The 144,179-nt window shown below is 41.3% G+C and overlaps 6 protein-coding genes across 11 annotated transcripts in view; 4 read left to right on the top strand and 2 right to left on the bottom strand.

Moving 5' to 3' along the window:
- dusp8a (dual specificity phosphatase 8a) overlaps window positions 1-10,926 on the bottom strand; it is a 40,569-nt gene extending 29,643 nt beyond the window's left edge. Inside the window, exons 1-2 of one of the 3 annotated variants that reach the window (XM_068724113.1) lie at window positions 10,637-10,926; window positions 4,097-4,494 (exon numbers count right to left, since the gene is read on the bottom strand). In XM_068724113.1, coding sequence (XP_068580214.1) covers window positions 4,097-4,333 — 237 coding nt within the window. In that variant the 5' untranslated portion in view covers window positions 4,334-4,494; window positions 10,637-10,926. Of the gene's footprint in view, window positions 1-4,096; window positions 4,495-6,987; window positions 7,111-10,291; window positions 10,426-10,636 lie in introns of those variants that run through there. The other 2 variants (XM_068724112.1, XM_068724114.1) reach the window with 2 other exon arrangements.
- Window positions 10,927-12,493: 1,567 nt separating this feature from the next.
- On the bottom strand, window positions 12,494-26,970 carry ptpn5 (protein tyrosine phosphatase non-receptor type 5). Of its 2 annotated transcripts, none has more exons than XM_068723460.1 (14): window positions 26,624-26,970; window positions 22,933-23,039; window positions 21,336-21,612; window positions 20,705-20,827; window positions 20,463-20,558; window positions 19,966-20,222; window positions 19,593-19,785; window positions 19,050-19,134; window positions 18,687-18,766; window positions 18,341-18,478; window positions 18,122-18,232; window positions 16,795-16,955; window positions 16,354-16,467; window positions 12,494-14,998 (listed from the first exon to the last, which is right to left on the bottom strand). In XM_068723460.1, exons 3-14 carry the CDS (start codon window positions 21,603-21,605, stop codon window positions 14,905-14,907), a joined length of 1,722 nt encoding a protein of 573 aa, XP_068579561.1. In that variant the 5' UTR covers window positions 21,606-21,612; window positions 22,933-23,039; window positions 26,624-26,970; the 3' UTR covers window positions 12,494-14,904. The 2 variants fall into 2 exon arrangements, with proteins under 2 accessions (XP_068579561.1, XP_068579563.1); XM_068723462.1 differs by lacking the exon at window positions 26,624-26,970 and adding an exon at window positions 26,443-26,614.
- A 14,833-nt stretch (window positions 26,971-41,803) lies between these two features.
- LOC137881104 (receptor-type tyrosine-protein phosphatase eta-like) lies at window positions 41,804-87,797 on the top strand. Its single transcript, XM_068722856.1, has 34 exons — window positions 41,804-41,971; window positions 55,161-55,182; window positions 55,442-55,630; window positions 55,802-56,053; window positions 72,967-73,224; window positions 73,356-73,616; window positions 73,827-74,084; window positions 74,277-74,543; window positions 75,466-75,726; window positions 75,928-76,197; window positions 76,404-76,670; window positions 76,839-77,102; window positions 77,744-78,007; window positions 78,148-78,402; window positions 78,837-79,097; window positions 79,302-79,562; window positions 79,650-79,916; window positions 80,575-80,844; window positions 80,945-81,199; window positions 81,331-81,597; window positions 81,716-81,865; window positions 82,035-82,236; window positions 82,414-82,532; window positions 82,627-82,714; window positions 82,801-82,845; window positions 82,951-82,959; window positions 83,064-83,151; window positions 83,464-83,554; window positions 83,762-83,838; window positions 84,068-84,202; window positions 84,792-84,908; window positions 85,296-85,456; window positions 85,645-85,780; window positions 85,904-87,797. Exons 1-34 carry the CDS (start codon window positions 41,906-41,908, stop codon window positions 86,060-86,062), a joined length of 6,312 nt encoding a protein of 2,103 aa, XP_068578957.1. The 5' UTR covers window positions 41,804-41,905; the 3' UTR covers window positions 86,063-87,797.
- On the top strand, window positions 57,741-64,291 carry LOC137881888 (receptor-type tyrosine-protein phosphatase eta). The gene is made up of 8 exons (XM_068724073.1): window positions 57,741-57,747; window positions 57,839-58,096; window positions 59,730-59,987; window positions 60,163-60,423; window positions 61,621-61,878; window positions 62,054-62,314; window positions 63,512-63,769; window positions 63,945-64,291. Exons 1-8 carry the CDS (start codon window positions 57,741-57,743, stop codon window positions 64,211-64,213), a joined length of 1,830 nt encoding a protein of 609 aa, XP_068580174.1. The 3' UTR covers window positions 64,214-64,291.
- On the top strand, window positions 65,727-72,166 carry LOC137881887 (receptor-type tyrosine-protein phosphatase eta-like). The gene is made up of 6 exons (XM_068724072.1): window positions 65,727-66,096; window positions 67,294-67,551; window positions 67,727-67,987; window positions 69,185-69,442; window positions 71,076-71,333; window positions 72,150-72,166. The coding sequence occupies exons 1-6, from the start codon at window positions 65,886-65,888 to the stop codon at window positions 72,164-72,166; spliced, it is 1,263 nt and encodes a 420-aa protein (XP_068580173.1). The 5' UTR covers window positions 65,727-65,885.
- A 2,534-nt stretch (window positions 87,798-90,331) lies between the features above and the next one.
- On the top strand, window positions 90,332-133,728 carry osbpl5 (oxysterol binding protein-like 5). 3 transcript variants are annotated; one of them, XM_068722789.1, is made up of 23 exons: window positions 90,332-90,485; window positions 101,489-101,550; window positions 116,264-116,419; window positions 116,662-116,735; window positions 118,009-118,089; window positions 118,439-118,540; window positions 118,857-119,060; window positions 119,436-119,520; window positions 119,638-119,800; window positions 124,980-125,193; window positions 125,591-125,775; window positions 125,881-125,962; window positions 127,032-127,130; window positions 127,313-127,409; window positions 127,557-127,655; window positions 129,333-129,430; window positions 129,580-129,669; window positions 129,776-129,912; window positions 130,296-130,475; window positions 130,667-130,796; window positions 131,107-131,221; window positions 131,306-131,408; window positions 131,825-133,728. In XM_068722789.1, the coding sequence occupies exons 3-23, from the start codon at window positions 116,284-116,286 to the stop codon at window positions 131,958-131,960; spliced, it is 2,610 nt and encodes an 869-aa protein (XP_068578890.1). In that variant the 5' UTR covers window positions 90,332-90,485; window positions 101,489-101,550; window positions 116,264-116,283; the 3' UTR covers window positions 131,961-133,728. The 3 variants fall into 3 exon arrangements, with proteins under 3 accessions (XP_068578890.1, XP_068578892.1, XP_068578891.1); XM_068722790.1 differs by lacking the exon at window positions 90,332-90,485 and adding an exon at window positions 93,249-93,272; XM_068722791.1 differs by lacking the exon at window positions 101,489-101,550.
- The last annotated feature ends 10,451 nt before the right edge of the window (window positions 133,729-144,179 follow it).

Below are 144,179 nucleotides of genomic sequence, written 5' to 3'. Positions count from 1 at the left end.
TATCAACACTTGCAGATATACTAGAGTGGAATTACAGGTGTGAGACTTTACTGTAACAAATAATAGCAAATAATAAACTCTGTAAGTGTCAGGATACAATTGGCTGCAACAATTATCTTTTAATTTGTAGATTATTTTTCAATCTTTAAGTTTATACAGTAAAACAACAGTTTGTTGTTTAAAGTGCCACACATCACAACTTCCCTCATTTTTCAAAATGATCATTTGCTTTTCAAATTGTTGTTGATTAATTTTCTGTCGATCCGCTTATTGATTCATCGACTAATTGGTTCAATGCTACATCAGTGTCATTGATTCACCACGCTTGGTTATTTTTTATTTTTTTGGTCAATGGTCAAAATGATCAGTCCCCAACTGGCAGATAAGGATGCACCGACCCAATTTCCTCCACCTACTGCTGATTCCAGTATCGGGTCAGTACAATACTCTCTTACTCCCAAAATTAAAATATATGTAAAGCACACTGCCTGGAACTCATAATTAGATTTTGTTAGCGAAACCACAAAAATACCACAATGATACCATGATCCACCGCAGATCTTTCAAAAATGCTGAATCACATCAACCTTCGTGGCTACAAAACTTTAAACATGCTTGAGAATTTAAATATGTCTGTTCCTCCACATTCTACCATGTGACAGCTTGTGCGAGTAACTTCTGTCACGAGAGAGTGAATAGGCTGCTGTATTCTCTCCACTACTCTGGGTCCCATTGAGGTCTGGCCTCCATGCCTGCATACATGATGAAGGGTGCTTCCCCAGGCTGGCTGCTGGGAGTGAAAACTTCTGGTCCATCTGTCAGGGCCTGCCTGGCCGGCTGTCCTTGTCAAAGCAGCAGGGATTAGCCGGGCTTAAGCCAAGAAATCGGCCTGCCCTCCTGGTCAAGAAAGGCACGAGGAAGCCCCATTCCCGACTAAGCCTGTGCCATCCCTCTCCCAGCAGAGGTCCACCACCACCACCACCTAACCTACTGTATCCAGCTCTCCCTGACCCACATTAATAGAGAGCATTAATAAAGAGGTTATGGAGGGATGGGGCTGTGAAAGGGAGAAGAAAGAGGACACCGTTTTTGATTGCCGCTGCGCTGGTCATGGATGTTCATTCAGCTCAGTTAACTGAAGCGTTGGGAGCTTCTATGAAAGAGGGTGAGTGCAGCGCCTTGGGGGATGCAGGCTATTAGTGCTCAATGGGATGTGAGGCGGGAGGCAGCCAGGGAGGAGGCGGAGGCAGCAGCACAACCATGAATACCCTCAGTGCTGCTCTCCCGCTTCCTGCATTCACTTCCCCAACAAAGAGCCACAATGGTGTCCTTTGCTGTCTTGGCTGGTTGAGGCGGCTCCTGGCGATGCTCAGAGCCATGTGGGGGGTAGAGAGGATAGTGTGAGTGTGTGTGTGTGTGTGTGTGTGTGTGTGTGTGTGAGGGGTTAGCTGGGAGCCGGCTTTAACATCGCACAGCCCGTCTGCACGTGCCTAGCCCGCGGCCTGCCAGTGGCCGCACAAAAGGGATGATGTCATGCTTAGCCAATAACAAAAGAGTCTGGGTCCGTCGGGCCCTCCTCTCTCACACGGCTAGTTCCAGCTTTATCCAGCCGAGCATTAATCGCAAGCCTTATCCTCTTTGCTGGGGGTGGGGAATGGATAATAACAAACCAGCCATGGGGCAACACAAGATAGGGAGAGGAAGAAGGAATAAATGATGACGGCATGTCGTCGGTGTTGGGAAGCTGCAGGATGTAGTTGTGGGAGACGGACAGACAGTCATGAGATCGAAAGTGAGAGAAATCAGGAGGAAGCATGGCTCCATGGGGTGCCACAGCATGAGACCTGCCAACCACAGGGCACCACACAGAGATGGACCCAATAGACCCAGCATTGAAACACACTCAAGAACAACCAAAACCTCTCACACTTCACAGCTCTCCAGCACCAGCTTTTGTTCCCGTTTCTGTCTAAATCCGTAGACTACCAGAGCGGGGTCATGCATCATCACCACCCGAAACAAAAGCATTATCTACAGCAAAAATCTGAATCTGTTGGTCGGGATGATCACACATTTCTGAGAGGCAGGATCTCCCATGTGGCCTTCAGGCGTCGCAGCATCTCTGGTGTCCTGGAACGTGTAACTCAGGCTGGCAGAACGCACTGATACAAGAGGAGCTACACAAGATCGTTGTCCAGCTAATAGTGGTACATTTTGGTGAGAAGAAAGGCATGCGGGTTTGACTGCCAGAAGCCAGTGCAATAAAGCTGAATTAAAACTAATTGGTATAACAGAGAGCCGGTGAGAAACAGCAGGCGCATGGGGACTCTCAGCCAATGGACCAATTATGCAAACGCTATTAGCTGAACCGCAGTTCATTTGACGTGAGAAAGTAACAATAATACACAGTTCTCCTCCGTTTAACCGTCTGACCATAAGGAAAGTGTCAGTCACCTACAAGTGTGAACTGTAATCCAACAAGGAGTGAAAAGCAATAATCTGAAGCAATAATGTATAATTATTTGCCATTTTGTGAGCAGGGCGTGTTTTTGGTGATTAAAGTTCTCTTGCTGAGCACCAAATGGAAATACAGAGTCAGTTTGTTCCCTGCAACTCCGGGGAGTGATGCAGTATCTAAAGGGCATAAAATGGTAGCAGGTCTTCTCATACTGAGAAGTGTTACAAGTCAGATTCCTGGCAACCAGGAAGTAAAACAACAAAAGCAAAAGCAATAAATACTGCCATTTAAAACCCAATGTGTCACACCCAAGAAAAACATTTCAATCACCTGTTATGTGTCATCGGCCGCTGTGAATCAGTGTTTTACAGCTTCGGGCGTACTGTGCATAAAAAATGAAATACCTAAAAATAACATTTGGTGAGTGAGTGCAGCCAGGAAGAAGAATCCCATCTATCACCTCCACAGCTTTGTTGATGAATTTGTCCAATCGTGAAAAACTGTCGGGTGAAGTATGCACGCCTACGAGGGCACAAAATACATCACATAACCCCCCCCCCCCCCGCTTAGGTTTCCCCTCTCAGAGTTCCTTCAGTTTCACACAGCGACTAAAAATACAGGAGTTAGCGTGCCATGGGGTGGACAGGCCATGGAAAAAAGGCTGTCATATTCAGAGGAGAAGTCATGGAAAACGGGAGGATCCGATTTCAGGGCCACTGATAAGCAACAAACCTACAGTACGCCCGCCTGCCCGCCAAATATAACCCCACTGATGTGGAGCAGGCTTGAGCTAGCGCAGAGGAGGCTAATTCCTTTCTATCATATACACGATACACACAACATCTCTGTACAACTTAAGAGTATACCCTACACTTCAACCCTTGAACATAGAGCTGTAGACCAACATACTGCCTGTGTCACTACGTCCATTTAAACAAAAAAGTCTCTATGCTGTATTCCTGTTTTTATTCCCCTGCTGATTCTGCTACTGATGCCGAAACAAGCAAGATTATGCGGACGTGTCCAACGCACTGTACTTTAAATGCACCATTTCAACTAACAACGCTCATTTGCAAAAAGAGTCACTCTACCTTTCTTTGTATCTCGCAGGAAAAATGTTTAATCCCCAGTAACCATGCCTTTTAAAGTTGAATAATCAGATCTTTAACTGGGTGTTGTTGGTCTGGAGATGTGGAAACATTCAAAGAAAAAATGACATAAAAGCATAAAATCCATGTTGAACACAAAAAACAAACAAAAAACAAACAAACAGTACAGCATTTTGGGTAATGCACATATTTGCATTTGGATGAAGAGTTACTCTCAAGTACTCTCATGTCCAAATGGTCATAATAGGGCTACAACCAGCAGCCAGTTAGCTTAGCTTTGCAGAAAGACTGGGAAGCTCACAAATTAACACTTTATATCTTGGTTGTTTAGTTTGTCCAAAAAACAAAAAGTAAAATGACAATTTGTCGGGATAATGTGGCAGATTATTAAAATGGTAGGAATCCAGTGTCTTGTCTTCATCAGCAAGGCGGAAGCTTTGAATCCAGCATGGCACCTAAAGGAAAGGCTCTCCAATCACCGGCCCCCCATCCTCCCACACAAAAAGCAACAACTGTCAGGTCTGCTCACCTTCACCTTGCCGTTGGGTTGCAGCAGCTCGGTGACGGACACCTTGTCCTGCTGCAGTCGCCTCTTCACCAGCTTGGAGCAGCAGACGTTGACCGCGCCTTGCACGTGCGACGCATTGTACTCGGAAAAGGTTCTGCTGTCGATCACCAGCAAACGGCCCGTTCCTCTCTGGATGAGGCTCGCCAGGCGCTTGATGTCCATAGCGCTTCGCTTAGTCGGCCCTTTCTCACCTGCCATGCTGTAGGAGGGGCGGAGCGGTCACAGACACGGGTGGGGGTGGGGGTAAGGGATGGTGTGTGGAAGACGAGAGGTGGATGAGAGAGGGAGAGGTGGAGGAGGAGGAGGAGGTCAGTGGAGGAAGGCTACCAACGAAGCAGGTGCTGAGAGATCCATGGTGCCTGGAAGAGAGGAGACAAACAAAGAGGAAGAAGAAGAAAAGTCTGTGAGTTTTGAGATGCTGATGATCAGACAGTAAGGGCACGGCCACCTCTCGCCCTGAGCTTCAGCCCACTCATGCCAGTGCAACAAATACAATCATTTAAACCCCACTGCTGCAAAGCACCAATCACAGAATTTATTGCGTGTAAATTTCCAAAACCACAGTCAAGTGCACGTTGTATTTTTATGCATCGTATTATCTTTTACTGGCAGACTTCGAGCACCAAAAATAGCCACAATGCTAAACATGAATATAAAAAGTTATTTAAAGGCTTCAAAGCCAACTGGATCATCCCCTGAGATGTATCAGTCCTGAGATGTGTAGAAATATCACACATCCAAACACAAAGCCAAAGACTTAAGATAGACATGTACAACAATAAAACGTGTGTGTGTGTGTGTGTGTGTGTGTGTGTGTGTGTGTGTGTGTGTGTGTGTGTGTGAGGACTGGTTGTTGTTGATCGAGGGTCTCTAGGTAGCTCATGAAACAGGAAACTGAGGGCGTGAGATAAATTAAGCAAGGGGAATTCAGAGAGCAGGTCTGGACACAGGCAAACGGCCCGTGTGACATCCTGTGCATGCATGCGCGTGAAAGTGTGTGTGTGTGTGTGTGTGTTACAGAGAGACGCCCATAAACTTGATGAACTGCCTCCTCCTGTCTATCACTAATCACTCTGATATTTAGACCTGCTCACGGTCACCAGCGCTTGTACGTTTAACGTGACACACACGCACACGCACGTGCGCACACACACACACACACACACACACACACACACACACACACACACACACACACACACACACACACACACACACACACACACACACACACACACACACAATTACTCATCAAGGTAGAGAGATCATTGGCTGCATGTGCAAAAGTGTGCTAGGCTACACACAATCGTTGCAAAAACCAAAGTGCCATTTGTTTGAACATATCAACAGAAACCCTGTGTGGATTGAAAACCATTTCCTTGGTTAACCAGGTGTCATGCGACAAGTGAGAAGGTCAGAATGTGAATGCAGTCGTGTTGTTTTATTCATCTAGGAGGCACACAGTGTCATGAAAAATGAATGGGCCTCCTCTCATTTACCCCAAAGCCTAAATGGAAGTTTAAACCTCGGTTGAAAAGGGAGAGTACGACAGATAACAATGTAGAGACAGACAGCGGAGGGAGGTGAAGTAGAAAAACACAAAACCGTTTAAAAGAAGAAACACACCATCAAACGAATAATATCAGCAATATATATGCTCACTTCCAAAAAAAATCAAAGAGGGTGAAAAGACGACGGGGAAATGGCATTATTTTTTTGGAAGGCAAAAAGAAATGTGTCATGTTATGCTAATAGAAACAGAAGAGACCTGTCTGTGTGAAGCAGAACAGTGGTGAGAAGGTGGGTGAGAAAACAGAGACGGAGAGAGAGGAAATGTAGAGAAACGGCGTCCTCTGATCGGTGGTGTCTTGGGAAGACATCCAGGCAGCTCTGCAACTTTTCACCTCTGTTCTGACACCACTGCCGCGGAGAGAGGGGAGGCAGGGGGAGATTTTGGGGGCGGGGGGTCTCTTCAGCCCAGCAACTCGGCCAGCCCAAGGTAAGGGAGGGGACAATTGTGAAGATTGAGCCGGGGAGGACAGAGATGAAAAGAAAGGAGACACATAAAGGGAGAAGCTGAGCGACAGACTGAGGGGGGAAAGAGGATTTTTTTTGCTAAAAACACTCACAAACTAACTTGCAGACGACTGCATCAAACTTAAAGAGACGTGGATCGCGTTGCAGCGCTATTCATAACGGCAAAAGGACACGTATCATTCCTCCACGGATCACCGAGATAATCACTTTCCGTCACCCACTGCTGAGGCCTGTATCTCCCACAGGCTGCTGGCCGAGCCTGAACATAGATGCACACATGCTGCTGCTGCTGCTGCTGCTGCTGCTACCGCTTGGCAACCTGCCTGATGCAAGAGCAGCAGCAGCAGCAGCACAGGAACACGGAGGAACGTCTAGATAGACAGCAGCAACTGCCTGCACTGTAAACACAGCCAAACTGCTGCTGTAACAGAAAGTACAGTAAAGGCATGGCTGTGCAGACAAAAACAAGGCATAACAGACACATCTGGGACAAGACAAGAGAGTAAAGTCGGACAGTGAAGACTTCTTTTAAGAAAGCAACGCAGTTACATCTAATCCAGTTAACCTCATCTGCCCGTCTGTGTCACAGTGATGACTGGATGCGGATTTCTGCATTAACACTTTAAACGAGGCACAACTGTGTGACCTACAGCGACACAGCACACATGCAGACATATTGACATTCCCTCACTTTTTCCCACAATGTGCACCCCCAGCAGCAACATTAAGCCCCGCAGCAACACCAGCGCTCCCCTACTACAAACAGCCGCTTGCATGCTACATTACGACCTGCCCCATCACCTGTTATATCATACCTTTTATGGCGCGGAGCCCTTTTAGCCAAGACAGCTAACAACACAGCTTCCAGGGGTGTGAATCTTTCTCTCTCTCTATTCTGTTTCCCCCCCCCTCCGCTGCTGAGCACAATATCTGACGCTGCATATGTCTAATGGCGACTGCTCTCCCCACCACGCTCGCCCAGCCTCTCTCACTTTTTTCTCTCTCTGAATCCCTCCTTCCTCCTCGATCACTCTCCTTTCTTGCTCTTGTGCAGTGAACGGGGGGACGGGGAGGGGCGGAGTGCGCAGGTTTACATGTGCGCGGTACAGTGAGAGGGAGAGACTGGTGCTCTGCATCTTCTACGTCGCTAAGACGCTCTCAGTGGGTCCAAGATGGGAAATAAAGAGTGGGGATTAGAGGAGGGAGTAAAGGAAACGGAGAGAAAGGTAGAGATCGGGAATCAGAATATGGAAAGGGAGGGGAAATAGAAATGTTACAAAGAGGGAGCGCAAACCTCAGTATGCTTACTCAGCATAACGACCACAAACTTATGTAAAACCATCTTTCTTCCCCCCATCAGGAAAAGAACAAACAAGCCCTTCGCACTAAAATAGGCAGCAGCCAGGAGCTTGCTGTGAGGCTCTGGCTGAACAGAAGGAAAACAAGCCGAGAGGAGAGAAGGCAGAGAGACGGAGACAGTGTGTACAGGCCCGGAGCAGATTCTGTTGTTGCCATAGAAACAGCCCCGGTTGGTGAGCAAGGGGGCACGGGGAGGGTGGTGGTGGTGATGATGATGATGGGATGCTACTGGTGCTGATGCTGGATCAGGATGCAAGAGGGGGGGAGCTAAAGCTGACAAAGCTGCATACACTTATGTAAACAGATTCTCACAACTTGAGCTGTATGAAAACACTGAAGTTATGATTTGTTCTCACCCATTCTACTCTACAACATCTGAGCGCTTCTCCAAAAAATGAAGTCCAAGTGCACAAAGTCCAAAGACTTTAGGCGGACAAGGTTGTGTGCATCTTGAAGATGAAGCGATGCAGTTACACCTATAGGCTGAAGGCAGAAGAACCCGATCAACAGGTTCATTTTGAAGGATTTTTTGTTTTTACGTTGTTGGGGAATTTGAATATCTGAATTTACCTACGGCGACTCAGAGGCAATGGAACTTCCAGTTGTGCATCATTAAAAGCAAAAGAAGCTTACACATGTATCAACCCTTACTACAAGAAAAAGTATGAGGCAAGTTAACGTTCTCATGTCTGACCTGCAGTACAAAACAGGTGCGATTCTTATTTACTTTGTTTCATCATCAACAGACTTCACTGTTACTCTCTGATAACAAAAGACTGATAATGAAGGAAGCCTCTTTGTAATAGGTCAATAAAACAAAGAAATTGGGGAAGTAACTTTATCTTCATAAAACAGAGACATGCAGGCATATTCATAGGCCCTTCATACAAAACAATGAGCTAAGCGTGACGATAGCTCAATAATGCCGTATTGTGGATTGATTGCCATATCAGACATCAGTGAGAGAAGCAAACACAAAGAGAGCAACTGGAGGGCAACCAGCGCTGATGTAATACCATCCAGGTTATTCATTAACTCCCTGCATAACGTCACCTGTGGCCAGAGCCTGGAGTAGTCCGATATGAAAAGCTGGCTCTTCGGTTTATACAATGGGAGACATGAAATGTTTTGTTTAGACCACAAAGAATTACATCATCAGAGCACCTCCCGCCCTTTACCCTGTGACACGAGCTCTCTCTCATGAACGGAAAGCTTGCATCCGAGTGTGTTTACACACTTTCTTTTTTTTTTTTTTTAGTACATGCGACCACAACAAGGGACTCCGCAGGGTTTTTCAAGCCAACACCGTCAACACGGGGCTGCTGGAGGATAATAGGGTCACCAGTTTACAGTGGAGAATGAAGTAACAGGAATTACAGATTGTGTTTGGGTATGCTTGTACACTTCAAAACACTGCTGGATTAGTTATTAGGTATTAGATATCTAGTCTGATAAGAGCATTTCTAACCTATTTCCTGACAGCTTTTGTTACATTCGCTTATTTCTAAGACTAAATTAGTTATGTCTTTGAAATTAAGGAAAATAACCTTGAGTTGAGGGCTACAACAACACATTTATATTCACTATCATTAAATCTGTTGTTCTCTTGACTAATCTCATTTTCCTATAATCCGAGTTGTTGTGTAAATATTGCCTGTTTTGTCTGAATAACAGTCCAAAACCCAAGTACATTTAGTTTACTATCACATAAGAGAGAGAAAACCCAGCAAATCCTCAAGTGGGAAGCTGGAACTAATGTTTGGTTAGTTTCTAGAAATAAAATCACAGTTAATAGATTATCAAAATGGCTGCAATTTTCTGTCAATAGACTAATCGATAACATCTACTTGAGTGAACTGGCTTGAATTTCATCTGCAAACCCTTATTTATGAATGCCTGTGTGGTTGATAGCAATATACTCCAGCAGCTGGATGTGAATAATAAATGTGTTGGTATAACAAAAAGGTTTAGTAGAGTGACAGGCCTGGAGTGAGTAACACGGAAATGGGCTCCATGGGGAGAAAAAAATAGTGCAACAAGAGAAGTGCTGTTATGGTGATCATGTAATTTGGACAAAATCAATTTCTGGTCAAAGCCCTGTTGGAGCAGAAGCATCATCATACTGTAAACAACATAACCTGGTATAAAGCCTTCTGGTGACCTCTGATCAATACTCTCCCAGTAGGCTGCTGCAAACTGCAGGATCATATAACAAACTGGGGCTACATAGGAATCTAACATAACAATAATCATGATACTGATGAAAATAATACCAAGAATACCTGACATGAATAAAATAGCTATAAATAGCGTATAAATAAAAATGGGGAAAATCCCCTCATCAAAAACTGCATATCCTCAGATATTGAGATGAATAAAGAGATGGGGCAGCACAAAGAGATGCATGGGACATTGTGGCCTGTTTGATAACGATAATAACAATGATGGACGGTAAGCGGTCATAGCGCACCATAATAAACCGACCTAGATTAGAAATAAGAATAGAACACAATGCAGACTAGCGGCCATTGCCTTTACAAACGTTGCACGAATAGCATCAAGCAAAATTTAAATACACGTTTATGTGCAGGTTCACTGCGCGTTGTCTGAGTGGGAAACCTGCACTATGTTGTTATGACGCGTGGATATGTCTGCATGCGAAAAATGAACCACTCCATTGATCGGACAGGCTGTGATGATTATGAACAACAGCGCTCAAATTAAACAGAAACATATATATAAAACACGTATTCTACCTACCTTGAAATGGTCGGACGGTAAATGACCAGATGTCGGTCAAAATAGAAGAATCGATAACTTCAGCCTGCACGGGTTTAATTCCCATAATAAGACGGGAGCGCACATAAAGGGGGGAGTGCACGCTGACAGGCTCTCCGCAGCAGCGGGAGGGGGGGCACGAGCACAGATAGCGAGCAACCGCTGCTAACGTGAGCTAGCTCTGTGGGCAGCAACACACTAGATAACAACACGTCCTACGAATGCATAAACACACACACACACACACACACACACACACACACACACACACACACACACACACACACACACACACACACACACACACACACACACACACACACTCACCTCGGGCTCCACGCGGCTCCTGTGTGTTATTCAACTGGCCTCCGTGTGTTAGGGGGGAGAGCCGCGGTGTCTTCATGGGGCTGGCCGGTGTTTACCTGGCTGTGTGGCGGGGGGCAGTGCAGCTGACAGAGGGTGACACCGCCAGGAACAAACGAGACATGAAAGCGCGGTGACAGGCAACAAACCTCCCCGGTAGTCGGTCAACTGACGTTGGCAGCTCGTGGAGGGATATATTCGCTTTGCTAGGCTAGGTAATAGCTCAAACGTGTGTGTGTGTGTGGTTGTTGGGGAGGAGGAGGGGGGGTGTAGTTACAGAAGGTGCACTTTAGCACTTTCTTGAACTAAAGCGATGAGGTCATGGTTCAGTAGGGAGAGCGGAAAAAAGGAAAAGACTATGAGGTTGACGTCACCTCGAGCCAATCAGCGCAGGCGGCTCAGGGGAGAAGGCTCAGGGACAGGGTGACGTCAACGTTGTGATCCGCGGATTAAAGGGACAGTCCGGCTTTTTTAAAGAAGACGCGCAATAACTCGTGCAGTCCACAGTCTATGGCGCAGTCACTGGGCTGCCATAACAAGAAGTCAGTCCCAGTGAGGAAAAAAAACAAGATTTACCACTAACATGAGATTGTTTTTCAAGCAAATCTGCGTCATAATGTGCTGATTATTATATTCTTTCATAATGACCCCCCCCCCCCCCCCCCCCCACAGGAATGTTGTTTTGAGTTGTTTATTTGTTTCACTCATATTGCTACAAAAATATACAAATGCTGAATTTGTGTTTTTATGTGGACACAATAAAGCCTGATTTTCTCACAGGTATTGCATCATTAACAATGTTTTTTAATGATTTAAAGGCTGCACCTACACAGGTGTTTTCAATTACCCTGGCTGATTATACCTCTAATTAGGTGAAAACTGGGTGAGGTTATGCTGGGATTTACATTATGTCACTGTGTACTAAATAGAGGGGTAGAGGTGTAATTTACAACAACAGAACTAACAGGAGAGTGAGGGGATGCCAACAGAGCACAGTCTGTAGCTCACACGGCCCTGAGAAAAGCTCTGGGAACATAAGTGAAAACACCTGTGTGGGTGTGTTATCGGTATGTAGGGCTTTAAGAAACGTCAAGAATATTTCAAAAACACATTCTGATCTTATATATGGCAATATAAATTAACATTTACTTATCCGCAGTATCACATTTGTACTAACCACTAATAAAACAGTTGAAATAAGTGGGTGTTCAGTATCATGAATGGACCTTTTCAATGCAGACATTTTGACATGTTTTAGCAGGAAAAGCACAGGTGATAATGATAACAGTCATGATGGCTCAGTTCCATTGACTAAACAATTCCAGAGATCCAACATGCCTCAGTGGAATGCATACCGTTAATGGTATTAAGTGTTATCAATATAGTATTTAATACACCTGTACTTTTCCTTACTATGACATGTCAAAATGTCTGCCGTGAAAAAGGCCTAATCTCTTTTGTTTGATTGAAAGCCTTTGTTCTGTTGCTCTGCCAAATACATGTGTCAGTGAGCTGGCAGATGAATGCAGGATAAAAAAAGCTATTGGCAGTATGTGTAATTATATTGTATATACTGACACCAAGTGGTAGAAATATTTAACTGCACTCTGTGGTGCCGGTACAGTAAAGGGGTGCAGTAGTGGATATCACGTCTCAAGAACACAAAGCCAATATAGCTTTGTCATAAACCTTTAAATCTCTTGATTACAAATTTCATACTTTTTATTTATTACCACAGTAATCAGCTCCACTGGTGCTCCGGTTTAACAGGAGCTTTGTGTGTTGTTGAGTGATTGAGAGTCACAGAGAGAGCAACACAGGTTCATGAAAATCTACCTTTATTTGGATGCAAAAACTCACAACTTAAAGCGATACTGTAGCAGGGAAGAGGAATACTGATTGCTGGTTGGTTGTATGTCTGATTGTTTGGCTATTTCATCATCCCCATTTTGATCACCGGAGGAGGACCAGGTAAGCATAGAAAATAAGCACTCAAAATAATAGCTTTTCAATCGAGTACACTGGACATTATCAGAGGATTATGTCAAAAGTCTAACAAAAAATTGTAGCTTTTCTTATCCATCCCAGTCTTATTTTCCGGTAAAAGTTAATTTTGGCAGTTTAATTTGCTAGTTTATTTGATGTCTGTAAATTGGTCTGAGCCCACACAGTTAACTCCATCCTCTGATAATGTTCAAAACTGTTGATTTGATGCATTGAGTCAAGATATAAGTTGTTTTAATCTGATTTTTGTTACATAGAAAACTGTCTTCACTGTTTTAGCTGCCTTACACATAGCAATTAGTTCTCGTGTTGTCAACTGAGAGTGGCCTAGAGTCACAGATGGAATCAAGTGTGGACTGCAGAAAAACTCAGTCTGAGGTAAAATTCTCCAAGAAAAACAATAAAAACATACACAGAAAGCAAAGCATATTAAAGCAAAGCCTAGAGGCATAAAGTAATAATACTGAAGACTGAACATAATCTATTTATTTTCTTCACCATAAGGTAACTTAGGTAGTTGTCACATTTTGTTCTGTCAAATCTTGCAATATAAACCGATGGTTTGATCCACAGTATGAGCTACATTCCATCATGGTGTAAACGGAAATATACACAAGGCATCTACTCGAAAGGATTGTATCAAAATGTTCTAAAAATATCTCTGGTTGGTGTCACAAAAGCAAACTGTATCAAAAGCATTGGCCGAGAGCAAGCAATATAATAGGCTTAAACCCTTTTACACAACAAAAAGCAGGACAACCAATCACGTCGCTTTGATTGTGGACCTATGGAGTCCCATACAGCACATGCAATCCATTAAACTCAACACAATCAAAACACAATACGGGAAAAAAAAAGAACTTTTACAGCTGAACATCAGAGACAACCTTAGTTGGTCTATTGTGCTTCATACAGATTAGGTCTGGCCTGTCTATACAACAATCATGGGCTTCTTACTTCACGGATGTGTTCAAGCTACTGTTGAAAGCAGAGGCATCACGGAGCATGTGACTCTGAGGGCGATAATGATGGGAAAGGGACATTTGCAAGAAGATTAGCTTTATGTGACCATACGTCATCAATACATGCATTTTATTTTCTTAATGCAACTTTTTACTTTCCTGTGCATTACACTTCCCTGTGTGTACATGTCAGATTCCCCAGAGCTTTTTCTGGGCTTTTGCATTGATTTTTCAGATGGTCTGATTCTATTTCTGGCCTCTGTCTCCCCTCAGTGTCTCCAGCTCTGTGACGCCTCTGACTGTACGTCTATGTGGCCTTAATGCAGGAGTTGTTTACTGTAAACATCATGGGCCATGAGGACTGCACAGGCAGCATGTTAAAACTGTAATACTGTAGATTGCACAGAAATCCTAATTATTTAATTAATAACCTAATTGTTATACATTCCTATGTTCCATAACATTGCACATGCCTTTAATGAACACTTAGCACCATGCAACCTGAAGATGAGGTGGCTCCTGAATGCATCAAAAGTTGAAACGGGCCTTCTATCATGTTTTGTTGTTGTTGTTTTTTACATTAAAAGTGAGAGTCAATGAGAGTGAATGAGAAAAGATGTAAATTAACTTAAATTCCATGTGAAATTTTACATCTATATGGTGTTTAATAATAGGCTGGCATTTGATCATTTCTCCGTAGATTTGAATTATGCTGGCACTTACAGTATACTGCATGGGCCCTTGTCATTGACACTAACTTTGGGAGATAGAACTTGAATTTCCTCCTTACAGCAAAGTGACACAGCTGCAGGTGAACTGATTATACATCAGCTCCAGTTTAACCTTGATAACTGTACATACAGTATGTGAGGGGGCTGAATACTAAATGAGGCCTTGATGACTGATAGTCATTAACAGTAATGTGATTTATTTTTTAAATAGTGCAAATGAAAGGATGTCAGGAGTTGGCTTGAATTATTTTGGGGCCTAACTGTTACGGCTCTCCAGGACTGTGTGGATCACTTAAGTGTCTGATTAGGGTTTGATCCCTATGTTTGTTCTGCTCATGGAGACACAGTTCGCACATATTGTGTGTCAACCATTCAGTCTTGTCTGAACGAGCCTGCCTTGGGTGAAGAGATCTACAGGGTTGGAACTTGTTAAAGGGTGAGATTGAGATGATGCTAGGTACAGTGGTGCATACCACTGGAGGCGGTACAGTGTACAGTGGTGTGTCTCGGTCTGGGTGTGGCTGTAGCGCTCACTCTACTCCTCAGCAGCGTGAGGCAGCTGCTTCTCATACAGGCTGAGGACGTGATGCACAAACTGGTACTGCTCGCACGTCTGGATCATCCCACCCCTGAGGAACATACACAGAAAGACACACACACACAGAATGGTTGGTCAGATATCACTATTGAATGGATTGCCATGAGATCCTGCAGACAAATTCATGGTTTTCACTTAGCCAGTGAAATATCTCATCATCTACAAGACAGATTGGCACAACATTGTGCATCCTTATGACTGTAGTGACTCTGACTCTTCCTCTTTCACCATTTGTGGTTTTGAGCAAAATATCTCAACTGTTAGATGGATTGCCATGACATATGGTAAAGCCATTCGAGTTCTCCACAGTACAAATTATTTTAACTTTGATGACCCATAACGTTAGCTCTAGCCCAATCATCAGGGAAACAGTTGAATTAATCCATAATTCTGGTTTATACCTGCAAAATTCCTAACTTGTACTTTGTGTTCCTTTTCAATAGCAAATGCTAGCATGCTAAACATATGCCTGCTTAACACAGCAGGTTAGCATTTTCCTTGTGAGCATGTTAGCAGGCTGACGTAAGCATTAAGCTCAGTAGCAGAAGCCAGTCTCACAAAGCAGGTAGCATAGCTGTAGACTCTTGTTTTTAGTATAGAGTATGGCTAAAGTATAAGAGCAAAGTATGCTAGATCTTAGGTATGGCATTCTTTAAAGTAAAAAAAATATGTTTTTTGTTTTTTTCAGATTAAATTTAACATTTTTTGTATTTTAGAATATTTTGTTTTGTTGCATTGAAGTAAAACTGGGTCACCATTTAACAGCTCAAGCAAAGAATAAAATGTCTATCTAATTTTCTCAAACGACCATTCAACACAACGGACCATGACATTTTGACTTGTCAAACACAGGTGTAAATTATAACGCTATAATGGTTGCATTCTACTTGGGTGTGCCTGGTTCAGAGCAAAGTTATTGTGCTTGTAAAATAGCTAAAATGTCTTACTGGGACACTTAAATGGAATAAAGTCATAATTAGTTATTAGTTTCACATACTTCTCCTGCTATAACAAGTTCCAAAGTCTATTATGAAAGAAAGATCTTGAAATGTTTTGTAGTTTAAAACATTTGAGGTCACATTTGTCTCATTAAGACTCTGGTTAACTAACTTCAAGGGCTACCTCATGACCACATGACCACAAAAAAAAACCGTTTAAATTACGCTGCATAAAGCAAGAAGGTTGTGGACACACTGGTTGAAACTTTCATTTTGTATGGTTGTTCTATTGAAAATTGAGCTCACAACAACTTACTGCAGCTCGTCATTTGAAACCAGATCAACTGAATCTACGTAGACTGTAGGCTCTTTTCCTACAACAAACATAGATTTGATGCCAAGAACTAAAGAAAGACATGAGCATGGATAAGGGCTAAGAATATCTCACCTGTCCAGACGGAGCTGGCAGGTGGTTCTCAGGATGTCAACCACACCCTCAGTCCTCAGCTGCTTGCACAGGATGGAGGTGGCAATGAAGCAGCCAGTTCGACCAATTCCAGCACTGCGGACAAAAAGTTAGAGGGGTAAAGGGACGCAGGAGAAAATGGATGGATTGGTGTATTGATTAGCACACCATTAATTTGATTAATGTCAAATCCTCCCAGAGGAAATCAGACAGCAGAGAAATGGAAGAAGACAAATGCTCTGCTCTGCCAAGTGGTTTCTATCATCACAGCAGTAAAAAGTGTTCCTCTAACATTAAGCTGGGCAAGTTTACCTATGCATGTATATTAATAAAATAGTGTTAATATAGGCCTTTTGACGCAGCCATTGGAACACATTTTAACTATTTATCTTTCCTTATATATCAAACATGTTACTTTTGTACCTGCAGTGGACAATTATAGGGCCACTGGAGGGCGGGGCTTCCTCTCGGGCCCTTTCCACTTCCTGCACCAGTTCCAGAAGAGGTGGAGCCTTGTCTGGAGTCTTCTGATCAGGCCACGAGGTGTACCAGTACTGCTGCAGACTGCGCTCCTCTCCCCCACACTGGCACACACACACACACACACACACACACACACACACACACAGAGACGGGTATTCAGACATAAAATACTGACGTGATCATGTTGCGTACAGATGTTCATGAGACAGACACACTGAGAATGATTTCTGATCAGCCTGTTGCTCTGCATGCATACCCAAATTGTTACCTTGGTGTTAGTTGCTACGACAACAATGAACGCAGAGCAAGACGGCAAGACAAAAAAGAGTAAGGGTTTTGAAAACAAGGTTTTATAGTCTATTCCTCCCTTTCCCGTACTGTAAAATAATCAGTGTCTGACAATAATCATTCATCCAATAGATAAACAATATTAAAAAACAGCTTTTAACTTAGCACAGATATATAATGATCCCCTGGTGTTTAGTAATCAGATGCAGGCTACATTTACAGAATTATCATGTTTGGCTTGCTGCCAATGCCACCATGACCCAAAATTCAATATAAATTCCTGTTGCATTTTTAGTTACATTGGTAGTGTGGCAAGAATGGCAATGTTGGCCTGTAGATCCACCACTTTGTCCACACTCAAATCTATCTTTTTCTAATTATTTGATGAAGTGCCATGACATTTGTTCGAGACATTCATGGTCAATGATGAATCATAAGGACTCTTGTTATTCTGTGACCTTTCCTCTAGAGCCACCAGGTTTAAATTGTAGTTTTCAGTGAAATGTTTTGAACTTTTGGATGGATTACCATGAAGTGTAGTACACACATACATGTTCCCCTCAGGATGAATCCCTGAACTTTTCATCGGTACTGTTGTCTGGTCAAAATTTGAATTTGTCCGAAAGATGGTTAACCAGGCGACAACCTTGGGGTCTGAAAAGTGAAGCCAATGCAGAAGTGTCTTAAACTTGCATGCTTTATAATGGACATCAGGGGGCGACTGCTCTGGCTGCAAAAACAAGTCAGATTGTTTAGAACAAATGACCCTACTTCTCACTTGATTTATTACCTCAGTAAACATTGTAAACATGAGATTATGGTCTCATGTTTTAGTTTAAAGTCTTCTTCAAGTCAGCATGATGCCAAAATAGTAGTTTTGCAATTGGTTTGAACTCACCCCTCAACTTGTTTTCAGCAATGTTGTGCACTGTATTTTCCCTTTTTGTGAGTTATTTTGAACAGTCTTTCTGTGTGTTACCTTTAAAGTAAACACCCTCAGACTGTAGTCATCCTCCTGGGTTACTGTGATGACAGTGATCTCGATGCCCTCGTGGGTCACAGTGTCCTCAGGCCAGTACTCTGCACATTTCTGCGAGACACAATGAACAGTGAAGTGGAAATTTTTACCCATCCGACTATCAACTTATCTGTTCCTTTATCCATTAATGCATCCATCATCATCATCGCCCGGCCTGACCTCGTTTTTCTCCTCCAGGTTGGTGATCATCACTATGATTGGGCTTCTCTCCTGCCACACCATCCTCCAGAAGTCCCCCACTGTGTTCACGGTGGGACCCTGGGTGGCAATGTAGGCACACTCCTCATCCCCATAACCCTGCAGAGCGACACACACACACACACACACACACACACACACACACGCACACATGCCCAGTCTTGTTATATACATATAATCAGTTCCTATCAGTCGTCAGTAGGACACATTGAGAATACAAGGTTTTATCCATGGAGCATGAATAAAGTGGCTACATCACAAAGCTGTGCTGGGACAAGAGCTCACAAATACACATTTTTTCACTTACTTTGAGATAATTAGCATTGATGTAAGTAGTGAGGAAATCGTCTTCATCCTGTGACTTCAAGATCACTCTGCTGTGTGTGTCTGGAGGACGACAGTGGGAGGTTACCATGAAGAAAGAGAAACAGATTTGTTGTAATTCAAAAAGATGACAGCAGAATAAGATGCTGTGATCCTGTGTCTCAGTGTGAATATCAATATTCTGGTGCACAGAGACAGACCTTTTACAAACGCTTCCCAGCTAAATAGTTGATGAGCATGTGAAATTATTCAGGAGGAGCAGCACAAAAAAAGCAGTTTTCACAATATTTACAACGGCATAATCTCTTTTACTGACTGTTCCGACTCGTGTTGCAGCTGTACTCACTGGGTAAGATGGTTTTGTAGCGGTTCTTTCTCACCAGCCCTGGGTAGTTGTACTCCTTAGGGTCCACAAAGTTCATGGGAGTTTCCTGCCGATGGATACAGAACAATGGGTGCAATAACAATCAGTCCTTGCAGAAATGGGGGGGGGGAGTCCTAACCATGCCTTCTACTGTAAGATAACTATATCCAACATGAATTAAGTCATCCACTGGCCTTCATTGTGTGTGATGTGATTCTACAAACTACTTGTGTGTGGTCTTGAACGTGCATCTTTCTGCCTAGCAGACACTAGGATCCTCTGTGGGTTTTCGTATGCAAATACGCCTGTATCTATCCTTCCTTCGCCCACTAACACACAGTGGAAAAGCTTACGGGTGTGTGCAGAGCTCCGCTGGGTGTGTGTGTGTGTGTGTGTGTGTGTGTGTGTGCATTAGTGGCTGTGTCTATGTGTGTGTGTGTCAGCGTACATCTTTTCCGGTGAGTCTCTGTTCATCCCTGTTAATTTAAAGCGTGTAGGTGGGTGAGCTGCTGTTGCTGCACTTACATAAAACTCAGCCTGCAGGCTTTGGTCATCTATGGCCCGTGTGTGTAGCATGGCAGGGGTCAGGGTGTTTGTTCCCTGTCGGAGGTACTCCTTAGCCGTCTGGTCTCTGGGGGAGAGCTGGGCTCCGTAGCCGTAGGGCTCAGTGCAGCCCGGTGTACACATGTCCAAGGTCAGGGAAACGTTGGAGCCCCTCCTGTGTGATACATATTGAATCATACAAATGCATTTAGCTGAACAGTACGGGTTTACCCATCTAAGTATACAGCGTTTGTCTTCCAGATAAATATGCAAACAAATAAAACGAGTCACAATAAAACTTTTGTCTGTCAATTATTTCCAAAAATATTCCCAGCCCTCTGCCGCCCACCCTAACCTCTCCTGAAGCCCCACTGGTGTGACGGTGAGGGTAGCGGCATCTCCCTCCATCCTGGTGTCGGTGCCTATGTCAAAGACCGGCGTCTGGGGCTCAGGGTCCATGTCCAGCAGATCCTCCTGAGCGTCTGTCCACTCTGACAGGGTGAAGGAGGGCTGGCGGCTCACAGACTGACGCCGATCACCAATGTCCCGCGACACAGTTCCTGACGACCACAAGCCAGTGCCGTAACGCCACTTACACACCATGTGGACAACCTGGAGAGAGGTTAATGGAAGAGAGCAGTGAACGTGTATCCATTTATCAGCCAATAAACGCATCAATCAAGCAGGAAACTGGCCAATTTGTGAATAAAGTGAAAAATCCAGTCAATCTTGTTTCTTCCAAAGTTGTCATGGTTCTTTATGGTGAATTACAAAAAATCAACATCCACTATATTTCTCACATTCATGCAGAAATAAATGGGCAGGAATTGAATGGTTTCTCCAGTGTTTTACCATGATAACACAGATGGCCACGCCAGTGCCTGCAGTTCCATGGACAATCCAGTTGTGCTCTTTGGTGTTCACAACCTCCCTCATCAACACTATGGACTGAGCAGTGCAGAGAGGAAAAGACAGGGGGAGAGGCAGTTAGACACAGCCAACACTAGAGTCAGCATATCTTCAGTTTTTTTTTTTTTTGCGTTCTCCATCCAAAACAAACAGCTCTATTGGTGAGTTCCAGGACGGACACTTACGTCCATTCCAAAAATCGGGTGGCAGGGTAAGATGAAGCCAAGGTAGAAGTCAATGACCTGCAGGGCTTTGTAGATGGAAGAGAGGGGTCCATTTCCTTCCACCACAAAAAACACCCAGTACCCCTGGGAGGAGAGAGGGAAGGCAGACTGTGAACTCACCTGTCATTCATGCACTGAAAAGGAACTGAGAAGAAAAGAATATTGGCCTATCATGCAGGCATAAAGAATATGTAAACTGACACAATCATTGCTGCGTTTACAAAGCCCTAATTTATTTATTTATTTTTTACATATGGTAATGAAAGTGTCCAATTCCAGCCCAAACATTTGAGTTCGGGCAAGAATTGTACCAAGTACGCTGTCGACCAAAGCACCTTGGAGACAATGTAACGACGCATATGATAAGAAAATCTGTGTGGAAAAATAAGGTTCAAGAGAGAACACCTTGTACTCAAGTTCCATTTGCATTGCTAATGTTGCAGTTAAACTACTGTGGATTTTACTGGTCTATGCTGAGCTGAAAACCAAAGCTTGTGCAGGAAGGCCACCATAATCTAATTTTAAAAAGTTTAAAAAAATCAAACAGGTAAAGATTTTCTCCACTGGTTTCAATTGACACCCATTCGCATACCGTGACTTGGGAGACGGCGAACAGTGCAGCCCAGCAGTAGATCTCAATGACGAGCGCATACACCTTGTGCATAAACACTTCCTCTCCCTGTGGGCTTTGGCCCCCTGCAGGTCCATCTTTGCACTTTGGGAGTCTGTCTTTTTTAGGGGCTCCATCGCCTATTTTATCAGTCTTTGTGGGCTCATCTAGCCAGACGGGGTCCTCGTCGGGCCTCAGGAAGATGGAGTCCTCAGTGTGGGAACGGGTGGAGCTGCTCAGCCGGCGGGTCATGATACCCCTGTTAAATGAAGATAGTCCAAAAAAAACACTGTTAAAACAAGATAAATACAGTGTATGCATTAGTTGTTGCTTTAAAGGTGCTAAATTCAATATTAAGTCGCTCTGGAAGAGTAGCCCTCCGGTTCCCTTCCAGGTAAACATTGTTAGCTCTGTCTGCACTGTTGCCTTTGTTTGCACCATTTGTGCTGTTAGCACCGTTGGCTGTTAGCCGTCAGCGTAGCCATCGCCATGTTGAGAGCTGTGTGGGGATAATCCATCAATCATTGATCTGCTCATAATTTTTAAACAAGCACCTTTAACCCCTTATACAGTAAACACAAAAAGTCCAGTGCAGGTAGTTGTTTTGTTGTTTTCTTTCTTTTTCTTTTTTTTTTTCAAAGTGTTAGATTATAAGACATCCCGCATGAATAACATGAAGAAATGTCCTACTTTAAATTGTCTTTCATAAGCAATCACACATTCAACAAAATTACGTATTGATTTCTAGTTCAATTACATGTTGCCTGTGTTTGTCAGGCGGTGTTGTCAGGTTGTGTTTTTAAATGAGCGTGGATATGACAGAGAGAGTTGCATTTATTCCACAGGCCTATTCAGATGTATAGCTAAGCGGCTTGGAGTGGCTCTCATCTCCGGATCCTCTTGTCTCCCTCAGATTGGACTCTATTGGGTGAATGTGTGTGTGTGTGTGTGTGTGCCTGTGTTTGAGAGAGAGAGAGGCTCTATTGTGGAGAGATGAGTCAGGGGTAGCGTGTTTACAGCCCTGTCCGTCGCCTGGCAACAGAGTGGCTCTCATCCCTCTCATTCGTCCTGAGCATTATCATCTACTGACAACACACACAACCACACACGCTCGCACGCACACACACATACACACACACACACACACACACACACACACACACACACACACACACACACACACACACACACACACACACACACACACAACCACACACGCACACACGCACACACACAGCCTCTCTGTATCAGTCAGCAGTGTATTCAAAGCCCTTTTCCGCCCTGCACTTTTGTCCTTCAACCATTAATAAAGGTGTTTTGTACATTTGGCTGATTACCACCACGTGGTGTATGCGGATGTGTGAATGCGGAGGCCTGTGTGAGTGGTAGTGTAGTGTTTGCGCACAAATCACTTTTATCTGAATGTGTTGCTGATGGCTAAATTTGTCAGCAGCGAGTTTGGGAATTTTTTTTTTCTTCCATTTCATCAATGACTAACAACTAACAATGCAGACGAAAATGACTTTCCAGTTGGCTTACTGGGATATCAAAAAACTGAACAGCCTGTCACATGACTCACCTATGATAGATGGCAGGGAACTGGTGGGAGTCAGATCACATGATCAAGATAAATCCTGTATCCCGTGGCAACCAGCCGTTGTCAGCCATTGTGTGGCAGAGTCAAATCTGAAGGACAGAAGACAACAGCCAAACACTACATCTCATGTGTTGAAAACTTGAAAATAAAGAAAAGAGAAATATGTTACGGGTCATTCAAACACATACGGTAGAGACACCTTGAGACTCAAACTCAACTGGTCAAGGTTGGGAATCTTGTTCCATCAAAAGATAGGTCTGAGTAGCACCCTTGTCAGCTCCCAGCTGTGGTTTCATGAGCGGAGGATGGTGATGTAAGGTGACACAGTAAACTGTCAATATTTCTCCCCCTCTCTTTCTTTCTCTGCCTCTTTCTCTCTCTCTCTCTCTCTCTGCCTCTCTCTCTCTCTCTCTCTCTCTCTCTGCCTCCCTACGAGGCGGGGATGATTTGAGCCAGACTAAGCAGACACCCTCAGAAATACATTAGATTGCTCCAGTCGAATCAGTATGCATGAAGTCAAGCCTTCTCTGCTCTCCTCTCCTCTCTCTCATCTCCCCTCCTCTCCTTCTGTGCCGCTGGACCCTGTTGAACGAATGAGGTGAGCTCAGCGGAATATGAGACCACACCAGTAGCAGGAGATGAGTCTCAGTGTGTGTGTGTGTGTGTGTTAGAGAGAGAGACAGTGCAGGTGTTGACCAGAGGGGAGCTGCTTTGAGTCCTTCTCTATCTCTCTTTGCTTGCTGCGAAGGTGGTTTTGAAGTGATGACGCCAGTTAGGCCGGCCTGTAGTCATGGAAACGTGCATACATACAATGTACACACACACACACACACACACACATATAACGTACACACACACACACACACACACACAGATTGTGTTGTATAAGAGGAGCTGAGAAAGTTCAGCTAACTTCCGTTTTAAAACAATAGATGGATGAGGAGATGAGTTGATGGCGGGATGAATGGGAGGAAAAGCAGCTCTTTTTATGTGTGTGAAGGTTGTCTGAGGCAATGACGCAGTGAGGTTGGTGTTTTGGTAACTGAGGCGACCAACATATACTGTAGCACACACACACACACATACTTTGGCAGACACACTGCATGAAATATGAAAAGCACAAACATACATCTGCACTGGGAGAGCAGTGACAATATTCACGTTTGTCGAAAAGAAAATATCGGCCTCTCTTTGTTTTGATTCTTTGAGGTAAATATCTTTGTTTTTTCTGTTGCTCGCTTTGGCTGCTGAGTGATTGCTTGGTGAAATGTTTGGTACATTTTACCAGGGCTGTAGCTTGGATTTTTACAAATACTGAGGTCACGATTCACACCTTTTGACAAGACACCGGAACTAAGGTCTGACATTTGATTAACCATTTTATATCCCAACATGTGTCAAACTCTCTTCTCACTGACAGGAATTCTAGAATAAATACATTCTTATTTACAGAGGTTGCAGAATTTATATAAAATACTAAAATCAGAATACAAAATGCGAAGTCCCCCGAGTACAGGAAACATTACTGAGGACATGACCTCAGTGTCCTCAATGGTAAATAAGGCCTTATATTTGACCCTTTTTTCTCTTTGTTTTTTATTTTATTTTAAAATGTTGCCTCGTGTCATGAAAGTGTCAGTTTTATGTATTCTGTATCAGCATGTTCCAGCTTTTCATTGTAGCTATAGGATGTTAAAACTGACAAAAAAAACACAAACCAAGACTCATTTGTTTTTACAATCCGTCAGATGGAAATATTCTACATGTCTTGTTCATCATTTTGTACACCTTTCTCCAAAATTGAGCCTCATTTGACACACATTTGGTACCTTTGGAGACTTTGGAATCCCTACCAGAATTTAAGATAAAGTTCTGTGGGTTTGAACGATGATGATGATTCTTATAAATACCCATAAATGATAACAAACCGGCTGTTTTAATCTCAGACACAATGTCCCTGTCGATTGTTGGGGAGCTCACAATAAAGTTGATATTCAAAATTACACAAAATCAAACAACAATACCGAGCTGCAGTAACGAGCTGAATATTAGTCGTAGAGGGAGGCAGTTTGACTTAAGTTGAACACCTCTGACAGTCTAATGATACGTAAACTCCAATTAGCCATAATACAGCATACTGGGAAAAATTGATTGGGAAAAGTGGATTCATGGCAAATATGTCATGAATCCTGACAACAGATTCAGCCTCACTCTCACTGAAGGTCTACTGTCTTTGGGTCCTTACAAACACCACCCCCTCAGTCTTCAAATAGAGTATGTGTGTAGTGTTTCCATTGATCTGCGTCCATTCAATGCACCCAACATCCAGCTGAGTCTGAACGGAGCCATACAATAAGCCCCAGCAGAACCACAGGACCAGGAAGCGCTGTCTGCTGACAGCTGTGTAAAGCTCAGTTCCTGCAATCAGGAACAAGAGGAATTAATCTGGTTTATATATTTTTTTCTCTTTTGGTGACAGCTGGCTCGTGTTTTAATGGACATTCCTGAGGCTCCCAGCATGTCCGTCTGGAAACATAATGTGTTCAAATCTGCTCTATCTTTATAAATGTGCAGGATTTGCTTCGCTTTGTCCCCGCCATTACAGCAAAACTCTCAGGCAGAGCAGCATTTCCTCTTTCCAGGTGAATCAAAAGCGCGTCGAGGTTGAAGTATCGAGCATGTTGTCGAAGTGCTGAATGTGGCAGGGAGACGGGGTAAGAGGAAGCTCTTACTGAAAGCGATGACGGGATGGTAACTTGAGAGAAAGTCACAAGGGCCAAGACCTGCCTTGTCAACCTTTCTCTGTCATACACACTCACACAGATAACATCCTGGTATATCAATACACACATAAGCTCACAATGACCTTAGAATTAAATACCTAGCAAGCCTGCAGCTTCCTCATGTACATCCCAGAGACAGATAATCAATCAGCTCTATTGTTTACATTCACTCCTACAAATTCTCAGAGCAGCTCCAGGAAAGAGAAATTTTATTAACACACGTATAAACTTACAATTCAGCCTAAGCTATACTGTATGAATAATTGAAATGTGCTGCATAGGAAATTGATTCACAGGCTGCTGAAGATACATTTGGATTCCCAGTGACAAAGGACTGCGTTACATGATTGCACTGCATCAAAACACCAGTACAGGAATGGCATTCTCTGGCAGTCATTCATGCTAAGACAAAACACCATTCATATCACGTACATGGCTACGGAGAGCTAGAGCGACCACACAGTGCAGAGCTGGATGGATTAGTAATGAATCACCCAGGGAGGTGGACTGTTGCATCCCGCTCTGGTAACTCCCACATTGTCACAGAGACATGATACAACACAGAGGAAATCAAGCTTCGAATAATAATAGATGAGAGAGGAAACATTCAGTGAGAGCACCACCAAAGAACCAACCTGTTGGTAAATAATCAGTTTTGATAATGAGAAAATATACATGCACATACAGAGGCTACATCACACATCCCTACCTTTTCACAGCCAGGGAAGCGCAGCAGCCATATGAACAGTGGGGGCTTTGCTGAGCAATTGGTATTCACCTCATGTCGCACAGCCACAGAGGGGGAATGAGGGAGAGACGGAGGGAGCAGAGGAGGGCTGGAACAGTCATTCACCCAGAGCCTTAAGTCTGGTTAGGATAAGTCCTCTTACCTGGCTGAGCCCGTCTTCACATCGCCATCTGCTGCTCTGCTCCCGTTGAGCCAAAGACCAGGAGCCAAACACCAAAAACCACGGCAATCCCTTTACTGCTCCTCTGTCTGGGAGAAGAGGGAACGTGTTTGCATGTAAGAGGGAGACAGACTGACAGCGAGAGGCAGAGGACGTGTGTGAGCGTAGGAAAGGCAGAATCTAAGAATGTGCGTTTGTGTGAGAAATAGAGGAATTAAAAAGTCTGAAGGGTTTTCTTTTGTTTGTATCCTGGAGGGGAGAGAGAGAGAGAGAGATCCACAGGCGGCAGCTTCGTCTAGGTATATGCAGCAAGAGGCTGTACGGTAGCCTTGGCAACAGAGCCAGAATGAGGGAGAGCGAGCGAGGGAGCTGGAGAGAGAGAGCGAGAGAGAGAGCGAAAGAGTGAGAGAGAGAGAGACTGTGTGTGTGTATGTGTGTGTATTAATCACATTGTAGGCACATGAATCTGTTCACACAGCCACATTACTGAGTCTCGCCTCCAAAGGATCGCTCCCACATGTTAAACAATTACATTTTGGGGTTAAAGGACGAAGCTGATGATATTCAACATTTTAATTTTTGTCAACAAATCCTGTAAAAACACCAAATCCAACGGCAAATGTATCCTACTAACACGTTTTATTGTGTCACTAATATCATAGTCCTCTATACCATAGACCTCAATCCCCAAAACTGTTCAAAACCACAACGCTGCACGGGTGACATGTTTCCTTATTACCAGGAGTTTATTTCAAGTCAATCCCACATACACTGCTGTCGTAAATACTCATTTATCCGCAGCTGAAAATAGTCCCCCCAAAAATGTAATTTTATAATTATTAGTCGTTTTTTAAGATTTATATCTTCAGTTGGATCAAAAACGTTTTGGGTTGAGAGCCACAGACGAGAAATGAATAAGAGACGGACGGACGATGTTTTTGGTCTTTACACTGGATTTGCTGACAATAATAAAGACATGTCTCCAACCTTATCGTTTAAGGTAAGTCCTTCTGTCTGTGTCCTCCTAAGTGACAAAAACACATTAGCGTGTGTGTGTGTGTGTGTGTGTGTGTGTGTGTGTGTGTAGGGGTGTTGGATCATAACACATCACTGAGCAGTGAACACCCCCCCACTGTCACCTCCTCTGCTTCCAAGTTATAGGCTCTGCAACCCTCTCACCCTGTTTCTCACTCCTGAGCCCCCCTCCCACTCATCGTCATCCCGGTCCTCATTCTTTTTTGTCGTCCCCCATGTTCTCGCTGCTCTCACTTATACCCCCAACCCCTCCTCCTCTGTTGCTCTCTGTTTCCGTACAACCTCCTGTCATTTATTGTCTCTCCTCCCTTCAGTGTGTGATGCTGTCTCTCTCTCTCTCTCTCTCTCTCTCTCTCTCTCTCTCCCTCCTTCCTGTCTTGCCATATGTTAGCCTTTCCCTGTCAGCTCTCTGAACTGAGCAGCAGAAAACAGCCAACAGTCATCTGATCAACATAAATACTTGGAAACACAAACACTACGTCACTTTTTTTTTCAAATTCAAATTTGTTTTATTGACATGACCATATAACATTGCCAAGTGTGGTGCAAGGTTCACAATGTACTGACACGATAAATCTGAATGTAAGTAAAAAAGACAATAAATGGTATTCACATTAGGCTCTATTTCGCATGTACACTGTACTGTGTTATACATCAGTGTACGGTATACATATTATAATTAAAGAAACATAAATCTTTGCTGACAAATAATTTAATGCTTAAATAATTAATTTAATGGCCACCATGGTGCAGCGGAAACAGGCCAGCTGTAAACACAACATATGAGCAACATTAGCATTCATTTGGAGTCGTGTTTCTGGTCACCTGGCGAGTGAGTCTGTTTTTAGTCTCCACCAACTCCTGAGGCAAATATCTGACTCTGCAAAATTATCCACAATGTTCACCAGCTTTGGTGGCTATTGGGTGGGCAGGTAGCGTACAGCAGGAATTTAGATCTTTATTTTTGGTGCAACCAGGCTGGAAGCTCCGGGTCTGAAAAGTAAAGCCGATGCATAAGTGCCTTTAAACTTGTAGGCACTATTTAAGCACATAAGCATTATTTATTGTAGCTATCAGGGGGCGAGTCCTCTAGCTTCCCTGGCGCTGTCCTATAAAACAAAATCCACAGTCATGTGCGTCCAGCCAAGAAATAGTCTGACAGACCCTCTGTGTGTGTTTATTTTTACACTTCTACAAACAAGATGTTTTAATTAGTGAGCTTTAGAGGTGATGGTAGGCGGAGCAGGACAAAGTCAGGCTAGCTGCATGCTTCCCACTGTTTCCAGTCTTCATGCTAAGCTAAGCTAAACGGCTACTGGTGCTAGCTGCAGATTTACCGTACAGACATGAGAGCAGTGTTTATCTTGTCATTTAACTTTTAACTCAAATAACTTTAAGCGGATACTGAAACTGCATTGAGCTTCTTCAAAGCCTTAATTTAAACTTAAATGATCTCTTTTTTGATTATCATTATTTAGACCATTACTATTAAAGTCGATTGTTAAACTATCTCCTTGTATTGAACACACTCTCTGACTCTTTCTCCCTTTTGCCTTCACTATTTATGACCCACTTCAGAGTCCTCTCCTCTCCGTCCATATATCCCTCCCACACAGCCTGGCCTTCCCCCGCTCCAATCAACTAAATGAACTCCTCTGTCCTTCCTTATCTTCTCCTCCTCATCCCCTTTTAAAATGACCTCACTCTCTCACACACACACGCACGCACACACACACACACACACACACACACACACACACACACACACACACACACACACACACACACACACACAATGAAAATGGTGAGTGTGAAAGAAAGAAATCATCTCACTTAATTAATGACAAGAAAAAGAGGCTGATATTCGACGGCCTTGAGCCGTCGGCTTCTCAGCTGAAACATCAAACTGTTACATCACTTCCTCATTTTCTCTCGCTGCTCTACAAACTGACACAATTTTGCTGTAATGTGGTGTTACTGTAAATTAAAATTCAAAGCAACAGAATTTTTGTTACTTCCTGGAAAAGTAAAGTTACAGTACGCATAGAATTATACCAGCATCAAAATCACCAACAATGTAATTTATCAAAACAATAAAAAGTTGATTCAAATTTTTTAAATCTCGGTTTAATTCTTTGAGACGATGGAGGAGCAGCATTCCACTAGTGACAAATGGAGGCATCTAGTGGTCCTAATGGCTCACTGCCGGTATCTCTGTGAATGAATCGTAGCCAGCTGAGTCTGTCTCATAACTACGTGCCTCTGGAGAGTTTAGCCACGTGATATTTAGTCTTGAGAGTTTTTAACAGGCTAATTGAGCTCAAAGCTTTCCTAGCACTAAACCCCTGCCAATCTCAGATTTGAATGTGACTCATCACATCACATCCAGGTGACGATGGCAGCTTGCAGCCTGCCTATCTGGAGTTATAAAACACAGTCTAACACAGACAGGCAGGCTAATCTTGCTGCACATTTGCATTGTGAGTAAATCAGGGATCTGTGAAGTGTTCATCTGATGACCGCAGTCTGCTGCAGTCGGCTTGTTTCCTGTAGACACTCTGTGAGACAGTGCTAGATTTGTGTGGAAACCATATTCACTGGAATGCTAAATGACATATAATGACATATATTCAGTCAGTCAGGCTCAAACCAAACATAAATCATCACAAGGCATAAAAATGAAAAAGAAAAAGTAATTGTTACTGATACAATAATGGTAACAGTATACAGTAAGGTACACAAATGCCTATCTAAAAATACAATTATTAGGAACAAATTAAAGCAGAACTGATTTTAAATGTCAAGATCAATTTACTGCTCTATTAATGGGGAAGTGCTACTGAGCCTGAGGACAGCTGTGTGGTCCAGTTGCACTGGAGAGAGTTTTCTAACATCTGAGAGTATAATCCCTGATGTGTATCTAAGTTTTGGCCTGAAGACCACAAATCTAAGAAAACCTGTGTTTAAAAAGGTTGGGTGGCTCGGGTTGGTGCGGTGGGGAGTACGGCTGTCTTCTGGGGCCCGGTTCTGGGGCCATTTGTGGGAATGGGATTGAGCTCACACCCGTTGATGTCTCAGGGGTTTTGAGGGGTGGTTGCAATCTCTGTCTCTTTCTGTTCAGGTGGGCCTGGCCCTGGTGAGTTGCCAGGGCTTCTGTATCAATCTATAAACTACTTGAAGAGTGGGTAAACCACAAAAAGTGCACTGCAACATTATGGAAGAGAATGAAACAGGGCATGCATTCTTTTGTTCTTTCTTATTTTCCTGTCCATTATTGACATTTTGGAGGGTCCGTTTGCATTGATTGCATCACATCTTCTATTGTGGAAAAAATGGAAAATCTCAATAAACATGTAGTTTAAAAAAATCAGTGTTTCTACCAGGCAGGGATGATTAAACAAACAGATGCTATGTGTTGCAATGTGGTAGAATCCAGCATATATGTTGAAAATCTTGGCCTGTGCTGCTTTGATTTCTATATAAATCTGTCTCATGTGAGTCCTCCAACTTCTCGGAATTGCAATACTAAATTGATGGAGTACCCATTTAATGAACAGCAGGCAAGTATCTCCTGAATGACTAATGAGCCCAGTAGCTGCTGGTCAACTAGGATGAACCTCAGGAGGACTCAAAATAATACGTACTGAGACATATGCTTTTCAGTAACTTATCATTTCATATCCAACATCAATGCTGTGTACAAGAAGGGGATGAGTAGACTCTTTTTCTTGAGGAAACTTCGATCCTTCATTGTGTGCAGCAAGATGTTGGAGATGTTCTACCAGTCTGTTGTGGCACAGTGCATTGTAATTCTCCGAAGTCTGCTGGGGGAGCAGCATTGGAGCCGGAGACACCAACAAACTTAATAAACTGATTAAGAAGGTCGGCTCCATCATCTGCTGCAAACTGGACACTCTGGAAAAGGTGGTGGAGAGGAGAACACTGAAGAAACTATTATCCATATTGGATAACCCAGACCACCCTCTCTACCATCTACTGCAGGGACAGCAGAGCACAGACTCATCCAGCTCTGCTGTCACAAGGACAGATACAGGAGATCATTCCTGCCCTCTGCAATAAGAAAATAAATCCCCTCTGGCCAAATCATTCACACAACTATAACACTGTTAGACTGTTGTTGTTTGTTTGGTTTAATCTTGCACTATTGTTTAGTTAGTTAATTTAATATTATTCTATTTTATTGTATATATTGTGCATTTTAATATTTAATATTTGTACTCCGTTGTGTACTCTGTATTGCTTTGCTTTACATTTTACCTTTACCATAAATGCTGCTGTAGCAAAAAAAAATCACCTTGCGGGATTAATAAACTATCTATCATATTGCTGTATGTTTCATTTGTTCATATTGGAATATCTTTAATAGGTATTCCAGCATGATCTCATTCCCAGGGCTTCAGACATTTTGTCAAGGCCCCTGCCGTCTGATACTGCCACACGGCAACCAGGAGGGGCAACGCTACGCAACGCTACGCAACGCTACGCAACGCAAACTGATGCAATGTATTGTAGGCTACATAATGTACAAAATTTACTGAATTTGAACCCAGACCACAATCTTTTTACTAAGATAAGATAAGACAATCCTTTATTAGTCCCACAGTGGGGAAATTTGCAAGGCTAACCAAGACGTTTTGTTGGCTAAACCTATTCAGCCAAGGGTCACCCAGTGTGTTGAAAAGTGATGCCAAGGGGTCCTGACCATACGTCCGTATGTGACGTGTTGGGAATGATAATGGGTTGGGTATTAAGTAACTGTGGCACGTGTTTACCCGGAAAAATATTTTTGCTTGTTCATACTGAAATGACACTAAGTAGTCATAAACACCTCCTCCCAGTTCCTGTGTCATTATGTAAAATACTTTGACATGTCCTGTCGCCTGACGACTAGAGATGGACGGAAAAAGTGACATGTCTTAACCTACTATAATATGCAATTAGAAAAAGACTATCACAGTTATAAAGGGGAGAACATAACATATTGTAATATAGCCAACAATAAAGCCAGAACAAAAGGTGGTTGCATGTGTGTTGACACGAGTGGATTAATAATAGGGTCAGTTTACTTTCGTTAATGTTTGTGTGATGCTGGATTGGAAATGACACAATAGTTTAAGTGTTGATCTGTGAATGAGTGTGAGTCTGTGTGTGCCTTACCATTCCAGTAGTGTGTCTAGAATTGTGCAGGTTTTGTTTCATGTATCCTAGTCAACAATGCATGTGTTTGTGACAGCGAAAGAAGAGAAGGAGTCTATCTGAGGCTGATCTGGGAAGAAGAAAATACAGAGAAATTTAGATATCTTTAATAGAGTTTTTAATGGCGCGTGCAGAGATAATGTCTTTCCAGTGCATCTCCGCCCTCACTGCAGGGATCTGTCACTGCGACCTCACCATTAAGTAACCTCTTTCATCACTGAACGGATCCCATCGAGGGACGAGACTTCAGATGGGACAGTTTCAAACGCTAGATTAGCAGTCCCTGTTTACTCCTGTGTTCAAATCTAAACAACAAGCTCTGACAGCAAAGATGTAAACACACATGTTCATGGGTCACAGCAGCAATTATGACCATTTGCTCCACATAAACAAACAAATGACAGACAGTTATGCAGATGGAGAGATTGAGAGCAGAGTTACAGTAGACATATCCGGCCCTGATAGTTACTGTGAATATTTCTACAAGCGTAATGAGAAACCTTCCCCAAAAGCCTTACTGTGATACTGATCTGTGCTTCTGCAATGTGTAAAATCCTCTGTAGTTCTGTGGAAGTAAGAGTTAATGGAGTATGTTTACTTTGTGAGATTGAAAAGAAAGAGAGGTGGAGGAAGTACAGAAGCATAGATGTATCAGGAGGAGTGAGTGATGGAGCAGCAGCAACATGAACACTACTGACTGGTATTACCAACCCGAAACCCATAAACTGAAGTTCATTGTCCAACCCATCAGAATGCTCTAAAAGGGTTCATTTGAACAGAACTTAAACTGGATGCTATTTATCACTATTACTTTTTATAAAATAATAGTGATAGTTTGACCACTTAATCATGACTTTTAGATAAATATTTCAACCATTCAACTCATAGCTACGTTTAGCACTAGCTATTTGAACCTTTTATCTTACTACATTATTATTAGCAAACTGTTTAAACCGTTTAAAGCCTTTACTTAAATGCTTCAACCACATATCCCTTTTTTTAGCTATCTATTTCAACTGGTAATGTTTAGCTAACTAAACACTACTATTTATGCATTACTTTTAGCCAACAGTTAAAGACTTTTTTGCTAACTTTTTTGCTAACTAGTTCAAATGCACTCCCAAACAGCTGACTATTTACATTTTTTCAAATTAGTTGCACTAAAAATTTGTTAGTATCTTCTGGCACCCCCTGGGATACAAGTACCCCTTGTTGGGAATCACTGCTGGAGATGATATGATTAACCGTGTTAATGTCTGTGCCGTAAAGTTGAAATGTTGCAAAACAGATCTGAACTTCGTACATTCTTAGCCTGCAGACATTGAGCAAAAAAGAAAAAGAGCCCTGTTATTTTAACCATGACAAGGATTCTGCACGCAGCACTTGAGTCTGGATGGAAGCTTTCTCACAACTCTCCATAAAACTGTGTCACGACCTCTTGATAGTTTGAAATTGTGTTTTTCTGGGTCTATCTCTACATTCAGAGATGCATAAACCATGATGAGTTTACAGAGTGGAGAAGATGAGAAAAGGAATAAGGGATAGGATTGATGGACAACATTTCTTCAGGGGGAAATAATAGTACAAAGCTGCAGTGGCGACTGGTAATTAGGGGCAGGTGGGTTATTATTAATTCTCAAATCTTACTATCTGCTATAATTTATCATCTATGAGTATATAATCTTCCTAAATTGCATATAATTTGTGTTAGGATTTAATGTTGCCATCATGTTAAGTAGCCAGTGTACAGCTGCTTCAGACTGCGTTCTCCCGATTCGTGGTGCCTGTGGGGTTAGCCCCTCTTTTACAATGCAATGTGTATTGTACGTGGGAAAGTATGAACTACACATGCTCAGAGTCTGTGTCTGTATTTAATGTAGATAACACAACTTTAATGACAAGTGGGGCTGACAGCCCGTAGCCCCACTACAGCGTCATTTCATGTTTCAAATTTGATTGGCTATCTGTCGGAGCCAACACTAGCTTGGAATTGACTGCTCGGCAAGCAGAGGGAATACTTTCTTAAGAAAACAAATGCAATGAATAAACCCTTCATTTGGAGGAGAAGTTGGTGCCCACCAGCCACTGGATATTATCATCACTCAAATTGCTGATAAAATTAACCGCAGATTTAACGTGTTTTTTTTTTTCAATGAAAAAGTAGCTAACGGTTAGCATCCACAAAAAGGCTCTCCTTTGTTTTCCCTGTCTGCTTTTTGGTGGTTTGGTGCTTTATGGTACTTGGTCGAGGACGGTTAATAAAGATTTGGAACATCTTTCTGAGAGGATCGCTTAACCTAAGAGCAGCGGGTGTCATCTGGATAATGCGGTGAGACTGGGTTTACTTGGACGGATAAATGTAGGTGCCCAAAATGTGCTCCAATGAGCAGCATAATGGAAAAGTGTAGGAAAACAGGTATGTGCTCAGTCGGATCATAACATATATTAAACTGTGTGGAAAATGTAAAACAGCACTGCAGAGCCACGACGAGTTGGCGGAGTCTTTGAATCCAACTCTGATATTCAGATGCATTTTTCGAGACCTAGATATAAAAAGTCCTGCCGGCTCATTTGTTCTGAGCTTCAAGCTCAGACCTTTAGGGCTGTATCAAATCTCTTTTTTTAAATGCGAAGCTTTGAATGAGGTTTTTAAAGATCTATCAATTTATCACACAGCTGAGGAAAAGGTTGGGTTCACTTGGATTGGAACCATTTAAAAACATCCCCCCAGTTATCCCAAACTGGGATAAAACTCAAGAAAATATCGTGTGTATCTGATGTCCAGAGATTGTTTAAGCCCTTTTAGACATGAGATGACTGGAATGGCTTAACTTTCTCAAGTTTAACAACGCCTTGAATTGTCCATATCAAAAACATTGCCAGCTTATATGTACATAAAGCGTCTTTTGAGTCACTGATTTTAATTTGTATATGTTCTTTTACAACCCAAACAACCAGCAATCACTTCAACTTAACAGTCACATACTTCAACTGGAACATTTCTTTATCTCTGATAAACACCTCTAGTTTGAGTTTGTGGCTGACAGCCAATGTATATAACCATTTTGGATTAATTAGGAATTCCTCCATTGTCTTTATTATTTGGTCTGGAGCTAGAAATGCTTTGGTTTCTTTCCTGCATGTAACTTCAACATTCAAAGGACCACCTTTTCAGACTGATGTTTGAACTTGAACCAGGTCACTTTGTGTCGGCTAGTGCTGCTCTTTGAAGCTCTTTCCTGCTTACTCTGATACAATGTGCAATCAAAATATACAGTCAATCATTTAGACACCTGATTTAGTCAGGCCTCTTTTCACTCTTTCCTTCTTTTCTGTTTGTTCTTTGATTTTTACAGTACATAACATGGAAGTATTGCCATTGAAGCGCCTTACAGTTACCAGCACTTATAGACACCATCGGCCTAAAATGTGGCTGTGATGTTTATAAATCACCTGAAAACAAAATTTACATGGAGACAAGAAACATGTCTGTACATGAAAATGTGTTTGATTTGCATTACCTCTTGTTAAGAGTATGTCAACGTCACACATGGGCGCTGTGTATAGAGAATGGAGAATAAAGGGATGTCAAATACAAAGTAACCAAGACAACAGTCATTTGCATTTGTATTTGCATTATGTAACTAAATAGCACAATTTCTGTGTGTGCACCTCACACTGTGGGCGAGGGAAATACAAACATGACAAACGTGTGCACCGATTCCAAATAGCAGCTATGCAGACTTTATATCTTGGTAGCTGTTTCACCGCACGCTAAAAGGATAGTTCAACATTTTGGGCAATATCGTACACTCATTTTCTTGCTCCTTAAACGAGTGGAAGCCAGGATAGTCATATGCCACTGTTTCCAGTCTTTGTGCTAAGCTAACCTATAGCTTCATATTTAGTGAACAAATATAAAAGTGGTATCAATCTTCTCATCTAACTCTAGGCAAGAAGACGACTTGTTTGCAAATTTTCAAACTTTTCCTTAACATGGTTAGCACCTGCTCTATTCTTATTCTCTAGGTATAACAATGTCCACCATTTGATCCAGATGGAAATATCTCAACAACTAACAAATGGAATATCATTACATTTTGTCAAGGTATCTATGGTCCCAACAGGTGAATCCTACTAAATTTGGCGATCCTCCGACTTTTCACCTACCTGATTGGTACCCATCTATCGAGCATCAGTGATATTGGTGACAAGAGGTGCAAGGGCAAGAGATACAGAAGTATCAGCTGCCCTACCACCAGATTTCAGAGCAGCTTCTTTCCTCAAACTGTGAGACTTTTAAATGTATCCTCTACCCTCCACATATGACATAGTTTTTTATTGAGTGTGTGTTTTTCTTATATAGTTAATCAGGTCAACAACTGCATTTCGTGGCGCAACCCTGTTGTACAATCACAATAAATAAATTAATCTATGTAACCTTTAAGAAGCAGGAGGACTGACACAGCAAACCAACCAGGTGTTTATTTCACCGACAAAAACAACAAAGACATGGCACAGCTCTTTACATGTTGGACCACGGGCAGCATGTGGTCCTGTCAGCAGACTAGATTTAATATGGCAGCCTTATATAGCCTGCCACTAACGAGGACCTCAACCCCACTACAAGATAGGTAACTATGCCCCTTACCTGACAACACAATCACCTAAATTATCACAATTACATTAAAATGAATCCCTAACATCCCAACGTCAATTATTCATATGATCTCTATTGTGGTTACACATCACAATATAGATCATATATATATACGGCCCGAACAGGGAATTCAATTTCCCTACCACCCCTCTACTAATTACCACATGGTACCTCCCAGAACTATAAAACGGTGGTCATGTAGCCTGGGGACTCTTTTAGGCTGAACACCCTGGAGAGGAGAAACAGCAAAGTGCTTTGAATATGCATGTTGATAGCACTATTAAACACTTCATATTCAATTCTTTTGGTAAAGAAAACCAATAATATGTTTGTATCTCCAGGCCCGACCTTCAACAGCTGTACCTGAGAACATATCAGAACCACAACTGTACAATAAAACATTCAACCCTTAGTGTGTGTGTGTGTGTGTGTGTGTGTGTGTGTCTCTGTGTGTGTGTGTGTAATGGGGAGGGTCTTCATTACATGGCAAAGACAAATTAAAAATGGCAGTGGTGTAAAGGGAAGTTGTGAACAACATTTTACAGTGACAGCGGACTAGAAACACAAACACACCCTCCTCCACAATGTGCCAGTATTTTACAGTGAAATCTTGTCAAGCATTAAGGTTGTGTGTATATATTGACCATGTTATGTGGTCATGTTTTTATGTCAGACACAGGTTGGTGTATTTGACCATTTGAAGTAACCAGGGCAGAATAAAAGCGGCACGAATGCTGAATACAGTCATGTTCGGTAACCACATAACTTCAGTGCACTGGGGTTGTTGGGGTCTAAGTTTTAAATGATGTGTGCATGTCAAGAATTCATGCAGATAACATGACATTCCTTACAAGCTCCTGTGCCTGCACACTATCAGCATCATCTCACACATAAAACTTGAAAGTGGGGAGATATCGGGAGACAAACAGAAATAATAATGTACACTGCATATGGTAACAAAAGCACAGCCCTGCAGAAACACACAGACAAACATGCTGCAGCAATCCCCAGAGGATTGCATAACATTTCCTTGAGAATGGTGGGTCATAGTGACCCGTTCACATCAGCTCCATCTCCGTTAGACATCAGCAGGCTTCTTACAACAGCCATTATGAAACTGTCTGTCACAAAGCTGTGGCAGCGTCGGCATTCATGGTGCGATCTAAAGGTCAGGAAATCTCCCACTCAACACATCTTTAGCGATGCAACAGAAGTATTAAGAGGTGTTAATGTTGCATGAACACATCTGAGCAATTCACAATAAGCTGTCCTGCTACTTTGAAGTACTGGTAATTACATTGGTTTTCCAATTTTTGTGAAACGTAAAGTAACATTGTGCCCAAAATCTGTCTCTTGAGTATCAAGCGCTACTAGAAAGGTTAATGTGTGCTGCGGAGGCAGTACTCGATTTCACTCTGTTGAAATGGATTCACCTGTACCACCTTCCAGCCTTCAGGTGACCAAGTATAAATACTTTTGCCTTTAGAAGTGTTTTGTTAGACATAGTAACAGAAATACTTCACCCCCAAAATTACCATTTTTATATCGATTACTGACCCTGTGTTGCCTTGAATTCTTTTCTCGCATGCCTTAAAAAAGTAAAGGATTGCTGTCTTGGTAAAGTAAACAGTTAAAGCTTGAACACAGTCTCATGAATTGAATTACAAAAGGTGACAAAGTGACAGCTTAGGTGGAGGCTATAAGGCGAACAGGAGTTAAACATGGGTGATGAGGGAAAGGAACAAATACATGCTAATAAATGTAATGACATATTTACCCACAGTCAGAGTTTAATTTTCAGGTATCATTGAATTGTAACCAGTTTCACAAAAAAATGCTGTTTTTACAGTCGGCCATGAAGAGCTGTCTGTTATTTGCTATTTCCTGTACAACGCTCTGTGACCATGCTGATAAAACTGCTCTATAAATAAACTTAACATGACTAGCCCATATCATGCACTTATTTTATTTCACTCCTGATTCTTTCATTAACAGAGAGGAAGTGCAGAAACATACCAGAGCAGTGTCAAAACCACTTTTCTAATACACTGATGTGTCCTTTTAATAATAATAATAATAATAATAATAATAATACATTTTATTTGTATAGCACTTTAAAAGGTACTCAAAGACACTTTACATGCTAAAAAATAAAGTAATTTTAGTTCTTTGGCAGTCTGAGTGTTTACCAGCTCCAGTGTTACTGGTCTGCAGTTAAGCAAAACATAACTGTTGGAATCAATGGACAGAGAAAGTATAGTTATGATACACTTAACACCTCAGGTTGCTGCTCTAATTTAGGGATGATTAGTACTAAACAGGAAGGCCGTAAAAACAGGTGTTAGCACTTATCACAGCTGGTTAGACCTGTTTTCATGTTGAGGATGCTGCTAAAGTGCATTGAGTTTGCAAAAGTCACCAAACTCCACATTTACTTCAATCATAAAGGTATAGTCAGTGTTGGGCAAGTTACTTGAAAACTGTATCAATTACTCATTAGCCAATAATACTCCTTGGAGAAGCAATTACATTCGCTTACTTTACAACGTGTTCACAGCAGCAGTAAATAGAAATAAAACAAGAGGCCTTGTGGTTTAATTAAATAGCAGTCAGCCTGTGTCTTGTTTTTGACTGACCGTCAACAGCTAGCTTAACGTTAGCCCTGGTGACTGCATGCAGCACTGCAGAAGTCCCGGGCTGCTGTCGAAAAGTCATTAGGATCCGGAAGTATCTGATTGGCCGCCATGATAAGAGCCGTTGAAATTCTCTAAATGTTAAGGAAAGGTGTTTTAATGCTTCCTTTCTTAGTTCCTTTAGCATAGGAAACACTGGACCTTCCTTTACCAAAGGAAATAAGATAATGTTGCCCCACAATTCCTTGCGGCGGCAACATTCAAAGTGATGCGCCATTCGGCCGTCCGTGAAAACAAACAATATGCTTATTTTCATACATTCATAAAGTAATGGGATTCATGTTGATGAATATGAACAGACAGTGACAATCCTTTCGTTTCATTTTATATGTATTTATTTATTTTGAACATGTAACAAAGGATACTAAATAAAATCAACAATAAATATAACAAACTGTCAATAAACAAATTCTCATTATTAATAACAAGACGCATCGTTAAAAATGATAAATTATTCAAGTGTTAAAAAGCTAAATATAACTGAACCGTTGAATCTACATTATTGCACAAAGGAAATATTTATATTGAACATTTTCATTGATATTGCACGAGTGAGTTGTCAGTTTGTACTGAAGCAGTGTTGATGGTTACGTGTGACGACAGCAGGAAGGAAGGAAGGAGCTCCGGTTTCTCTCCTTCACACCCTGAGTGAAGCAGCCTCTCACAAAAGAATCTCTTTACATAGCTTGCATGCATCAATAGTATAAATTTAATTTGGTAATTTTTAGTTGCGCGTTTTGTAGTCCTTCGTTGTAGTTTCGCCATGGCAGACCTACATCAGTGACATCCGCCGTCGAATCATAATTACGTAGCTTAGTGAAAGTGTAGTAGTCTCTAAACATCACAATTGTCTTTTCCTAACTCCTCATGAACTCTCCTTCACAACTTTCCTTGACCCCATGATTTCCATAGAGTTCAAGGAAAAGTGGTTATAGGAATACACGTTAGGAGGTCATTTTTGGACTTTTCGACCTATCTCTCAGTGAAGTTGTATAGCGGAAGACAACGTTAAGTTACAGCATGCCAAAGCTTAACCAATGGCACATCGTAACAAGTTTGGAAGGCATGTCTCCTGATAGATTTAAAGAAGCTCCTCTTGTAATGATACTCATACAAGCCCATTATTCCTTGCTTTACGGCCCTGCTTGTGTGAAGTCAGTGGCATCACTTGTTTGTTACAGTGAAACTAGACCAGTAACAAAAAAACTCCCAAAAAAAAACATTAGCCTTGGCAGCTCGTCTCTGTGTGGCAATAATGAAAGGGACCCCTCGGACGCATTCCTCCACCCTGCGTGGCCCAGCTATGGCAAGAATGTGGGGGTGACTCTTTCTCATTTGTGCATGACCTGGCAGCCCCCTTCTCCTCATAGTCCACCGCTCAGGCCGCTGGAGTCTGCGACACATCGAAGCGCACAGATGATGAGAGGAGTGGCACACTTCACTAAAACTTCCCGTAGTGACGCGCTCCTGGACGCCCGCTCCTCCCCGTTAAACATCGAGAAGAGAAAAAAGTTCCCCACTCTGACTTTTCATCATCCTGATGTGGCGAGAGTTTGACGCAGAGTCTTTTTCAAGCGAGGAGGAGAGTTTGGTCATGAAAGCACTCAACTGTTAGAAAAGAAAACGTTCAATCTTTTTTGCATCAACGCGTGCGGCATCATGAAGCCCGTGCTGCTCTCCAGCGTCCCTCTGTGGACTCTTCTGGTCTTCAGCGCCGTACTCAAGGTAAGAAAACTTTCAGACAATTACAATTTTAAGCAGAATTGAAGCAGGTAGTATTTTGTTCATGGCAACGGGACGCTTTGTTTGGATGACGAAGGTCAGTTTTAGCACGCAGGTGTGACTGCACCTGTTGCGCACTTTGCTGCTGTGCTGTACTTTACTTAGTCAGGAGCGCAGCTCAGACTTATGTGCAAAGTTTATGTAAAAAAATAATATTGCAACAGATACTCAATAATTTCATTTTAAAAATGTTTGACGGCAGACGAGAATGGCATGGCTCACTATAAGAAGAATAATGGTCCTTTGAGGGTTTTAATTGCATTCAAAATTTACGTCAGCAAGTAATTAATACTGGAATGGAGAGGTTTAACAATGGTGGGCTGTGTCTTGGAAGACGTCTATAACGATGTTAGATCCACTGGTGAAAAATAAAAAGTCTTTTGTCTTTTGTAATGATTAAGTGAGTTTCTTTATATTTGGAATCTCTTTGTTGGCCAGTTATATATTCAGGATTGCACAGATCTGACCCGTTCAGTGCAGAGTGTGTTAAAAGGACAGTAATTAGACTGAGGCATCCAGCAGCCACAGACCCACCTGTCCTAGTCTCACTGGTCTTTCTGGAGAGAGACAGGGAGATAGAGAGTGAGAGAGGTTGAGAATGTGAGGCATGTGAGGATGTGTGTGGCCAACACAAAGGGGTCGGGAAAGGAATGAGGTGCAGTGTGTTCAGTGTCCCCTGTCACTCCTGCAGCCACAACTCTCACCAACAAACCAGTTTATTAGGTACGACTACAGTCATTTTGAAGACAGCATTGAGAATGATATAGACAAGTTCTAATGGAAGTTATTTGGCATAAACAGTTGAGGCCTGGTGCTGCCAAATAGCTGATTACAGTATTTCAAACAACAAATAATGAAGCACTTTATTTTGCCTGTAGCCAAAGTGCATTAACATCAGAAAGCTCTTTTTAGAGATGCTCAGATCCAACGTTTTGTTTCCTAATGCAATCACTTTTAAACGTTTAAAATCTAGACCTCACTTAGTGGACACGAGACAGATTTTGATATTGACAAAGAAGCAGTTTTTAATGTGTATGAGTCACATCACAGCCAATACCTGACCCACTAAATAAGAACAGTATTGGCACCGAACTCGATGCGGGGACTCGGATTGGTGAAAGTTCTTTTGTAAATAGTCTAGATAGATTTTCTGGTGGCATTACCAATGTGGAGACTGTCCTTACAAGAAAAAAGACCAAAATCACTTTTAGCTGGAGAAATACAAGCGGCCTTTAATGGTCATGACTGTCGTCTCTCTAAAGCAGAAGTGGTGTTACTGTACGTGTGTTTTCCGCAAAACCTCTAAGTGAGGAGCTGTGGGTGGATATTTATGACAAAAAAATGTAAAATGTGTGACTGTCTTTGGTACGGAGACCACACTTTGAGTAACTTCTCCTTTCAACGGTAAACCATGGCTTTCTATACAACCACAATATTTGCCACCTTAAAGGGACAGTTCACCCCAAAATCAAAAATAGATATTTTTGCTCTTAACTGAAGTGCTATTTATCCATTTAGTTCATTCACAGACCTTGTTGTGAGAAGTTTCATCTTGAGTAACTGGGTCATGATTTCTGGAAAGAGACATAGCTGTTGAGTTTTCAAAATTTATTTTTTTGCCAGTTTGCCACAACAAGCCGATTACATTGGAAAGAAGGCAGACTCTGTCCTGCCGATATCTCTATAAGTAACTGACACCAAAACAATCTAGAAAGATAAATAGCTCTGCAGGTAAGAGGAAATAATATGTATTTTTGATTTTGGGGTGAATTGTCCCTTTAACCAGAACTCCACCACAGAGACAAATTTAATCCTCCATTCTTTATTGTAGTAAAACTTATTAACTATTAATCATTTACTTCCTGTCAGCAGATTTGGGGCTCAAAGTCGAATTTATTTTAACTGTAAGTGCAAAAAATTATTGTCCTGGACACAAACATGACACATGGCGGGCCTACGTGCGTGAATGTGTTTTTTTCAATTGGTCTTTATTTTAAATATGTAAATGTACGTAAATGTAGTAATTAATTGTCTTATGGTAAAAACACTCACCTGGCATGACAACTGGTTTAAATGAGGAAGTAAATGTGCAATGGCTCGTTGACGTAATTCAACTTCTACGAAGAGTTGAGCAGACATGAACACAGGTGACACTATGCACATGCAAATGTGAACCTGCCACCACCACAGCTGGTTTTAATACTGTAAAGAGTGAGGCCAGTTTACAGACTCTTGTGTTGGTTTATATCAGATAACTGTAACCGCACTCTTCAGTATTATAGAGACTTTTGAATGTGTTGTACAATATGACAACACATTTTCAGGGGTGATTGATAAATGTTGTAAGAAGAAGAATGTTGTTGTGTTTTTTCACTGTACATTTAAGATCATTGAGGCTGAAGTTGTGGTCAGATGTAGTTAAGAGACATGACAGTCGGGACTTTCTCGTTTAGGGACAAAACCTGCTGCTTTTTCAGCATCTTGTCTTTTGATGAAATCAGAGATTAGAGGCCCGATTATCTCCTTTGCAGCTTCTGCCGACTTGAAATCAGCCCTCCAGGATACTATTCAAGTGTGGTCTGTTTCTAGTGAAAGAGACAAAAACATATGATTGTTTTCTTAATCTTCTCTTTTCCCCTTTCCTCCTCATTGATTTGTATTTAGCTCTTTTCTGGTTCCTTCAGTACAGTTCTCTTGCTCTTTAAATGTTTTCTCCTCTTGCAGCGTTTGTGTGTTGACAACTGTCTTTGGTGGTCTCATTTTAACATACTGTACTGGGTCTGAGGGTCTGTCAGCTCAGAACTTAAGATGTGACTGTTGTGATGGGGCGTTACACATTTGTGCCCCTCTTATAGGTCATGGAAAATAGTTTGGAAGGATGAGTTGTCGATGATAACTTCATAATATATCATATGTAATACTAGAGCAATTCAGGTACAACAGCATGTCTTTGCTTTCAAAAACATTATATGTATATTTGTCATCATTCGGATTATTCTCGGTAGTCTAGAATGTATCAGATGTTAAATTCAGTTTAGTCGGATTAAAGCAAGAAATTAAATGTGGAAACATTCTGGCTAAAAGCACAAAGGAAGTTACAGTAGAAAAAGTGGAAATGCTCTTGCTTCTCTGAAAGGAATTTGTTTGCATACTGACATTTTTCATATAGAACATGTTAATAATCCTAGACGTCACAGTCTATATGTTTACTAGCCGTCTAAAGTTCTATTTAGTTTGGATCTTTGATTGAATTTCAGTTCCCCTTTCAAAATAATTTAATATTTTGATCTTATCTTTATAAAGTTCTCTGAGATTGATACGCTTGTCTACAGCATGATGCTCGTCAGTAGTCTCAGTATCTAAAAGAAATACAGGTTACCTGCTGTCTAAAGTCTAATTTTAGTCTAATATTTGTTGTGTGTCCACTGTATATGATTTCTCTTTCTCTGTCTGTGGCCTCCTGACAGCATGCAGGAATGAGAGAATGGTGACGTTGCTATCAGTGAGAGACATCTTGGAAAAAGGAAAGGTGACATTTCTTACAAGAACTGTCCCGTCTGTTAGCTACGGACTGATGACCACTGCGCTAAAACGTGGATGACGTGTGCTGACTTCATGATGTCAACACAAGTATCCCTCTTCAAAATGTGCTCTCACTGTATCCTTAGAAAGCTTGCATCCCATTATTGATCTAAAAGGCAAAAGTCACAAGTCAAGTCCTGCTTTGTTGAATGCTGCACCATCCGCCCACTCCCAACACCCCTCCAACTGCATCAGGACAGTCCAGTTTCAAATTGACATCTGCAGACATGTTGCTGTCTACCAGGGTTGCGAATGGAAGCTTAGCGTGTACAAGATGAATTACAAAGAGTCACAGTTCCCCAGTCCATGTAAATGAGACACAGGCTCCTCTCTTGGGCTCAAAAGCCTTATTGTCAGCAGATAGCTATCATTCTATCAGTGGCCTCTGAGCGAGTCACGGCCAGACAAGGCTGTTGTGGGGGTGGGAAAGTATTATATTTCTCTAGTTTGACTTGTCTCCCTATCGCTCGGTCATACTGCCTCTCCAGATGGAGTGCGAGAGTGCTTCAAGTACGTTTAAAGCCCCATTAGTACAAAACGTCCATATTAAAGATCTGTGGCAGTGTTTTGTCATTTCCACCTCTATGTGCATCAAAGGCAATCTGTTAGTCGGTCCACCACTCCAGTCCAGACTGAAATTGCCATGAAATTTGGTACAGGCATTCATGGTCCCCGGAGGATGTATTGTAATGACCTCCTGACGTTTCTATTTGACAGATTGCTCTTGAATTTGATACAGAAATTCATGTTCCCCTTAGGTTAAACCAGTCATGCTGTCAAAGGTCAGTTTCTTTCACAATTTAAAATTAGTAATTACACTCTTGAACACAGCACAAAGAAATCCAGTCTGTAATAATACAAAACCCACAGTATGCTTTCTCTACTCTTCCTTCCCTGCAGACGAGCGCACATCACACCCCACGCTCCACTTTAACACATTTTCAACATCACACTGATCGCACTATGATCAGTGTGATGGCCCAGCCCTCCGTGTCCAGAAACTGTGGGTGTGGGTCTACTTATGCATTTATGCATCTTCCTCCTGTTGGAATGGTCAGCAGCATTAGGAGGAAGCTCTGGTGGCAAGTGCATTGTACTCAGATGGGTATCTGCAGCCAGCAGTTCTGCGCTCTGTGCAGTGCTGGGAACAGTAAATACCACGTCACTCATTTCCATAGCCTCAGATGTGGCCTCTGTGATAGCGGGAGCAGGACTGCAGCGTGGGAGGCTGATACTGTACCTGGAGACAAACACACTCATAGCTAAAGCAGCCATGCGCAGAGTTTTTGGAGGCAGTGGATATCTTTAGACGTGGCTTTTGCATTTTTTTTTATTTTTATGATTCATTTTCATATAGTATACAACAGGAGGATGCTCATAATATATTTCTCTTGTGGAGCTTTGTGCCATTTGTATTCTCACAGAAATGCTATTGATCTCAGATGCAATATGTTGACATCTAAAGGGATCATCTGCATGTAGAAAAAGAATAAATCAACAGTAGATGTGGTCCATTACTGGAACCTAGAAAAAAAGTTCTTTACCTAGTAAATTTGTTTTCTTATTAACTTACATGTATAAACAGTAGTTGCTGCAGTCTGTCAGTCTTAGCAAAAAACGTAACAACTAAAAAGAAAGATGTGTTTTAGTGGAAATAAGTGACTCTGGATTTAAATTACACTAATGCAAAATACCTCTGTAACTCAGGGTTACAACTCACATTATGGATAATAAGTCTGATCTTGAGTCCCCATGTTTTCCCATGAAGTGTGTTATAATATATTTTAATTTAATCTTTTATCTACGGTGGGCAATTATTATTAGTAATAGTATATATTCGTACCAACATTTAAAAAGGCTGCAGTGAAGGTTCATTATAAATGTGTACATTTCCTAAATATCCAGAGATGGATACATACATTGTTATATTTGATATATTTAGGTTTTTTAAAAGTTAAGAGAGCAATGTTTAAGTCAAGCCTGATGTTGCATTACACATAATATAATTATCTCAGTCACTTCCGCATAGTGAGAGATACAGCTTGACACTGGTATTGATCAATACTCAAAGCTTAGGTATTCATATAGGGATGGAAAAAGTCATCTGACATTGATGTTGTGTGACAGAATCATGTGTGGCCAGTAAAAAAATAAATAATACATGACCAATTGTATCTCTGACCAACTGAATTAAAATTGAATGAATTTAAAACAAGCACATTATTCATGGAAATTGCAAGTTGCAAAAAACATTTTTGATAATGTAGAACAAACCCAAAGATACAGAATGGCGTGAGAGAATTATATATGGCACAGTATGAGGAAGGAACAGTATAGTTTGTAAAGTGATGTTTCGGCAAATACAATGCTTCAGTTTAAGTGAGACAAATGTTTATTTATTAGCCAATGTCGTGAGACTCTTGTCCTCCTATGTGACCTTAATGAGCTGGAGGCATGAAAAACAGCATAATTCTTAACTTAAACGTCCTTTATGTTGTTCAAATATGTAATCAAGGGTCTCTGGGTGGGCACAGGAAGTGGCAGGAAGGAAGTTATGTTATAACCAAAGAACAGTAAGAAGGTCGTTCACAAGCTGAGGCAATCAACTTTAATAGAGAACGAGCTTCCAATTTATGAGAGGCGGACAGAAAAAAAGTGAGAATCTTTCCAAAAAAACCTCAACACATATCATACTTGATGTTTGCATCAGATGAACTTCTGCATTTTGAAGTTAAAGTTACTTTTGAAATATTTTGTAAAGTCACTCTGATCTCAGAATTAGACTCAAATTATGTTAAACACTAGGAGACATGTTAGTTGAAAATATGCAATATGATTGATCAAATAGTATATAGGGTGAATTGTTTAGTGGCCTTGCACATCCACACAGGTGTTTTCAATCACTCCCATAATTAGACCTCCAGTCAGGTTGGAGTTGGGAGCTGTCAATCAAGCACAGTGCGTACACACCCACAGTCTTGGGGAGAGGTCTAATCAGGTACCTTAATTAAGTGTAATTGCAATACTTAACGCTAGATTGTTGGCTATTAGTCGCATGTTGTGCAATGAAGGTTTCATCTAAAGACATATCTTGTGTGATTAATAACAATAATAATAATAATAATATTAATAATACAGCTCATTTATACAACACATATCAAAGTGAGCAGCAAAGTGTTTCGCAGGCAGACATATAAAGAACAAAGGATAGCATACAATACCAGATACACGCACATTTCTACATAAATATATATTTACAAACATGAATAAATCCGAACAAGGTCTTGAAACTACAAGTAGCCTACAGATCGGCTCTAACAGGATGTAACTGTTTCTTTAACTTCCTGTTTATTCTTTGAAAGCAGCTGAAAACTGTCCGTCTTGACCCCAGTTTTCTTTCAATGCCCCCTGCTGCTACCGCCTGCTCTCGTCCACTTCCCAGGCGAGGCGCAGTTCATCTCGAACGAGCCTGATATGTTGCAACAACCATTTTTCGATTACAATTCAAGTATATTCCTAGGTGTTGTATCTATTATTCAACAATTATGGGAGAAGAAATCGCCATCTGTGCCACACGATCAGGCTATCTGATGATGAAAAAAAAAAAAACATCTCTCATACTGTTATCTGCAACAACAAAATCCAGTCGAGGACAGGAGATATCGTCATGCAAACGCTGCAAGAGGAGAAAATAAAATAAAATATCGTGATATGTCACTGTCACTGACGGATGAAAACACCTACTACAAAAACCAGAAAAAGTCTAATAGAAAAAAGAAAGAAAGAAATAAAGGAAAAGAAACAACTCTAACAACAATAAGCATTTCTACATTTCTTCCTTGTGCCGCTTGTTTTGTGTTGCTAATCATCCCGACACACACACACACACACACACACACACACACATACGCACCCTTTTTTTTTGTTTCAGATAACATGATTTTACAGAAAGAACAGCTGCAGAGGAATCCACTTTCTCTACTCAGCAAGTCAACAACAACACCACCAGCAACTCCTCCACTTTGTGCAACTTTGTGTAATTCAAGGAGCAGAAACGATGCATTGTGCATTTTTTCCCCCCTCCTTCATGTTTTTGTTTCAAATTATCAGACTATGAGGAGCTAAGGTTAAACAGGCTTATCCCTCAGCAAACAGCCTTTAAGGTGATTTCTTGATTGTTTTTGGGTCTGAGTGTTATTATGGAGGAAGGAACTGGGGCGTTATCAGCAGCAAAGGCAGACTGCTCGGAATGAAAGGGATTCAGAGAGTGGCAGGCCGGCTGCCTTTAGGGTTGATGTAATGTTTATATTGTGGTCAGTACAGCCATTTCCTCCTCCTCCCCGTGCAGACGGGCCCAGTCAAAGGGCACAGATACAGTACACAGGGCAAAGGGGTCATGGGCTGAGTCCCAGCCAAGTGTGTTTCACGATGAACATTAAGTATCGCTCCTCAAGAGAGAGTATAATGGAGACTAAAGGAAATCTTTGAAGAAAAAATCACGTACTTTGATATTTCCCACCAAATACCTCAATATCGATGTTGTAGGGTTGACCGTTGATGCTTTTACAAAAATATTTACACAATGAGATTTTTTATAAATAATCATCAGTAATGTGGATGAAATGACTAAGTGGATGAAGCCAAATAATAACAGCCTGGTAATTTCAGAAAGTTACATCACTTTACTGTAAAGCAGCATTTAAAACCAGGAAAGACAACACTTTCAGTGCATATTGTGAGATTTCACAATATGCTAAATCTAAAACGATATCTAGTCACATATATCAATATCGATAATATTGATTTATTGCCCAGCGCTACTTCCGACTATGTGTGTAATAACAATCAGCAAAAGAATTTAATCCTTTTTCTTTTAGTGGGTCCATATAATAATAAGCTGTAATTATGACAGGCTATATCTAACACCATAATGAATTCTATGAGGTCTTGAGACGGGAGACAGACTAGAGCTTAAAGCAGGGAGGGAGGATGTACAGATGGGTGGAGCTGAGTCCCAGTAGATGCATAATAAAATGACGTCCATTATCTGAACTTCGGTATTTCGAGGGCAGTACTTTCCAAATGGGACTTTGAGTTTGCGTTATTTCTGCTCTCTGAGTCAGTGCCAAGGCATAATGGCTTGTTTTGTTTATTTAGTCAAGAGGAAAATAAGTGATACTTAGGAAGAGCGCCAAGGGCAATAAAACATTTGGGAATCATAGCTCAGATAAATCACATCCCCAGAGGTCAGATTAACATGAATATTTGTATGAAAACATGAGATTGTCATACTTGGCTTTCACACGCTGGTATGTGACCTTTACCATATTGTGGAGCTTGAGGAGGTTTAGTTTGTCAGATAGCAGTTTTATATCCATTCCAGCAACAGCTGCTCTTCAGTTTAAACTTTGGCTAGTTGTGTGTGTTTACTAAGTTTATATATATCACTAAAGTAAAATGTCTTTCACCACACAAACTAGTTTTTAAATAGAACTAACTATATATAAACACCTACCAAACACTAAATGTATCTGTTGTCGAGGTGAAGTGTTCATTCTTGACCTCGGAAACAACAGTTGAGAAAACAATCTTATCACAAAGTCCTATTGGTAACTGTTCTGGAGCTTTTGATCAGATCAAATGATCTTCATCAGCAGATGACGTAGTTGTCATGAAATTTAAGAATCTCCATGTTATATTAATCATTTTAGTGTTTGCTTGAAAGCAGAGGTATAAAGGTAATACTATCTGGTATTGAGTTACTAAAAGAAAAAACACTGTCTGATCCAACTTGAAACAGCTGACTTATAACGCTTTAAAGTCAAATAGAGTAAGCAAGTTCCACTTTTTGTCAGCACCGTAATAATAGCTTTATAGTTAGTCAACCAATAACAGAGATTTTAACAAAATGTAATTAAACAGCCATGTTTAAAACAAGTATTATAATAATACAATTTATGTTACAGGACTTGAAAATGTCTGACTTTTGTGCCCTTTTTTCATGGCATAATTTCATCAAGACATAGCAGGAAAAAAACAAATAACGTAACTGTAGTGTTCATGCGCTCCATTTAGTCTCTTTATTTCTCGGGCTCTGGTTTGTGCACACGGTCTCACTGGCATGGCTTTCTGTCACACCTGAATGGAATGCAGCTGTCATTAATATTCTATGTCACACCTGTGCTTTCTCCATCATGATAACTTAAAATGTATTCCCTGAAAAAAAGGTCTGTTATTGCTTTATTAGGTTAGCTAACATGTTAGCAAACATTACACATCCAAACAAGATGGAGACATATTACCATTCATTTGGAGTCATTCCTGACCACCTGATTAATGGAAGTCCAATATTTACTCTTCACGTATTGTTTTGGTCTCTACTAACACCTTAGAAAAGTGTCTGGGTCTTTAGCTGCTACATGGTTGACCTTCTAAAGACTGTAGCTAACATCACATCCTGCTAGCTAACATAGCTTGTCTGTATCTGCAGTTTGTAAGTGGACATTTAGTAATTACTCATACAATATGTTTATAAAAACTTTAAACAAAGACCTGTGCTTGCTTTCATTGGAAATGGGCTTGAAGGGTGAGAAGAATGAACCATATGTGAAATCTGCACTAAGCTTATGACCAGGACCAAAATTATTATCTGTGGTTCATTAATGCAAGTGACCTCCGTCATTACAGACACTCATCTAAGCCATTTTAAATCATAACTATATCTTAAATTTCAAGTGTGTTTTAAGTTTAATTACGTGAAGCTGCAGCAGCCTACTTTTTTTAACCTGTTTTAAAAGATGAAAGACAAAATAGAGTCTGTAATTATCAGACTTAGCCTTTGTGTAAATATGAATTTTAGTGACCAAATACTGTTCTCCACAGCGTCGCTTAATTTAGCACATACTGTGTACTGTTTACTGTCTCCAAGTAAATTTGGCAGACTTGTATAATTGTAGGTCACATTTGCCTCTATTCACTCAATATCATCATCCACATTAGTGCTATGATGATGCATATATGTGTTAGCAGTTCTTGTTCAATGTTGAAATGGCAGAACGAGTAGAAAAAGTTGAATAAATTGTTAAAAATGCCACAAAGAAACAAACCTGTGTGTGTGCATTGCAAAAGCAATGATCCCACTCAAACAGTAGTAACAGTAAATATTAGGAAAACATGTTTGAAAAGTTTGATAGCATTTTGCTTTTCTTCATCTCTGTAAAGCACTTCTAACTTTGTTAAGAAAATTGCCTTACGAATAAGGTTTTATTATATTATTATTTTATTTCTTAATCCTATTTTCTCATTCAATGCTGGATTTTGTTCTTAATCTAATTCCCTTTGAATTGAATGTTTAGCTTTTGACAGTTTTAAGTAACAGTGATTATAGATATAAATACATTTTAAGAACTTATTGTTAGTAAGAAATAATAATAAATAAATAAATAGATAGTAGTTTTGATTTTGATGGATTTGGGAGTTTAACTAATGTGGCTATCTCAACCATCGACTGAGGGGATCTTCATCACTGTGGGGAATCTCTTATATCGTAAAAAACATCTTCTCTGGTGGGAAAGTGTAAATGTGTCATAAATGTAAATTGCACATAGTGAGAAACTCTCTCCATTTACACTCTCTCTAACAGGGCGATAGTGTGAAGCTCAGCCACACTGACACCCTATACAAACAGCAGAAGTATAGTCAGATATATACTTCCTCATACAGGCTCTTCCTCCTCTAAATGTACTAAAACCACCCAGCGTCACAGGAGCTTCTTCTTTCTATATGATAGTTTGAAGTAATGGTTGGTCGCGTTTTCAAGACGACTTTCTAGGTTCAAATATGACTTTCGTAAAAAATAAAACACACACCCACATGAATTATATTTAATTTAAACGTATGTACTTTTGCTGATGATGACTGTATATTCTGTTATACTGACGTTCTCAGACACTGGCATCCTTCAACCAGATCCTCAAAGAGTACTGAACCCTTGAACTCGTTGTGCACCTCTGCGTGGCACCGCTGTACTTCAGAAAAAAGAATAGAGTCCCAGAGGACTGAGAGGAAGGGAAGGGTCAGTGTTGTGAATAGAAAGAGAAAAGTTAAGGAGAGGACGACAGTCTCCAGGGACGGCTCGGTGAAAGGGGCAACATTTGAAGCGGAATAGACCTTTTCTTTCTCGGCTTCCTGGTCTGACCTTTTTTGAGTTTCAAGACCCATTTTACTCTGTTCTATTCTATATCAAATGTATAATTCTAATTTGCTTTCACTAGCATGACTTTAATTAAGTACAATATTTTCAAAGCATGTTGTATAAGATTTACAATGTAAGTGTCATTCTAAATAATAGGGAAAAATAAAATGCAGCTGCTTATTATAGCTTATCAGGTACACCAAACTAAAACTAAGGCAGTCTAACACAACGGCCTTATATTTAATCCTACCTTCATGATAGTTGCAGAGCAAAAGTGAACAGTTGATTAGTCAATAGTATTGTGTTTAGTGTAATATTTAAAATAGACATAAGTACAACCTGATCTGATCTTGTGTGATGCAGAGCTGCTGTTAAGTCTACGCTATCATCATCAGGAGTTAATGATTGACCCTGGCATTTATCTTTGTGGTGGAGAGAACGATGCAGGTTTGAGCAATGATGCCATGTGTTTAATGTTTAGCTGCGTGGTAAACAGACTGAAAGGCAACATGTCACTGAAAGACTCGGTGCTGCTTAAGTTTTGGCTAATAAGTAATGTGGAAACAGAGCTGTGTGTTCAGTCCTGATATCACGACACAGATGATAACCACGGTAGAAATACAGCGTTGGAGTTGTGTTTGTACTAACTGACACACCACAAACATTATCATTTCATCAGTTACAATTGGACTTTATCCTGTAATACTGAGCTTTTGTGTGTGTGTGTGTTTTTTTTTTGTTCACCATTGAAAAGAAGGTGTCTTGATGAATAAACCAAAGCTTTTTTTCTCTTCTTGCTATCATATGAAGTTAATTATGATTTATTAGAAGTTTAGATTTTGTAATTATTTACACTTCGTGGTTATTTTCCAGGCTGATTCCTGTCTGTGTAGACTTGATATACTTAAATTGGGCCCACAAAAGGAATCAATAATTTAGTGTGAGATATCTGTGTCTATATGATACTTTAGTTTGGGAAATTTAAGCATGTTTGACCCTTCACAAACTATTTGAGTCAGAAAATGTCTGATCGACACCTTTTGGTAATCATTACTATGTGCTCAGAATATGTTGAGGTTTGACAACCAAGCTCTTAATCCACTGTAATTTATTTCCCGGGAGTGTGGAAAGGGTTTTGAAACCTTTATGTTGGGTTCATGTTCTTCACATGGTGTTTCACTGGAAGGGTCAGGTTACTAAAGGTAACAGGTACTATCAGTAGTTGCTAAATTTACTGATATCCTGTGACATTGAACAGGTGGTTGGGTTTCTAGTTGATGCTTTGAGGCTGTTTTAAATACAATGCTGACCTCTGCTGGTCATTTAATTTTGTTTTCTCTGTCCTTAACTCCACAGATCTCTCGAGCAGAATGTGTCAGTAAGTACAAATGTGCTGTTTCTTTGTTTGTTTGTGTGTTATTTTTCTCGCTTTAAAGCAAAAAAATATATATATAAATATATATTGTATTTAAAAGAGGCTTGTTAATTACATCATTCCTGTCAATATGTCTGCAGAAATGTTGCTATTTTAAAATATTTGTGCTTATTTCTTATGGTCTTGTTCTTGTTCTTTTGCTTCTTCTTCTTCTTCTTCTTCTTCTTCTTCTTCTTCTTCTTCTTCTTCTTGTATCTCTTAGGTAATGAATGTGATAGCAATGAAACATTAAATACAACAACAACAACAGTCACGTTCGAATCCAGACCAAACTGCAGCATCTCCATTGGGAACAATGTCTCTGGAATTGGTTTGATCTCTGATTTGATTTCTGGAGCAAGTTATGAAGTCTCCCTTAATTGTTTGAACTGCTGCAAAGAGGCCACCACGAGTAAGTGTGCCTTTTTGTTGTTGTTAAATCACTTATATTCCGGACCACAACCATGTCTACAACAATGCCTTTCATAATGCCATATGAAATACAAAGATGATAATACTGTGCGACACTGATGATGAGTGAAAAATGAATTCCTTTCCCCACAAACTTCTGTCTCGCTCACAGAGCCACGAGTAGTCAGAAACCTCAATGGCGCTAATATCACAACATCCTCTATATCTGTGACATGGACGAAACCTGAGGGAACCAGCTCTTTCTATAGAGTACAGTGGACTGATGGAGAACTTAAAGAGACGACTGAAACATCTATGACGATCACTGGCCTGACTCCTGGGGTGAAGTTCACTATAAGTGTCACTGCAGTGGCAGCTGATAACCTTACTGAAGGAGAGAAAGCAAATGTTTCTCTGTACACAAGTAAGTACATGTTTAGTTTTGGCTAACATTGTAAGATGGTCCATATGAGAGGGGAGTTGAAAGTATGAGGACATTGTACTTTTACTTTGTAGTGGTATTTCTGTACTTTTTTGCATCTATATATCGCTACAGCACATCACAATTACACAGTCATACAGATTTTATTTGTAGAGAGTGGTTTGGTCCTCTCCTCCCCTCTGTGCTCTTCTGTCATGAATCACAGTCAAGTGTAGGGTTTTCTACTTTGGTACAGAAAGAATTTTTTTCATTGTCTCTCTAAATTTGTTTGTTTTTCTCCCTCATCTTGTGTTCATCCTGCGCTCACAGAGCCTGAAGTAGTCCGGAATATCACTGTCACTAATATCACGACATCCTCTATGTCTGTGATGTGGACTAAACCAGAGGGAAACAACTCTTTCTATAGAGTACAGTGGACTAATGGAATTGTAACTGGCAGTGACAATGTGACTCAAACACATAAAACCATTACTAACCTGACTGCTGGTGTCCAGTATGAAATAACTGTTACTGCAGTGACAGATGAAGGCAGTACTGATGGACAGAGTGCCTCTGTTTCTCAATACACAAGTAAGTAAGCATTTAATATGGTTCATAAAGTACGGTAATGAGAGTCTGCTGAAGACATCTATTGGAGAAGACTGTCTGCAGTGATCACAAGCAGGATGAAACTCTGAGGTTTCTATAAGAAAAGTTTAGTTGTAGAGTGATGAGTCCTCTCAACAGAGAAGTCATTGACTGCTGGTTTGTGCATCACAGTGATGCTGTTGTCGTACTGGACCATGGTGATGACAAGAGAGCTCACCTGTGAAGCAAAGGTCTGGATTGTTTTTGGTCCAGTTCACTTTTCACTATCAGGTTTGGGCAGAAACTCTGTTGAGACAAGATGGAGGTCATGGAGACAGCAGTTGAATGATGTTTCTCCTCAAGGTGGTTTGCCTCATTTTCAGGGTGCGAGGCTCATTGATCCAGGGAAGTCTTTACGTCAAACATCTGTTACTCTGTTGTATCAGAAGTCAGATGAGGTGTTTTGGTCACTTGTTGAAGATGATGATGGGTGTCGGCGTTTTGAAGTGTGACAACACAAAGATGCTGGATGAACTTCCAGCTGCTTGGAAGCAGATTGATAATGTTTCTGGTGCAACATGTGTCTGATTGCACTGTTACTATTGAGACTTAAACTCAAAGAAGAGTTTGCACGAGGACATTATTTCAAAAACTCTTTATTTCCTCATATAACACCTTTTAACTCACAGAGCCTGCTGTAGTCAGAAACCTCACTGTTGGTAGAATCACAACTTCCTCTATATCTGTAATGTGGACTAAACCAGAGGGAAACAGCTCCTTCTATAGAGTACAGTGGACTGATGGAACAACTAACTATAGTGTCAGTGTCTTTGAAACAAAAATGAACGTCACTGAGCTGAATGCTGGAGTGCTTTACAATTTACTGTCATAGCAGTGGCTGGAGATAACCAAACAGAAAGTGAAGTGTCTGAGATTTTTCACCATGCAAGTAAGATGATGAATCACACTTTTGTTAATGGCAGTGCTCGTAGTCCATTTGGTGCCTCATGCTTACTTCATACACTATAAACTAAGGGGGAAACAATTATTACAAGAACAAGGTTTATATAAAAAAACACACGTAATGTATTTGGCTTTATCAATGTTTGGTGAGTTTTTTTTAAAACGTCACAATTACACCAAGTGATACAGATTGTACTCATAGAGAATGGTCCTCTCCTCTCCTCCTCTTTGCTTTAGGACCTGGTGAAATTGGGGAACCTACTGTGTCCACAAACACCTCCTCCATCTCTTTGAACTGGACCTCACCTCTGGGTGAGGTGTTCAAGTACAGGTTGGAGTGGCATGATGGTGGAGCGCCCAAGATTGTTTACACCAACAAAACCTTTGCCGTGCTCTCAGACCTAATCCCTGGCACTAGCTACACAATCTCAGTCAATGCCGTCGCCGGAGACGATAAGACAGAAGGACACCGTCACACGTTCACCTCAGTCACAAGTAACGAAATGACGCTTTATTTTGCATTACAGCTTTTTCCGGTTGTAGCTTTTTGGATGTGTAACTGCGCTCTTTTGTCATGAATCACACTAAAGTGTAGGTTTTGTATTTGTTTTTGTTGACTCTAAATTAGTTTGTTTTCCTCCCTCATCTTATATTCATCCTGCGCTCACAGAGCCTGAAGTAGTCCGGAATATCACTGTCACTAATATCACGACATCCTCTATGTCTGTGATGTGGACTAAACCAGAGGGAAACAGCTCTTTCTATAGAGTACAGTGGACTAATGGAATTGTAACTGGCAGTGACAATGTGACTCAAACACATAAAACCATTACTAACCTGACTGCTGGTGTCCAGTATGAAATAACTGTTACTGCAGTGACAGATGAAGGCAGTACTGATGGACAGAGTGCCTCTGTTTCTCAATACACAAGTAAGTAAGCATTTAATATGGTTCATAAAGTACGGTAATGAGAGTCTGCTGAAGACATCTATTGGAGAAGACTGTCTGCAGTGATCACAAGCAGGATGAAACTCTGAGGTTTCTATAAGAAAAGTTTAGTTGTAGAGTGATGAGTCCTCTCAACAGAGAAGTCATTGACTGCTGGTTTGTGCATCACAGTGATGCTGTTGTCGTACTGGACCATGGTGATGACAAGAGAGCTCACCTGTGAAGCAAAGGTCTGGATTGTTTTTGGTCCAGTTCACTTTTCACTATCAGGTTTGGGCAGAAACTCTGTTGAGACAAGATGGAGGTCATGGAGACAGCAGTTGAATGATGTTTCTCCTCAAGGTGGTTTGCCTCATTTTCAGGGTGCGAGGCTCATTGATCCAGGGAAGTCTTTACGTCAAACATCTGTTACTCTGTTGTATCAGAAGTCAGATGAGGTGTTTTGGTCACTTGTTGAAGATGATGATGGGTGTCAGCGTTTTGAAGTGTGATAACACAAAGATGCTGGATGAACTTCCAGCTGCTTGGAAGCAGATTGATAATGTTTCTGGTGCAACATGTGTCTGATTGCACTGTTACTATTGAGACTTAAACTCAAAGAAGAGTTTGCACGAGGACATTATTTCAAAAACTCTTTATTTCCTCATATAACACCTTTTAACTCACAGAGCCTGCTGTAGTCAGAAACCTCACTGTTGGTAGAATCACAACTTCCTCTATATCTGTAATGTGGACTAAACCAGAGGGAAACAGCTCCTTCTATAGAGTACAGTGGACTGATGGAACAACTAACTATAGTGTCAGTGTCTTTGAAACAAAAATGAACGTCACTGAGCTGAATGCTGGAGTGCTTTACAATTTACTGTCATAGCAGTGGCTGGAGATAACCAAACAGAAAGTGAAGTGTCTGAGATTTTTCACCATGCAAGTAAGATGATGAATCACACTTTTGTTAATGGCAGTGCTCGTAGTCCATTTGGTGCCTCATGCTTACTTCATACACTATAAACTAAGGGGGAAACAATTATTACAAGAACAAGGTTTATATAAAAAAACACACGTAATGTATTTGGCTTTATCGATGTTTGGTGAGTTTTTTTTAAAACGTCACAATTACACCAAGTGATACAGATTGTACTCATAGAGAATGGTCCTCTCCTCTCCTCCTCTTTGCTTTAGGACCTGGTGAAATTGGGGAACCTACTGTGTCCACAAACACCTCATCCATCTCTTTGAACTGGACCTCACCTCTGGGTGAGGTGTTCAAGTACAGGTTGGAGTGGCATGATGGTGGAGCGCCCAAGATTGTTTACACCAACAAAACCTTTGCCGTGCTCTCAGACCTAATCCCTGGCACTAGCTACACAATCTCAGTCAATGCCGTCGCCGGAGACGATAAGACAGAAGGACACCGTCACACGTTCACCTCAGTCACAAGTAACGAAATGACGCTTTATTTTGCATTACAGCTTTTTCCGGTTGTAGCTTTTTGGATGTGTAACTGCGCTCTTTTGTCATGAATCACACTAAAGTGTAGGTTTTGTATTTGTTTTTGTTGACTCTAAATTAGTTTGTTTTCCTCCCTCATCTTATATTCATCCTGCGCTCACAGAGCCTGAAGTAGTCCGGAATATCACTGTCACTAATATCACGACATCCTCTATGTCTGTGATGTGGACTAAACCAGAGGGAAACAGCTCTTTCTATAGAGTACAGTGGACTAATGGAATTGTAACTGGCAGTGACAATGTGACTCAAACACATAAAACCATTACTAACCTGACTGCTGGTGTCCAGTATGAAATAACTGTTACTGCAGTGACAGATGAAGGCAGTACTGATGGACAGAGTGCCTCTGTTTCTCAATACACAAGTAAGTAAGCATTTAATATGGTTCATAAAGTACGGTAATGAGAGTCTGCTGAAGACATCTATTGGAGAAGACTGTCTGCAGTGATCACAAGCAGGATGAAACTCTGAGGTTTCTATAAGAAAAGTTTAGTTGTAGAGTGATGAGTCCTCTCAACAGAGAAGTCATTGACTGCTGGTTTGTGCATCACAGTGATGCTGTTGTCGTACTGGACCATGGTGATGACAAGAGAGCTCACCTGTGAAGCAAAGGTCTGGATTGTTTTTGGTCCAGTTCACTTTTCACTATCAGGTTTGGGCAGAAACTCTGTTGAGACAAGATGGAGGTCATGGAGACAGCAGTTGAATGATGTTTCTCCTCAAGGTGGTTTGCCTCATTTTCAGGGTGCGAGGCTCATTGATCCAGGGAAGTCTTTACGTCAAACATCTGTTACTCTGTTGTATCAGAAGTCAGATGAGGTGTTTTGGTCACTTGTTGAAGATGATGATGGGTGTCGGCGTTTTGAAGTGTGACAACACAAAGATGCTGGATGAACTTCCAGCTGCTTGGAAGCAGATTGATAATGTTTCTGGTGCAACATGTGTCTGATTGCACTGTTACTATTGAGACTTAAACTCAAAGAAGAGTTTGCACGAGGACATTATTTCAAAAACTCTTTATTTCCTCATATAACACCTTTTAACTCACAGAGCCTGCTGTAGTCAGAAACCTCACTGTTGGTAGAATCACAACTTCCTCTATATCTGTAATGTGGACTAAACCAGAGGGAAACAGCTCCTTCTATAGAGTACAGTGGACTGATGGAACAACTAACTATAGTGTCAGTGTCTTTGAAACAAAAATGAACGTCACTGAGCTGAATGCTGGAGTGCTTTACAATTTACTGTCATAGCAGTGGCTGGAGATAACCAAACAGAAAGTGAAGTGTCTGAGATTTTTCACCATGCAAGTAAGATGATGAATCACACTTTTGTTAATGGCAGTGCTCGTAGTCCATTTGGTGCCTCATGCTTACTTCATACACTATAAACTAAGGGGGAAACAATTATTACAAGAACAAGGTTTATATAAAAAAACACACGTAATGTATTTGGCTTTATCGATGTTTGGTGAGTTTTTTTTAAAACGTCACAATTACACCAAGTGATACAGATTGTACTCATAGAGAATGGTCCTCTCCTCTCCTCCTCTTTGCTTTAGGACCTGGTGAAATTGGGGAACCTACTGTGTCCACAAACACCTCCTCCATCTCTTTGAACTGGACCTCACCTCTGGGTGAGGTGTTCAAGTACAGGTTGGAGTGGCATGATGGTGGAGCGCCCAAGATTGTTTACACCAACAAAACCTTTGCCGTGCTCTCAGACCTAATCCCTGGCACTAGCTACACAATCTCAGTCAATGCCGTCGCCGGAGACGATAAGACAGAAGGACACCGTCACACGTTCACCTCAGTCACAAGTAACGAAATGACGCTTTATTTTGCATTACAGCTTTTTCCGGTTGTAGCTTTTAGGATGTGTAACTGCGCTCTTTTGTCATGAATCACACTAAAGTGTAGGTTTTGTATTTGTTTTTGTTGACTCTAAATTAGTTTGTTTTCCTCCCTCATCTTATATTCATCCTGCGCTCACAGAGCCTGAAGTAGTCCGGAATATCACTGTCACTAATATCACGACATCCTCTATGTCTGTGATGTGGACTAAACCAGAGGGAAACAGCTCTTTCTATAGAGTACAGTGGACTAATGGAATTGTAACTGGCAGTGACAATGTGACTCAAACACATAAAACCATTACTAACCTGACTGCTGGTGTCCAGTATGAAATAACTGTTACTGCAGTGACAGATGAAGGCAGTACTGATGGACAGAGTGCCTCTGTTTCTCAATACACAAGTAAGTAAGCATTTAATATGGTTCATAAAGTACGGTAATGAGAGTCTGCTGAAGACATCTATTGGAGAAGACTGTCTGCAGTGATCACAAGCAGGATGAAACTCTGAGGTTTCTATAAGAAAAGTTTAGTTGTAGAGTGATGAGTCCTCTCAACAGAGAAGTCATTGACTGCTGGTTTGTGCATCACAGTGATGCTGTTGTCGTACTGGACCATGGTGATGACAAGAGAGCTCACCTGTGAAGCAAAGGTCTGGATTGTTTTTGGTCCAGTTCACTTTTCACTATCAGGTTTGGGCAGAAACTCTGTTGAGACAAGATGGAGGTCATGGAGACAGCAGTTGAATGATGTTTCTCCTCAAGGTGGTTTGCCTCATTTTCAGGGTGCGAGGCTCCTTGATCCAGGGAAGTCTTTACGTCAAACATTTGTTTCTCTGTTGTATCAGAAGTCAGATGAGGTGTTTTGGTCACTTGTTGAAGATGATGATGGGTGTCGGTGTTTTGAAGTGTGACAACACAAAGATGCTGGATGAACTTCCAGCTGCTTGGAAGCAGATTGATAATGTTTCTGGTGCAACATGTGTCTGATTGCACTGTTACTATTGAGACTTAAACTCAAAGAAGAGTTTGCACGAGGACATTATTTCAAAAACTCTTTATTTCCTCATATAACACCTTTTAACTCACAGAGCCTGCTGTAGTCAGAAACCTCACTGTTGGTAGAATCACAACTTCCTCTATATCTGTAATGTGGACTAAACCAGAGGGAAACAGCTCCTTCTATAGAGTACAGTGGACTGATGGAACAACTAACTATAGTGTCAGTGTCTTTGAAACAAAAATGAACGTCACTGAGCTGAATGCTGGAGTGCTTTACAATTTACTGTCATAGCAGTGGCTGGAGATAACCAAACAGAAAGTGAAGTGTCTGAGATTTTTCACCATGCAAGTAAGATGATGAATCACACTTTTGTTAATGGCAGTGCTCGTAGTCCATTTGGTGCCTCATGCTTACTTCATACACTATAAACTAAGGGGGAAACAATTATTACAAGAACAAGGTTTATATAAAAAAACACACGTAATGTATTTGGCTTTATCAATGTTTGGTGAGTTTTTTTTAAAACGTCACAATTACACCAAGTGATACAGATTGTACTCATAGAGAATGGTCCTCTCCTCTCCTCCTCTTTGCTTTAGGACCTGGTGAAATTGGGGAACCTACTGTGTCCACAAACACCTCCTCCATCTCTTTGAACTGGACCTCACCTCTGGGTGAGGTGTTCAAGTACAGGTTGGAGTGGCATGATGGTGGAGCGCCCAAGATTGTTTACACCAACAAAACCTTTGCCGTGCTCTCAGACCTAATCCCTGGCACTAGCTACACAATCTCAGTCAATGCCGTCGCCGGAGACGATAAGACAGAAGGACACCGTCACACGTTCACCTCAGTCACAAGTAACGAAATGACGCTTTATTTTGCATTACAGCTTTTTCCGGTTGTAGCTTTTTGGATGTGTAACTGCGCTCTTTTGTCATGAATCACACTAAAGTGTAGGTTTTGTATTTGTTTTTGTTGACTCTAAATTAGTTTGTTTTCCTCCCTCATCTTATGTTCATCCTGCGCTCACAGAGCCTGAAGTAGTCCGGAATATCACTGTCACTAATATCACGACATCCTCTATGTCTGTGATGTGGACTAAACCAGAGGGAAACAGCTCTTTCTATAGAGTACAGTGGACTAATGGAATTGTAACTGGCAGTGACAATGTGACTCAAACACATAAAACCATTACTAACCTGACTGCTGGTGTCCAGTATGAAATAACTGTTACTGCAGTGACAGATGAAGGCAGTACTGATGGACAGAGTGCCTCTGTTTCTCAATACACAAGTAAGTAAGCATTTAATATGGTTCATAAAGTACGGTAATGAGAGTCTGCTGAAGACATCTATTGGAGAAGACTGTCTGCAGTGATCACAAGCAGGATGAAACTCTGAGGTTTCTATAAGAAAAGTTTAGTTGTAGAGTGATGAGTCCTCTCAACAGAGAAGTCATTGACTGCTGGTTTGTGCATCACAGTGATGCTGTTGTCGTACTGGACCATGGTGATGACAAGAGAGCTCACCTGTGAAGCAAAGGTCTGGATTGTTTTTGGTCCAGTTCACTTTTCACTATCAGGTTTGGGCAGAAACTCTGTTGAGACAAGATGGAGGTCATGGAGACAGCAGTTGAATGATGTTTCTCCTCAAGGTGGTTTGCCTCATTTTCAGGGTGCGAGGCTCATTGATCCAGGGAAGTCTTTACGTCAAACATCTGTTACTCTGTTGTATCAGAAGTCAGATGAGGTGTTTTGGTCACTTGTTGAAGATGATGATGGGTGTCGGTGTTTTGAAGTGTGACAACACAAAGATGCTGGATGAACTTCCAGCTGCTTGGAAGCAGATTGATAATGTTTCTGGTGCAACATGTGTCTGATTGCACTGTTACTATTGAGACTTAAACTCAAAGAAGAGTTTGCACGAGGACATTATTTCAAAAACTCTTTATTTCCTCATATAACACCTTTTAACTCACAGAGCCTGCTGTAGTCAGAAACCTCACTGTTGGTAGAATCACAACTTCCTCTATATCTGTAATGTGGACTAAACCAGAGGGAAACAGCTCCTTCTATAGAGTACAGTGGACTGATGGAACAACTAACTATAGTGTCAGTGTCTTTGAAACAAAAATGAACGTCACTGAGCTGAATGCTGGAGTGCTTTACAATTTACTGTCATAGCAGTGGCTGGAGATAACCAAACAGAAAGTGAAGTGTCTGAGATTTTTCACCATGCAAGTAAGATGATGAATCACACTTTTGTTAATGGCAGTGCTCGTAGTCCATTTGGTGCCTCATGCTTACTTCATACACTATAAACTAAGGGGGAAACAATTATTACAAGAACAAGGTTTATATAAAAAAACACACGTAATGTATTTGGCTTTATCGATGTTTGGTGAGTTTTTTTTAAAACGTCACAATTACACCAAGTGATACAGATTGTACTCATAGAGAATGGTCCTCTCCTCTCCTCCTCTTTGCTTTAGGACCTGGTGAAATTGGGGAACCTACTGTGTCCACAAACACCTCCTCCATCTCTTTGAACTGGACATCACCTCTGGGTGAGGTGTTCAAGTACAGGTTGGAGTGGCATGATGGTGGAGCGCCCAAGATTGTTTACACCAACAAAACCTTTGCCGTGCTCTCAGACCTAATCCCTGGCACTAGCTACACAATCTCAGTCAATGCCGTCGCCGGAGACGATAAGACAGAAAGACACCGTCACACGTTCACCTCAGTCACAAGTAACGAAATGACGCTTTATTTTGCATTACAGCTTTTTCCGGTTGTAGCTTTTTGGATGTGTAACTGCGCTCTTTTGTCATGAATCACACTAAAGTGTAGGTTTTGTATTTGTTTTTGTTGACTCTAAATTAGTTTGTTTTCCTCCCTCATCTTATATTCATCCTGCGCTCACAGAGCCTGAAGTAGTCCGGAATATCACTGTCACTAATATCACGACATCCTCTATGTCTGTGATGTGGACTAAACCAGAGGGAAACAGCTCTTTCTATAGAGTACAGTGGACTAATGGAATTGTAACTGGCAGTGACAATGTGACTCAAACACATAAAACCATTACTAACCTGACTGCTGGTGTCCAGTATGAAATAACTGTTACTGCAGTGACAGATGAAGGCAGTACTGATGGACAGAGTGCCTCTGTTTCTCAATACACAAGTAAGTAAGCATTTAATATGGTTCGTAAAGTACGGTAATGAGAGTCTGCTGAAGACATCTATTGGAGAAGACTGTCTGCAGTGATCACAAGCAGGATGAAACTCTGAGGTTTCTATAAGAAAAGTTTAGTTGTAGAGTGATGAGTCCTCTCAACAGAGAAGTCATTGACTGCTGGTTTGTGCATCACAGTGATGCTGTTGTCGTACTGGACCATGGTGATGACAAGAGAGCTCACCTGTGAAGCAAAGGTCTGGATTGTTTTTGGTCCAGTTCACTTTTCACTATCAGGTTTGGGCAGAAACTCTGTTGAGACAAGATGGAGGTCATGGAGACAGCAGTTGAATGATGTTTCTCCTCAAGGTGGTTTGCCTCATTTTCAGGGTGCGAGGCTCATTGATCCAGGGAAGTCTTTATGTCAAACATCTGTTACTCTGTTGTATCAGAAGTCAGATGAGGTGTTTTGGTCACTTGTTGAAGATGATGATGGGTGTCGGCGTTTTGAAGTGTGACAACACAAAGATGCTGGATGAACTTCCAGCTGCTTGGAAGCAGATTGATAATGTTTCTGGTGCAACATGTGTCTGATTGCACTGTTACTATTGAGACTTAAACTCAAAGAAGAGTTTGCACGAGGACATTATTTCAAAAACTCTTTATTTCCTCATATAACACCTTTTAACTCACAGAGCCTGCTGTAGTCAGAAACCTCACTGTTGGTAGAATCACAACTTCCTCTATATCTGTAATGTGGACTAAACCAGAGGGAAACAGCTCCTTCTATAGAGTACAGTGGACTGATGGAACAACTAACTATAGTGTCAGTGTCTTTGAAACAAAAATGAACGTCACTGAGCTGAATGCTGGAGTGCTTTACAATTTACTGTCATAGCAGTGGCTGGAGATAACCAAACAGAAAGTGAAGTGTCTGAGATTTTTCACCATGCAAGTAAGATGATGAATCACACTTTTGTTAATGGCAGTGCTCGTAGTCCATTTGGTGCCTCATGCTTACTTCATACACTATAAACTAAGGGGGAAACAATTATTACAAGAACAAGGTTTATATAAAAAAACACACGTAATGTATTTGGCTTTATCAATGTTTGGTGAGTTTTTTTTAAAACGTCACAATTACACCAAGTGATACAGATTGTACTCATAGAGAATGGTCCTCTCCTCTCCTCCTCTTTGCTTTAGGACCTGGTGAAATTGGGGAACCTACTGTGTCCACAAACACCTCCTCCATCTCTTTGAACTGGACCTCACCTCTGGGTGAGGTGTTCAAGTACAGGTTGGAGTGGCATGATGGTGGAGCGCCCAAGATTGTTTACACCAACAAAACCTTTGCCGTGCTCTCAGACCTAATCCCTGGCACTAGCTACACAATCTCAGTCAATGCCGTCGCCGGAGACGATAAGACAGAAGGACACCGTCACACGTTCACCTCAGTCACAAGTAACGAAATGACGCTTTATTTTGCATTACAGTTTTTTCCGGTTGTAGCTTTTTGGATGTGTAACTGCGCTCTTTTGTCATGAATCACACTAAAGTGTAGGTTTTGTATTTGTTTTTGTTGACTCTAAATTAGTTTGTTTTCCTCCCTCATCTTATATTCATCCTGCGCTCACAGAGCCTGAAGTAGTCCGGAATATCACTGTCACTAATATCACGACATCCTCTATGTCTGTGATGTGGACTAAACCAGAGGGAAACAGCTCTTTCTATAGAGTACAGTGGACTAATGGAATTGTAACTGGCAGTGACAATGTGACTCAAACACATAAAACCATTACTAACCTGACTGCTGGTGTCCAGTATGAAATAACTGTTACTGCAGTGACAGATGAAGGCAGTACTGATGGACAGAGTGCCTCTGTTTCTCAATACACAAGTAAGTAAGCATTTAATATGGTTCATAAAGTACGGTAATGAGAGTCTGCTGAAGACATCTATTGGAGAAGACTGTCTGCAGTGATCACAAGCAGGATGAAACTCTGAGGTTTCTATAAGAAAAGTTTAGTTGTAGAGTGATGAGTCCTCTCAACAGAGAAGTCATTGACTGCTGGTTTGTGCATCACAGTGATGCTGTTGTCGTACTGGACCATGGTGATGACAAGAGAGCTCACCTGTGAAGCAAAGGTCTGGATTGTTTTTGGTCCAGTTCACTTTTCACTATCAGGTTTGGGCAGAAACTCTGTTGAGACAAGATGGAGGTCATGGAGACAGCAGTTGAATGATGTTTCTCCTCAAGGTGGTTTGCCTCATTTTCAGGGTGCAAGGCTCATTGATCCAGGGAAGTCTTTACGTCAAACATCTGTTACTCTGTTGTATCAGAAGTCAAATGAGGTGTTTTGGTCACTTGTTGAAGATGATGATGGGTGTCGGTGTTTTGAAGTGTGACAACACAAAGATGCTGGATGAACTTCCAGCTGCTTGGAAGCAGATTGATAATGTTTCTGGTGCAACATGTGTCTGATTGCACTGTTACTATTGAGACTTAAACTCAAAGAAGAGTTTGCACGAGGACATTATTTCAAAAACTCTTTATTTCCTCATATAACACCTTTTAACTCACAGAGCCTGCTGTAGTCAGAAACCTCACTGTTGGTAGAATCACAACTTCCTCTATATCTGTAATGTGGACTAAACCAGAGGGAAACAGCTCCTTCTATAGAGTACAGTGGACTGATGGAACAACTAGCTATAGTGTCAGTGTCTTTGAAACAAAAATGAACGTCACTGAGCTGAATGCTGGAGTGCTTTACAATTTACTGTCATAGCAGTGGCTGGAGATAACCAAACAGAAAGTGAAGTGTCTGAGATTTTTCACCATGCAAGTAAGATGATGAATCACACTTTTGTTAATGGCAGTGCTCGTAGTCCATTTGGTGCCTCATGCTTACTTCATACACTATAAACTAAGGGGGAAACAATTATTACAAGAACAAGGTTTATATAAAAAAACACACGTAATGTATTTGGCTTTATCGATGTTTGGTGAGTTTTTTTTAAAACGTCACAATTACACCAAGTGATACAGATTGTACTCATAGAGAATGGTCCTCTCCTCTCCTCCTCTTTGCTTTAGGACCTGGTGAAATTGGGGAACCTACTGTGTCCACAAACACCTCCTCCATCTCTTTGAACTGGACCTCACCTCTGGGTGAGGTGTTCAAGTACAGGTTGGAGTGGCATGATGGTGGAGCGCCCAAGATTGTTTACACCAACAAAACCTTTGCCGTGCTCTCAGACCTAATCCCTGGCACTAGCTACACAATCTCAGTCAATGCCGTCGCCGGAGACGATAAGACAGGAGGACACCGTCACACGTTCACCTCAGTCACAAGTAACGAAATGACGCTTTATTTTGCATTACAGCTTTTTCCGGTTGTAGCTTTTTGGATGTGTAACTGCGCTCTTTTGTCATGAATCACACTAAAGTGTAGGTTTTGTATTTGTTTTTGTTGACTCTAAATTAGTTTGTTTTCCTCCCTCATCTTATATTCATCCTGCGCTCACAGAGCCTGAAGTAGTCTGGAATATCACTGTCACTAATATCACGACATCCTCTATGTCTGTGATGTGGACTAAACCAGAGGGAAACAGCTCTTTCTATAGAGTACAGTGGACTAATGGAATTGTAACTGGCAGTGACAATGTGACTCAAACACATAAAACCATTACTAACCTGACTGCTGGTGTCCAGTATGAAATAACTGTTACTGCAGTGACAGATGAAGGCAGTACTGATGGACAGAGTGCCTCTGTTTCTCAATACACAAGTAAGTAAGCATTTAATATGGTTCGTAAAGTACGGTAATGAGAGTCTGCTGAAGACATCTATTGGAGAAGACTGTCTGCAGTGATCACAAGCAGGATGAAACTCTGAGGTTTCTATAAGAAAAGTTTAGTTGTAGAGTGATGAGTCCTCTCAACAGAGAAGTCATTGACTGCTGGTTTGTGCATCACAGTGATGCTGTTGTCGTACTGGACCATGGTGATGACAAGAGAGCTCACCTGTGAAGCAAAGGTCTGGATTGTTTTTGGTCCAGTTCACTTTTCACTATCAGGTTTGGGCAGAAACTCTGTTGAGACAAGATGGAGGTCATGGAGACAGCAGTTGAATGATGTTTCTCCTCAAGGTGGTTTGCCTCATTTTCAGGGTGCGAGGCTCATTGATCCAGGGAAGTCTTTACGTCAAACATCTGTTACTCTGTTGTATCAGAAGTCAGATGAGGTGTTTTGGTCACTTGTTGAAGATGATGATGGGTGTCAGCGTTTTGAAGTGTGATAACACAAAGATGCTGGATGAACTTCCAGCTGCTTGGAAGCAGATTGATAATGTTTCTGGTGCAACATATGTCTGATTGCACTGTTACTATTGAGACTTAAACTCAAAGAAGAGTTTGCACGAGGACATTATTTCAAAAACTCTTTATTTCCTCATATAACACCTTTTAACTCACAGAGCCTGCTGTAGTCAGAAACCTCACTGTTGGTAGAATCACAACTTCCTCTATATCTGTAATGTGGACTAAACCAGAGGGAAACAGCTCCTTCTATAGAGTACAGTGGACTGATGGAACAACTAACTATAGTGTCAGTGTCTTTGAAACAAAAATGAACGTCACTGAGCTGAATGCTGGAGTGCTTTACAATTTACTGTCATAGCAGTGGCTGGAGATAACCAAACAGAAAGTGAAGTGTCTGAGATTTTTCACCATGCAAGTAAGATGATGAATCACACTTTTGTTAATGGCAGTGCTCGTAGTCCATTTGGTGCCTCATGCTTACTTCATACACTATAAACTAAGGGGGAAACAATTATTACAAGAACAAGGTTTATATAAAAAAACACACGTAATGTATTTGGCTTTATCGATGTTTGGTGAGTTTTTTTTAAAACGTCACAATTACACCAAGTGATACAGATTGTACTCATAGAGAATGGTCCTCTCCTCTCCTCCTCTTTGCTTTAGGACCTGGTGAAATTGGGGAACCTACTGTGTCCACAAACACCTCCTCCATCTCTCTGAACTGGACCTCACCTCTGGGTGAGGTGTTCAAGTACAGGTTGGAGTGGCATGATGGTGGAGCGCCCAAGATTGTTTACACCAACAAAACCTTTGCCGTGCTCTCAGACCTAATCCCTGGCACTAGCTACACAATCTCAGTCAATGCCGTCGCCGGAGACGATAAGACAGAAGGACACCGTCACACGTTCACCTCAGTCACAAGTAACGAAATGACGCTTTATTTTGCATTACAGCTTTTTCCGGTTGTAGCTTTTTGGATGTGTAACTGCGCTCTTTTGTCATGAATCACACTAAAGTGTAGGTTTTGTATTTGTTTTTGTTGACTCTAAATTAGTTTGTTTTCCTCCCTCATCTTATATTCATCCTGCGCTCACAGAGCCTGAAGTAGTCCGGAATATCACTGTCACTAATATCACGACATCCTCTATGTCTGTGATGTGGACTAAACCAGAGGGAAACAGCTCTTTCTATAGAGTACAGTGGACTAATGGAATTGTAACTGGCAGTGACAATGTGACTCAAACACATAAAACCATTACTAACCTGACTGCTGGTGTCCAGTATGAAATAACTGTTACTGCAGTGACAGATGAAGGCAGTACTGATGGACAGAGTGCCTCTGTTTCTCAATACACAAGTAAGTAAGCATTTAATATGGTTCATAAAGTACGGTAATGAGAGTCTGCTGAAGACATCTATTGGAGAAGACTGTCTGCAGTGATCACAAGCAGGATGAAACTCTGAGGTTTCTATAAGAAAAGTTTAGTTGTAGAGTGATGAGTCCTCTCAACAGAGAAGTCATTGACTGCTGGTTTGTGCATCACAGTGATGCTGTTGTCGTACTGGACCATGGTGATGACAAGAGAGCTCACCTGTGAAGCAAAGGTCTGGATTGTTTTTGGTCCAGTTCACTTTTCACTATCAGGTTTGGGCAGAAACTCTGTTGAGACAAGATGGAGGTCATGGAGACAGCAGTTGAATGATGTTTCTCCTCAAGGTGGTTTGCCTCATTTTCAGGGCGCGAGGCTCATTGATCCAGGGAAGTCTTTACGTCAAACATCTGTTACTCTGTTGTATCAGAAGTCAGATGAGGTGTTTTGGTCACTTGTTGAAGATGATGATGGGTGTCGGCGTTTTGAAGTGTGACAAAACAAAGATGCTGGATGAACTTCCAGCTGCTTGGAAGCAGATTGATAATGTTTCTGGTGCAACATGTGTCTGATTGCACTGTTACTATTGAGACTTAAACTCAAAGAAGAGTTTGCACGAGGACATTATTTCAAAAACTCTTTATTTCCTCATATAACACCTTTTAACTCACAGAGCCTGCTGTAGTCAGAAACCTCACTGTTGGTAGAATCACAACTTCCTCTATATCTGTAATGTGGACTAAACCAGAGGGAAACAGCTCCTTCTATAGAGTACAGTGGACTGATGGAACAACTAACTATAGTGTCAGTGTCTTTGAAACAAAAATGAACGTCACTGAGCTGAATGCTGGAGTGCTTTACAATTTACTGTCATAGCAGTGGCTGGAGATAACCAAACAGAAAGTGAAGTGTCTGAGATTTTTCACCATGCAAGTAAGATGATGAATCACACTTTTGTTAATGGCAGTGCTCGTAGTCCATTTGGTGCCTCATGCTTACTTCATACACTATAAACTAAGGGGGAAACAATTATTACAAGAACAAGGTTTATATAAAAAAACACACGTAATGTATTTGGCTTTATCAATGTTTGGTGAGTTTTTTTTAAAACGTCACAATTACACCAAGTGATACAGATTGTACTCATAGAGAATGGTCCTCTCCTCTCCTCCTCTTTGCTTTAGGACCTGGTAAAATTGGGGAACCTACTGTGTCCACAAACACCTCCTCCATCTCTTTGAACTGGACCTCACCTCTGGGTGAGGTGTTCAAGTACAGGTTGGAGTGGCATGATGGTGGAGCGCCCAAGATTGTTTACACCAACAAAACCTTTGCCGTGCTCTCAGACCTAATCCCTGGCACTAGCTACACAATCTCAGTCAATGCCGTCGCCGGAGATGATAAGACAGAAGGACACCGTCACACGTTCACCTCAGTCACAAGTAACGAAATGACGCTTTATTTTGCATTTCAGCATTACAGATTTTGTTCTTTCCAAAGTCTGTATTGTTTTTAATTGACTCTAAATTTGTTTGTTTTCCTCCCTCATCTTGTGTTCATCCTGCGCTCACAGAGCCTGAAGTAGTCCGGAATATCACTGTCGCTAATATCACGACATCCTCTATGTCTGTGATGTGGACTAAACCAGAGGGAAACAGCTCTTTCTATAGAGTACAGTGGACTAATGGAATTGTAACTGGCAGTGACAATGTGACTCAAACACATAAAACCATTACTAACCTGACTGCTGGTGTCCAGTATGAAATAACTGTTACTGCAGTGACAGATGAAGGCAGTACTGATGGACAGAGTGCCTCTGTTTCTCAATACACAAGTAAGTAAGCATTTAAATGTGCTGAGGACACCTGGTACAGTCTGTGCTGGATCTGGGTTCATTCTTGTTGATAATGGTTCTTACACCTTGAGCATTGTGCATACATGCTTTACTTTTCTTACCTATAGGTATCTATTTTATTCACTTTTTGTTTTCCTATTTTGATGATTCGCTCTTTCGCCTCCTCTCCTCTCCTCCTCTTTGTTTTAGGACCTGGTGAAATTGGGGAACCTACTGTGTCCACAAACACCTCCTCCATCTCTCTGAACTGGACCTCACCTCCGGGTGAGGTGTTCAAGTACAGGTTGGAGTGGCATGATGGTGGAGCGCCCAAGATCATTTGCACCAACAAAACCTTTGCCGTGCTCTCAGACCTAATCCCTGGCACTAGCTACACAATCTCAGTCAATGCCGTCGCCGGAGATGATAAGACAGAAGGACACCGTCACACGTTGACCTCAGTCACAAGTAAGCCACGCTAACCCTATTTAACATTATCAAATTAGACATGCACAATTGTGATTAAAATTGCTCAAGAGGTTTCCTATTTATTTACACATTCCCATTGGTAAATGTAATGTAAGAACATGCTGGAAAGCTGTAAACAACCCGTTGTATTGTATGTATTCCTCTCATCTTGTTTTTTTCTTGCCTTCACAGAACCGGATGTGGTCAGGAATCTCTCCGTCATTGATGCCACAACAACGTCCTTGTCTCTGAATTGGACTGAACCTGATGGCAATGCTACTTCTTACACAGTTCAGTGGACTGTAAGAGGAGACACCATTAGTAACACCACCACCACCACTGGAACCTCTTTTACCATCAACCATTTAATCCCTGGGGTCCAGTACAGAGTTATAGTAGCTGCTGTAGCTGTAAATTCCTCAAACAAAGGAGAAGGAACCTCAATAATTTCTTTCACAAGTAGGTCAACTTTCAGGAAATCTCTTTTTCATGATGATTTAGGAAAGTATGTAATTGAGATTCAGCAAACATTTGGTTTATAACACATCATAATGCAGTTGTACACAGAAATAAGGACTTTTTTACGTGTTTATTCATATACTGTTAACTGTACAGTATTTGTCAAAAATTAAACCTTCTGTTATAATGACTAGATTATGAAGATTCTATATTATTATATTATTATATAACTCTTTTTTTTACTATTTTGTCATTATCATGTGTTTATACACCAGCTTTCACTTAAGTGCCCACAGAAGGTGTTGCAGCTGTTGACATATACATTAATAAACAATTACATCTGCTTACAACTTCATTATAATGTATTTAGACTATTTATCCTCTGTTTACTGAACCTATAAATGCTAAATAGGAGTACTTGACGTTAAGTGTTGCTGGGACATTTAACCCAAAATTGCATTGGGTTTGTCAGAAATGTTTGTAAAAGGCAGCTAAAACACAAGTTGAGAAACAATTATGATGCAAGTGGAGCTGCAATAATTAGTTAATTAATTGATTAATTACTTGATCAACAGAAACTTAGTTGGAAAACTATTTTGATAATCAATTCATTGTTTGAGTCATTCTGCAAGCGTTTTTTGTCATTTGAGTTTTTAAATTGTATTTTATAATGTCAATGTTATCTGTTTACGTTATGTTAAATTTTAAATACTAGATTGTTTAGACATATAGCAGTAAATGGATCATGGCATTGGATTACTAATACATGTTGATGATGTTGCAAAATCTAAAGCAGATAAATGATAAATGTTTATTTCTATAATCCACATCATTATGACACATCATGAATGGATATTGTAGGGTTTTTTTCACAATGCAAAGACAAGGAACCAAACCCACCGTTTACTTCTTTATTGTACAGGGCCGGAAAAGCCTGAGAACATTATGGTTACAGCACGAGGAACCAATTACCTGAACATCAGCTGGACTTTGCCTTCTGGGAGAGTTGATCACTACGTGGTGACCATCTCAGATGAAAGACAGATTTATTTGTATAGCAACACAACAACAGTCACCACAGCCCCCTTTACTGATTTAAATCCTGGGAGAGTATTTTTCATCAATGTGACCGCTGTAGCTGGGAACTACTCCACTATGTCTAATCCGTCTTCATTTGCCACTAGTAAGTTTAATACCCTTATTGTTATTGATGAATGATTTTGTTTTCACATCCGGTGCAGCTCGATGTAAGAGTTGTACTTCTACTAATATTTGTAATTGAATGTAGTTTATTTAAAATGGTTTAAACCATTAAAAGCAATCAGACATGAAAAACAACAGAAACACAAGTAGTAAGTGCGTGTCGACCTGTTATTCCTTTTAGAGCCCACACCTCCTGGTTTCATCATCATCAGTCAGAGAACATACTCACTCCATCTGAAGTGGGCGACTCCTGCTCTGATGGAGGGTGCTCCACACATCAGCTACCATATCACCTACCAGCCAGAGGGTGGCGAAGTGCAAACTAAAGCTACCTTGGTCAATACCACAGAGCTGTCCCCTCTTTTGTCTGGAACTTCCTACAGTATAACTGTAGAAACAGTTGGACCCCAGAATTTGACGAGCACGGCCGTCCATAATTCTGCTTTCACCCGTAAGCACAATGGGAGAAACTAAAGGACGTAACAGTGACAGGAGTGATACAATTCATGTTGGAGTTTTTCCAATATTTGTACAACAACCCTTTGTTTTACCAAGCCAGCACCTGAGAATATTATTGTATAACATGTATTATAAATATATCAAATTACTCATTTAATTACTTTTTATTAACATTACCCTTGTTTGTCATTTTTCTAGTGCCCAACCCTGTGCTGAACCTTGCTGCTAGCCCTAAGTCCACCACCTCAATAAAAGTGATATGGTCAGCCCCCCTGGATGCCAAGTTGTATTACAAATACCTGGTTCAAACCTATAGTGCTACAGGAGAACTGTTTAACACAACAGTCAGCAATAACGGCACTGATGTAACCAACCTGGAGCCAGGAACTCAATACATTATCAATGTCACGACGATGGCCGCAGAGGGAAGTGAATCCACGGTGGAACAGACATTCAGTTACACAAGTAAGGCCTTACATTTAAACATTAATTAATGGATGAAGCATAAATGGATTCTGTACTATCAGAGACATCATATATATACTCAAAACAATTAGGATACCACCATGTACAATACGCTTTTTTCTATTGTGGTCTTTGGTCTTACATAACCCTCTGTTGTATTTGCTACAGTGCCCAAAGCAGTGACCGACCTCACAGTGGAGGACGTGAACACAACGTTCATCCGGCTGACGTGGCACAGACAAAGTGATCATAAGCCTTCCTACTCATACCTGGTGAAAGCTCTCCAGGACGCCATGGTGGTTCAGAATGATTCAACTAAGACTGAGACTTACAGCTTCTACAATCTTATCCCTGGAACATTGTACACTTTTGATGTATTTACCGTCGTAGAAGGGGTCAAGTCCACAGTGGAAAGCATCCAAAGTTACGCAAGTACGTCTTCAAAGCTTCTGAAATGTGTTTTTTTAATATAAATATAAACATTGTCACAGGCTAGAGAGATGAACGTGCTGAATTGCAATCAGTCAAAAGAAATACCAAAACACAGTCATGTATTGACTGGGTCAATGTCCTATTGACCAATGCTGGCAGCTTGTTTCCATATATTTGTTGAATGTGCAATAATTGGTCCAAAGTTAGTCAAGTAAAAGTGCTTTAAAGGGCCAGATAACAGAATATCTTTAGTGTTGTATGGTGGTACTACTCTTTTCTCCAGGTTTAGCCATGGTACAGCCCCCAGTGCTTTGTGTGAAGAATCAATAGAGTGACCATTTGCCTTACTTTACAGTTTATCTTACTTACTTTGCAGTTATGCCACAAATAATAAAAGTGGAAAAAATACAGGTTTGAAAATATATATCAGGATTCCTCTGTGCTGTCACATTAACAACAAGAAATAATTCTTTCAAATGTAATTTTGTTCAGTATACACTCAAATTTGTATTGCAATACAACTATCTGTGTTACAATTATTCTCTTAACCCTGTATTTTTTGTCAAGTTAATTGTTCAGGCAGACCTAAACTAAGGATTTTCTAAATGTACATTACATCAAATTGAAATCATTTTTTACAGAACCTGAAGCAGTTTCTGGCATCATGGCCATAGGAAGCACAACTACCATGTCAGTGAACTGGGCACTAGCAGTTGGACAGGTGGGCTCCTACACTGTACAGCTGTACAAAGACAGTCACTTGGTGAGAAACGGCACAGACCTGAGCAACGCTACTGTGAACAAACAGTTTCTGGACCTGATACCAGGAGTGCGTTACTGTGTGGCAGTGGTCACCAAAAGTGGACCTTTTGAGAGCAGAGACTCAAGTGTTTGCAACGCAACTTGTGAGTTACACCGACATCATGACCTATAAACCTGCATATTACACATACAATATACTGTATTTGCGCTGTATGTATTTTGACCAATATTTATTTTAGAAATGCCTGTAGCATTTTAAAACATCATTCCTTCTCCTGTTCAGTTCCCAACCCTCCCGGCCCCATCATGGTGGACTCTCAGACTGTGGAGTCCATCAACTTCACCTGGTCCTCTCCAGAGGGCATGGACCATGATCAGTACAACTTCAGTGTGTCCAGCTTTAACGGTTCCTTTCTGATCCGAAACAACTGGTTCCTGCTGACTGACCTCCAGTCTGGAAGCTCCAGCAATATCTCTGTTGTTACTGTAGGCGTGTTGAACTATGAGAGCACTGCAGTGACTACAGAAAACTATACCCGTGAGTTTGATTAACATGTACTTGATCACACCAGGGTTATTACTTAGTAGTAATTATTAGTAGTATTTGCCAAAAAATATTAATGCTTTGTAAAGGAAATACTATATTAACAGTTTCTTAATCTGTTTTAAGTAAAAATGTTGAATCAAAAAGGTTAACACAATACTTTAATTTTACTTTTACATTGTTGAACTCCTGTAATCTTATTTTTTATTTATGATAGTAACCTTTGTACAGAAACAATCTGACAGATTCTGACATTAATAGTGATTATTTAACTGCTTTATGAGCCAGATGGGTTTGATCAAATCAAGAAAATGTATGTATTGAGCACATAATAACGTATCAATGACGTATCAATACTGATTTTAAATACATATACATAAAAAAACACATACCTGTTATGCATATTTCCCTCTTTCTAATTTTCTCAGGACCGTATCCTGTAAACATGCTGAGACAGACAGAAATCACCACAAATGCAGTGACCGTGGAGTGGGAACAGCCCGAGGACAAATCTCACTACTCATATCTTGTGGAGACCACAAATGGATCCTTTTCTAAATCTGAAGTTGTCTTAAACAAACACAATGCAATCACTGGGCTTCTCTCTGGGAGCAACTACAGCTTCACTGTCACCACACAGACAGCAGATGGCACTCAGGCAGCTCCTGTGACAGTGTCCTATTGTACACGTACGTATATCTTACCCAAGATGCTGTCTCTACAACTGAAAAATTACCTCAAACTAAATGTGCACCTAAACTCAATAGCAATTAAACACAACATATTCAATGTGTAAATTTAGGTTTTAGCTGTATCTGTAGTACTGAGGAGTGCTGCATGTTTGATAGATGTTTGCTTGATGTTGATCGAAACTCTTTCTGCTCTGTTTGTAGGTCCATACAGTATTGGACAGTTGGAATCTGAAACCTTAAACACAACTGCAGTACGTCTGGTTTGGACGAAACCACTGGAGTACAAGACTGAATACACATATCGAGTAAAGACAACAGGCTGTGGCTCCCAAAACACAACCCTAGCAGAAGAAGTCGCAGAGATTTCCGCGCTCACCCCTGGGACCAACTGCAGCTTCTGCGTTTTTGTCAGGGCAGCGGATGGCATCGAGGGGGAAGCAAGCTGCACCTCGCAGTACACCAGTAAGACTAGTACCTGTCATTTCTGTTTATTTCAAATTGTCAAGGTGGTTGATCAGCTTTAATCCTTCCTCCTCTGCACATTAACAGAGCCTGAGGCAGTGCAACCAAGTATCTCCAGCTGGGGCTCTAACAGTTCAATCCTGGTGTCATGGAACGAACCTCCTGGGAAAGTGGAGCATTATAAGGTTTATCTTATTAACCACACGTCCACGGCTTCAGAGGGGGTCATGCTGGATTCTACCAGTACCTCCTTTCTGTTTGACAACTTGTTCGCTGGAAGGCTTTACGCTGCTGTGGTAACCACATTCAGTGGACCCTTCAATGCGTCATCTGACTTTATTACTAATGCAACCTGTAAGTATGATACATTTGTAAGATTTCCAGTATTTATTTATTTTTTACAGATTTACTGTAACGTTTTTTGGGGTTATTTTTGGATTGCCTATTCTTCAGTCATCCATTGTTTTTTATTAAATTTACTTAACTTTGAAGCTTGTGTGACATTTGGATTCCACAACAGTGAGATATTGTCCGCTTTCATTTTTATCTAATCACTGTGTCATCACGTGGCAGTGCAGCTGATACTCAAACTTTGATGGTGCTTTCAAGGACATGATGCACAATGACATGGCTACTCTGGCATCACACAGGATACACAAATTTGCTCAGCTGTTATTGGCAAAATAAATCCTATGACTGTAAGTCAATATATTGTAATAATGTGACTGTTTCACAAATGACTAAGGTTGCTCATCAGCCAACTGTTTGTCAGAGTTTCAATCATTGCACGTAGATGAAAACAAAGCTTCTCCCAAAAGTTAACGGAATATTTACTGTGATGGTTTCCATGGTTAAGTGGAAATGAGGAAAACTGAACTGTTATTGTATGCTTTGGAAAATGACCTGCAGTACTGGAAAATCTTTTGTATACGTAATAGAAAACATGCAATATTTTCAGTATGGCATTTTATTTTGGTTACTCTGGTGTTGAAGTTTAATTCCTCCCCTCCAGTCCCTAACCCTCCCGGGCCGATTGACGTCCTGACGAAGACAACCAGCTCCATTGACATCAGCTGGAAGGAAGCACCTCTGATGACGGGTGCAACGTTCCACTACCAGTTGACCAACTCATCACCCCAGCGGGAAAAACACGACACTACCATCATCACCAGTCATTCTTTTACCTCCCTGCTTTCTGGGACTTCCTACAACATCTCCGTAGCAACAGTGGGCGCGATGGGTTTAAAGAGTGAGAAGGTTCAGAGCAACATGGTCACTACAAGTAAGGGTTTTATTTATGTAACCGACATGCAAGCACTGTCATGTTTCACCTTTACTGTCTAGTAACATTTACATCTCTCAAATTTCTTTTAAACAATCAGGACCATTGACTGTGAAGTCTCTTATGGCTTCTACAGAAGAGAAGAGCATCACTGTCATGTGGGCTGTACCTGATGAGTACAAGGAAAGCTATCGTTACAGTGTGACCTGGCAAAGCTCAGATGAACCCATTGTAGTAAAAGAAAATAGGTATAATATTGATAACCTGATTCCTGGCAAACAATATAACATAAGTGTCACCACAGAGACCTCTGATGGAACCAAAGGTGCTCCAACATGGATTTCCAACTGTACAAGTATGGTCGAAACAGCTTCATTATTTCATATAGACTTGTTGCAATCAAATATTTTCAATTGATATTGGGGAACAATGCTGTTGTTTCCCTGTTGTGATTTTCCTGAAAAGCATTTCTGTTTGATGCTGCAGATGCAAGCCCGGTGAAAAACTTGGAATGTAAAGGTCCGAACACAACAAACGCTCAAGTCATCCTGTCCTGGAAAGAACCCGTCGGCCAACGCTCTGGCTTTAAGGTCACTGTAAACAATGGCGAGATCATCAACTCGACAAGCACCTGCTGTAGTCATACTGTGGCCAACCTTCGTCACAAAATTGAATACAATCTGTCAGTGGAGACTCAGAGCTGTGGACCGCCCAGCACCCCTGTGTCTCTTGTCTGCTGGACAGGCATCACAAGTAGGACATTATGTTTCATGATCATTTGATTTTGCAAAACCTTTCCATGTAAATAATGTGTATTTGAGTAAAAACTTGTCAAAACCTAATCTTTTATCTTTCCTTTTTCCCCCTAAAGATCCACCCATTCCAAAGAACTATGACTCATTTGTGTTGGTGAGCAGCAGAGAATACAACAAGTTCACCCTTAGTATCGAAAGCAGCCTGCTGAACAGCACCAATGGGCCAATCACACATATTGGGGTGCTGGTGAAAAATGCTCTCCCTGGTTGGTTTCTTTTTCTCTTTTTAATGTCAGGGAGTGTTGTAATTATATTGTAAACCATTAGTGCTGAAGTGACGATAAGCTGTTCATTTGTTTCATATTATAAAAACATTAGACTCATAACAAGAACCTTTCTGTCAAAAGTCAATTACAGTAATGCCTGTCCTTCCAGGTGATACTTCCGATTTGACAAAGTACGTGGGGAAAACGTATAAACAGTGGCAGGAAAAGGATACTCCAGTATACATGGCAACAGTTGTAGAGAACAACTTCCAATCACGCAGTGGAGTGGACCATCTGAGCATAGTAATAGGAGACGAATCCAAATGGAACGGCTACACTAATGGTGCTTTGATGGCCAATGGAAAATACCAGTAAGAACACAAACAATATTGTGAATGAATCGGTGTGCAGAAGCAAATAGCATGAACTAGTAACTTCTCGATGATATAATTTTAAGATTTTCAGAGAGTAGGAACAAATACAATAAAAAAGCAAGTCAAAGTGTAATATATGTGTAAATCTCTTAACTGATATGTTCAATCCTGCAGATATGCTATTGTGTTGTACACCAGTCTGACTCTGCAAAACGGCTTAGTGAATGATGAACTGTCACTGATCAGTATAACAAACTTCTATACTTCTGCTGTTGTACTCCCACAGAACCCAGGTACCACATTCAGACCCTAAGGTTTTGTTATTAAATGCTCCCATAATGAGAGAGAAGGATAACCGGCCTCTTTCTTTGTCTTTCAACATTTTAGCTGTCATTGCCATTGCTATCGGAGTAACATTGGGAATTGTTTGCATTCTCTTCATCATCCTCATTGGCTTCATTATCTACTGGAAAAGGTTTGTCATCGTCATCAGTGATAGAAAATGACTTAGTGTCATAGTGTACGCGACTCAACTCTAAACTCTTTGTTCATGTACTTTAGGGTATCCAACAAAGAATCGTCAGACATCCAGATTCATTCCATGAGGTGAGGTTTTCATTTTTACCATGTTATCATAAGTTTAAAGTAAATGGACGACAATTGTTTCCATAAAAGTTGGTCAACATTGTTTTTTCCTCTTTCTTTCTCCAGAGCCAAAGTGTAAGTATAATCATAAAGTATGATCACATCTGTCAAGTGTTACACATTTTGACACAAAACACAACTCATGACTCTGTTCTGACCTCTGGTGTCCATTTGAGCAGAAGTGTGGCTGTGAGGGTGGAGGAGTATGAGGCTTACTACAAGAAGCAGAAAGCAGACTCAAACTGTGGCTTTGCTGAAGAGTTTGAGGTAAAACAGCTTAATATTCACGGCTCCTGGTATATAATTTGGCCTTTTCATAGCAGGCGGTTATTATGTTTGAAAATATATTTGATCGTCAGTAGGAGCTAAGTCAAAATAATGGCCATTATAATAAGATATAGATTTAATTATCTAATTTAATAATTTCTCTGTGTAAATATGACTTATCACATGTTTGTGATTGTGCATCCTTACTAATATTAAGTTGTTCTTTTTTTTGGTTCTTCATATGCACCAGATTTTGGGCATAAAGTGAGTTGTCCAATCATCAATCACACTTTTTCTCCTTTCTTTTAAAAGGACCTTAAGCTTGTTGGTACAGCTCAGACGAAATCAAGCGCTGAGACACCGGAGAACAAACCCAAGAACCGCTACAACAACGTGCATCCATGTGAGTGACCTTGACCAATCCACCTGCTGCTTTCAACACTCCACACTCTTTAAACTACATCATCACGTAAAACGCTGCATCAACTGTCATTATCCCAAGTTTAACTGGAACCCATTTTATCAAAATTATCACACACGGTCACACATCACCGCATCCATGCAAACAGCATTTTTTTCATTTCATTTACCCTCTTTTCTCACCTCCTAGATGACTCCTCTAGGGTGAAACTCTCTATTATCCATGGGAGTCCATATGATGACTACATCAATGCTAACTACATGCCGGTGCGTACTGACACTCTTTAAAACAGCGCTCTACCTCAGTCATTGCTTCACTATCAATAAACTCCCTTCTGAACAACATAACTGCTCATTCTTTTGCTTAACGCCTTAATGATATTCAAACTATACCACCTCCATCAAAAGGGATTTTTGAAACACTTGAGAACCTCCTAGAAAACTGAACAAGATGGACGTTTGTGTTCTGTGTTTGGGTTTTTGTTTTATTTGGCAGGGTTACAACTCCAGGAAGGAGTATATCGCTGCTCAGGGTCCTTTGCCCACCACAGTCAGCGAGTTCTGGAGGATGATCTGGGAGAAGAACGTACAGACTCTGGTCATGCTGACACGCTGTAATGAACAGGGACGAGTGAGTAGCAGTGACACACACCTTATGTCTTCCTTAGTGTTAGCCGTCATACTGTTCTGAATGTCTCATCCTTAATTAATGTGATTACTAACCATGAACGCATCCTTCATGTTAGAGAAATTGTGTACCATCATCAACATCTGTTTGTCTCCCTCTTTAAGTGAAGATGTTGTGTATATTTATTGCATTACATTATAACTACTTTATGAATGTAAAGCAGTAACATTTATACAACCTGTTTTATACATACATGTAAAAAGTTAAACCAGGTTAATAAGAAAGAAAATTACATCAAACGTATGATACAATTCCACATTTCACACTGCGTATTCTTAAACATTTTGAATGGGTTGAAGCAAAAAATAGCATTAAAGTCAATGCATTAAAGGTGTCTTTTTAAATATAACCTAAAACTAGCAGTACAGCTGATTGACAGAAATACCAAAGTGTTGCCTTGATGGTTTGAAAAGCTCATAATATGAAAAACAAAGTTTTCTCTTTAAAATGTACAGTACTGTTAATACTGGTGTTTTCTATATTCTAATTACTGTGAGTCTGTTACAACGAAACAATTGTCTTTCTTTTCCAGGTGAAATGCGAGCAATACTGGGATCATGGCACCAAGCACTTTGAAAACATTACTGTGACAACAACCTCTGAAATAGAACTTGAAGACTGGACCATCAGGGACTTTGACATTAAAAATGTGAGTGGCGAGATGCTACATACGCCAAAGAAAAAAAAAATGTTGTTGGGGGGGAAATATGAACACAGTAGACGACATCACCTATCAGTGCTTATTTAACACCTTTAGTTTGGAATACTTGTCCTACAGCCAAACCAACTCTTTGAGTTAACTGACAACACCCTACTGAACCCTTGTTAATAATATAATGAGTCTGATGAAAAGGAGCATTGTATTTAAATTGCAATGTAAAAACAGTATTTCTTGTCAATAATAGTGAAAATGTCTATTTCTGAATGACAGCCTTTGTCTGTAAATTTATTGAAATCATATACATCTTCAAGAGTCCGTACACGTTGATTTCTCAGTTGCAACTATTTTGAGTTTGTGTGCCTGTTTGACCTTTAGGTAAAAACAGCAGAGACCCGCTCAGTGCGTCACTTCCACTTCACAGCCTGGCCAGATCACGGAGTGCCACAAACCACAGAGCTCCTCATCAGCTTCAGACACTTGGTTAGAGAGCATATGGACCAATACTCCAGACACTCTCCTACTGTGGTCCACTGCAGGTCCGACATACATACGCATGCGCGCACACACACACACACACACACACACACACACACACACACACACACACACACACACACACACATTTTTGTCTTCAATTCTATACAACAGAAATGACGATAAGATTCATCTGATATTCTTTCTCTCACCCCTTCCTTGTCTGTGCGTCTACATTGTCTACACTCAGTGCTGGTGTTGGACGCACAGGTACCTTCATAGCCATCGACCGTTTGATCTTCCAGATTGAAAGGGAAAATATTGTGGACGTGTACGGCATCGTCCACGATCTGCGCATGCACCGGCCCCTTATGGTGCAGACAGAGGTAGGACACAGTCACATATGTTTTTGTTACAATTGTCACATTGCACATGTTGTTTGAAATATGTGAAGAGTTCATAAAGCATGTTGCACCTCAGTGAACTTTTTATATTTGATATCCCTGCAGGACCAGTATGTGTTCTTAAACCAGTGTGCCTTGGACATCATCAGATCAAGAACTGGAACCAATGTGGATCTAATCTACCAAAACAGTGCTGCACTCTCTATTTACGAGAACATAGATCCAAAAACAGGGTTCCCCAAAAGCGGGTACTATAATGCATAGGCCCGAGAAAACCCTCAGGTCTTCTTCTTCTCTCTTTACGCTTAGCAAGAAAATGAGCAGACATTTGCAAAAGGAACGCTTTTAAGTGATATTTATTTTTTATAACTGTCACACTTTTGTTAAGAATCTTGTAGCTTTCTGGATTCAAACCCGGATTTTGGTGTATTTATTAGTTGAAAATGTTGAATATTTGATAATGAAGGGAGCTGTATATGGAGATACAACCGGGGACAGAATCACTGACCAATAATATTTGGATTATTTGTAAACTTTGGTCAAATATAAGATCTTTTTCTCTTTCTCTCTCCTATAGCTGCAGGTTTTTGTATTGTATTGCTCTTTTGTATTGTATTGCTCAGCTTCTATTTCAGCTTGTTTACTACTGTATATGACTTACAGATGATGAAGTTTTCTGCTCAGGTAATATGTTGGATGACACTTCTGATAAAGAAAAATTTGTAATTTTGAACATTTGGATTTGCCTTGTACAAAGAATTGCTGGTATGAATACCATGTGCCTTTTTAAAACCTCTATGCTTTAGTGCCAGTAGGTGGCACTCCATTATTTTTGTCTTAAACTGAAAAAGACAAACAGGGACTGTTGCCTTGTAACAGAAACCTTAAGTTTCTCAATATATCATATTGTATTGAAGTTTGTCAGATCGTCCAATCAATTCTTTTTGAACCTCTTAAGCAAATTTGAAACGTGCAATGTCTTTTAATGAAGGAGTTGCGTTTGTTTGTTGTAGAGACTTTTGTATGTGTATGCACTGTAGTGAATAATGCACTGGATGCATTTGTCTTTCTATACACTGTCCACTTTTTTAGCTATACAGATATTTTCGTATCCTTGATTACATTCTGGCCAGTGCTTTGTGAAACTGTTTTGCTAACACTTTGCTATTTGCCCAACATTCGTATTTTACAATTTGACTTAGATTATTTTGTTCTTTTGATTAAAGAGATGGATCGCAAAAAACAAAAGCTCAGGAACTTAAAACAATGACAGCTGAACATTTTGCTAGGGAGGTATGTTGTTAGAAAATCCATACTGTACAAGTGTATTCTTTGAAGAAGGTCACACGGGCAGAATTTTCCATGAGGCAGGCACGCTTTTTAAAAAAAGACATTTGCTGTAGATATTTTTGAATAATGTCCATTGAAAGCACTTAATGAAAACAGGCAAATAGTCACAAAGTTGTGGGATGTTTTTTAAATGCTTTATGAGATGCTTGCTGGTACAATGCAAATAAATGTAAAAGGAGACAGTATTCAATATTTGTCTACCCGTGAATCTGTAAAACTAAGTGGGATTAAAGATGTTGCTACGTTTTTACCCACATTCGTGTATGGCTATGTGGTGTTTGGTTTGAATCAGTGTGTGAACCCTCTCATTTACTAGAACCCAACAAGCTTTTTACTCTCACCTAATGCAATCTTATTTTTTGATAGTCTTAAACTTTTTAAATTTCAAGTTGTAAGAAGCAAATATGGATTTTTTTTTCAAATTGTATAAAATGCTCTCAGGAAATTCTTAGCATCTTTAGTTCATCTTACAGGTTTTAAGTTATGTGTTCTTCCATAGATTTAGCAACACCTTGAAGGTGTTGGCAATGAGATGGTTGATAGATATAAATATTATATATTATTAATATCAATTTCAAGCATCACGTTGGAGCTCTTGCAAACAAACACAGTGGGTTTCTTACAAAGATTAAAGTTATGTTTCTCTCCATCCTCGTGTAAACGTCTGTCTCAGCTAGACTATGATGATCATAGTCACCATAATCATGGTCATTTTCAGATTTGGCCTGTAAGATATATGGCGATATGTTTTAAACTCAGGTTATAGGACTCATCACTGCACATTGGAAAATCTGGTAGTTGGTCTTCATTTGCTATGTGTAGGATGAAAAATTGGTATATTTTAAAATAAAAGGCAATTCTATGTACATAATTACTCAGATCGCCATTTGGAAAAACTTTTTTATCTGGTAAAATAAATTGAATTAAAAAAAATTAAAGATACATCAAGCTTTGATATTTAATATCACTGATCTGTATCCATCTCTCAACGACAAGACAAACTTAATTCAGCCTAATCCTTAACATGCTCATTTATTGTTGATTCAGAATACTATTATAAATATCAGTGTAGGTTTATTTCATAAAGAGTAATTCAGTTCAATAACATTTTATAAACTAAGCTGATTGCAAAAAAAAATCTAATTCAAGTGCAATTTTAATAGTCGACGAACTCCAGATTTCCCTTTTCCAGTTGGAATTGCGTGGCCCATAGTTAAGTGTGAGGAATATAAAACACATTAACTAAGTATTCTGTGTCTCTGTGTATAGTTGCATGCAGTTTTCCTGTAATTAATTAACAATTTCCTGTATTTTTAGGTGTTACATTTTCTAGCTGGCTGAAACCATTTTATGACAGTTTTCCGCTCAAATGAATCCCTTGGTGTCAAATATGTCTCAGGTGTTCTGCAGCTAATTAACCATCATTGTAATCAGCTGGTACCGTTACATTTTACAGCCATTTTGTATTGTATCTAACATTAGTTGTGGAAGAGTTCAATATGTTAAACTTAACAAGACCAATATACCTTAACCTAGACATTTAGCAAATAATATGTTTATTTCAAATTAATATAACAAATATATTTATTTGTTTAACCCTTGATAAAAATCAATTCATAATGCTGCTTTTACATGTAGTCCAATCTGATGCTGATGTCACTCAGAATATTGTATTCTCTGTGTTGTGTATCATTTTACAAGATACAATCATTAAAAACAAACCCTTGCACAATCTGTGTGACACAAGACACTGCACAACTGAAAATAGTTTCTGTATTATTTCAGTCAAATGGAAAGATCAAAAGAAGCAAATAATAAGAATATGCTGCATGCTGCAGAGGAGGACTGAGCAGGCACACCTCTGCATTATTCAGAGCAACTTTGAGGTTGTAGGTAGCTAAGTGCACCCTCAAAGGATGAATAAGTAATGCATTTCTGTTTCTTACAACATGAGGTAAAAGCCTTACACAGAGACTTCAGAATGTTCTAATTTTACCGCTCACATCAGGCCTACACTGCACTCCTGGCATGGTGGTACTATAAGATTTTGTCAGCGTATTGGCTCAGTGAGCTGAGCTGTAAGCATTTTTCTCACTCATCATCTTTATTTCATGTCCCTCAGATCCATAAGTTGGATCTAAAAATAGGTGTGGCATTTGAATGCCTCTTTAGATTGCACATTAAAGGAATACAGAGAGACGGAGCTGCCATGTCAGAAATCCAACCTGCGAATAGAAAATCAAAATAGGACAAAAAATAACTGGGTGATCCAAATTTAATGATGTGTTGAAATGCGTATGTGCCAGTAAATCCACCATGATTGAGACGATATTTCTTTCTTTTTTGCTTGCTGTCTTTTAAAACATAAAAAACAGCCAAAAAACAAGGAATTTTGCCCAATTAAGTAGAATAACACACAACCCCACATCTATGCAGGGTTCTTGCATCAACCTTCTTATCTGCAACAGTAAAGTGTTACCCATATGTTAATGCAACAGTAATAATAATACAATCAGATAAGAAACACTCAGACAGGGGCCATTGTGCTGCCCAACCACACTTGGGTCAAAAGCTGACCACTTTAAATGGAGTTCTCTTTCTTCCTGGCATGGCTGCTTTTTAGATTTGATTACCTCAGCCTTTTGTTTTTACACGCTTACATTACTGATTTTCCATATTTGTTGTGTTCTTTTTGGTTACTTTGAAAATAAATGCCTATTATTACTTTCATTCTATAGTCTGGTCTACCATTTGTGTTGCAGCCTTTGCATCGGGCTGTAACAGTATGTATGACTTTTACTTCTAATGGAGTACTTTCACATTGTGTAGTGTTACATTTAATGTAGATACAAATCTGTATACTTTATGCACCACTGTGAAATACACTGTCCAATTCTGTATTTAACATTTCTCTATCCAGTTTGAGGGTTCACCATGTTGAATTATGATCTTGACAAGTTGTAAATACTCTACAAAATCACAAACAATTGAGCCTAAATACTTCATATGTGATAATGATACAATTGCTAACGTTTGCTCTTGTCGGTCACATAAGTGCTTCATCTCCATGGTTAACGTCTACTGAAACACGCAGCAGGTGTCGTACGCTGCTGCCGCCACAGGTGTCGCCGTGGCTCCCTTGTGTAGCAGCAGCAGCAGCCAGATGAACCGCAGCAGCAGGATCCAGTCCGCTCCACACTCTCCATGTTGAAACTTCTCCTCCAGCCGATCACCACCGTCCCCCTCGATCCAGCCATCTCACACGGTCCCGTGCTATGACGCTGGATAGAGAAGGAGGCTCGGACACAACTGTATGAGCGACGCTCTAGTCCACACAGTGAGTTTAACGTTACATTTAACGGCTCTCTTACTACATGACGCCGACGCGTCGAGAGACACTGAACTCGCTATTTTTAGCGGACGGGGCTTGTGTTTCTTCAACTAACGTACGTTGGATGTGCTAACGTACGCTAGCTAGCGGAGCTCGGATAGCATTAACTGGTAGATGTAGGAGGATTTGACGGTAATTTGAGTGTCATAACGTCGCAATATTTGGAGGAATTCGGTCAGTGGCGATAGTAACGTTATCTGCGTCTGTGCGGCGTGCCGTGTGGTCGGGTAGTGGCACATCTTACACGCTAGCTGCGTAAAGGAAACCCTCATCACCACGTAAAGTAGACCCTCATCACCACGTTAGCACACCGGACCCCATGCGGCTGCATCTCGGCTGTCACTTGTTTGAATGGCAACCGTGAAACGTACCCGATGTCTCCGGTGCTCGTGTCAAGGAGCGCTACCCCCCACCCGTGGGTCCCCCTGGTATTCACCATCCTGCCATCATCTTCAAGTGTAACGGAATTGGTTAACTGGACCGATAAAAAATTGATAACGTTAACTGTTATCCCATTTAACCACAGGAACAATCATAGTATTCAATGCTACCCTTACTTAAAGGAATCATAGTACTGGTAGTACCGGTACATCGTCGAAATATCACGCAAGGCGCGACGTGTAGCATGCAGTGTGTAGCGACATAATGCAGCGTGCACATGACTGTAAAGCGTTGTGAGGTTGGTAGACATTTAAATGTCAAATACCGGTATATATTCATGCCGAGACATCCTCAGCATGGTTAAACTCCAGTTTCCGGTGTAATGCCAAAGCTGTAACCTTTGACACGTTCTTTACCAGCACATCATGATACGTCAACATCTGCAGAGACCTTTCTCAATTAATATTGAGAGCACTGGGTCATGTTTTTTATTAGATTATACAAAACTAAGCAAAAACAGCCTTAATGTTAATGACATGACTTACTAGAAATTAGGTGTTGTGATTAGAACTAGACCTAGATCCTTATCAAAAATGTTTGTTCATTTCATCTGTTTATTTAAATAAAACCTTCTTTATCATTATCAGATTTGATCAAACTCACAAATACTAACATTGGTGTCGGCGATACGTCCAGTATGGGTCAGACTGTACTTGTAGCGTTTGATATCTTGACGAGATAAAGACTAAATGTGGAGATTTAACAATGCCACTTCGCCTCATCCATCTCTGTCTATTCCCAGTGCCGATAAAGATAGAAGAGCTCATCATCTTTAATCGTGTGGTATTATGTGGAGTTGGGCTTTGCTGAAGATGAGAATAGCACAGAGGTGCACTTTAGTTAATAGTTTTAAAGGTTACTAGAATGTGTCACTCAAAATACAAAATAAATAAATAATAAAAGCTCACGAGAAGGCTATCCAAGCACAAGAGGAAATGATTACCGGAGTGCTGGAAGTGAAATGTCTGTGATGTTTGGGAAAATTGCAGCTGAATGAGAAAAGACAGTTTAACAGTCCGCCTCTTGTTCCCCACTTTCTCTTCTCGTCAAAGCTCTGTCAAGCAATTGCCTTGTTGTCTCAGTGTTTCTGCGATCTGTCTGTACTTTCAACTGACTCCATTTTTCAGAGTGGGTCATACGGAGCAACGGAGGCCTGATATACAGTGCTAGCACTCTCTGTCAGGCTAGCACTGCACACAAATTGATCTCATATTGAATGAGCGTAATATGTCAGACTGCAAGTGGTGTCAATAGCAGGAATGGAAACACATGAGGCATTTGAAAGTGACTGGAATAGAATTAGGTCATGAGATCAATACCGACAGTCTGCTCCTATTTGCATACCTGGTTTTAATCAAGTCTGTGTTGCTTTAAATACTCCATGTCTAATGCCCTTCATTAGATTGAGCCTTAATCCTCCATAACCAACAAATCAATGTCTATTACATTTTTCCTGAGCTTTTCCAACACAGGCTAGATTTTATGATGATTTTGGGGGGGGGGGGGGGGGGGGGGGGGTTCTGTGCACACCCGAAGTCTGGTCAGACCATGTGACGGCCTACCTTCCGCTAATCAGGTGGCGAAATTTAATGGTGTTGGTCCCTAAGCCTATCAACTAGAGCTGTGGCTTTGCTCTGCCGTGAATGACACATTGGGAGAGAGGAGCAGTGAATGAAGGGAAGAGGAAAAGGGCGGTGAGGACGTGAAGAGCTGTTTGAGCTGTTACTGTGGGTGGTTAGTGCTGTTTTTTGTTTTTTTAAATCGTTGCTTTTTCTAGCAGGAAGACACAGCAACAGATGTCCCAACTTCCATGCTGTGCTCTGAGAAATACCCAATAGGAGAAGCAACCCGCTGGCTTGTGGTTCAAGACGCTAACTGTAGTGTCACTGGTTTGTGTCCAGCTGGGGACCTTTGTCCCTTGTCCTCTCTCCTCTCTCCCCCCATTGTCTCCACTCTAGTCTCTAATATCCACTGGGAGAAGACATACATAGAAGCCCAACAATTGTGGAATTTATAGCCAAATCTTTCTTTGGAATCACAGTTTAGCTGTGTCACAACTGTTCATTGGTTTAAATGACTATAATTATTGGAATAATTGTATCATTCTTTCTTTTTTTCTGCCAGTATAGAGAGACAGGAAATGCAGACATGTGACAAATGGGACCCTAACGGCCCGAATCAGTCTGGAACGTTATGTTTTATTATTTCATGTTCCACAGCTTAAACCAATCAACCACCAAAACGGCCTTGAGGTTGACTCCTACTTTACTGGACTTCCTGTTCATTCAACAGGTTAGAGAATCACTGCTTTCTTTTTAGCTCAGATGTTGTGTCAGAGCTGTAATGACGTTTATTCGTCCCTCTTAATGATTCAGATGTTTGTTTGACTGACAAAATGAATTCAAAGAGGTCGTCGACCTAAAGCTGACTGTTTTGAGTTGTCATCTAATCATAATCTAATCATGTACATTCTCCTGCTTCTACAATATTCAATCTTGTGCTCTGTGTGTCTACCCTTTTCATGCTCTGCCGTGGCCACTGATAATATTTAATCTCAAATGGCAATGATAAGTGAATTTAAAAATACGGAATATCAGTACAAGGAGGAAATAATGTACCAAAGCAGTTTCTAAGCAGGAAAGATTGTCGAAAAGAAAGTGTCACCTCACACTATTATTAAAAAGCAGAAGAAAAAATGTGACAAGTGTAAAAATTCTTCCGAGTCATTTTCCCAGAGATACCGAGTCCTATAAACGAGTAGTTTGAATCAGACTGCTGTTAACATTGGAAGTGTTCTACTCCAGACTTTGATAAATGGCTTAATGCACTTCCAGTTCCCCTGAGATATAAATGCTTTCCCCGACGCCTACTGGGGGAAACTAGGTTAATACTGCTCCATATTGAATCTGTCTCCCTGCCTCCAGAGAGCAAAGGCACTTTTAGCATCCTCTATTGTGCCAAGGTTCCCTTCTCCTCCTATGGTCTCGCAGTGTTTTTGTCCAAAGTTACTTAACAGCTGTCTAAAAACAGGTCCCTTTTTCACAGAATGAAACCTCATCTGTATAAACACAATAAAAACAGTGCTGACATTTTCATGGTTATGATATAACTGCATCATTAAATTTAACAGGAGTGTACTACAGTATCAACTAGTGTATGTTACTCAGTGGAGCCAAAATTGAGGCATTATTTGTAGGTATCACACTGTAAAAGTGACATTATGTAATAGGACATATTAGCTTTTTCTTATGACACCAGCATTGTTACACCCTGTAGTGTCTGTGGACAGTAGTTGTTTGTGTTAGTACCAAATGAATCTGGGGAAGCAGCTTTCCTTGTTCTTATTACAAAAGTGTGACAAAGATAAAGAGTTACTGTTTAAGACATCTGAAACCATATTTATGACTCAGATGCAACATTTTAGAAATGGAAAGTGGATTTTTTCCATTATGCTGGTATTGGTATTTGCGCAATTTAGGATGCTTGACAACGAATAATCTTTGTCTCTTCAATTTTTGTATTGCTGTCTTAATATTTTTTTCCTGTCACAGCTTTTTTGCGTTTCTATTCTTTAAACAGAAAAACAAAACAAATTCTGTACCTCATAGTTCCTCATTCTTTGTCTCTTACTTACACCCCCCCCCCCCCACACACACACACACACACACACACACACACACACACACACACACACACACACACACACACACACACACACACACATACACACACATACACACACACATTTAGGGTTTGTGACCCCTTGACATGTGTCTCGGCTGCTGGATAGCTGGTGAGTGTATTTATAGAGAAGGTTTAGCACCGTAGATCCACGGCTCTTCTTTTTACACAGGCAGCGGCGGTTGGAGTGTTGTCTCACGGTAGCTAGCGCCTCTGCAATCGATATCCATCTCTCACTCATCTCTAGCTTAACGTATGGAGCTACTGCTTGTGTAAATGCTGCCAGCTTTACTCTGAACCCAAAAGCTTCACACGCTGCATTAAGTTGACATGCTGAGAGGCAATTGAAACTCTCTCAATCCTGGATCTTGCACCCTGTAATGCTGATGTTTGTATATGGTACACGCTTGCATGTTTTGTGTACATGGAATAAATACATTGTTGGGGTAATAGATGTTATGAGAGTATTCAGACTGAGGGCTCTTTTCTAATGTGTATACTTTGTTCAGTTTTTGCTAATTAAGTACTTTACAAGTAGGCAAAGGCACATACAGTATGTCCTTGTCTCAATCTACATTTGTTTGTTCTGAGCGGCTGGCCTTGCACAGTGTCCAGTCCTTGAGAGTGATCGACGCTGAGGACGCTTTGTGTCAAGTGCTGATAATCTGCAGTTCCAGGGGATAAGCCGCAGTGTCTGTGTTGAGTTGACAGCTGGGATGTTGTAGGTTTTCGAGATACTTTTATTACATTGAGTGTTTTATTATGAAAGAGTTGATGCTGAGAGGCTTGATTACGTCATGGGCTTAATGTCAGCCTGTTTAAAGCCCTCTTTGGATGGTCATGATGGTGATCTGTGCGGACAAAATCTGTAGCCATCAATGTAGGGTCACAACTTTGCCTCAGAAAATGAAGACCCAAGTGTCAGCATTGTGTTCCTGAGGCTGTGTAGCGGTGTGTAGGTTCTGTTTTCCTCACAGAGTAGTCAGGTGAGAGGAGAAAGTGACACTGTGTTAAAGGACACTTGTGACTCTTAGTCGTTGCTGCCTTTGCCAAGAAAGCAAGAGACACCTCAACCTTTTAAAGAAAGACCTCAGGTTTCAGAGCATGGACATGGAACCATCCTGTGACACTCACCCCCTGTATGTGAAGGGTGGCTGTAAAGGGGTTTTAGCTTTGACTTTTACCCACAATAGTGGCCATGGATAGTTTGAATTATGCTGGTAACAATGGTCTTCCAACAGTGTGAAACAAATCAAAAATGGTCAGGGACACTTGGTTGCTGCGGCATTTACTTCACCGTGCGCCCGTCCTCCAGTGTTTGTGACGCCTTGCTTTGTGCATTCCAGACCCGCTTCCTCTCTTTTGTGCTTAGATAAACACGTCCTAGATAAACAGAAGTCCTTTAATGCCAGATTATGTTTTTGTTTATGCAGCACTGCTTACAGTCTGTTGCTGTTTTTGACATTTATCTTTCTTTTAGTGGTTGATCAGTGTCACCTTGAAATCAAGCTAAGACTTTCCACACGCTTTGGTTCAATTGTGGCTCCACTAGCCTTTTTGTAAACTAGGGACATTATAAATGATGGTGCCTCTCTTTTTTATTTATTTTTTTACTTCCCACTTTGAACCAGTCATACAAATATAAGGAATGTCCTCAAATGTGCAGAGGAATACCCTTATGCTCTGTATTTGTTTGTCTATGGCCAACATAGAGGGCTCAAAATATTTTTTTTTCCTGTGCACATATACTGGTATATGTAACATTTACTTGAAATATGAATACATTATGAATGTTAGACCTTTATTGTAAATTGAGCTTGAACTTTCCCTTTAATATTCTCGAAAAGCATTCAGTGAAATAACTTCTGTCTTGTCCGCCTGTGCACTGTTGGCGTCCTCTTTTGCGCCACATTATTATCAGTTACAAATGAGTTTTTCACTGCGTGAGAACATGGATGTGTGGAGTGAGAGTGAGTGTCAATTGTGTGAATCTCATGGTCAATGCGTGAAGGTTGGCAGCCTTGAGCTTTTGTGCACCAGCGCGTGTCGAGCCGAGAATTCCGTGCACAGCTCAAAATTTGCCGTGCATGTGTACGAGGTATTTCAAGCCCTGATATATGACATGTAATCCAGTGCTCACCATATGTAAATCGCCAAGCAGTGGGAAGCGTAGTCTATGCCATCCAGATTCATGCCGCCACACCGTGAAGCGGATTATTGGTGGATCTGATTTGGTCCACAGCTTTTCTCCCGTCCCAGGTTGAACACAGGTCAAACACTACCAGGCTTTGGTGTCTCTATCACGGGCGGGAAGCTTAATTTAATGATATTGATGTTAAAATGGCATTGACCAACTCCCAGAAGAGAGAGAAAAAGGCAATTCAATAGAGAGAACTGAAAATAGAATGTATTTGGTACTTATGTGAGGTTCAGTAGAACCACATCATACCTATGTCTCCTAACTCTGTTGTCTCCTTGCAGACTATAATTCTCACCAAGCTGCTTTTCTGTTCTGCTTCAGGTCAGAATCATTCAATGAACAACCTGGTGATCACAGCCTGATTTAAAAACTTGGCCGCCCACAGCCACAGTTCACTGAAGATGAACTGCCATTCAAGGTTAATATTTTGGTAATTATTATACAGAACGTTAGGCTCTACATCAAGTACAACACTAATGCCACTTATTACTTATGTTTACAACAAGATTGATTGTAATAGTTGTGCTTTAAGGCTCAGACAATACTTTAAAAGTCTTCTATAAAAGTAGTGTAGAGCAGTGCGTTATCACTAATAAACATATTTCCAAAACAGACACGTTTTACATTTACTAGAGGCGAGTGTATCTTAAGCTGCAGGGAGAACTCATCCAGTTAAATGTAAAAGGCACTCCTCTACTGTGTTTGTTTACTTTGCATTACAACTTTTTTCTTAGTACAGATTTACAGATTTTTTTATTTATTGTTAAAATAATACATTTCACACCAGTAACTTGGTCAAAATAAACACAATTCAAGTGTAAAACGTTTTAATCCAGCAACAAATTGGTCAAAATGTAAACGGATTAAAATTCCAGTAGATGATATATATAGTATACAAACAGAATTGAATTGAATAGACCCTATTGCCAACAATACCCCATTTAGCCATTTTGCTTCATATTTTGCTTTTAATCTACCATCACTGCAGAACCACTTGCTTCAGATTACATTAAGATAAATAACCGGTGGACAGAGAAGGAAGTGAAGGTGGTTTTAATCAGATGTTGGCCTTTTAACGGAACAAATTAATACAACTTTCTGTTTCTGTTTTCCGTTGCACACGGTCAAATTATTGTCCAAGCTTTTATTGAGAGCATCTGTGTTTGATTGTCTGTCTTTTGAGATTATTTGTGAAAAGCCCACAATATATAGAAATACTATTTACACCTAAATACAAATTATTATCTATATGTAAAAGAACTGTGACAGAGTGGACAGTTCTTTGCAAAGCAAGGACAAAAAAAAAATATTTTTTTTTAAATGAGATTGCCAAAGGAGGTGAACATTTTGCACAACAGTAATCAAACACTGTAGAAGGACAGATGAAAGTGCAAGGACTGTGTATCACATTCAGGTTTGGGGTTATTTTGAATAGATAAATAAAATCAGAATGCCAGCCAGTTGTTATCACTTATCAGTTCTGCCTCAGTGTAAAGCCACTACTATATCCCCAGTTGGAGCATATACTTCTTGCATCATGGTAATATCCTCAGCCTTCCCTATTGTTTCCCTTAATCGAGCCAGAGACACAGCTATAAATCAGTGGGCAGGATCTGGCCTGGTCCCCTCCTATGAGTCAGTCTTGGCTCTCTGCTGTGAAAGTTGGCCAGCTCTCAGTGTTCAGATATAAATGTTACTTAGTTGCTGGTTATACAATATGCATGTGGCAGTGTGAAACCCATCTATAACCATATAGTTTTCACTTAGAGGGCTAGTGTGGCTAATTGTTCCCTAGCTGTATTTCATTTGGCCCTGTTACATGAAGCTATGAGTACAATTTGAATGTAAAAGACTTTGGCACAAGCCTCTACAGTAGGTGATAGTGTTGTATATCGGCTGTCACAGGGCAGAGCGGTTTCTGCATGCCCGGCTCTGGGCGTTACAAAAATCTATTTTCAGAGTAATGCATCAAGGGAAACCCATGTTTTTGTTGTTGTTGTTTTTTGGGTGAGCAATTGGTATGTTGTTTTTTGGGTGAGCAATTGGTATGTTGTTTGACAGCGTTGTGAAGGTAGAAAGGAATACAGGTCATGTGGGGAATGCAACCTCACCCCACATATTCTTGCACGTCTACATGGCATGCAGCTTGTTTTATTGCGCTGTGAAATGGTCCCAAGAAGAGACTTAAACCTCTGGTCTGAATGAGAAAATGTAGGACAGGTGTGTGTGTGTGTGTGTGTGTGTGTGTGTGTGTGTGTGTGTGTGTGTGTGTGTGTGTGTGTGTGTGTGTGTGTGTGTGTGTGTGTGTGTGTGTGTGTGTGTGTGTGTGTGTGTGTGTGTGTGTGAGAGAAAGTGGTGTAGTTTTGGAGTCTTTCCATTCAAACCATGCCACATTCTGGGTCACAGTGTCTTCAGTCACTTTTTGACTACGTAAATAGAAATAAGTGCTCTTTTTGTTATTTTGAGGATGGCATGGCCCTTTTAGCCGATCTTGGATCATCACTTCCTCTTCTCTGTGTCTTTCTGTGTTTGGCTTACGTCTCCTCTGCACTCTGCTGCCCCCCCCCCCCCCCCCCCTCCTCTTTGTCTTTGCCCCTCAAGCACTGTCAGCTCAGGGATTCTCTCTCAGTTCACTTCTTATTTAGGTTAGACATACTTAAGTGCTTCCTCCTTTGCTCAGTGACAGGATTTAAAGGCACAGATTCCGTCTCTGCCGCCCAACCCATTTTACTTTTTGGTTTGCCATTGGATCATTCACTGAGACGTCATCAGCAGAGATCCATGCTTCACAGATGCATTATGAATGTGATATCTCAGGAACGTCTGGAGGGAATGTCTTCAATTGTCCAGAAGGGGTGGGGGAAAGAAATCGATTCTCTCTGAAAGATTATGACTCGAAACTAAACAGTATGATCGCTTGTAACAGTTCTGTGACACCAGGCCTTCCATTATTAACCGCTGCACCGGAACGCAACAGAAGTAATACACATGGGTCTTGTTTACGTTCTAAACAAAGCTAAATACTAGCGGCGTTTTGGTGAGGGCGGCTAAGCTTGAGCACCCGAATATGCATACAATCGGACCGGCACCCCCTGGCTTAAAAGCTAACGTATGGAAGCATTTCACTTCTTCTTGCCAACCAAACCAAACCAAAGCTAAAGTCAAGGAATCACTGAGGAAAGCAGGTAAGATGGTAGAAACACGCTATGCGTGGACATCCATCACAACCGCACACTTTATCATCACTGCATGTATGGTTTCACCAGAGAAAGCGTTGTTTTTGTATCGGAGCTGGTACAAACAGGAGGATTTGGTTTAAGAGAAGTCTATATTATTCATTATGAATCAATACAAATATGCAGTGTTTTACCAGTAGCATATAGTCACAGTGAGCAAAAATAAATCAATAATAGAAAATTTTGGTGCAGCAAGATGAATCGCTAATCGTTTTATAATCGCATCGTAGCCCTCTGAATGGAATCGTGAGGTGCCTGGAGATTCATGTTGTATTATCCCAATTAAAATGTAGTTTAAAGTTCATAGACACAGACTTCTAATGTACAAATGTTTATTCATGTCTGTACTTTAGAGGTAAATATTGAATAGCCTTACAAAGTGACAACATAATGTCATGTGTGTGTTTCCCTGCAGCACAACTGGTGCCATACTGAATTTTTTGGGGTTGAGTGATTACAAATTTGCATTTGTGGATGTGACTTTGCATCTGTTAGAAATCATATGTGTTTCTTTGCGTGTGTGTGTGTGTGTGTGTGTGTGTGTGTGTGTGCGTGTGTGTGCGTGTGCGTGCTTCTGTGTGAATTGATGTGTGTGTTGTTTGCTTTGGCTTTTGGATTTCTGGCTTATCACACATCCCAGCTGTTTGACAATGCATTGTTTTTTTAATGCACGGGCAGAATTAAGAGGCATTTCGAGGGAAAACAAAAGTAAGACCAGAATGGGGTGTTGGAAAACAGCATTTTAGCTGTAAACAATGAACAATATACTGTACGTCAAGTGCAACCAATTAGAATCTGAGTCCAAATTTTGATTAAAATGAGAAGTGGATTCAAAATGTACTGTGAGACTCCTTCAGTCAACCTGGAGTCACATCCTTCTAGGGTGTGTATTTCTTTAGTGTAAGGCTAGCAGTCCTCCGTGAGTGTGTAAGTGTCTCTGTGTTTGTTTGAGCTGTAACTGCCACCGTGTTTCTGTTGACTCAGTAAACACACACTGAACAGAATCCTGTTTCTTTCCATGAAAAAGGGCCGAGAGTGCAATCAGTTTTGCTCTTACTTTGAATGACCTATGATTTTTGGATTGGATGAAAGATAGTCCGCTAGAGTAGTTCTTAAGCGTCACATCTACGTTAGCTGGAGACTGTCTAGCTCTGTGACCGACTGAGAGTGGTGTGTTTGTCTGTGTGTTCAGGTGGAAAACACACTGTGCATTTGGCCTGGAGAGACGTTAACGGCTCCTTTGGGAGTGAGGCTCCACCCTCCTCCTTAACGCAGTGGTGCGATCAGGAGGAGCATGGGAAGGACAGACACCGGGAGCGAGGCGGGTTTTTGTCTGTTTGTACTGTGTGAGTTAAAGTGAAACCTTACTCTTCCTTTTTGTATCTCCGAAGGTGAGACAGGCTGCTCCAACAAAGGCTTCTGGATGCGGTGTCTCCCGCGGCTCAGGTGAAAGGTAAGCTGAGCGCTCACCTGCAAGGCCACTCTTTAATGACTTAATAATGCATACACTTAGTGGAATTGGCTGGCGATCTCTTCTAGACTCAGTTAATCACATGGTTTGCATGTGTCATTCACATGTTACAGTCCAAGGTTACGCTTAAACTTTTCTGAACATTCTACTTTGAAAAATTCAAGTACATTTCTACTCAGTGTTTCCACGAGGGATAACTCACTTTTTAAGCAGAAGAGAGAATTAGGGAAGTGAGAAGTAGATGTGTTTTCTGTTTATGACAGTTTTTATTACATTTTATATACATGCTTTCTGCAGCTATTTGATTTGAGTAGTGCTCAGAAGCATCCATTTGTGCTGGTTTTTTTGGTGACTTTTTTTGTGTGTCAGTGTTACAAAGTTTGAGATCAGTGCAGCATTGAAAGAGGAGAAACAGTTTGACAGAACTGAGATCAGCAGCTTACAGGGTGTGTCCGATTCATTTGGTTTAGAAGGGAGTAAATGTTTGGGGTTGCACAAGGACAGTTGGCTCCAGAATGATACTTCAGATACGCAGAGCCCTTTTAACAGGCAGTGTGTGCCTGCAGTACATGTTGATCTTTCATACAGTGGCAGAGGAAGTGTAATGACTAGTTACTATTTTTCATTTCAGCCTCCAATCCTGAGCACACTGTGTATTTTGGTCTCTCCTGGAGGGATACGTGTACGAGAGTCTTTCATGTTGTTTAGTTGTACACCCACATCTGTCCATTGGGCGAGAAGACTGAAACCAGGCGTTCGTTTTACACTTACTCAGACGAATTTACCCCTCTAACCGTTAAAGAAAGTTCTTTTTGGTCTGGTGGAATCACACTGATAGAAATGACACAGCTGTGGTCTATGCTTTTGGTGTCCTGAAGCTGCGTTTGCTTTGCTATTCCGTCCAGCCCTAAGATGGTAGAAGACTGTACAGCCGTGAAAATACACCATTTGCCCGCTCATATCAGTCAGGAAGCGTTTGGATTCAGCCTTGACCGAGCTGTTTATTTTGGCATGTGTCGGCAGCATGGAGACGTGTGCGATTTAACTGAAAATTACACATTAACCAGGCAAAATGACTCAACCTGTACCCAGCAGCCCACACCCAGGCTACTGTTGTCTCACTTTATTTTCTGCCTTAAAAGCCACACATTCAGACTATCTGATGTACTATGATGTTCAGATAATAGTTATAAATACTTTATATTTAATGTTTCTGTCTACAGACTGACGAGTTACACAATTCCCTTATCTGTTCTGCGTTCCATTAATAAAGCTTAGGATTGTGCACATGATGTAGTGTCCATTTACTGTGCACAGAATTTAAAAAATAATGTGGGGCAACAGATGGAGGGTGTCTTAAATTGTCCCTACATTTCCAAACTATCGTATCAGCAGTGAATCACTCAGTTTTTTGTTTTTTTTCAGTTACCCCACACCAACAGTACTGTGGTCACAATTTGGCTTACACGGGTGGAAAGTGCAGAAAGCAGAACTTTGTCATATTCAGTGTAAACTTATTTTCATCCTCTGTGGTTTATGGAATGAAAGACGTACCGCTATATACACACTGAAATACCAAAATGTCACCTTTATGTCCGTCTCTTTGTCTCACTGTCTTACATGTTGAAATAATGATGACCAAGCAGCCTTGATAGCACTTACTGAATGTTCATTTAATTTTAAAGACTGGTTTACTTGGTCTTTGTCTTGCTGTGGAGAGGAATAACAACATGAATATAAATATGGAAGTTGTTGTCAATAGCATATTGTCAATAGTCAAAATCCATATTTAGTCTCTCCTAAGGCTCTAATACTAATCATTTGATCAACACGTTACTTGATGCAGCATAGTTTAAAATGACGATTGAAGGTGCAGCGACAGGAATAGTACGGGACAATAAGATTTATTGTATGGGTCATATTTTAAATTTTCATAGGCCTACGTATTGTTACTTAATGTTAGCCTGGAGCAGGTTCATGATGCACTCGTCATGCATTCAGGGTGTTGCCTTTGATAATTAAACTAAAGGACAAGTCGGTCCAAACTGGTGTTCAGGCAGAACAGAATTAAATAGAGAGCTATTAATGCTAAATATCATCTTCATTGGGTATTGTAGAACTCAGTTCACAGAAAGATTAGCGTACCCAGCAGTCTCTTTTGATCAGCCAAGCAAAGTGTAATTGGATCAACACAAAGGGAGCCAGAGTAAGATTTATGTTTATTTATTGTCTTCCTGTTGGTTTGAGAGTGGCTTCATTCATCTTTGTGTTGGATCTGAGACTCTTCCTGTGTATTAGTTACTCATGGAAACCAATCTGGACTTCCTGTTCTTTCTGAAACAGCATCATGATGTCAAAAGTAAAAATGTAGATCACCACCTTATTAGGGCGGCAGTTGAAGTCTATGTGGTGGAGTTCTTAAACCTTGGCAAATAATGTAATTTGGTTGTACTGAACCTTAAAAAGGCAACTGGTAAATGGGCCTTTCTGTGTGGAGTTTGCATGTTCTCTTAGAGCCAAGACATGCAGTTTAGGTTAACTGGCATCTGCAAAAGTGAATGTTGTCAGCCCTGTGCTTTTAAGGCTTATCTTTCAAAGAATAAGCAATATAGCTTTAATCCTTAAATGTAAAGCAAAGTGTCATCTTTGGGAGAACTATTAGTATTTGTCAGGATCCATCCCACTTTCTCCCTACTCCAATGAGCTGTGAATATGATAACCACTCAGGCTAGGATAAGCCCGTGTCTCTGTAAGTGAAAAGCCTGGTAATTGCTCCCAGCTTCTATACAAGTGTCTGTCAGTGTGGGATTGATGCAGAGACAGAAAGAGGGCAGATGGTAAACAAGAAAGTGTGGGAATGGACATGCTGTGGGAAGTGTTGATTCATTGACCAAAACCTTAAATATCATCGTCTAATCAGGCATCACTTGTGCAATTTCATAACGATATTAAAAATAAACCTTTTAGTCCTATATCTAGTTTTCTAGGTATGATGGGGGTGAGGGGTGTGTGTGGGAAGCATGGATGTAAAAAGAGAACTTGATTAACTGCTTTTGCTCAGTCACATATCTGAGCGAGACATGCTATACAATGTTATTTTCAGGATATGTTGGGTTATTCAGGAACACCAACATTTGGCATGCAGCTGGTACCATACAGGCTCTATGAAAACGAACAGTTTGTGTTTGTGTTATGCAGCCTGCAGTTCAGTTGAAGTTTCACAGATTTTTTTGTCATGTGACTGTTGGTCTCAGCAAAATCAATCATGGCTTCCTAATTGTGCTGAAGAGCGCAGAATTTAATGTTTTTTACAGGATCTGTTTTGGGTAAACGGTTTATTTGGGGCAAAATTGTAAAAGACATGTAGAATAAAATATTTTTTATGAAATATTACTATTTCGAGCTTAGTTTTGGTTGAGTTCTATGACGTAAACGTGCGTCACACATGACGTGTTCAGGTTCCTGGGAAAGATGAAAATATGACGACTATGAACGTTTTTACAGCTTTTGTCTATGATAAACGGTGTCATTGTGCTGATTGTTTAAAGAAAACATACTTTTCTATCCCGCTGGCGGGTTTTGGGGTTAAGTTAGCTCATGGGCTGGCTTGTGACACGACTATCAAGTGACTGCTTGGACAAAGGGCAGAACTCGCACTCGTAGCAGATTGACCCAAGTCTTGCTGTGGCAGTATTCATTCATTTATCTTAGGTGTGAGAGCACTCGGCAGTCTAGTCAGCTACACAAAGTCAGCCAAGTCTTTATTTTCTTTGGTAAGCGTTTCTTTAATCCCAGATAAGAGAGGCTTGAAGTTTGGTGAGAAGTGGTATGAAGACATCTTGTTCCCTCTGTCACCGCTTCTCCCTGGGAACAATAGTTAGAGGAGGCCAGAGGCAGGTAGCAGCTCAAGGATGTCACCTAGTAAAGATCTCTGTTTACTGAAGATGGTTGCAGGTAATGCAGTTACAAGTCTAGCTTGATTTTAAAATGTCTGCTCGTATGCTGCATGCATTAACATTGGTGTACTGCTCGATGGCCTCTGAAAAGCATTGTGCTCTTTTGTCGGAAGAAGAAACCTGGAAGATGATAAACAAACATGGACATTGTGATGAAGATAATGTTTAATAGAGATGCTCCGCCTCTCTAGCAGTGCCCGGCTGAAAGCAAGTAATGCAGCTTGCGGAGGCCTCCGCTCTGCCCTCTGGCCTGAGCTCCCCATGTATTACTGGCCGACATCAGCAACGGCAACGAGGGCTGTGGCTTGGGAAGTTGGGGAAGGACTCAGCCAGACATTTCTACGGCATAGTGCTGCAACAGGTGTCATTCGGTTTAATTAAAGGCATTCTTTTCTAAGGAATCGGTTTGTTGCGTTTTATTCATGTCTGCAATCCCAAGGGTAAAAAACAAACAATGACAAATATCTGATTACTTAAATTTAAAAACCGAATGCCGACCCAACGAACGAATAACCCTGATCGCGGGTGCCGTCACAGCCGCTTGTTGCCTACTAGGTGTCAGCTCAGCTAATTCGAGTCATTGAACTTCTCTCTAGCAGCCATGTTTGTTGTGTTGGGGCCTTTTTGATATTTTTCCATGCAAGTATCTGAAAAATAATATGCCGCTAATTGTATGCTGGACATGCTGCTGGCCAATGTTAGGCCGTTACATAATTGGCTGCCGCTGGACAACCTCCGTGCCCGCAACAGTCTTCAAAGGGATAAAAGGCGCTGTAATGCCTGTGAAGCTCGGCTAAATCCTGGAATCCCGGACAGCCCCATTCATAGACTCTTTATCTGTATACTGTAAACGACCACAGGGCTAATGTACGCCGGCTAGCAGCACAGAATAGCATATCGCCTCTTTCTGGCTTGTAGCCTGGTAGCTTCACTTTGAGCTTAATTTTGGCTCTTCAGAAACATATGGGTGACTTCAAGGAGACTACGTCCATACTTTATTCATTCTATGATGATTACCTGTTTGAAGTAGCTTAAATGTTTAATGGTTTATTGAGAGAGTTTATTAAGAAACAAACGGCAATATCATTCGCCTGCCTTACGTGTGCTGAATGTACCTGTGCTGGTTTGTGATAACTCAGACCCTGACTCGTTTCAAAACTTACCAGGAACAATATCCTTTTGCTTATTTCTCCTACATCCTCTGCTTTTTTCTCTAGTTTGCTCATTCATAAAGTTCTATAGCTGCAGTATATGCAGGCGTATTTTTCTCAAGTGTAATACTTCTGATTTTGGCTCCACAGTTTAGCTGGCAAAGCAGTTTTATTTTTATAGCCAAAGTAATTTTTATTCAGTTTTTAAAATATGCCGTCAGTATTTTAGCCAACAGTCAGCTGAGTTGATGGAAAGGTAGAAGCAGCAGTGTTGTACAGTCCAGAGATGTTATTGCAGAACTCACGACAAGCTCTGAGTAAAATGCCCCAATCAAATTGTATTTCAGAAAATATGAGCCATAATGTATTCGGCTTTGGCAGCTGGTGATATTAAATGGTATATAACAGTCTGAGGAGTCTGTAATGTGCTCCTACCCTCGGCCTCCCGCTGAGCTGCTCTTTGATTCAGCATCATTAATTAAAGTAATTTATCCGACCCCTTGTCATCCATTATCCCTTACTTAAAGGCCTTCCTTCTGTCCAATCAGGACAGGCCGCCTCCAGGTCTCTGCTGGCAGACATCTTCCTCCCGGCCCCTCACACTTCCTGTCTCTCTAGCAGAAAGAGAGACACTCACTCCCCTGAGTACCACACTTTGCCCAGCTTGTAGCCTGGGCTGGTTCAGACTCGTTTTCTGCTCCTTTTTTTCTGTATCTAATTCCCTCTCTATGCAACCGCCACATCTTATTATTTCCTTTTCTGACACAGAGTTTTCAGCTCTATAAAAAGGTCTCATCTTGATGTACCAAGGCCTTATAATCGCTGCAGCGACTTGAAGTAGAGCACGAGAAACAATTGAATTTGCCCCCCCTCATATATAATTCAAGGTGCCACATGATACATAAAATTGGTTTGATACATTGTTTTTTCCGGCATTTGCTTCATCAGCTTTGGGAGTGGAAATATGGAAGTGGCATTTAGAGCTGGAGGAAAGCTAGATATGAAATTTCTCGATACTGTCAAACTCATAGATGTGTATTTTCATAAATGAACTGCTCTTTTGGCATCTGAGCACAGTCATGTGTTACCCAGTTGTATATATTCTACCTTCATTGTTATATAACGGTGAAAAGTTTTCTCATGCTTTGCCCTCAAAAGGTACACAATGGAAACGGATTGATCGGTGTGGCCGATAAATTGTAACTATGGTTAGAACTGGGCTCTGATAGTAGCCGATGGCTGCACAGCTGCCACCAGTCCGGCAGGACGTACATCCCCGTCTACCATAGAGGCTCCATTTACATAATGAGGTCCACGTTTGCTTAAAATATGTGTGTATACGATTAATCATTCAACTGTTGTAATAACTTACTTACCAATTTGGCATTCTCTCTTCCAAATAATGCAGCCAGGTAGCAATCCATTTATGAAATGCAATCGCACAAGTTAGGATCCTCCCCACCCCGGTGATATGCGGCAACATTAATGGTTTGTACGAGTGACATTTTTCCAATGTGACAAACGTGCTACAGAAGTAATCAAGTCATAAGCTACAGAACAGCGTATCGGCCATCAATAAGAACATGTTCTACCAGATCCAACTTCAGGATGTTCTCCTACTAATGATTAAATGTGGAGAGTCAATGTAAAAGTAACCAACACTCACATTCACTTCTTTCTGTTAAAACAATTAAGAATCATTGACTTCGATGGTCAATTTTGAGATTTATATCGTCTAGGAGTCTGATCCAGATTTATTAATATAGATATTATTAGTTTGACTTAGGTTTTCAGTTCAACAGTCGTCCAGTTTGTACAATCTGTAATAGTCTGAAATTTATCAACAAATTGATCGTTTTGAGTTCGGGGGAGGGGTATCTGATTTTTCCTTCTCTGCACTGTTATTATATCGGCCTTTAACAATCCACTGTTGGTCGACCTCTAATGGAAACTGAGGGTGGCCTTGTGAATACAAAGTAAATGTTGACCCCTGCCTCTTGTACATTGGACCTCTCCCAATCAGATATTCCCAGCCAGGCAGGAGATTCACTTTCTTTAGTTAAGCATGCTACTTCATTTTCAATATTCCATCTCCGGTACTGTCTTCACAACCCGCTTCTTATCTGTCCTACCTCACTAAAACAGGAGGATGGAAGGAAGAAGGTCTATAAAAGCTGGAAAATAATTGGGTTACAATTGAGGACTGTCACTGGGGGTCACAATTTATGTCTTAGCAATAAGAAAAACTAGAAGAAAGATCCCTTTGGGTCGTGCAACCCTTTTCTTTGACCCTCCCCTGACCCCCTGTACTCCTGCCCTCTCCGTTGCTTTCACTCCCCCCCCCCCGATTCTCCCTGACCCTCTGGCCACACCACTTAAAAATATCCTGTGCAAAAGGGCAGACCTCCAAGCAGTATTGATGTTGAATTTGGAAGTGATGAAAGTTGCACGGCACATATCCAAAATAGCACACGCATTCACACCCGACTCTCCCATCATAGTGCAGTACTAGTATCATAATCAAAGTCACGGCTGCAGCGTCTCAAAGTACGTCATTGAGGTCATTGAGGTCCTCTGGTGCTTCTGTGTGCGTGCATACGTGTGAATGTGTGTTTGTGTTTCTGCGTGTCGATGCATTTGTATGTATACAGAGTTGCCATGCTTGGCACCATTTTTGGCACCGCTGTATTCATCAGCTCAGCCTGGCTACGCCTGCCTAAGAGGAGTTCTCACACAGCCACCGCTGGCCTGTATCCAAGCGTACAGACAACCAGCTGGCGTGGTCTGTCTACCGGATCAAATGTGGTTCCAGTGTTTGGAACCATAGATGAATTGTAGAAGTCTCGCATTCATCCAGAAAGGGAAACATCATGAAAACAGTGAGGAATATAAACTTTGAAAGTGGTTTGTCAGTAGGCTGACTGAGCTTGATATGTGTTGAGATTCATGTTACAAAAATGCTTCTGTTAAAATCTAAAGTCTAAAATGAGTTGTGAGGTTAGTGGTACCTCTGCTGTATCGTATGTTTGCAATGGAAATTTCACACACAGCAGTTGTTTTTTAATTTATTTTAGATTTCCGGCTGTGTGCACGGTAAAGTGGGGGCTCAAAGTAAGTATGTGCTTGGGGAAAGGACACTAGAGGAAGAGGAGCACAGAGGGAGAGATGTACTTGAAGAGATCCTTTGATACACTGAATTTGTTTTGGATCGTTGCTCGTGTTTTGATGGAGCCATATCTCTTGGTTAATCCTTGCTCCCCTACTTTTCACCCTGCCTGAACCACAATCTGAGTTCATGTCCCCACCCCCTTGTAGGGAATCCTGGGTCTTGTTTTCAGGCTATATTTACCGTGATCTTTCCCTTCTCCCTGACAGAAGACTCTGTTCCCAGAGACCGGCTGTGTATACGTAGGGAGGTTGTGTCTCCTGCCAGTCTAACCCAAAACGGAGAGAACAGTGGAGGCACTCTTCCCAAATGACAAATCCTAAGGCCTCTCTTCTTCTCCCTAACTCAGGTCACAGCTGGGCAAGAACTCGGATAACCTCCGACAACTTGCCTGGAGTGCATACAAGCTGAAACACTCCATCAGAGGAGCAGGACCTTTAGAGGAAGTTAATAGATGCTCATAGAATAGCTTCATGATGTGCAATTATTGACATTACTGCAGCATCAGGGAGCGGCCTGCTGGGTAGAACAGGGTGGCGACTGTGGTTAAGCGGTGTAGGTGCAGTGAAGGTTTACCATGGTAATGGACCACTGCAGTCCCCACACAACAAGGGGAGTTTCCTATTTTAAGTAAGATCAAATGAGAAGTCTGGCTGGAAGGCATTTTTTCCATGAGAGAGCCTTAAAATATACCTGCAGCCCTCGCAAGACTCAGAATAGAACGACTAAACCACACATCCTCCCACAGAGTGTTGTAAAATTAGCCTCCTTTTTAAACTCAAACAGTTGACCTAGTTCTGCCTTCTTCATGTCCTCTTAGACGCAGTACTTACAGCTTTTGATTTTTCATTTGATTTGATTTAGTTTAGATTTTTAAATGTTTGGAATTATCGGTACTGACCTATACGTGTTACTGGGAGGTTTTGTCAATGTCTTGACATGAATTATTTTATTTGTGTTGTGCATGATGCTAAAATGCAGTGCACATGAGCAAATGGAAGAACAAATATATCTTGCTTGTGTGTGCACATCTCTACACTTTCCACTGTAATGGTCCCTCTGCTACAGTATGTTGCGGTGTTCACTGTCGATGCACATACTGTACTTGGCGAGAGCCTATTGGTGTATATCTGGGTCATATGGGCATTCATTAGTCCTGCAGTCACTGGAGAATGGGGGTTAACAGGGCTGGGGGTGCTGAAAGGAGGACAGATGGAGTGATGGAAGGATGGAGGGAGTGTCTGGACTTAATCTGTGCCATCATATTAGCAACAGCTGGCTTGATGCTGGCTGTCAGAATTGCAAGGCTCTCACACTCTCACACACGCAGTGTGTGCGCACACACACACACACACACACACACACACACACACACACACACACACACACACACACAAAGGAGTTGACAAGTCAAGGCAACATTTGTGTTTGTCACTGAGATTCTGATAGACGGTTCTTCGATCAAGAATGTTATACTTCCTATATTTTTTTTCATCCATTTAAGGCTCTTGTCATGAGCTAGGTTGAGATTTTGGGGTAGGTGTTAAGAATGTATGTCTTTTAATTTGTGTTCCATATATTTGTCAGAGAATAAATGTTGGTGACATGTGTGTACTTGGGCTGTCAGTGTCGGTTTAATCAGATGCCTTCACATTTTTTTTTCTCAACCTGAAGTCACAATGTGAAAATGTTCACCCAGCCAACAGTATGGTTGCAAATTAAAATGTATCAGTCAGGGCAGAATTTTGTTATATTATTAATATGCACATGGTCGGGAGGGCACATTGCAATAACTTACATTGTACTGTGATGTTGTTCCCCGTTTATGCTTTACATACAAAGTAATGGCGAAATTGTTTTAGTCCTGCTAATGATCCCCATTTACTAAATATATCAGTAATCTGATAACATATTTTTTGTTAATGTAACTGTAAAGGAATACAATTAACTTTTTTTTGTATGCTAATTACATAACACCTTTCCATGTATTCCATCACCCCCACAAGCCTGAATACGCATAATATCATCCCATATAGCGCTTGCCGGTGACATAGCAAATGGCGGCGTGTTAGCTGAAGATGTGTAGCCCACCTTTTTTGTTTTTATATCGACAACATTGTTGTCACCTGCTGGCATAAGGTCACGACTGAAATAAAGGTCAGACCTATTATCAGCATCTTTCCGCGAAATAGCTCACGCAGAGCTTCTGAAGACCCACAGAGAGCGTTAGTGGAACTAGCAGAGAGCTGCAGAGAGGCGCTGTGTACCTCCTAAACAATATGACTAAGCTCCAGGCACTGCGGAACTTTGATTTCACATCAGGGCCAGGAGATGAGTTTTACCTCGCATCCTGTTACAACAACAATCACCTTGATTACGTCTAGGCACAGGAGCTCCTTCTCTTCCATATATTTCTTTACAGCATTGGAATTTTGTTAGGCCAAACTTATATGGAACTACTGAAGCACACATATCAAAACGCCTGAATAATGATTTGAAAACTGTAAACTATAATAAAAAATAAAAAAATGACATCCTACTTGCAATCCACCGCAGTGCTATGTATGCCTGGCGTGTGCAAGGGCCTAAACCAAGCCACACCGAATGCATAGGCAGACAGCCGCAAGAGTGTAAATTATGCATTAGGGGGAATGACAGAAGGGACAGGGTGAACGGCCAACATTAGTGCTAAATCAGGGAACTCCATATGACATGTCCTGCCTTAAATAGCTTTAGTGTTGACACATTGGGTGTCGGTGTTTAATTTAGGATTACTGGACATTATGTAAACCAAAAGTAGCTGCCTTTTCAGTGTGAATTTAACTGGAAAATAAAACTTATTAGGTCGACCTCTTTCAGCTGATAAGCAACAACGTTGTACAACACAGGAGTGGGACAGCCTGGTTACTCGGCTTGGTGTCAGTGGGTTTTACCACTGTTGAAGTGGTTTTCATTGAGATCTTTTCACTATGTTATGTACAAAGTTCGCATCGTAAAGTTACCACTATTATTATAGTAATGGCCTAGGTGCTACAACCAAACCCCAGCATGATACCATGTCCCCCGCTGCTGTAGAGTGCTGTGTATGTGTGTAGTACTCCGTCAATTGAGTCTCTTAGCCAGATTCTCGTACAATGTCTTCGGTTGAGTTTAGCTTGTTTATGATAATATAATATAATAATACAAAATATCTAAGCTTACTATCAGCTCAGCCTTGTATGTCCCCTGAGAGATTAATGCTAGTTAGATCAGTCAAGCATGCTAACAATATACAGGTTGGAACACGTCAACATGTTCCCTTCTCAACACCTCTCCCTGTTTTCCCTCACTCCTCCCAGTTGGTGTAATGATTACTAAAAAAACGAGCATGCACCATGTGACAGCAACACAAGTGCTTTCACCCAGACCAGGTAACTGTGGGTCAGATTACTTTTGTTGTTGTTTTATCTGTCTTTCTCATAGTTCAAGGTTAATGTGTGACACAGGAATGTGTGTTATTGACTGGCCTGGTGCTGCTACCTTACTGTTATCTTTTCCACAAGTTGTTCCAATCGCTGAGTAAATATTAGTTTAGCACATGTGTAGCATGGCAGTGGTGGGAGTAAATGTTAGCCTAGCTTGACAAACGTTGGGCCTTGTGTACAGGAATTGTTGAGAGTTGAGGTTCAGCAGATTGCATGTTATGTTTCAGTATTATTAGAAGGTCAAGCAATGAGCAGAATGTCTGCCTATAGCTAGCAAAATGGTGCTTGGATTTCTCCTTGGGCTCTCATTGGACTGGTTCCTCTTATGTTTTCTCCTTTTGTCAATAGATAAACTAATGTGTCCTGAAAGACCTTATATTCTAACAGAGGTTCCTTTATTTCAGTGTTCTCCTAGCCAAGTCACACAAGGTGAAGCGCCACTAATTCATTTTTAATTTCCAACTTCTTGTCTGTGTTGTTTGCTTGTGAATAATGCACACTCAATGCGTCCTGCTCCGCCACTGCTGCTGGGACTGGAGAGGAGCTTTTTTCCTCTCTCCTTTGGCGCTACATCGTGTGCATGTGTAATCCTCCCCACAGTCTGCAGCAACAAGGCAAGCACACACTTCCAGCCACGTACGCCCGTCCACACACTCATTTTCTAAGCTTACGTCATTCAACAAACGCTATGCATACACTATTGGGATGGACTCCTTATATGCTCAAGTGACTAACTACAAACACATCAAGCATGTGTGGACTCCACACCCATGCTCAGTCTAGACTGCGTAATATACACACACACACACACACACACACACACACACACACACACACACACACACACACACACACACACACACACACACACACACACACAGTCCTTCTGCCTGCAAATCTCCGCCCTGCAGCTGTGAGAACCAGCTGTGATTGGTTTGTCCTGTCTGTCTCCATGTCTGCCCACATCTTGACCCGCCCTAAGGCCTGCACTGTAAGTGGTATTAATTCCCCATGTGCTTCCCTTGATACAGTTTGGCAGCCCATTGTGTTTACTGTTGTGTAATGCTAAAGCTTCATGTTCTTTTCAGCCTGCACCGCACTCAGGGTTCAGCACTGTACTACACATGCACTGCAGCAATGGAATACTATTTATAGACCTGCTCCACAAGGACAACTAAGGCTCCTTTTCGGAAAGAATAAAGGTGCTGTTACCCTTTCATGTCTTGGTTGTTCATAGCTGCCTCTTTTGAAGGACAAAGGAGCAGAGGGCAGGAGGAAGAAATGCACTGAAGAGATTGCAAGATCAAAAATAAGAAGGGAGTCAGGAGGCTGAGAGAATGAGTCACAGAGGCAGAGTGGAAAACGAAGGGAAGCAGGGAGTGGTGTGACGAGTATGGATGCGAGTGTGCTTGTGTATTTTTAATATGTGCATATATGTGTGCTTGTAGAGGAAGGGTACCGTTTGTTAACCGCAAAGACTCCTCCACCCTTTAAGCCATTGTCAACCCACATGTTTTACTTCCATCGCTTACTAGTATGTACACTTTGAGAAACAGCACTCTCCTCACGCACCAGTGTAATCACAGTTGAATGATGTGGGAGAGTTAAATGATGAATCAGTCTGTGAAAATGTTCTATCAATGAATTTTATGTAACGCGGCGTTCTTGGGTGTTGTAATTGAGGGCTTGTAGGCGAGACTGCTCCGTAGGCTGGGAGTCAGAGGGTCTTGTCTACTGTATGTGTCGGTGCACTGAAAGAAAGACAAATGGGATTATATTGATCTGAGTAGAGAACAGTGTGGCTGTCCAGATAGACCCAGGTGGCAACAGCAGCTTCGCTCCATTAGCCTCCGTGTTTTACCGTCGGCTCCGGTTGACTATGATCAGCCCACCACCCATTTGAACGACAAGCATTTTGTGTAAATCTGTCCGGAAACAGCCGTGATCCTCAGCAGTTGTTAATGACATGCTATGAATAGTTTGCCACTTGTCAATAGTTACTGAGCTCAGTACAGGACGAAACAAGGCACAAGGGAGAAAGAGGAGTAAACAGGCAAACTGATTTTCATTGTGTCTCTTGGTATCAAAGAAGAAAAACATGTTTGTCATTAACATCACGTAGATTCACAGAGGACTTTCTGTCTTCAGCTCTGTCTTTGTTTGTGCACACTCTTATATACAGTATGCATACTGTATGCCTGTATGGTTTATTGATGTTCTTGGGCATGGTGGGCTGAATGTATGACTAATCCACTCACTGCTGTAAATGAACATGAAGCCGCAGAGCCACAACTTGATCCTGCCCACATACTGTATGCAGTCGCTGCATTTGTCCCCTTTTGTGTGCTGAAATGTGCATCTCATTAGTAGACGGGATCCTTGAGGATATCGAGGGAATGACTGAAGAAGCAGCATTTTCGGGGGCGAAGCAATTTTCTAGAGTGAAGCCTGTTGTTGCGGGCCGACAGGGAGGATGGAGGATGGAGGAGGACTGGCAATGGTGGTGGGGGTCATCTTGGACAGTGATGCTCTGTGAACAGAGCGACTGGACTTGGTTGGAGACACTATCTGTCACATACACTGACAATGTGCTGTCTGAACTGCTTGTCACTGCCACGCACAGCGCTATTATGTGGACAGGCTGACGTGTCCTGGTACAGTAAGTCTTTGTTGGTGTTAGGGAGGAGAGAAAGTGTGGGGGTCCAGACAGACCGATAGATATACACAAACAGAAGAGACGAGGATGGAGTTTAAGAGTTAGTGATGCAGGGAGGGACAACAAGTAAGATTATCTTCAAAGGAAGAAGAGCTACAAAGACAGGATAAATCACTTCTACTGTTTTAAAATCTTAATGTTAGATAAACAAGAATGCAAAAATCCATTCAAAAAAAACTTCCTCCTTCCTTTCCAAATCTTCCCCTCCGTCCTTTCTTCCCCCTGCACTTCTGTCCCTGCAGAGGACGAGCAGGTTGTCAGGATGAAGGAGGAGAATTTGTTCCATCGGAGGTTTTCTCTCTGCCCCAACGCCACCTCCCCCCCTACAATTGACCCTCGCACCCTCACCCGGAACTTGTCTTATGGAGGAGACAACGACCTCTACAGCCTCAGCCCAGGTAAAAGACCAAGCAGTCACAGCTGTCGAATGAAATGTGAATATAACAAATGATGACATTTCAGTGACGTGTGCCAGTGGATTCCAGTGTCTGTGGCACTGTGCTGTACTTATTCCATACAAATCAATAAGCCTAAACTTCTGCTTATGATCTGCGTCCGGTGCTGCCATGCTTTAATTGTCTGTCAGCAGGTTTATTCTCAGTTCATTTGTATGTGACTGTGTGTTGTGGGTTCCCACCAGGCAGTGACACAGACAGGAACGGTCTCTCCATGCTGAGTAATGAAATTAGTCCTGCCCAATCCCCAGGCAGCCAGGTAAGAACACAGATCCTGATTGGTCAGCTCACTCTAACTGTCTCATTAGGTGAGCCCCTGTCCTTTTGTATTCTATGATGATTGATTTTCCTCTGATTGCTTGTAGTATTATCAACCTGAAACATGTACAAGAATTTTTAAGTAGACAAAATACAATTGTTTTTTTTAAGTATACAAGATTGTTGTTCCCACATTGTTTCAAACATTCAGTGCATTTAAGTCCTGACACTGCACCAATGTACATCCTATAAAAGTGACGCAGTAGTCCTATGATGTTGGACGATGTTACAGGGACTATAATAAAGATGTGGAATTTTATATGTTAGGGCCATGGTGGGAACTGTGTCTTCAGCACCACAAGCCATGTATTTGACCCCAGACCTTTATTGTCCTGGTGCTGCCTGTGTTGTAGTAGTCGTAACAATCTGTTTCCATTCTTGAGTAATACTATTGTGTAGAGATCAATAAATGTTTCCTATAGCAATCGGGTAATCTCATCTTGTCTTGTGTTCTCTCCTCTTGTCGCTTTGCCTCGCCTCGCAATATCGCCTATTTATACGTGGAATAATTCACTGACGCAGCTGCATCTCTGGCCCTTTGCCCTTTCTTCAATCCTGAAAGCCCTAATGGGACAAAAGGAGACCGAGTACAGCCTTATGCTCGCATGATGTTATAATAAACCACGCTTTTTAGAATAGCTTCCTTTAACACAAATAGAAAAGACTAAACGCATGTTTGCTCAACAATTAATATTGTGAGTCATATTGATTTAGTGCATCCAGAACCAGTTGTAATGCAAACATCAACATCAAAACATTATGGGGAAACCACAGTATAATTTACCACTGAGACTCTCTATCTCCCTTTGATCTCTTACCAAGGAAGTTTGTGGTCACAAAACCAGAACTGCCTGCTAAATTAACTTTCTGACTGAAAGGGCCGCCCGCCTGCTTCATGCAAACTTATGGCAAATCAGATGAGCTACACAGCTAAGGGAACAATTACATTTTGGAATGCAAGCCAGTCAAGTCGGTTAACTTGTGGCAGTATATCACAACTGTAAATTGTTTGTCTAAATGGGTTGTGCCATTCTATTCTAAAATGTCACCCCAAATGTTGTTTTTTTTAGAATGTTGTGAGATTGTTAGTGAAATCATTAATCTAGATTATGTAAACTAAATCTCAACAGAAGTTGCAATAGTTAACAGTATTTGTCTTTTAAATCTCCCTCCTCTTCATCCTCGCTGACTGACTCCTCTCCTCCCTCCTTCAGTCTGAGTCCAGGATGTTTAATGGTGTTGAGAAGGACTGCCCCTCCCCCACAGAGAAGCTGGCCCGTAAGGAGTCCCTTAAGGTACAAATCACTTCCTTACATGACACGGTTGTGCAGAATGTTGAGCATTATTGTGCAATTGGAAGAGTCATAAAGTGCATGTGATTTAGCTCTTCAGTATCTCTCAGTCTAAACTCAGTGGGATGAATATACATGAGACATTTGGGAACCTTTTTGTATTTTAAATGTGTTCCCCCTTTGTTTATTTCAAATGATCAACAATTAATCATGTTAATGATTAACCAAAGACAACAGTGTGATTGTGAGCATTTGGTTAACTCTGCTACCATCTAGTGTTGGTAATGTCAGATCAGTCACCTGACCAGTAAGACTGATGACTCATTCATCTGTTTTTCTTCCTGTTTCACAGCTCCAAAAGCAGAACTACAGACAAGAGAAGAAACGGGCAGCTAGAGAACTGTTTAGTGCACTAAAGGATCCCAGTGTTGTCATCATGTCCAACTGGCTAAAGGTGTGTGAACGTTCATTAGAGCTACTACATCGACACAGAATATTGATATCTGTAGAGACACACTATTCAGTCTTTGTATCATCTGTCATTTATGCCTTTTGCTAGTTATCATCCTAGTTGTAACTTCCACATTTCTTGTTACAAATAATCAATGAACAATGAAACTATGTACAGCTCAGAATGTATTCAGGTTTAGCCTTTTTTGCCCCAGATAAGCGGTAGAATATGGATTACTCAAGCAACATCATACTTCTTGTGTTCCCATTAGTGTCTGATACTAAAATGTCCTGCTATCTCATCCCTTGGCCTCCTTTAGATCCGTGGCTCTTTAAAGAGTTGGACCAAGCTGTGGTGTGCACTGAAGCCCGGAGTTCTTTTGATCTATAAGACCCCCAAAGCGGACCACTGGGTGGGCACCGTCCTGCTCAGTGCTTGCAAGTTGATTGAGAGACCCTCCAAGAAGGACGGCTTCTGCTTCAAGCTCTATCACCCACTGGACAAATCCATCTGGGCCTTTAAGGTCAGACATGTTTGTAGCCTCACTGGCATTTTTTTTTAAAGCCAGTAATAACAGATGATCAACATGTCTACAGACTTCAGTCTTCCTCACTATTCATCATAGTGAGACAGACTAAGATCTAAATGAAACTATTCAGTCAATACTGGGATAATTCTATATTTAGATGTTAGTTTTGATTAAGTCTGATTGTGTTTTTTGCAAAATACAAGAAGAGAAAATGGTCTAACCAGCATTGAAGCTGTACAGAAAGCGTTTTTTTGGTTGTGAGATCTGGAGTTTATTCCAAAAAACTGATTTGAGAGCCATTTGCTTCTGTTGGTGCAACATGACTAAAATGGCATGAAGCGTGACTCACTGTTTCATCCATATGCTCAGGGTCCCAAAGGAGAGAACGTTGGTTCCATCACGCAGCCGCTACCCAGCAACTACCTGATCTTCAGAGCAGCATCTGAGTCTGACGGTGAGGCGTGTGTCTGGTCGTTATAGTTGGAAATGTACATTCTAGTGTATTTATTTTTATGAGCAGGATCTATTGAATGCGCTCCTTCCCATCTCTAAAATGTGTCCGTCTCTCCAGGACGGTGCTGGATGGATGCCTTGGAGCTGGCACTCAGCTGCTCCAGTCTCTACAAGCTGACAGCCAAAGGTGGGAAAGAAGGAGATATAAGCACATCGTCAGAGTCCTCCCATATACTCCACCTGCTGCAGTCTACTGCACTCACTGATGCAGAGCTGCTACAGTAAGTACTACACTCATACAGCTGCATACACTTAAAGCGCCTCACGCATCATTTATCTTCATCTTACATGTATTAGTTATTGGATGATTTATGTTTCCTGTAATTAAACTCCAAGTTGTTGCACGGCAATTTACTCGCAAGATTGACAGTAATTCTACAGGACGCGTTTTTGCTGTCAGAAATTCCCAGATATTATGTCTAAAATACCTCTGTGGTTCCTGATCATCAACTCAGAACAGCAGCTGAAGAAACTCCCAGAATTATTCTTGGCTAAGTGCAAAACACCGGCCACAAATGCAACAGACAAGGTTAGCTGTGATAGATATGTTTGCTGTTGTGCTAGTTGTAATTAACATTCACATATATTATTCTATTTCATTCTTCCTGACCTCCAGATTGCAGTGCTTTAGCACTGGATATCTCCATCTCCCATATTTGCAGGTCAAGTCATTATACCAACAAAGTTATGACCATGCCATGATGTATGACGCACGCCCCAGTACAAAACTCTCATGACATTACGCAATCTTTTCTTTCTATCTTCTCGCAAATAAAGAAACTGATAGTAGGTCAATTTGGCTTGTAGCTTCGTAACCTGAGGGTTGGTGCTTTGTTTCTTCGTCCACCAGAGGCTGAGGCAAGCTTCCTTGTTTTTCAAGCTTAATTATCTATTTTTATTTTGGACGGATATTGGTGATCTCATCGTTACAGTTCGTGCTGAACGACTGTTGGACAGGTGAGTAGCCCGGCGGCTCGTTGCTGAATTAAAATGGTTGTATTTTGCCTCTTGCTATGCTGTTGGCTCTCTGCTCTCGGAGGGACACAACAACGGCGGTGAGTACATCGTTAGTTGGTAGGTTATTGATGTAACCTGGCCACACATATTAAGTTAATTAAGCAGTGCTTTAGTGTAAAGCTGCAAACATATGATAGCTATTGTGTAGAATTGTTTGATGCACTATGCCGCCGCGGTAGCTTAGCCTAATTTGCACTGTGCTTTTGCAGTGGCTGTCTTGCATTGTAGACATTTGTGAATTTGTGTTAATTTCAACTGTAGTTTCTTGAAAGTAACACCTTAGTATATTGGCTGTATACTGTTTTTGTGTTACTCATCTAATCAGTGTTTATTTTTTGTGATTGACCCGCTTTATAACATGTTGAACTCACATGTTTGGGCCCCCTCCACACTGAGGACGGCCATGATCAGTTCCCGGCCTGTCTGGGAATCGAGCACCTCATGGTGGGCGTACCCGACGACCTTTGTGTGATCTGTAGTTATATGCCACTGTCAGTAAGAATGGCAAGACTTGCAGAGATAGGTGGTGAAACTGGGCTGCTGCCTGCTAGTGTGGCTGCAGACCTAACAACATCTAAGAGGTTCATTGCGGTCTCACATGTTCCACCAAAAATAGTAAGAAAACCTCACGCTTTGGCTCTCAAGGTCGGCAGTCTTTCATCAGTTTGCGCAGATTAAAGAGATCCTGCTCAATACTCCGCCACAAGGGACTCGTCCTGTCAAGAGGATGATGTACTACCAACTGCTGCGTCCTGCAGTTTGTTTACAGATGAGGGGCATGACGATGATAGAGATACAACCTCCAGGGCATCTGATGCTTTTTCTCAGGGTTCTGATGGTAGGTATATGGATCAGAGGCTGGCCGTGCCACAATGAAGCCCGCTTTTCGGAGGGCTTTAGTCCGCCTAGGGCTGGATGAAGCTCCTGTGGCAGCAGCTCCTTCGAGTGCTTTTTTCAGGCAGATGCCACAGCCCTCTGCCTTTTCAGTCCCTCCATCTAAGCCCTATATTGAAGAGCTCCAGAAGTGCTGGTTAGACTCTAAATTGTTCTCCCATCAGACTAGTGATTGCAGGAATTCGGCTGCAATGCAGGACCCAGGAAATTATGGCTTAGATCGTATGGCCCCAGTCAATCCTACCATTGCCTCTATGATAGTGTCACCAGATGAGGCTCTCAGACCTGATGCCCGCTGCCCCATCCTCAGTGTTGACTGATTGAGGATCTCTTTGCTAGGATTTTTAACATAGCAGCACGTACACATATCGGTAATTCTTTTTGTCACCTTATACTGACTCCAGGAATCTGGTGTGGACCCCTTTGCCAAGACCCTCATTGATGCATCCCTTCAGGCTTTTGCTTTCATGTCTAGGGAGTTTGGAAGGTTGATATCAACAGTGACAATGGTACATCGCCAGATTTTGCTGGCGCAGTCCCCTCTGTCGGAGGGGTGTTGTCATACACTTCCAGTGGTTCCCGGTCAGATGTTTGGGCAGTGTGCAGGCAGATCAAGCCAGACAGCGGTTTACTGGCCTGCGACAGGGCCTGATTATAGTTCCTAAGCAGAGGGATCTTTTGATCTTTTTTATTCCCAACCACTCTTATCCACCTGATCGCCCAAGTGGACAACCTTGAGCCCCTCGCTGTCCTGGGCACAATAAGCAGCGCAGCCGGCCTCCTTCCCGGCCGGCTTGTCAGGTGCCAAGAGCACTAGCCCCCGTGGTCGCCCCCCCAAAGCCGCTCTTTTTCCCATGCAAGCCAGAGGTTTGACAATCTTACCATAGCTGGACAATTGGTTAACTATTTCTCCAACTGCGCAACAGGCAGTCAGAGATACAGCTATGCCACTTGGTCATGTGAGCCAACTAGGCCTTGCAGTGAACTACTCAAAGAGCAATCTTTCACCCAGTCAGAGGGTAGGTTACCTGGGCATGACACTCGACTCAGTCAGTCAAAGAGAGTGGAGGCTATTCAGCAAATTATAGGTTGCTTCCAGAGGGGCAGGGTTTTGAAATTCGGCCTCTTTCTCAGCCTGCTGACCGCAGCGTCCATGGTCGTCCCTCTGGGTCGTCTTTCCTTATGTCCCATTCAAATCTGGGTCAACGGGCTCCACTTGGATTCGAAAGTGGAAAGAAATTGTGAAAAAATTCACAATACAGCTTAATTAGCAGATTTTTAAATTGTATCCACATTCTGAAATAGTTTCCTAAATAGTGACAATTTGATCAAGTAGTTATTCCTTAGCATTTAATCTGCAAGGCAGCTAACACCCATAGGTGGTGGCCAGTAGAAGTCTGGAACCATATAAATGCGAATAAGAAATAAAGTAAGCTATGTAACTATCAGCCACACCAAGTCTTATAATGCAACCTTGTCTGCCTTTTGTTACATGCTTTATACATGTTACTTATCTATTATAGTTATTTTTTGCATTTCCTCTTGAACGTGGGCGTTGCTGTTTGTGTGCTGTTTACCTTCCACATTAGACATCCCCTCCTCCCCTCCTCCATGGCTGTACCCTCCCTCTGGCCATCCATCCCAGCTCTCCCTCCTCTCCGGTTTCTCTCTCAGCCAGTCACAGCAGCCCCTGCAATCACATGACTGACAGAGGAGCAGGAAGATGAAGTAGAATGAGAGCCGTACACCAGGCAGAAAGAGACGGCAGACACAGCCGCCGCAAGCCCGCACACACACACACACACACACACACACACACACACACACAGACACACATACACACATACATGCAGACACATTGGCACACAGACAGAAATATGCACACGCACACATCCAGGAAGCAGGTGTGCCAGAGTCTAGGAAAGGAAAGTGCACCTTTTTAGTGACTGGATCAAAAACATTCGCACACACGGAAGAGAGGAGATAAGGAAGGACGGCGCTTGTGTTTCAATTTACTGGGGAAATCGTCGTTGGTGTTTTGTTTCCAGAGGAAGAGTTTGTCTGTATGCTGTATGTCTTTGAGGTAAGGAAAGCCACCTCTGTACCAGGGCGTGTTTGGGTTATTAAATAACGTTACTGCTTGGTTAGTGATTCACAGAGTGCGCAAGAATGTGACTGTTCTCGTCTGTCGAGCCCTCAGGCATTTTGAAAACCGAACTCCCTTCCACTGTTTCGGGCAAATAAGCTATTTCATTGTTGTCTGTGACCACAATCCCATAACTGAATATGGTTTTCATAGTCCGTGACACACTACATGTACCTTCATCTGATTCCCAATGTTTGACTGTATTTGTTAAGATCCCAAGTGTGGAGGATCTGTGAAATATCTGACTTAAAACCTTTTGAGTATGCATCTTATGATTTAAGACCTGCTTTCATATGTGTGTCTGTCTGCTTGTGAGTCCCCTTGAGTATGTTCTTGGACATGTGCAGCCACCAGAGTACACAGACATCCACTGTTTGACTTGTAAAATGGTTGAAGGATTGGAACCATGATGTTCCCTATTAGGTATCGATTCCCCCCTCCCCCTTCCCCCTTTCCTTCTCTCATTCTTGCTTTTCCTGTCTTTGGCTATTTAAAAGCTGATGCGTGACTTTCTTTACTGTGTTTCCCTTTTTTTTTTTTTCAACTTTTTTCTGGTTGTCAGAGTGCTGACAGATCTGCACTCTGGGTTTGATGTGTCCAAGACTGGAACATTCCACATTGAGAAAATAAAGGATCAGCATAGGATCCAGTTTTCAACGTTGTGTGTGTGTGCAGGTGTGTGTCTGCATGTACAGCAATATATGCATGCATGTGCATGTACTTTACATAAAGTACATGCACATGCATACATTTACCCTGATATTTAACCAGTCACATTCAGACCCAGTGAATGGGAGATGGATGAGGATGAGATGGTGTGGTGTGGTTGTCTTGGCAACCAGACGGGTCACATTATCTAAATACATCCAGGTCAGCCAGATTTTTATAGTGGATAGTCTCTGACGCAGTGGCCTTACTCATCATAGCTGGGAGGAGGAGGAGGAAGAGGAGGAGGTGGAAGAGGAGGAGGAGGAGATTTGATTACAAATTGAATAAGATGTTTGTAATGTCATGTTATGTCTAATAACGGTCATTAACACTTCCTCAAGCTACTGTCAATTGAATGACTCCTTGTAACGACTTGCAGACATCATGAGAGCTGCATATGATACCAATTCAAATCTATTATGATGCGACCTGTCAAAGATCAGCGCACAGTTTTAGGTTTTTTTTTAGGGAATCTACCTCATTAAATCCTGTGACTATTCTTCATCTGTAATTTATTACATTATTTCCAGAATAAGTTTGTAAGATGGACACGCAGTAGCAATAAAGCGGTTGAGTAACAGGGATGCTTATGAATATTATAACCGTGGTGTTCTCTTCTTTTCTGTTTCTGGTAGGTTGAACGACAGTGTGCTGCTGGGCAATCACCACATGGAGCATGACGGCTTTTCAGACAAATCGGAGCGCGAGGCTCATGATGACTGGGACATCCCGGCCAATGAGAACGGTGGAAGGCTGGCGGAGGAGAGTGACATGGACCAATCAGACGAGCTGTCCCCAGGGCCACAGGCCACAGCCTATGTAGAGCAAAGCACAGAGGAGATGGCTGAGGTGAGTGGCTGGTTTTACAGCTACCGTATTTATGCAGCTCGCTCTGTCTTGTTTTGTTCGAGTTACAGTTCCCTCACAGTAGTTTGTACCTTTTATGTTCAAAATAGCAGCAAGAAAATGCAAAAACAAATCCATCTTCAGTGTTTTGAATGATCCAAGTATTCTGTCGGGTTGTGAAAGCACTGTTTTCTACTCCAGGCATACTGTATCCACCATTGTTCAATTCATCACCTTCTCTTACCTGCTCTGGCCCAATATTTAATTAAAACGTAACTGCTTGCCTTTGGGAAATTCTCTCTTTGCATGTCCCAGCTGCTCACCCCAGGTCTCTGACCGGAGAGCCATCAATGTGGCTCTAGCATACCCTCATTGTGCACTCATGTCCGTGTTACTTCAGGCTGGCGAGGCGTCCCAGGTGGAGACTGTATCAGAGGAGAACAAGGGCCTGATCTGGACCCTGCTGAAGCAGCTGCGGCCGGGCATGGACCTGTCCAAGGTGGTGCTGCCCACCTTCATCCTGGAGCCTCGCTCTTTCCTGGACAAGCTGTCTGACTATTACTACCACGCGGACCTGCTCTCACAGTCAGTATTTTAAAATCGCTATACTTGGAGGTTAAAGTGAGCCGCAACAATCTGTCTGATTTTCTTGTCATAATTGTGTCTCCTTCACCTTCTTTTCTGCCACAGAGCTACACTGGAGGAGAGTGGGTATGGTCGGATCAAGCAGGTGTTGAGATGGTACCTGTCTGGCTTCTACAAGAAGCCCAAGGTAAGATTTTTTTCATTATTGTCCCAGATGGCCCTTTCTTATCATAGTTGCCCAAATATAGGACAGCCCTGATTATAAGATGCAACACCTGTTTTGGGGTACAGAGTTTTTAAAGATGATAGGTTGGCAGCTGTTGCATAATTAACTCTCTTCAAAGTATTTTTACATAAAGAATCTGACAGTTTAATCAGTAAAAACTAAAAGTACACTTATTTTTCAAATTAATTAATTAGTATTAATTAATAAAATACAGTAAATCTTAAATAACTATCGAGGTGCACTCAGTAGAGTGCGCACACACTGTGATTGCATGATTCTCATGGCGGTGATAATAACTATAGCGTAGTGGTCTTTCATATTCCATTTTACCATCTCAAAGATCAGCAGTACCCAGAGGATTCAGCTGTTAGGCTTTTGCCAAAGCTTTCAGCAGAATCTCTACTGTCAGGCTCTCGGAAGCGCTTGTTTTGGGAGCACTGTGAGACAGTCTTTGAATGTTAGCATTTTGTTTTTTAGCGCTGCCCTTGTTGATCTCACCACCTTTTAATATGAAATTCTCTAACACTGTATTTCTTTGCCGCTTGACAAATCACTCTGTTCTGGGTCGATTTCTGCCGTGAAAACGTCAGGAGACACTTCCTACTTGTTTCCACTCGTTAGGAATTTATTTCCTCAGAGACAGCAAAACACTCAACATAAGCCAGCAGCTAACGCCTGTAAATGAAATTGGGCTCGCTCAACACTTTTTAGGCGGACTACCTCTAGGAGGCTCACTGGAGATGGATGGGTAGAAACTTGGTAACTGATCATTATTAGGACATCTACAGGACTGTTCATGCAATGATGTACATTATTCCCTGCTGAATTATTGAGTCCAGACTATTGGTAATGTGTTCTTCTTCTTATTATCTGTGACTTAACTGTTTAAATCTCAATTGGTGAGGCCAGTTTGATCTTGTGATCATCTGCAATGTAACTGGTCCTCACCATCAGGTATTGGTTAAGTGTCCCTGTGTCAGAAGATGCTTACATTGATACTAATGCGATTGCATGTGTTTGTATTTTCCAGGGTCTGAAGAAGCCTTACAACCCAATCTTGGGGGAAACATTTCGCTGTTGCTGGCTTCATCCTCAAACCAACAGCTGCACTTTCTACATCGCTGAACAGGTGAAACCAGATTCATAGCTAGAACGTGTAAATGCAGAGGACATGATTCTTCCCATGTGTGAAGTATTTCACAGAGCACAAACCTGTGAAATGCAGCAAGTCTAAAATTAATATGTGCCAGGGGATCTGACACCTCTTTTTCTCATACTGCTGCTCAAATGTCTCTCTCTTGTCTTTGCCAGGTGTCCCATCACCCGCCCATCTCTGCCTTTTATATCTGCAATAGGAAGGATGGGTTTTCAATCAGTGGGAGCATCCTGGCCAAATCGAAGTTCTATGGTACACAGCACACTACAATATGTGATCCGTTTGTCCAATGTAACCAATAGACATACATTTAAAGTAATGCAAGGGCATTAATACAAGTACCAATATCAGAACCCTGCTGTGGTATTCATTTGGTGCTTCACACTCCTGCCGTTGTAGGTAACTCTCTGTCAGCTATTCTGGATGGCAAAGCCAGGCTGCTGTTCCTGGGCAGGGACGAGGAGTATGTCATCACCATGCCGTACGCTCACTGCAAAGGTAAATATTGTTGACCATCACCATTCATTGTCTCTCCATGTCCTTGTTTCTATGTAACCATTGTCAGTAGGTTTCCCAAAATCTTTTTGAGGAAAAAAAAACTTTCTAAGCGGGAACAAAAGGTCAGTTTTGGTGTTGATGTCCCTCTTAATCCTGTTATATTAATAACAATCTAATTTTGTTAATATGAAACGTAACGGTCACCTTCACTGTCCTCTTGAATACTATTGGATCCATTTGCCAGCTAATTACATGGTTGAAATATGTTAATTATAATGTGTTATTCAGTTACAATTGTGAGTCAATTAAAACAAGGACAGACTGTCACAGACTTTAAGCACCCTATCTATTACAGAAAGGATAGGACGTTGTTGAGTGGCTTGGAAAACAGAAGCTCGTCCAGTTTCTCGGGGGCAGATAGGATATTGTGAGTGCACCAGGTTCTGTTTCTTAAGAGACCTCTGGCACTACTAATCAATTCAAATAAATCCTGTAACGTTGTTACAATGTCACTTTAGTTCATTCGTCGTCGGTCTACTCTGTCCAAACAATAGACCTGTCAAACATGAATTCAATTGACTTCATTTTGGAAATACTTTACTTGAGTATTTCCATTATATATTACTTTATACTTCTACTTCGCTACATCTCCTGGTAAATATTGCACTTTTTACTTCACTCCATATATTTGACAATATGAATCACTAGCTACTTTGCAGATTCAGAGTCTTAATACAGACTTAAACTATGATGTTTTAATAAGTAGTATATCATTATTAGGTATATATAGTAGTTAATTAGCTCCATCTTTACAAGCTGCAACATGAAAGTGATGAACACAATGCATCAATAAGTATAAACAATATAGCCTATATTATTATGTAATGGGCTATTCAGCATAATGAATGCTTTTACTTTTGGTACTTTAAATATATTTTGATGATCATACTTAGTTTTAATTTAGTAACATTTGTCTGCAGGACTTCTACTTTTATCAGAGTATTTTTATTTTTACTGGTATTACTTAGAGGACCAGTGTGTAGGATGTAGTGGCTTGGTGGCCTAAAGTAAATATGTTAAAGGCTCTCGCTAGAGTCAGTGTTTGGTTTGTCCGTTCTGGGCTACTGTAGAAATGTGGCACTGCAACGTGGCAGACTTCCTAGATGTAGATAAGAATAGCTCATTGTAAGCTAATGGAAATGCAACAATTCTCAGTTTCCAGTCATTATACACTGATGAAAATATCGTTATGATTAAGAATGTTATATTCCATTTATTTTGTAATAGATCCCCCTATCTCCTCCACACTGCTCCTTTTAAATAGAAGATCTGAGGAGGCTACTTCTTCCCTCACTACTGTGCTCTAGCCAACAATTTAATCATGAACACATTGGTTGTATAGATATGAATGGTGATGACATGGTAAAAGAGGCGAGGTTTGGTTTCAAGACGGGTTGCTTACTTCACTGCCGACCCCTCGCACTGAGAACGGTCTGCCCCGGTTGAGAGAGGGCACAGCGAGCACCAATCCACGGCACTAGATCATACTTTTTTTTTTTCTCAGCTGTGCGTCCACTCGGCGAATGGTATGATTCATCTGCAGCTTCCTTCAGGATTTAGTTATTCTCCTCATGCTGTTGCTCTGATGCTGTCATACTGTATCTGTGCCTCCTGTAGGTATCCTGTACGGCACTATGACACTGGAGCTGGGTGGGAAGGTTACCATTGAGTGTGAGAAAACCAAATGTTTCACAGAGCTGGAGTTCAAACTCAAGGTACATTTTTCAACAAGTAATATTTGTAAATGTTCACTGGCTAGTTAATTTTTTCATCGATTATGATAGTTGCTTAATTAGTGGAATTCGATACTGCACAATCTGAGATAACAGCAGGTCAAGTAAAGGTGTTTACACTTTGACTGCAGCCTTTCCTTGGAGGCGCCTGCTCTGTGAATCAGATCAGCGGGAAGATCTACGTGGGAGAGGAGCTACTGGCCACCGTTGATGGACACTGGGTGAGAGCTTTTATCCAGTTACGTTCTGGAAATTCACAAAAACAATAGATGCTTTCCAGTGGGATGGGATCAGAGTGAAGCATGTTGTTGCCTTTGCTGAATTCAGGACAATGAGGTGTTCATTCATGAGAAGCGCTCGGGCCAGCAGGAGACGCTGTGGAACCCGAGCTCAGACATTCGCAGCAGCCGCCTCAAGAGACAAGTGGTCCAAATAGAGCAGCAGGGAGAGTTTGAGTCTGAAAGGTAAACCACAAATGCTTATTTCTCAAGATTATTCATATGTCACCTATGTATGTCATTAAATCATTATTGTTGAGTTGAAGGTCAGTAATTTAAGGAAACAATCATCTTATTTCTCTCAGCATACATTTTGCGGGTAGATGTAATAAACAACATTAACAATGGTTTCCATTTATGTATGTCAGTGAGCCAACATGCACAATACCAGGGCTCTGGAAAAATGGCACACCTAAATGAGATGCAGCCATTAGTGATGTTTTTATCGGTTTAACGGTTCTGTGAGAAAGATCCTGAACCGGATCGCAAGCTAACAATTACAAAACTACTGCTGGGTTATGTGACATGTACATGTAAATATACAAGTCATTTTGATATGCTCTTGACAGACTCTGGCAGCATGTGACCAGTGCCATCATGGACCGGGACCAGCTGAGGGCCACCCAGGAGAAGTTTGTGCTGGAGGAGGCTCAGCGGGGAGAGGCCAAGGAAAGGGGAGACAAACCCTGGCTCTCACAACTTTTCCATCAGGACCCAGTCACCTCGGAGTGGACCTACAGGCACATGGAGTATGAACACACTCACACCAGAATAAAACACAGGGGATGGCACACACTGTTCAGCCTATTTAGTTTAGATTTTAGGTCAGTATAACAACAATTGAGCTGTAGAGCAAGGAGAGGAAAAACATGGCAACAATGACGTGTTCATATTTAAATGATACTGCATCCAAAGCTTATGATGTTGTCCTGTTTGGCAGCACACGACCGTGGGACCCTGAGCACTGTCTGGTTCAGTTTGAGAAGGACGGAGTGGTTCAGACGCACGAGAGAAACCAGAGGCAACACAACGGGCTCTCCTACAGCCACAGCTGGGCCAGCCAACAGAAGGTTAGCCAGACCAATCGCACACCACCAAGCTAGAGCAATGTTGATCTATTATTGATGGGTGTGTCACTGACATTTCATCAAAAGGGAAGCTGCACTGCCTCCTGTCAAGCCAGACTGCACCTGATATTTAGGTGTTTGAAAATCACTGACAAGCATGATCAGCCCCTTTCTTTCTCACTTGATATTTCCCTGCAGTGATGCCCAGACAGCTAATCCACATCTTTGCTGCATCAGCTTGCATTTCATTGTCAATTCTGTTCGCAGTGAAGTTTGAATAATTTGCACTTAAGACTCTTCTGCCTCCTCCCAGGCTGAGATGAATGGCAAACGAAGGAAGGCCAGCAGCCAGCCGTCCAGCTGCAGCCAAAACACCGAGAGCAGCAGCACCACACCAGAACCTACACACGAGTCCTCGGACAATGAAGGTGAGGCGCACACACACGTCCAAAACTAACAACATCTTAAACCGTGCTACACAAGTCTTATGTTCTCGCCTCTCATGTCCCCAGGATTCTCAAACCAGTGTGCGCAGTGCAATAAAGAGGTGAAGGACATTGCCCTGATAGAGGCCTCCATCACATCCATACAGAAGACACAGCAGGACATCCAGCGGTAAAAAATGAAACACATTTACATGCACACACACACACACACACACATGTGGATTGAATTGGGGAAGCATAATGTCTTAAGGTCGGACCGTGAGTATATTTTTTTGTTATTGGTGAAAATAAAACAGTTGTTAACAGTCTTGTTTAAGTTAAGGGTAAGGCTAGTGAATGATGTGCTTTCAAAACAGAATTAGAAACTCACATTATTATCCACTGATGGATGAATACAAAGTGGTGTCAGTGCATCTGTTACAAAAATATCCATAATTATACTATAATGATAAATCATTTCAGAACTTGAAACAGACAGTTTTCCATTGTAAGAGGGTTGTTTTGTGTTTTATTGCGATTGTTTCTTTTAAATTCCCGCTGAGCATTGTTAAGCCCTTGTTCACGCTGACCCTTTCCTCTCCTTAGGAACCTGGTGGCTCTGAGTCGTCAGCTGACCCGTCGGAGAGCAACAGACGACAGCGTGTCGCTAACGGGCCGCCACTGTCTCATCCTCTGTGTCCTGCTCGTCTCCCAGCTCCTAATCAACTACGTTTTTACCTGAGCCCGCTCCTCGGGGAGGAGTTTACCTCCGGCACTGATCTGGCATCAGATCCCTCCAAAAAAAAAAGCACAGACTACAATCAGCGGATGAGGGCCGAGACCTCAGATCAGTGTTTAGAGGGCAACTTTGTCCCTTTTTGTTTCCTCTGATAGGGGAGGAGCATGGACAATAAAGCAATAAACACAGCCACAGCCACCGCCTGTCAGTCATCTGCAGAGAGGAACAGCACCCCCTAGTGTAGCCAGACTGAAATAGCACCGGCACCACACACTTTGGAGAGGAAATGAGGGATGAGAGACATGGCTGAAAAGATTTTAAATAAAAAGATGAAATGTATGACGATGAAGATGAAGAATGATTTTGCAAAAAGAAATGACAAAGAGGATGTTTCACCATTCCTTAGTATCTTTTTTATATTGCCCTGCAATACTGTTTATCTGTTAGTGTGCCTGTATGTGTGTTGTTCGTTCCTACACTACAGTAGGCCCTATTGGCGCAGGCAGATCACCGCTTGGACTTCTCCTACTCCCTTTCCACTCCAGATTTGGGCCTTAAATGCTGAAGCCAAAAAGAAGAAGAAGAAAAACAAGAGAAATGTAGAAGGAATATCTTCCAACAGTGCAATTCTGTGCGTTTTGTATCAATGTACACTCAAATACACTCCGTCTCGTCTTTTAATGATGATGATTTTACCAAAACAGTATTTATAATCCGAAAGGACAAAGAGTACTTGTTTACAGGGAGCACTGTGTGTGTTTGTAGTGACACGTAGGAAGTAAGGAGAATGGGAATGAGGCAGGGCAGAGAGCCAAACAGAGTGTCTTTTGTATTTGTGTGCCTGTAGTGCTGTAACAGAAGGGATAATAGCATAGCACTGCTTTTGGTCTAGACCATGACACTAGTGTGTACAATCAGTTGCATAGAGAAGCAGCGTGTGGAAGACGGGATAGAGAGAGAGAGCGAGTGAAAACACATGAAAAATAATTTCTATACTTTGGCCTAATAGAAGGGGTTTGTGTGTGCATCTTGGTCCACACCACTTTCAAGTGTCTGTTTTAAGATGTAAACACTTAGTAATGAGTCGTTTGTTTTTTCTTTTAATCAATTTGTATATATTTGTCTGGAGGTCTGTGTTTCAAAAAGAGATTTCAGAATGTATTTATTGGGTGATTAACCTTGACTTTCCTAATCTAATTCAGCTTGGAGGACGGAGACCAGGGGCGACAATTGCTCTCCCAGGGTTGTGAGTTTGTCGTGTGTGTGTGTGTGTGTGTGTGTGTGTGTGTGTGTGTGTGTGTGTGTGTGTGTGTGTGTGTGTGTGTGTGTGTGTGTGTGTGTGTGTGTGTGTGTGTGTGTGTGTGTGTGTGTGTGTGTGTGACTGTATGTGTGAGTGAATGAGAGTGTGAAGGAGCACGTGTGCGAGTAAGCCATTATGGTTGTGCTATACAAAACCAGATCTGTGATCTTGGTTCTTACTGGTTTTTAACCCTTGAATTTCAGTCTCCATTGCCAGTCCTGATCTACCCAATGGGAGAGAATCAGAGAGCACAAGAAGGAAGTAGACTCTTTGAATGCTTTTATTTACACCTTAATTTGTTTGTTCTTTTCATTCTTTTCCTGTTTTCTACTCTACTGCCATGTTGTGGGGATTCTACATGCCAGATGTTTTTGTCATATTGAACGAAACTACAGTAAACATGAAGTTGCCCGATGTTTTCATTCACACTTGTTGCGTACTGTAGCTCTACAGTAAAACATTTTAACCCTGTCACTGCATTTGGTTGTCATTAATGTCTTGTATAAAAAACAAATATCCTCTGGTGTTCAAGAGATCGAGAAATACTTCACAGAACAAAATAGTTTCTGCTGTAGTCAATATTGTCCAGCAGAGGGGGATGTTGATGTGTGTAAACGGAGGACTGTTAAAAACTACACTGCAGCAGTCGAGCTGAAACATCTTCCAGGTGTTGGTTACAAACAGTGGTGGGAAGTAACTAAATACATTTACTCAAGTAATGTACAGTACATGAGTAACTCAAGTTATTACTAGAGTACAATCTTGTGGTACTTGTACTTAAGTATTTCCATTTCATTCTACTTCACTACATTTCAGAGTTAAATATTGTATGTTTCACTTAAGACCATTTATTTAAGAGCTGTGCTAATTAAGATTTGCATACGAAATGTTTGATCAGTTTTTAAAATATGATCCACTGTTACAATTATGACATTTCTTTTGATGGATCTGACTTTTTTTTTTTTTTTTTTTTTTTTTTTACTTTTTATGATTTACTATACTTTGACTAATTCATGACGTATGTATTATGACTTTTTTTATCTAATGACAAACTAAACTATATATTTTTTTACTTACTATACCACTATACCATGTAATTTAGATTTTTTTAATTACATAATAGCCTATGACTTTTTTTACTTTTCATGACATGCCATACTGTTATTTTGTATGACCTACTATGCTATGACTTTTATCACAAACTATTTTTATTTAAAAAAACGGTACTGTGACTTTTTTAAAAACTTTGAATGGCGGTGTAACTCCCAGCCAATAAGCAGGGCGAGTAGCCTGTTCTCATTTCCCAGGTCAAACAACACCGAGGCTCAAGGTATGGGCACTTTTAAGTGTCTCATACAAAGCGGTGGAGGATGGGTTATAACATCACTGTGTGTTTTCAGGTGCTTCTGTGTGAAGCACATGAAGTGTCCCTGCTGTGTGACCGTTATGAAACTTACCTTGAGCTGCATTCATTCAAAATCCAGCAAAGTCCTGCAGGTTTGTGAGGAGTTGTGGGTGTTTATTTGTTCTTTAACATAACTGCTTTAAAACAGTCAGACAATTACATGTTATTCTTCTGATATCAACCGACAAAGAAATTACATGTTATAGCTTTAACACAACTTCATTTTGTAATTTACTCATTACTGGTAATGAGTAAATTGTGTCTGCAATGACGAATGCTGTAATGTGTGATAGAATGAACCCAAACCACAATTGAACAACACCACCCCCCCTCCCCTCCGTCTAGATTGCATGTGTATCAGATGTGGTTTTCACTCGCGTGTCACACAACAGATATGCCTTCATTTTTATTTAAGCGGAAAACTGCCACTCCTGAATAATGGTAGAAATTACATTAATACTGCCTGCAGCAATGCTACGTACTATACAGGTTAAATTGACACCATTAATGAGTTTATAATATGCTTCATTTTTTGCTCTGAGTCTGCAGGCATTTGCTGAAACAAAGGGATTGAACCCAAACATGTCTTCACTGTGTCACTCTGGATATACTCTTTATGACCGAACCAAAGCAGCTCAGATCTAAACCAGCAAATCCACATTTCTGCCATCTCGTAGCTAAATCTAAACATAATAGTCACATGTTTTGTTTTCTATTGAAGCAGCAGAGTGGGCAGATTGGTAGCAGGGTATAGATCAACGGGCAGACTCATCCCACGTGGTTTGTTTCTATTCTACAGTTAGCTGGATTTTTGAGTGGGTGCACACTGGGCCATTGTGATGTCCGACTGTATGTGTAAGGCTGACGGAAGGCCAGCGGTCCAAATTAGGCCAGAGGAGAGTGTGTGTGTTTATTTTCCAGGCAGGGAGCACTCCATCAAAGGAGGTTCCTTTCAATTTGTGTGAGTGAGTTTGTAACAGTTTCCCTGCCCTGGATCCTTCTTTGTCTGTTTCCAAGCGTGTTGGTGTCTGTTTACTTCTCCTGGCACTGGACGAGCAAGGGGTGTATACTGCTAACGCACAGCATCCCACACACAGCCAGTATCAATGAACACATCGAGGGAAACATTAAAACAGCACTGAGTCACATAGAAGTGGAAGAATATGACATCAGCCAGACTAAATACTTTTTTCATACATTTCTCATGTCAGTTTAAATGTTTCTCATATGATTTCTCCTCGCTGAAAATTTAAGTTTGACCTTTTTGGAAATATGTTTTTTTTTTTTTTTTTTTTTTGCCCAACACGTGGTTAGCTTAGCAATAATTAGCTTAGCTAAGCACAAATACGAGAAACAAAATCGGCTTACCAGCTCCTCTAAAGCTCAGACAAAAAACAAAGTGTAACAAACGCACATTATGAGTAGATTATTTCTTTGCCAAATAGTCTGCCAAAAACTGATCCACCCGTGGGAGTGTGCGCAGCCTGTTAAAGCTGTATCGTCCAGTTTACATATGTCTACAGCTGCTTTTATCTGGAGCAAACAATTATACACACACTGTATGTCCGTGGTGGTTAGAGCAAAGGTATGTCTTTGTAAAACTTTGATGTTTCTTGTAACCTAATCATCACAATCATGGCCAAAGAAGTGTTAATAGTTTATAGCGTAATAAGTTATGACATGTGATTATAGGCAATACTATAGTATTGTTTCCAATGTTTATGTACATTCAGTATGTTTAGTAGCCTGGTTTATATTTTGAAAATAGACTGTAATTAACATGATTCACGGATGACTTTTGTATAAAATAAAGAAATGACCTCTTTAGCAATCATCCTTAACAAGTATTTTACCTGCCCTGTGCCGTATAACCAATCCATGCTACACTCGGCCTGGTCATGTTATAGTCCAGACCGGCACATAACCCCTCAAAAAGCCACAAATGAACATTTGTACATGTCAGTTTTTGACCAGATGAACGAACAAGATATGTGATGTGTTGATTAGTTAGCTTTAAAGGTGCTGGTTGGCAGATGTTGTTACCTTTGGACAGTGTCAGGCTAGTTCCTTCACAGCGGTTCCCCCCAAAGGCTGCGTTCTTTCCCCTCTGCTCTTCTTCCTTTATACCAACAGCTGTTCCTCCAGTCACCAGATGACACCACCCTCATTGGACTCATCTCTGGTGTGTCTCCCCCGTCAACGCTGTGGAGTCCTTCTACGTCATGGGCTCCACCATAACCCAGGAGCTCAAGTGGGAGCTTAACATCAGCTCCATCACAAAGAAGGTACGGCAGAGGATGTACTTCCTGAGGCAGCTCTTATTTGTTTGTTTGTTTACCATATTTTATTGTACATTATCATATTTTCTATTTTTAAATTAAGACCTATACTATTGCACTGTGGTTATTGTTATGCAGCAATCAGCTAGCCAAATTCCTTGTATGTGTAACGTACTTGGCAATAAACCATTGCCGACCTGTTCCCAGTCTTTATGCTAGGCTAAGCTAGCAGAATCGATATCTCTCTCTCTCTCTCTCTCTCTCTCTCTCTCTCTCTCTCTCTCTCTCTCTCTCTCTCTCTCTCTCTCTTCAACTTGAAACTGATGATATTATGCAATATAAGTAATCAAGATGTCTGAAAAGAAATGAAATGCTTTTCTATAATGGGCTTTTTAGATCATTTTGAGTAGCTGTCATGGGTTTAAGCTTCGGCACCAAGCCATACTTAAAAATAATCCTTTGATTCTCCCTCTATGAGCCATGGCCTCCCTCCCCTCCCCAGGTAAGGGAATGAGAGGCCAGCTGTAACAATGCGTGCCCTGCTTGTTTTGGCTCAAGAGCAGCAGGAGTCAAGTCGGATGTTTGCGCTCTGGATTTCTGCTCTGTTGCAGCTCAGGCCTGCCGCGAATATGCAAGAGGAAGGCAGAGACAGAGGATTTGTCTGGACTTGTCTTCCAGAGAGCAGAGGAGAGGGAGGAGACCAGAGGGAGGAGAGTCTGACATCTGGTGCACCCTGAGGCAATGTGTGTCATGTGTCTATTTCTTTATCTGTGCACAGGACCAAATGCTGTCCCAGCCCTACCTCAGGGGATAGAGCGGGTCATGTTTTAATCACAAAGTTGGTGGTTTGATCCCCAATCCACATGTCAAAAAATCCTTGGGCGAGATACTGAACCCCAAATTGCTCCCCAGGCCAGTTACAACAGCCCACTGCACCCTAAATGCTTGTGATGGGTTGAATCCAGAGGTCAAATTTCATGTGTGTGACAATGGAAATATAGTTTAAGTTAACTCCACTTTGTAAACCAGTAAATCACTGCTGACATCTTTATTTTAACAGTCCTGAAATGTAGTTGAACTCCTTTGCAGGCTTAGGGTTAGGCTTCCAATAACCCTTCCTCTGACTTTCACATTGGAAAGTAGTGACTGAAGTACTATAGCCTTAATTAACATGTACTTGTGCTTTACTTGAGTATTTATTTTTTTATGCTACTTAAGTCTTCACAGTTGCTTTGATTTGATTTTAATCTTCTCTAAAGCCCTCATGTTTACATTCTAACCTCATTCAGTTTTATGTAATTTAATCCAATAATGTATGTAGTAGGAATTGGGGATTTGTGACTACACTACTCTATACTTTCAGTGTGTGATAATCTGTCTAACGTTGTATATGTCATTAGTGTTAGTGAGCCTGACCATCTCCTCTGTCTGAAGTAAACTCAAACTTTTTTGTTTCATCTATCAACTCATTAAATTTGGCATTTGAATTGTTCAAAGGCTGACTATTTATTTCCCTATAAAAGGAGAACTCTTGAAGGCGAGTACCGATTTGTTGGGGAAGCTGCAGCAATTCCCTGTTGCTGTGCCAACCGCCAACAGCATGTGATGTAATTGCGAGGAACAGGATGTGGGGTGGTCTTCTTGTGCAGACAGGTAGACATGACCTGTTAAAACACAGACAGAGGAGGATTCAGAGACGATCTTCTTCTTCCTTTACCTCCCATGATAAAACATTTCCATCCACAGCTGTGGTGAAAAATCTCAAAAGCAGTGAGGTGTGATAATGAACTCTTTCATAATGAGATAATGTCTCTTTCTAAGTTCTAATGTAAGAAAATCAACCATTAATTACATAACCCACAAATACAGTTATTACCGGTTGTGCAGTGTCACACTATGATTTGTTGCCATGGCGGCGGTGCCGCCCGCCTGTGGGGTTTCCATTTGAAGCGACTGCTCCTGTCTGGTCTTGTCCCGGAGCACTCGGCCCATCCCACAGTTTAACTAGACAACACACACTCGCTCAGAGGGGATTTATCAGTACACGCCCCATCAACACTTCACCTTCTCCTTGATAAAAATAGGCCATCATGTCCTGTCTGGTCAAACACAAAAAGAGAGTGCATATTCTACAGAGAAGATCGCTTAAACATTTATGTACTGCGGAGTCACAAGAGAAGTGTTGTTTGACCTATATGGCATGCGTGCAATTCTGCAGCCATAGAATGAAATATGATATCTAAAAATAGTTCTGTTGTGACAAGATTATGTTTGCGTTTGATCCTGTCCCTCTGTATATCTTGTTTACATACGTTAAAAGCTACTGTTGACTGATCTCTGCTTCCTACTTCCTGTCTGTGTCTCATTGTTTCGCCCTTTCAGCTTTGGTCAGGGAAGTGGGAATGTTCTGCTTACCCTCTGATTTACAGTCATTCTTTCATGCCACTTCTCTTTACATCCGTCAGTCAAACAGGTGCTCATGATCTAATAAACAGGAGAGTGAAAGCTGTGACAAGAGGTCACAGCTGGTGTGTACATGTGTGTGTGTGTGTGTGTTTGAAATCCTATACAGGCATCATACTTGCTACCGGGATCATTGGTGGCATTAAGACAAAGATGTGACACAAGGAAGTTTGTTGCCAGCGGTTTGTTGTTTTGACAGAGACATTACAATAAAGAAGTTACAAACACTGACAAAACCACCAAATATCTTACTTAATAAACCAGAATTTCTCCGGGAGTTTACAAAAATATTTAATCTACATCAAGCCACACACACACACACACACACACACACACACACACACACACACACACATATAAACCACAGTTTCACTCTGGAAATAAATTAAATTGCATTGCACTTACAGACACAAGTACACACTGTACATTCTGATTTTTTTAGAAGCCTTTTGTTGCAGGGTCCACATCGTCTGCGGCAAGATCTTGACCCTAAGAGACAAGAAGTGTGTTTATGTGTGTGTGTGTGTGTGTGTGTGTGTGTGTGTGTGTGTGTGTGTGTGTGTGTGTGTGTGTGTGTGTGTGTGCTGGTATCAATGTGTATGCACACTGTTTGTGGCCTGCTCGCTCAGCTCTTCCGTCCATAGGCCCAGATTCCAGCGGACCTCCCTGCTCTAATGTTGGAGGGGGCGTTGGGGGTTGGAGAGCAAGCTTTGAAGGAGGCTCCAGTGACTCATTACCCAACAATCCACCCGCTCTTCATGTCCTCTACACCCCCCAAACATCTCCATCCTCACCCCAGTCCCAGCCCCTGCCCCTTGTCCTCTGGCACAGATAGCCGACACACAGCTCTGCGCGCACACCCACTTGACGACCGTTGACTGAAGAAAAGGGATTCTGTTTCAGTGCAACGGGGACTGTGTGGACCGAACCACTGTGAAAGACTTCTGTGTGTGTGTGTGTGTGTGTGTGTGTGTGAGATGTCGTACTGTTATAAGTATGCATACATGCACATTCACTGCACTAGCTCATCTAATATTTCTCAGTTTCAACAGCATGTGGAACAAGTTTTATCTGAAAAGATCTCAGTTTTCAAATGTAATGTTCCAACCTGACATCCTATAATCTCTGCCTCCATCTCTCCTGCTGGAGTCATTTCTTCATGTTTCCTTGGGGGTTGCGTAAACCTACACCACAAACCGCTGTTCCCACAGCTCACACTGGTCAAACCCCCACCTTTAACTGGTGTGAACACACATCTGCGTACCTTGTGGGGACAAAGCCAGACATCTGCGCCCATGTTTTAGCAATTGGTCCAGGGTGTGTGTATGATTTTAACATACTGCTGGGTGTCTGGGTGCAGAGCGTTCATTAAAGATGACATCCATAGGAGATGATATCATTTGGACTTCCTGTCTGGAGCTCAAAGAGCAGAATTGCATTTACAAATGCACACTGATCCACAAAACATTAGAATAATTTGCCTCTGCATTCATGGGAAAATGTTTCCTATATAGATTACATTTTGAAATGAATATGAAATGAAATGTGAAAATCCTGGCTTACAGTCTGTGCCCAAGTTTTCAGACTTATGTTAAACAGGATGGAGAACAAAATGGGGCAGTGAGGCCGTTGACACAGAAAGGTGCATTGCATGGGAGAAGTCACATTTTTAGGACTTGCAGCGCTCTCAGACCTGTTTTGCAAATGGTCATTGAGCACATTTTTTTCTCCAGGGTAAAAACTAAAGACAGTTGTAGATGTGATTGAAGAAAAAAGTTTTCTTAGTCTTTTTCTAAATTGAGAGCTTCAATAGATAGATCTACTCAAGATGTTAATCCGGCTTCTTTTGGCATAAAACGTATACATCTGTGTGATGCCAGTAAGGATGTTAAAGATGAAGGATGTTTTTTATGGATGAGGTCCCAGATTTCTATTGAGACAACATGTGGTGGTGGACTCGGGGGAGGAGGGTTGCTGTGGCTTCCATCTTTCTGGAGTACTTTCTGTGTTCTGATACCCCACCGCATGCAGCAGGTGCCCTTTTTTTTTTACATTTTTTCGCCCCTGCCCCTCAGATGGCCTGAGTCTGCCCCTTACCAGGTCCATGCAGATGTAGTCTGTGTAAATTGCAAGTGTTTACATTGCTGAAGAGTGCTTGCGCTGCATTTTGAGTGTGCTGTCTAAATTGATTAATGCTGACCTCCAATACAACCGTAGCCTATTTGGCAAAAGGTTGCCACTGTGCTCAGTCTCGGGGCAGCGTGAAGACAGAGAGGTCCATTGTGAGTTCCCCTGCTCCTCGGGAAAGACCCTTGAGCCATGACAAACAGGATTTCCTCTGATTTCAGGCTTTAGTCTTCCCACTTCCTTCTTCTGTAAGGGGTTTTGTAAAGCTGCCACTTACAGCGCTGTAATGTTGCATAAATTCAGCTTTGGGCAGGAGCAGGTCTGAGGAGTGTTAGTGAGTCTTTTAAGTTTTTGTTTAAAGTTCCATCTTCATCATAGGTTTTTGAAGTATGTAACAGACCTGTCTCACAGCACACATTTTGACTTATCATAAGATGAAATGCACAGGTGCTATTAATGACACATAAATGATGGCTCTGCTCAGTTCAAAGGCCCTGGTATTGAACATCATAAAGGTAATCAGTTCCACCTGTGCCTTTCCTGCTATGACACCCCCCAATGTCTGCTGTGAGAAAGACCTATAAAAGATGTTCAGCTAACTCAACCACAAAGCAATAGACACATGTCTTTCTTCTTTTATTTGGACTACTGGACTACTGATTGTCAGCTGGATTTTAGAATTTAGTTCAAATTAAAACTTGTTGTTAATTTTAACTAGTATTAAGTATTTACATTACAGTCATTTAGCCAAAGCATCTTACAATTCAGTATCTATCTACACACCATAGGTGGGAGCAATTTTTGGGGTCACATTATCATGAGACTAGTGTCTTGCTCAAGGACACATTATCATGAGACTAGTGGAGTAGGAACCAGGGATTGAACCACCAACCCTCTGATTGAAAGGCTACGGTCACCCCTTTTGTAATTGCTCTAATCAATATTTATATCGAGAATGGTTGAAATGTAATGTGAAAGTGATGGACCCACAGATGATTATCGCCTGACTCAGCGGTTACCATCTTACCATTTTTCAGCTCATTGTTTTGGACTCACAGACTTTACTGTTATGGTTCACTGTCACAGCTCTCATCAGTGCCCTTTATTTAACCACAGCTGTTTTCAGCAACAACAAAAAAAAGAAGAAGAAAGAAATAATGATAAATCTTTTGTTCACTAGCTGCTACAGAAAACATAACAAGTTAGCACATAGCTGGTGAACATAATGGAGCATTTAGCAGTTATAGAGCCAGATATTTCTCCCTGGAGCTGGAAGAGAAAACAGAGCTAAAAAAGAAGAGTGAATATAAGAACTGCATTTGTAAATTAATGCTGGTGGTGTTCTGTGTCTGCTGGATGTACATAGGCAATTGCATTTACTTTCATAGGTGCAATATTATCATAACTGGTGAACCTGATGGCAAGTGCAATGAAAATAAAACCAAAGTCGTAATAAATGTAAGTTTTCCTTCAGTAAGAAGAAAATAATTGAGAGGAACACAAATGAAACTCGGCATTGTTGTGTATTTCTCTGTTTCCTTTGTTCCGAGCTCCCTGCCCGTCATCCAGCCATTGTCCGTTCATAGATCAACCCACGCAGCTCCTGGGTGGCTGCAGAAAGATCATATCACCTCAGCGAAGGTATGCAGAATCGGAAATACAAGCCCACACCCAGATCAGCAGTGATTAAGCACCCTCTGCTGTGTCTTTGAACAATGCAGCCCTGTTGTGTCCTGCTATGATTGATGGAGACATTTGCTGTTGGGTCAATACCACACTGCTGAAGTGATCAGGGAGCTGGAGCCACGCAGCTCCAGCAATTCATAGGATCTGGAAGAATGCATTGTCTGAGAACCTGTACTCTTATAAAGGGACTTTCCAGCTTCCTCAGCCTGCTCCTTGTGGCCCTTTCACTCTGACAAAGACAGTTTCAGACAGACATCCTTAATGTCCCTGTTGTACACTTAATATCAAGTACAATATGACGTTTTCCAAATATTTCCCACAAAACTATGTATGTGATAGAGAGCTCTTTTTTAGCTTCTTTTTGATTGTTTTCACTTAAATTATAAAACTAAAAATACCATATAATTATGTAATATTGACAGAATATTCTGGCTAATGAGAAATTAAACCATTGATTGACAATTAAGTAATTGACATTTGTGGTTCCTTCCAAAGTAAAAATGTATTTAGTGCACCTTTAATCCTTACTGTTTTGTACACAAAAAGCAAAAACTTTCCAAACCATTTCCTATAAGTGAAGACAGAGTGAAAGACAGATTGAATATCATTTAGCAGACTGTTTGTTCAGGGTGCAGTATCCCTGCTGCATTACCAGTTGATTAGATAGCGCCTGGTATATTGTTGGCTTTGGTGTGTCTCGGGGGAATTCCATCCATTTCTTTTCTTAAGCAAACTCTTCTTCTGTTACTTGCAATATCCTTTGCTCTGGAATTTTCCCTCCCTCACTTTATGCGCTCATTCATCTTCCTTTGTCTTTCACCCGCTTTCCTCTTGTGTAATATCTACGGTGAACTAATTTCCTCTTGCCCTGATAAAGGCTCTGGACCCGGGGCCATCATTACAGGTTATTACAGCCATTCATTTCACCTTTGGTTTCACGTCAGACGAAGTTCATAAATGGT

Source organism: Cebidichthys violaceus, unplaced genomic scaffold (assembly GCF_023349555.1).
Source record: "Cebidichthys violaceus isolate CVI_PGR_0920_01 unplaced genomic scaffold, fCebVio1.0.p SCAF_3, whole genome shotgun sequence".
NCBI lineage: Eukaryota > Metazoa > Chordata > Actinopteri > Perciformes > Stichaeidae > Cebidichthys > Cebidichthys violaceus.
Note: the sequence above shows the minus strand (reverse complement) of the source record. Positions and strands in the feature narration are given on the sequence as shown.

Excerpts from the sequence above, each read along its gene's own strand:
- LOC137881104 (XM_068722856.1), top strand. The coding sequence starts at position 41,906 with ATGAAGCCCGTGCTGCTCTCCAGCGTCCCTCTGTGGACTCTTCTGGTC. Across the intron at positions 55,631-55,801 it reads CTGCAAAGAGGCCACCACGA|AGCCACGAGTAGTCAGAAAC; the intron begins GTAAGTGTGCCT and ends TCTCGCTCACAG. Across the intron at positions 79,917-80,574 it reads CTTTATTACTAATGCAACCT|TCCCTAACCCTCCCGGGCCG; the intron begins GTAAGTATGATA and ends CCTCCCCTCCAG.
- osbpl5 (XM_068722791.1), top strand. The coding sequence starts at position 116,284 with ATGAAGGAGGAGAATTTGTTCCATCGGAGGTTTTCTCTCTGCCCCAAC. Across the intron at positions 118,541-118,856 it reads TCATGTCCAACTGGCTAAAG|ATCCGTGGCTCTTTAAAGAG; the intron begins GTGTGTGAACGT and ends GGCCTCCTTTAG. Across the intron at positions 125,963-127,031 it reads GCTTCTACAAGAAGCCCAAG|GGTCTGAAGAAGCCTTACAA; the intron begins GTAAGATTTTTT and ends TGTATTTTCCAG.
- LOC137881888 (XM_068724073.1), top strand. Across the intron at positions 58,097-59,729 it reads CACGTTCACCTCAGTCACAA|GACCTGGTGAAATTGGGGAA; the intron begins GTAACGAAATGA and ends TCTTTGCTTTAG. Across the intron at positions 62,315-63,511 it reads CTCTGTTTCTCAATACACAA|GACCTGGTGAAATTGGGGAA; the intron begins GTAAGTAAGCAT and ends TCTTTGCTTTAG.
- LOC137881887 (XM_068724072.1), top strand. The coding sequence starts at position 65,886 with ATGTCTGTGATGTGGACTAAACCAGAGGGAAACAGCTCTTTCTATAGA. Across the intron at positions 66,097-67,293 it reads CTCTGTTTCTCAATACACAA|GACCTGGTGAAATTGGGGAA; the intron begins GTAAGTAAGCAT and ends TCTTTGCTTTAG. Across the intron at positions 69,443-71,075 it reads CACGTTCACCTCAGTCACAA|GACCTGGTGAAATTGGGGAA; the intron begins GTAACGAAATGA and ends TCTTTGCTTTAG.
- ptpn5 (XM_068723460.1), bottom strand. The coding sequence starts at position 21,605 with ATGACCCGCCGGCTGAGCAGCTCCACCCGTTCCCACACTGAGGACTCC. Across the intron at positions 16,956-18,121 it reads TGAGGGTGTTTACTTTAAAG|TGTGGGGGAGAGGAGCGCAG; the intron begins GTAACACACAGA and ends TGTGTGTGCCAG. Across the intron at positions 16,468-16,794 it reads CCTATAATTGTCCACTGCAG|TGCTGGAATTGGTCGAACTG; the intron begins GTACAAAAGTAA and ends TTTTGTCCGCAG.